The sequence below is a fragment of the Ascaphus truei genome, chromosome 3 (assembly GCF_040206685.1).
Source record: "Ascaphus truei isolate aAscTru1 chromosome 3, aAscTru1.hap1, whole genome shotgun sequence".
Lineage (NCBI taxonomy): Eukaryota > Metazoa > Chordata > Amphibia > Anura > Ascaphidae > Ascaphus > Ascaphus truei.
In genome coordinates, this window is record NC_134485.1 from 21,024,638 (window position 1) to 21,159,741 (window position 135,104).

The following is a 135,104-nucleotide window of genomic DNA, read 5'->3' on the forward strand; positions in this document are numbered from 1 at the left end:
CCCCTTTAGGTGTGGTTCCTAAGATGGATCCTGACACATTTTGTGTAATTCACAATTTGTCTTACTTGTAGGATTCTACCTAAGGGAAGGATATTTGCTAGTCGGCTAGCAGCAGCTTCAGCAGGTGTTGAGCTTCCTCATTATCATATTAAATTATCTAAGGAGCTTAGAGGATTTGTTAGTTTGGGATGTTTTTTTAAAGAATTGTAATGCTCATTCTTACAAGCAGGAGGATTTTATTAGTAATTGCGACTTACAGCTTTTTACAGATGCGCTAGTGCAATTGGATTTGGGGGCTTTTTAAACGGGCATTGCTGTGTTGAACCATGGCTTGAATTTTGGGACAAAGGGGTCTGACTACGAATTTGGTGCCTTTGGAGTTATTTCCAATTGTTGTGGCTGTAGATATTTGCTGCGATTCATTGAAAACAAGAGAATAATTTTTCGTTCTGATAATTTGGGTGTTGTTTTTGCTGTTAATAAGATTTTGGCTTTTTCTCCAGGTATTTAAGTTTGTAAGACATTTAGTTTTGAGATGTTTACAGTATAATATTCTATTTAAGGTGAAACATGTTCCTGACATTGAAAATAACATTGCGGGTGCATTATCTAGCTCACAGCGGGAGTTGTTCCATCGTTTGGTTCCTGGAGCGGATAAGGAGGGTATTGCTTGCCCTTTATTTCTGTGGGATCGGGTAATGTAATTGGGATTTTGGTCAAGAACTCTTGGGCACCTTTTATTTGGTCTTTTTATAGTAAGGCTTGGAAGGAATGTTGCTTGTATTGGGTCAGTGTGACAGAGTGAAGTCAACTCCTATCAGTTACGCCTGGGAGACATATGTCTGAGTGCTTCATCCAGCACTCATAAGGGTTAACTCAGGGGGAAGTTAGGAAATCAGAACTCTTTAGCTGACACCTGAGAGCCAGCAAGGTAGAAAAAGGATCATGTGACTGTCAGTAGCTGCCTTAGAGAGGAGCACACTGCTGCGTGAGCCCTTAGCCATAGGGATTTCACCAAAGACTACTTCAACCAAAGTAAGGATTATTCATTTGTTTACTGACTGCTTAAAGTACCCTTATGGTTTGGTACTGGTTTAGCCAGCCAGCCTGCTAGATAGGTCTGCTGTGTTATTAGTCAGTTTTTCTCCCAAAGTGGAGCAGGATTTATTTTGTTAAAGGGACAGTGTACCCGCATGTTATGTTACTGTGGAGAAATAAAGCCACTGAACGTTTTTATTTATCCTGAAACTATACATGTGGACTGTTCCCTGACCTCGGCTACAGGCCGTCCTGCCACAGGTGGTGTCAGAAGTGGGATGTCGGACGGCCCCTGTATCTGAAGGGCCACACAGAAAAAAAAATGGAGAAATTTTTTTCTCAGTTCCTTGAGCAACAGCTCCAGCTAGCAGAGAAACAAGCTGAGCGACAGGCCCAGCAAGATGAGTGACAGGCCCAGCAAGCTGAGCGACAAGCCCAGCGAGATGAGCAACAGGCCCGGCGAGAGGAAAAGCTACTCCAACTGCTGGTCGAAGGCCCAACCCTAGGCAGACCAGGGATTCCAAATAACCCACCGGTGATGCTGCCTAAGATGAAGCCAAACGAAGACCCAGAGGCATTTCTCCTCACTTTTGAAAGGGTAGCCACGGCCCACGGCTGGACAGTTGATTGCTGGGTAACGACTCGGGCTCCACTCCTCATAGGGGAAGCTCAGGCAGCCTACCAGGCTCTTCCAGCAGACGAGGCCATGGACTATCAGCAACTAAAGGCTGCTATTCTGGATCGCCTAGGCCTCACTCCAGAGACCTACCGACAGCGGTTCCGGACAGTCAAATATACAAACAGAGACAGACCCCGGGTCGTAGCCCACCACTTAGTAGACTTATGTACCAGGTGGATACAACCGGAAAAACATGACAAGGCAGAGATCGTTGAACAGTTTGTGCTCGAGCAGTTCATACAGATACTGCCCCCCTCCTCCCGCTCCTGGGTAAAAAGACACGCTGCATTTTCCCTGGATTCAGCGGTCCGCTTGGTGGAAAACTTCCTGGGCGACGACACCCAACAGGATAGCTGGGAACGGCCGGTGCAAACACCAGTTGCTTCCGGTGATGCTAGAGGCAGGAGAGCAGACAATCGAGGGGTCTACAACCCGCCAGCTCGGGAGATCCAGTCAACCCGATCGGAAGACCCTTTCCCATCTCGGAGGGTTCCTGGTACAAACTCCTGCAGAGACGCCCATCCTGGGTCTGAGGCCACTGGATCACTCAAGGGAGGCCGCCACCCACAGTATTCCCCGAGAACCTGGACTCCTGTCACCCACCCGGTGGAGAGGATAACCCCACCAACCAGAAGGGAGGACCCCATCCAACAGCGGAGAGGTCCAAACACCGAGCCCTGTCGAGAGCTTCCGCGGACAACCGAGTTTGCGGACTCAGGGGATGAGGAGATGGACTGTTCATATGGCAGAACCACTGCCACAGCTTGTCTCCGAGGGGACCACAATCCGTGGTTAGTCCCAGCATCTCTGGAGGGGACAAAAGTAAATGCCATGCTGGACTCGGGCTCTGGGAAAACCCTGATCCTAGAGGGCCTAATTCCAAGCAATAGACTATCTTATGACTCTCCTTGGAATATCGAGTGTATCCATGGGGATACAAAGAGATACCCGACGGCGAACGTTACACTGCGTATCCAGGATCAAGAGGCTAGCCTACTAGTGGGAGTTGCTCCCTGGCTACCTGCTCCTGTTCTACTTGGCCGAGACTGGCCCTACCTCGAAACATTGTTGGCCCCTACTCCTACGGAGCCTACTTCTCTGGTACCGGAGAAGCCCGGAGACTTGTTCCCTTTTTCCCCAGGGATTTTTCCCCGTAGACACCATGTCCCAAAGACACGTAAATAGAGACGTGCGGAAAAAGAGGACTGGTTAAGAAAGGCTGGGACTTTTGGTAACATTAGTCAGCCCAAAGGACTGCCGGGGATGACCAGGGTGGGGAACAGATAGATACGGGAGTGTTGCCAGACCTGGATCTTCCTGACTTCCGTCAGAGGCAGAGGGAGGACCCAGCTCTGGCTAGACAATATGAGAAGGTGGTACAGGTCAACAACAAGATAATAGATGAACAAGGTGTAAAAGTGTTTCCACATTTTGAACTGTTGAATGACATACTATATCGTGTGAATAAGGTTACACAAACAGGGGAGGTCATTCGACAGATGCTAGTCCCTAAAGGGTTGATTAAAACAGTGTTTACCCTAGCCCATACTCTCCCATGGGGTGGTCATTTGGGCAGAGATAAGACCACGGACCGCATCTCGTCCCGGTTTTACTGGCCAGGCATACATGGTGACATCATGAAACTATGTGAGACATGTCCTGAATGCCAGTTAACTAGCCAAAAAGGACAGAAACCGGCTCCCTTGGTTCCTCTGCCCTTGGTAGCCGTCTCATTCGAGAGAATTGGGGTAGATCTGGTCGGTCCTTTAGAACCCTCTGCGAAGGGACATAAATGTATACTCGTTGTTGATTATGCCACCAGATATCCTGAGGCCTTCCCTCTGAGATCAGCCACTGCTAAACAGGTTGCTCACAGGCTGTTAGAACTGTTTTCTAGGATAGGACTTCCCCAAGTAATGTTAACTGACCAGGGAACAAATTTCATGGCAAAGTTAATGCAGGATGTCCTGAAGTTATTGGAGGTAAAATCCATCCGGACCTCGGTCTACCATCCTCAGACTGATGGATTGGTAGAGAGGTTTAACCGTACTTTAAAAACCATGCTTAGGAAGTTTGTGGACACTGAAAAGCGAGCTTGGGATGAACTTCTCCCTTTCCTGTTGTTTGCGGTACGAGAAGTTCCCCAATCATCCACAGGCTTCTCCCCGTTTGAGCTCCTATATGGACGCCAACCTCGGGGTATTCTCGACCTACTGAAGGAATCCTGGGAGGAGCCCTCTCCCTCCAAGAATACCCTTCAGTATGTCATAGACCTTAGAAACCGCCTAGACATGATAGGTCGGTTTGCAAAGGAAAACCTCAAATCTGCTCAAGAACGTCAAGAGAGGCAGTACAACCAAAATGCTCGCTTGAGGGTCTTCCAACCTGGGGACCAAGTGATGCTACTACTACCGACAGCAGAGAGTAAACTCCTTGCGAAGTGGCAGGGTCCTTTCCAAGTTCTCCGCCGCACCGGGGAGGTGAACTATGAGATCTCTCAACCAGGGTCCAGGAAGGGTAAACAAATCTACCACGTGAACCTCCTGAAACCCTGGAAAACGATGAGATCGCTGTTCATTCACCCTCGGGAAGGAGAGACGGATTTGGGTCCAAAGCTTCCAAAGGGTAGTACGTACAATGACCATCAGGTTCCCATGGGAGAGCAGTTAACAATGGAACAAAGGTCAGACCTACTTGATGTATGTGACCAGTTCCCAGATGTTATTTCTGAGCTGCCAGGGCAGACTAATTTAGTGTCCCATAGGATTGAGACAGAACCTGGCATAAAAGTACGGTCCCTATAGGTTGCCAGAGGGCCGAAAAGACCTGGTAGAGAGGGAGATAATACTGCTGCGACACACTTTATTCGAGCAAATACCCAGTATGTACCTGGCAGATACCTGGAATGCGCCGCTCCTCACCTCAGACAAGCTCCGTTGCGTTTGCCTTCCCAGCCATGATTCATGCCTGGCTGACGGGCGGCTGATCTGTTAAATGATAATGATTAGGATTTAATAGGCTGCAATGCTTCGCGTGTCTACCAGATGGCATAAATTCATGAATTGTAATGCAGTATATATATATATACTGTGCAGTATTGCAGCCAGCGGGAATAAAATGCTTCAATCCCTGCCTGGAAAATAACGCAATGCACTCGGGCAGAAAACAGTCACAAACCTCAATACACCCGAGTATACCCGAATTCGTGGGACTAGCCGAGCTCGAATAAAGTGTGTCGCCAGTGTAGACATGTTGGAATTGGGCGTGATCGAGGAGTCCCACAGCGAATGGTGTAGCCCTATCGTGTTGGTCCCTAAACCAGATGGGAAGGTGAGGTTTTGCGTGGATCTGCGAAAGGTAAATGCTGTATCCAGATTTGATGCATATCCAATGCCTAGGGTGGATGAATTGCTTGACTCGCTTGGTAAAGCAGAGTATATCTCCACCTTAGATCTCACGAAAGGATATTGGCAGATACCTCTAGCGGAAGAATCCAAATGCAAAACTGCCTTCGCCACCCCTCTCGGTTTATACCAATTCGTCACTATGCCATTTGGGTTACATGGGGCTCCAGCCACGTTCCAAAGGTTAATGGAAAAGGTACTACGACCCCATAGGGCATATGCCGCGGCCTACTTGGATGACATTGTCATCTATAGCAGACACTGGCAGTCTCATATAAAAAGGTTAAGGGCAGTCCTAACATCCTTAAGAGAAGCAGGGCTCACTGCAAATCCAAAAAAATGTGCCCTGGGTAAATCCACTACAAAGTACTTGGGCTATGCCGTTGGGGGAGGGATAGTAAGGCCACTAGCTAGCAAGGTGGCCGCCATAAAGGAAGTCCCCACCCCACAGACAAAGACACAGGTCCGCTCCCTTTTGGGGTTAGCAGGGTATTACCGGCGGTTTATCCCCAATTTTTCAGAAATATCTGCACCCCTAACAGATCTGACAAAAAAGAGTGCCCCAACCCAAGTTAAATGGTCTTGGGAGTGCCAAGACGCCTTTGACATGCTAAAAAAGTGCCTGTCAGAGGGCCCTGCTCTTCAGAGCCCAGATTTTAAAGAGCCCTTCATCATCCAGATGGATGCCTCAGAGGTAGGACTGGGAGCAGTGCTGTCTCAGCAATTTGAAGGTGTTGAACACCCCATACTGTTCATTAGCCGGAAGCTGTTCCCAAGGGAAGTGAGGTATTCCGTTATTGAGAAGGAGTGCCTTGCTGTAAAATGGGCAATTGAGGCCTTGAGACATTATGTCGCCAGAGTACACTTCACCCTGGTCACTGACCATGCGCCCTTGAAGTGGTTAAACACCATGAAGGACACAAATCCAAGGTTGACCAGGTGGTATATTGCCCTCCAACCCTTCTCTTTTGATATTCAGCATAGACCTGGAAAGGACCATGGAAATGCTGATTTTTTGTCAAGGGAAGGAGTGGAGGGTCGGGCTTCAGCCGTGTGGGACACTAGCCACACACAAACAGGGGAGGTATGTGACAGAGTGAAGTCAACTCCTATCAGTTACGCCTGGGAGACATATGTCTGAGTGCTTCATCCAGCACTCATAAGGGTTAACTCAGGGGGAAGTTAGGAAATCAGAACTCTTTAGCTGACACCTGAGAGCCAGCAAGGTAGAAAAAGGATCATGTGACTGTCAGTAGCTGCCTTAGAGAGGAGCACACTGCTGCGTGAGCCCTTAGCCAGAGGGATTTCACCAAAGACTACTTCAACCAAAGTAAGGATTATTCATTTGTTTACTGACTGCTTAAAGTACCCTTATGGTTTGGTACTGGTTTAGCCAGCCAGCCTGCTAGATAGGTCTGCTGTGTTATTAGTCAGTTTTTCTCCCAAAGTGGAGCAGGATTTATTTTGTTAAAGGGACAGTGTACCCGCATGTTATGTTACTGTGGAGAAATAAAGCCACTGAACGTTTTTATTTATCCTGAAACTATACGTGTGGACTGTTCCCTGACCTCGGCTACAGGCCGTCCTGCCACAGTCAGTAAAAAATCCTCTTTTTTATGATTCTTCATATATTTTTACAGTGGCGACACTGCTTATTCTAAGGCTAAGGCCCCGCTCCCAGAGTCAGCGTGCCCGCACTGCAGACTGGCGGCGCGCTGACAGACACAGACCGCGATATGCGGTCTGTAGGGAGCGGGAGGTGGGCGGGAGTGGGAGGTTTGAGCGGGAGGGGGAGCGTGGCTTGAGCGGAGGGACCCGCTACTCTCCCCCCCCCCTCCCTCCCTCCATGGACTCGGGCTGGCACTCATACACACACGCAGACACACACACACAGACAGGCACGCAAGCACTCAGACAGACAGAGGCAGGCACTCACGCACTCAGACACACACATACACACACAGACAGGCACGCACGCACTCAGACACACACACAGACAGGCACACACATACACAAACATACATAGGCACTCAGACACACATATACACACACAGACAGGCACTCAGACACACATATACATACACAGACAGGCACTCAGACACACATATACACACACAGACAGGCACTCACGCTGCTTTCACTCCACACTCCTCCCCGCTCCCCGAAGCCTCTCCTCCTCCCGAAGCCTCCCCTCCCCATTGGCTCACAGCCACACCACGTGACGCGTCAACGCTAGGGATCACCATTCTCTTGTATCCCATAGCGGCTGACGCGCCACAGCGTGTAGTCAGCTGTGCAGCCAGGGGGGACCGGCTCCACAGGATTCCCCTGCTGGTGGGGAACTCGCGTGTGGCCGCCCGCGCCACCGAGCGCAGCGGGGCCGCGAGGTTTCGTGTTTTTTTCATTTGTTTCCCTCGGCGTGCTGCGCGTCATCGATGCGCGGTCACGCTTCATCGGGAGCGTGCACGCATGGCGCGCGTGCCCAGGGCTCCCCGAGGGAGCCCTGGGTTGCTCCTAATGTGGGGGATGGCGGTGGGGGGCTCCGGGGGACCCGGCGGACCCGGAGAGGGGAGGGGGATGCCTCGATCGGAGGACTGATCCTCCGAGGCTCCGACGCGCGTGCGAGAACACCCGGCGCGCGCCCGGTATCTGTCGCGGCCGAGACCGGGCAAATGTTAGAATAAGCTCGGCCGCGACAGTATGTCTTTTGTGTTAGGTAAGCTTGTCAATAACATTTCTGTGTCATCTTTAACTAGATATTTAGAAATCCGTTTTCATGAAGTTACATACCTGTAGTTTTCAAGATTTAATGAAGAGTTTTTTAATTAGACACGTTGTTGAAGGTTATAAAAGGTCGTTTTGATAAGAATGAGAGGAAGCCGGTTATGCCTGTTTATTTAAAAAAAAAATGTTTTCCACGTTAATTTTGTTTTAATGTTTTTCAGCCCATGAAGTGGTTTTATTTAAGGCTGCCTTTGTTTTAGCATTTTTGGGTTTCTTATGACAAGTGAGTTAGTTGCTCATAATAAGATGGTTCTAGTTGGGGGTTTAAGATTTAAAGATGTTACCAGCTGAAAGGGGCCCGTCCCTATGATTATCCTTTCTCGTTAAGAAGCCTGAAGAAGGGTATCCACGCTCCTTGGTAACATGCCCTCAGGGTACACCCCAACATCTTTTCTTTCGGTAAGGGTCCAGGCTAACCCCGTCCCTGGTGTCGCCTCAGGGAGAGGCTCCCCCCTTCCTTAACTGGAATGGGTGCCCTGGGTCCCTTGTGAAGCCTCAGCCTCTAGTTGGGTGTTTTTTTTTTTTCCCACTTCAAATTTTCTTTATTGGGGTCGCATATTCGTACATTGTATCACATCCCATTGTGTTACTTCCCCCCAATAATGTTTTTTAAACATACATCAGGCAACGTTAACTGCCACAATACGAAACAAGGACAACACAGACAGGACAGACAAGACAAACCAGATGACGGACAGGGGAGGGGGAGGAAGGGGGGGGGAGGGAGGGAGGACGGGGAGGGGGAAGGGGAGGAGGAAGGGGAGGGGGGCGGTCTTCTCCGGGTACTCCTGATGACGAGTTGTCTCTTAAGGGCTTCATGTCTTTTCGGTTAGTACTCCTTGCTCCTCTCTCGAGCACACAGTGTTTTCCCTATTGTTTTGTCTAGGGGGGCTACTACGTAGGGGGCTGTCGACTACCTGTTCGTTGCTATTTGTCGTCCGGTCTCTGACCCCCAAAGGAGAACACGCCTGAACCTATTAAAGCAAGATTGCGGTGGCATCCACCCCGGGGATATCTGTCTGTGCCAGCCAAGGTGACCAGACTTTTAGAAAGTTTGTGCCGGTGTCATTAACCAAACTCGTTAATTGCTCCATCCGGCAAACGTGCCAAATCCTATTTCGAATCTTGGGGATAACTGGGACTTCTGGTTGCTTCCATAATGCTGCAATCTCGCATCTAGTGGATTTGCAAAATGCGCGATTAATTTGTGCGTCGCATTTGACATACCCTGGATCCGTCTGCCCAGCAGGAACAACCACGGGTCCAGGGGGATCTCCCAAACGAGAATCCGCTGTAACCAATCTCTAATCTGTTCCCAAATCGGGACCACTTTTGTGCAGGACCACAGCATGTGTCGCAGGTCAGCCACCTCCCGCACTGTTTTGGGCAGAGCGGAGAGTAGCCCTTAACAAATTTAGCCAATCTGGCTGGGGTGTAGTACCATCGCATAAGGACCTTATACGCGTTCTCCTTTAGTGTGGTACATATGGAGCTTTTAGCTACTGCTTGTGTGATCTGCTCCCAGTCCTCGTCCTCTAGCGTCTCCCCTAGGTCAGTCTCCCACTGTCGAATGTAGCTTAACCGGGTCTCGATTGTTGTCTCCGGACAGACCACTTCCCTGTACATTCTAGATGTGAGTCCCCTTGTGTCCGTGTCTCTGGAGCACAGCTACTCAAAATTGGTGCGTGCTGGTCTAATTGGGGTTTTGTTGTAAAAATCTCTGATCTGGAGGTACCTAAAAAATTCTGCATTTGGGATATCCGTTGCGGATTTAATTTGCTCAAATGTTTGTATATGTATCCTACCCTCCAGATCCTTAAGACGGGTGATGCCCGCTTGTATCCAGTACGTCAGGTTTTTACTGTTGGCGTCATATGTGATTGGCGTCATATGTGATGCTTTTGTAGTTAATTTACATCTAAATTTAGTGGCCTCGCACACTCGTAGCGAATTGTCAATGGCCTGAAGCGGTGTGCCTATTTGGCGTGCCCTACGTTTGGGCAGCCAGATCAGCTTCTGGATGTCAATCATTGCACAGCACTTTCTCTCTAACTCTACCCATCTCCTAAGGCTTTGGTCCGTGTGCCATTGGCGAATTTGAGCCAATTGGGCCGCTTTGTGGTAAGCAAACAAACAAGGTACCGCTAGCCCTCCTCTTACTGTGGGTCTCTTTAATATACCCTTTGCAATTCTTGGATTTTTCTTGTTCCAGATGAATTTCATAATAGTTGACTGAAGGGAGAGGATGTCAGAGTGAACCAATGGTACAGGTAGGCTCTGGAAAAGATATAACATCCTTGGGAGGAGATTCATCTTCACGCAGTGTATCCTTCCAATCCATGAGATGCCCCCTTTTGCCCACACTCTGAGATCCTCTCTACACGCCTTTATTAACCTGGGAAAGTTTGCCTTATATAGAGTTTTGTAGTCCCGTGTAAGATATACCCCTAAATATTTGATAGCGCAGGGTTGCCATTTAAAATTGAAGTTGAGATCAATCAGTTTTTCAACTTCCTTGGGAAGGTTTATATTGAGGGCTTCTGATTTGGACTGATTGATCTTAAAGCCGGAAATGTGGTTAAATTTGCTCAGGATTCCAAATACATTAGGAAGGGACGTGAGCGGTTTGGATAGCGTTAGGATAACATCGTCCGCATATAGAGCGGCCTTATACTCGTGCTCTCCATCTGAGATGCCTGTGATATCTGGCCTATTACGTATGTGCGCCGCCAATGGCTCTATACAAAGGGAAAACAGCAACGGCGACAGCGGGCATCCCTGTCTCGTTCCACTTTTTATGTGAAATTGCTCAGAGGGAAAACTCTGGTGCTTCACTCTCGCCGTTGGGCCCTCATACAGCGCCAAGATGGCCCTCCGTAGGCGTCCTCTAAAGCCAAACGCTCCCAGTGTTTCCTTTAAGTAGGGCCAGTCTATTCTATCAAAGGCTTTCTCCGCGTCCAGACTTAGCACCATAGAATGTGTTTTTTTCTTTTGGGCCAAATCGATCAGATCAATAATTCTTCTGGTGTTGTCTGCCGCTTGCCTGCCTCCGATAAACCCTACCGGATCCACATGGATTAACCTGGGAAGGACACTACCCACCCTGTTTGCTATGAGTTTAGAATAGATTTTGATATCGGAATTAATCAGTGAAATGGGCCGGTAGCTCTTGCAGTCTGCCGGGTCCTTTCCAGGTTTGTGGATCACAGAGATGGATGCATGAAGCATTTGTGCTGGAAAGGAGGCCCCTTCCAGAATATCGTTAAATAGTTTTAGCATATGTGGGGCTAGAATTTTAGTGTATTTCTTATAATATAGATTAGAGAAGCCATCGGGCCCCGGCGCCTTGGCCGGTTTTAATGCTTTGATGACTTCCAATATTTCCTCTAGAGTAAAGTCCGCCTGCAGCGCCTCTCTCTTGTCCCTTCTCAAGGTTGGTAAATTTGCCTCTTTTAGGACGGTGTTCAGTAACTCTCCCGTTTTAGTGTTGTGAGTGACCTTATCTCCATTATATAGTTCTTCGTAGTAGGTTTTAAATTCCTCTACGATTTTCCCAGGTATGGAGGTAAGGTCCCCCTGTTGGTTCCGAATTGCGTGAATAGAGTAATTTTGAAGCTTATTTTTTAGCTTATTGGCAAGTAGTGTATCAGGTTTGTTTGCTTTTTCATAAAATTTACGCTTAGACCAAGCCATTTCCTTCTCAGCCTGGGAGGCAAGGAGGAGGTTGAGTTTAATTTTGGTGTCTAAAAGTTGTTTAAGCGTACTTTCCTGCTTATTAGTTTTGTGCAGAGCAGAGAGCTCAGCAATTTGAGTTTCTAGTTCCTTAGTTTTTTTTTCTCTTTCCCGTTTCCGTTTGGCGGCCAGATTCATCAATATTCCCCGCAGGGTTGCCTTATGGGCTTCCCACAGTGTGGCTTGTGACGCCACGCTTCCCTCGTTCTCCTCAAAATATTCTTTAATTTTTTCCCCCACTTCCCGCCCGAGGTCCGGGACCTTTAAAAGGATCTCATTTAGTTTCCAATTCGCTCTAGGTCTGTCCAGCGGAACCAATGTGCACCGCAGCTCTATAGGTGCGTGGTCAGACCATGAAATATCATGGATCTCTGATCGAGAGACCCCAGGGACCAGTCTATTGGACACTAGGAAGTGGTCTATCCGGCTGTATGTGTTATGGGGGTGGGAGTAGAACGTGTACTCGCGTACTCCTTGGTGTTGCTCTCTCCAGATGTCTATAAGCTGACAACCTGTGAGGCTTTTCGTCAAAGTTAATACGTCCTGTCTGTGTTGCTTGTTAGTGGACGTGCATCGGTCTGGGCTAGGGTTAAGAACTCTGTTCAGGTCACCTGCTACTATGAGAGAAGTTAAAACTGATCAGTTTGGTAAAGGTCACGGTATCCGCTTACTGTATTTGGTTTTATCGATACGGTTCTTTGTCCTGTGTCCAAGTTGAGTTTTTAGTTAAGTTGAAATAAAAGGGTTGTGGCTGTTTTTTTGGTTCATGAAGATTCTACCATTGTCCAAATTTGAATTTATTAATGTTCTGGTCTAGGTTGGGTAAGGTTGGGTTTGGATTCTTCGGTTTATGGATCGCACTCTTTTAGAATAGGGGTAGCGACTGAAGCAATGAGATTGGGTTTAAGGGAACAGGTAATTAAGGGGATTGGGAGCAGGGCCGCCGAGAGGGGAGAGAGCCGAGACAAGTGTCCCGGAGCCGGTGGCTGCGGCGGGGTGGGGGGGTAGCGGTCGGACAAAGCAGTTATTTGCCTTCTTTGCCCGGCTGCCGCTCCTCTCGTTGTCGCCATTCCCGGCTCTCCTCCAGCTGCGTTCCTCCCTCACTGAGTCTCCCACGCCGAGTTTCTGATGCCGGCACGCACCAGGCCTCTCTGACGTCAGCGCACGCCAGAAGCAAGCTTGGCTCATTTTCCGGCCCACACCGGCATGAGAGAGAGGCCCGGCCCACACCAGTGCCAGAAGCCCCCTCTATTTCCCTCCCTCTTCCCATGTATTTCTCTCCCCTCCATCTCACTCCCTCTCTTCCTCGCCCCCTCCATTAATTACCCCACTCTCACTCAATCGTTCCCCCCGCCTCGCACGTATCTCTCTCCCCTCCATATCACGCTTACTCCCTCTCTTCCTCACCCCCTCTGTCCTCTCACTCTCCCCCATCCATCCATTACCCCAATCTCACTCAATCCCCCCATCTCACACTCATTCCCTCCCTCTAGACACACAACCCCCCCCCCACACACACAAAACGCATGCCACAAAATCCCACCTCCCACAAATACAAAATACCTTCCATACCCCCAAATACATACAAAAATCCCTACCCCCAAATAAATACAAAAAATCAGGTCCCAAATTCATACAACCCCCCCCCCCCCCCCAGCCCCAAATACATATTAAAAAAACAGGCCCAAATACATATTTTTTTTTAAAAAAACACCTAGCCCAGCCTTTAATATGTGCATCAATACAATCCACACACTGATAAGTAATTAGCTAAGTTGCTGATTGATCCTTTCTGCTGTGATCGATCGGCGAAGATTCAGCTCGGGGGTTCACTAAATGGCTGTCAGTGCAGCAGAAGTGGACCAAAGATGTTAAGTTCTGTGGGGAAGATCATGTGACGAGGCGGTCACTAGATACAATTGATGCACTGCTAGAGAGAGGACAGGGCTAAAAAAGAGGTGTGCCTGGGTCAGAAGAGGAAGGGGATGTGACTTTGTAAATGGTTGCTATAGAAAGCAAAAATACTTGTTACATTATAAACATGTCATTCAGAGTTGTTGTTTTTAAATGCTTCAAGTATTTTCTTGTTGTACAGAACTGATTTATTTAAATAAAAAAAAACACATACTGTAGCATATTGCTTTGTCTGCGGCTATAAAATGCAAGTAAAATGTAATGTTGCTCCATCTAGTGGAGAATTTAGAGTGCAGCACTCTATCCTTTTTCTAGAACAAAATGGTTTATGTCTTCTATTTTTCAGTATACTGTATTTAATTCATTTGTGGAAAATGTGGGACATTAGCAGCTGGAGTGTGGTGGTGGTCAGCGCAAACTCGTGGAACTCAAGATAATGATGAAAAATAAAGCAAAATAAATCACAGTATTAGTGAATGAATAGTATATATGGGGGGAGAAGGGGGAAGGGGTGGGAAAGGGAGGGGTAGCAGTGAATAACACTAAATATACAGCAAATGAAACATAAGTTGTAAGTTTCAACGACTCACACGGGCTTGTGTGAGACTTCACCCTCAACGATGGATGTGGTGGGTAAATACAAACTCCTGAAACGGAGAAATAATAGACAAAAAACTCACACGGCCATATGTGAGTTTGTTCCCTCAGTGGGTGTTGTCAGCCTGCTCAGGTGATGTGGATGCGTCCTAGTGTTCAACCCCAATGGGTATGGTGTGTGAGTGGCTCCTCTCCCAGACGCCCATGAACCAAAGGATGGGCAAAGTCTGAATTAGTAGCTGATAAAGTTTTTATTGGTAACAGTAAAACGTATAAAAACAATGAACACACTCACACAAAAAACAACTAACGTTGCCCAGCATCAGCCGCGAGGCTATCCGGCAAGACCTCTTCCTCCGTTTGTGCTCATTAGCAGCTGGCAAATAGTTTTCAAAAATACATAGCTTTATAAAAATACACCAAATTCAGATAGGAACAAATTACCTCTAAATACGTGAAAATGTTTGCAATATTTGCATGAAAAAAAAAGGGTACTTCAGTATTAGGTGATCCATGTTTTATTTAGACTAACAATTGATAATTCAGGACAAGCGTTTCAGAGTTCTCTCTCTCTTCTTGGACTCTCAACAGCTTGTCCTAAAATATCAACTTTTAGTCCTAATAAAAAAGGTATCACCTAATACTGAAGTACTCATTGTTGCTGCACTATCGCAACTCTATGCCCAGGACATACTTGGAAACGAGAGGTAATGCTCAATGTATTACTTCCTGGTAAAACATTTTTATAAATAAATAAACTCGACTAACACTGCTAGTACTTGATATGCATGTGCAGTTGCAGCACCCTTGGGGGTATGCTAAGTTATTTTAGTGGGTTCCTGGTTCCTACAGGGAGTAAAGGAGTAAAGGGGTTAATTCTTGTACAGGCCCCTAGTATAATGTTGCAGGTTTCATGTCACTAATTTAATGTTGCAAGTCACATAGACAAGTGCTTGGCTACTCCTTGTTTCCAGAATGTGCTGGAAGTGACACCTGATGGGGGGTGGTTCAGCACAGACAGAGCCTTGTTTAATTCTGCCCAGTTACAGGGGTAAGGATAGTGATATCACTTGGGGTATATAAGTTAGAGATGGAACGTTCTTCACTCAGATCCCATGAGGAACCAGAGATGGGGATCTCACCCCGAGGCAGATTTTACATTTTTACGACCCATAGGCACTCCGGACAGCCTCCTTCGCACCACCGTCCTCACGTCACGAAGTGTTTCCATGACAGCGCAATGCCATGTGACGTCGCATTGTCATGGCAACGTGATGTCACAGCGTCATTTGACGCTGTGACGCTGAAGAAAGATGAGGGCAGTGCGAAGGAGAAGGTAAGAGACCTTTATAGGGTCTCCATGCTCTCTCTCAGCAATCAGTGGGGAAGACAACGGCACCTCTCTATGCCGCCCCAAAATGTTGCCACTCTAGGCCTGCGCCTATCGAGCCTAATGGGAAATCCGCTACTGATCTTAAAGTGACAACAAGGGAAATAATTGTGCCTCTTTGGGGATTACTGCATAAGCACCCCTAAAGAAGACGTTGCACTGTTCAAATAAAGTTAATGAAAAGTTCCTGGCTCTATTTCTAGTTCCTCTATTATTGCTCACCATACAAGCCCTGGATGGATTCCAGCACCCTGGGAGACAAGGTAAAAGACCACTGAGCATCACCTACGCATAAGCAATATCACTTTAGGAGACAGTGAATCACTTTGGTGAGGCCCCGCTTCTATTGGCTGGGGGTAGAGGTGTTACACAGTTATCTAAACACTTAAATGTAATAGCTATCCAAGTATACATACTGTCTACATCTCTCTTTCTCTCTCTCTCTATGGGACAGCCTATGAGTACATTGCACAATGCATGCCTCCGCTTAACTTGTAGATCTATTTGTAATTATTTTTTAATAATTTTCATATATATAGATGTAGCCAGGTTCCCCCTGCCTGCCAAGCCCCCCCTCACCTTCCTGGCGATCGCGGGTGCCGCCGAGCCCAATGGCGGTCCCGTCGGCCGATCGTAAGTGTGGGGGCGGTCAGAGTCCTGCTCGGGGGTTGCCGGGGACGCGTGCGGCCGGTTGTCAGGGCCGCGATCGTGTCGTTATCGCTCCCGGCGCTCCCGAAGCAGGGCGGCGAGGGCGCCGCCAGCTTCTAAGTGGTTGCGCATGCGCAGTGCGGATCTTGGTGCGGTGGCCAGCCAGGGACATTGCGCATGCGTAGTGATAGCGCGCGAACCCTAGCCTACCAGGGACAGGCTCTTGGAAGGGACTACAAGTCCCATTAGTCTCAGCTGCGCCCCACGTGATGCCAGGGAGCCAATAGGGCTGAAGTATTGCCCTGCAGGCAAGAGAAAGATACATTTTCGCGGGTTTGCAGCTACGCAGTCAGGACCAGGACAAGCTAGGGGAAGGAGGTGAGTGCAGGGGTGAGTGACCCACTGCATTAGGCCAGCAGCCCCCTAGGTCCCAGTTAGGTCCTGAGACACTGTTTAGCTTGTGGTGCTATAGGGACAGGCCCTAGATAGGGACACTGCCCCATTAGCTATTTGGATAGTCAGGGACACAGCGCTGAAGCCGCACAGCCCTGCGAGGTGGGTTCTGGGCTCAGAACGCCACCAAAGACCCTGAGACTAAGGTGATATTATCCACGCTGGAATTCACCCAACGCAGTGTGGAGGACGACGTCGGATCGGGCGGAATCCCTGACGTAGTCTGCGGAACCCGGGGTGGGAGCACCGGGCAGGTATCAATCTTCAAGTGCACCAACAAATCCTACATTATACTCACACGGTACCGGTGGCTGCGCAGTCACACATATCATCTCACCTAAAGAGTACGGGACATATTGTGTGGGGTTATTGGACACGGGTGGGATCACCCGGGGTAGGTGGGAGCGTCCTGCGAGATGCAGTAGTTAGTGTCTCCTCCCAAGGGGGACACCTGTTATACATGAATACGTATTGCAACAGTAAAGTCATTGGTTATTTTACATACAGTGTGTTGAGTGAGATATATATTTGTTCTGCGAGGAACCACTCCTCCTCTAGCGGGAGCCATCGCACGTGGAGGCGTTGCACCAAGAGATTGTGTTATATGTATGTGCCCCAGGTTCCCCGGGGTGGAAGCTCAGCCCTCCTGTGAGCCAACAGGTAATGCACCACACCTATAGTAACACCGTATGTTTCTCCGCATCCACAGTATAATCTGCGATTGGGGGGGGGGGAAACCCGTTACATTTGGAGGCGCTGCTGAGAGAGTCCTGGGGTGCCCTACTCAGTAGTTAACGTAGTATCCTATCAGACAGCATGTCTGCGCTCACGCCCAAACAAGTGGCCGACTGGGCCGAAAAACTGGGCGAGCTCCTGCGACACGTAGTCGCCGTAGACGGGGTACCTGCCGATGTATCCATGTTTACTGTCTGCAGCGCAGTAAGGACATTACCTGGTCTGGCGGGCGCCCGCCTCATCAGCAAGCACTACAACATTGACCGGCAAGAGAACACTCTATTGCTGGCCACCGAACAAGCTATACCCCCTGATAGAGGCCCACGAGTACCAGAGACTTTACCGCAAGGGTGCCCTCTAATTTACCCTGGAACCGTTTTCAGTCACGTAACTTCCCTTACCAGACATGCGGGTTGGGAAGATAAAGAAATGGCCGCCAGTACACCCATCAGATCAGACATATCTCTACCCCGAGTGACCTTCTCTTCTGATGCTAGGCAAGGGGCCACCAGTTGGGCCGGTAGCCCGCCAACATCACCAGTCCCTAACCGGTTAGTGAGCAGCTTCATCCCAACCCCTAACAGTCAGGGAGCGGGGATCGAAAGTTCCTCAGACAGTGGCGGCTCCATGCTAGGAGTGACATTCCCGCAGCTTGTGGAAGCGATAACTACGTCCGCCCAAGCTCAAAATTACAGGAAGTTGAAGGCGTTTTCAGGAATGGTTCCTGTCCCCGCCGGTGAGGAAAGCATTGAGTCTTGGAAGGAACACACCCTCAAGGTGATCGATGAATGGCCCTGCTCTGAAACGGTCAGACGTCAGAGAATCCTGGAAAGCCTCCGACCCCCAGCAGCCACCATGGTCAGTGCACAGTGCGACCAAGATCCTGATCTCTCTGCTCATCAGATGGTAGACTTGTTAGTCCGGATGTATGGCAAAGATGAAGAGGAGAGTGAGCTGTGGTTCAAATATTACGGTCTGCGACAGAAGGAGAAGGAAGATCTGTCAGACTTCCTTCAACGAATCCAGCTGGTCCTGTGGAAATTGCGAACTTGCGGCCTCATCCTAGCTTCAGAGATGGACGAATACCGGCGCAAGCAGTTCCTCCGAGGGGCCATTCCCACTCATCACATAGTGATCATGACCAGGTGCTCACTAATGGAGGGGCCTCCCCCTACCTTTATGGACATTTTGGGGATCGTCAAAGGGCATGAAGCCTATACCAAACTGCATACAGGCACCAAGGTCAAAGATCCCCCTGTGAGTGACATCCCGGGAGTCTCCACTCGCCGGATCAAGAAACCTGTCAAAGAGGAAGAGGAGTCACCCAAGTCGCCCTCAGCGCAAGGCCGGACTTCGGGGAGATCCTCTCCCACTTACCCAAGACGACGGGATCCTACAGATATCGTCTACTATGGCTGTGGACAGAAAGGCCATTTCTCCAGAGAGTGCCCTGATGGAGTCACCCAAGAAAAGAAACCGCCCAGTAAAGGAAGCCCGGCTAGGTCCATGATCTGTCGGATACAGACCACAGAAGCAAAGACATCCGGGGCCACCCCTGCGCCACCCGAAACTCCTACTGACCTAAGCCCAGACGATGGAATTCCGTCCGGAGATGGGTACTGTCAGGTAGGCCCCTCTGCAATCGTGTGTGTGAAGGAGTCTATGATTCTGCGTTACTGGACACTGGGTCCCAAGTGACCATAATCTACCGACCATTCTACGATCAATACTTTAAGCACTGTCCCCTCCGGTCGGCGGAACATATGAAGGTGAGGGGGTTGAGCAATGAAGATTACCCCATCGATGGGGTTGTGAGAATTCAACTGGAGATACTTCAATTGAATACCGGCAAGAGACATCCCATGCATGTGGAGGCAATGGTATGCCCGAAACCTCAAGGACAGTGTCAGTACCCGGTCATCTTAGGAACGAATACGGATATAGTGCGAGCCGTAATCAGAGCCTACCTGAAGGAGACCAATGAGTTACCACTGGCCAATCCACTCCTTGACCCTGTACTGAGAGAGGAGTGCAACAGAGTATATGTTTTAGAGCGTCACGGGGACCTCTACAATCGTCAACGCGGACTGATGACCATTTTACCCGGGGGAGTGCAACGCATGGCTGTCTGGTGCTGTTATCCGAATCGAGATGAGACCGATCATCTGTTCTCTCTGGAGAGTTCCCCTGAGGAAGAAATCCAGAGAGGGTATAGGGTAATACCCGAAGTGAGAGTGGATGACAAGAATTCCTCGACGAACCTACGTGTATGTTCAAAATATCTCTCCATTTCCGATGGACCTTGATGTAGGACAAAATCTGGGCAGCATATATCCCGTCAGCCCGGTAGAAATAGTGCCCCAGGTGAACGCCGCTGCAGTGGGTGAGCAGTTAGTCGATCTGGACTTCAACTTCGGAGACTCGACGCTGCCAACTGAGTGGAAGGATCGACTGACGGTCAAGCTGAATGAGAGAAGGACGGTATTTTCCACCAGAGAGATGGATGTGGGCCGCAGTCGCAGCGCCCAACACACCATTAGGTTGAATGACGCCACTCCATTCCGTGAACGCTCTCGTTGCATCGCTCCCAGGGATGTGGACGATGTAAGGAACGTCCTGAAGGAAATGGAGACCGCTGGGATATTGACGGAGTCTCAGAGTCCTTATGCATCACCCATAGTGGTGGTAAGGAAGAAGAATGGATCTGTAAGATTGTGCGTCGATTATCGAACACTGAATAATCGTACGGTGCCCGATCAATACAACCTTCCTCGCATTGAAGAAATCCTGAATGCTCTAACCGGGAGCCAATGGTTTAGTGTGCTCGACTTGCGATCTGGGTACTACCAGGTACCTATGAGTGAAGAGGACCAGGAAAAGACAGCCTTCGTCTTCCCCCTGGGCTTCTACCAATTTACTCGTATGCCCCAAGGTATATGTGGAGCTCCTGCTACCTTCCAGCGACTGATGGAGAAGACAATCGGGGACATGAACCCTCGGGAGTGTCTTGTCTACCTGGACGACATCATTGTCTTCGGGAAGACCCTGGAGGAGCACGAAGAGAGGCTGTTGAAGGTGATAGACCGTCTTGGAAAAGAAGGATTGAAGTTATCCCTCGACAAGTGTCGGTTTTGTCACACCTCGGTGACCTACGTGGGACACATCGTGTCTGCTCAAGGAATTGCTACTGATCCAGCCAAGGTGGAAGCGGTAGTGAACTGGCCGCGTCCCGAGAATGTCACGGAACTGCGATCATTCCTGGGGTTCTGTGGGTATTACCGTCGCTTCGTGGAAGGGTACTCTAGTCGAGCTAAACCCCTGAACAATCTGCTGAAGATATACCCCGAAGATACCAGAAGGAAGGTCATGTCGGCCCGTCAACCGTTTGGCGATAAATGGATGCCCGAGTGTGAATGGGCCTTCCTGAACTTGAAGAAAAGCCTGACTGAAGCACCAGTGCTTGCGTATGCTGATCCAGAACAACCATACGTTCTGCATGTGGATGCCAGTCTCAATGGACTGGGTGCTGTCCTGCATCAAAAGCACCCCGAGGGTCTTCGGCCTGTAGCCTACATCAGCCGCAGTCTGACACCCAGTGAACAGAAATACCCTGTACACAAGCTAGAGTTCCTGGCTCTCAAATGGGCGATCACAGAGAAACTTCATGATTACCTCTATGGTGTTACGTTTGAGGTAAGGACGGATAACAATCCTCTCACGTACATAAATACTTCCGCCAAGTTGGATGCAGCAGGGCACCGATGGCTGGCAACCCTATGTAACTACAGATTCTCTCTAAAGTACAAGCCAGGGCCTTTGAACATTGGAGCTGATGCTCTATCACGACGACCAGGATTAAGTGCTACTCCCGATGATGATGAATGGGAAGAGATCCCTGGGCCTGGGATGCGAGCAATGTGTAGCCTAGCCGCCGTCATCAATGATCAAGTGGCCTTCTCCGAACTACGAGTTGCAGATTCGTTAGGATGCCAGTCGCAGGCTATTCCCGCCGCTTACTGCGATCCCAAGGGAATGAACATCACCCATGACAAAGTCATAAGATGGAAAGACTTAGTGGACTATCAAATAAGAGATCCGGTAATCGGCATCATTCAGCGAGCTGTGCAAAGAAAGAATCCAGCTCTATTGAAGAGTGCTCCCAGAGACCTGATCGCGTTGCTAATGCGAGAGATGGAGAAGTTCGAGATAGACAATTGCTTGCTCTATAGGGTAGTCCCATATCACAATCACCCTGATAGGCGACAACTGGTTCTACCCCAAAACTTGAGATATATGGTGTTAAAGTCTCTACATGATGAACATGGGCACCTCGGTGTAGAGAAGACTTCTGGGTTAGTCCGAGACCGGTTCTTCTGGCCCAAGATGCGGGAAGCGGTGGAACAGCACTGCCGCCGTTGTTCACGGTGCGTCCAACGCAAGACGTTGCCTACCAGAGCAGCACCCATGGCCCATCTCAAGAGTTCTGGTCCAATGGACCTGGTGTGTATGGACTTTTTGTGTATTGAACCCGATACCCGCGGAATCTGTAACGTACTGGTCATCACGGACCATTACACCCGGTATGCTCAGGCCTTCCCCACAAAAGACCAAAAGGCCTGAAAAACGGGTTGGGGGGGGGGGGGGGGAAACGGGTTGGGGGGGGGGGTGGGAGGGAAAAACGGGTGGGGGGGGTGGGAGGGAAAAACGGGCTGGGGGGGTGGTAGTGAAAAACGGGCTGGGGGGGGGGTGGGTGTAAGTGAAAAATGGGCTGGGGGGGGGTGGTAGTGAAAAACGGGCTGGGGGTGGGTGGGAGTGAAAAACAGACTGGGGGTGGGAGTGAAAAACGGGCTGGGGGTGGGTGGGAGTGAAAAACGGGCTGGGGGTGGGAGTGAAAAACGGGCTGGGGGTGGGAGTGAAAAACGGGCTGGGGGGGTGGTAGTGAAAAACGGGCTGGGGGTGGGTGGGAGTGAAAAACGGGCTGGGGGTGGGGTAGTAGTGAAAAACGGGCTGGGGGTGGGGTAGGAGTGAAAAACGGGCTGGTGGGGGGGGGGCCAAATGGTCTGCTGTGGGGTGGGGCAAACAGAGTGGTGTGGTGGGGGGAGAAGGGATGGGGGAGAAGGGGGAGAGAGTAGGCAGAAGGGGGAGAGAGGGGAGAAGGGAGAGAGAAGGGGGGAGAAGGGAGAGAGAGGGGGAAAAGGGAGAGAGAGGGGGGAGAAGGGAGAGAGAGGGAGAGAAGGGAGAAAGAGGGGGGAGAAGGGAGAAAGAGTGGGGGAGAAGGGAGAGAGGGGGGGAGGGAGACAGGGGGGGAAGGGAGAAAGGGGGAAGAAGGAGAGAGGGGGAGAAGGGAGCGAGAGAGGGGGGAAGGGAGAAAGGGGGGGAAGAAGGAGAGAGGGGGAGAAGGGAGAGAAGGGAGAGAGGGGGGAAGAAGGGAGAGAGGGGGGAAGAAGGGAGAGAGGGGGCAGAAGGGAGAGAGAGAGGGCAGAAGGGAGAGAGGGCAGAAGGGAGAGAGAGGGGGCAGAAGGGAGAGAGACGGGGCAGAAGGGAGAGAGAGGGGAGAAGGGGGAGAGAGAGAGAGAAGAGGCAGAAGGGAGAGAGAGGGGGAGGTGCAGGGGGGTGGAAGAGATGAGGAGGGGGAGATGCGGGGAGTGGATGAGATGAGGAGTGGGAGATGCGGGGAGGGGAAGAGATGAGGAGGGGGAGATGTGGGGAGTGGAAGAGATGAGGAGGGGGAGATGCGGGGAGTGGAAGAGATGAGGAGGGGGAGATGCGGGGAGTGGAAGAGATGAGGAGGGGGAGATGCGGGGAGTGGAAGAGATGAGGAGGGGGAGATGCGGGGAGTGGAAGAGATGAGGAGGGGGAGATGCGGGGAGTGGAAGAGACGAGGAGGGGGAGATGCGGGGAGTGGAAGAGACGAGGAGGGGGAGATGTGGGGAGTGGAACAGATGAGGAGGGGGAGATGCGGGGAGTGGAAGAGATGAGGAGGGGGAGGTGCGGGGAGTGGAAGAGATGAGGAGGGGGAGGTGCGGGGAGTGGAAGAGATGAGTCACTGTCATCCACCCACCGCCATTCACCCACCCACCGCCATTCACCCAACTGTCATTCACCCACCCAGTCACTGTCATTCACCCACTCACCCACCCACCCACTCACTCACCCACCCACCCAGGCAGGCAGTTACATGTCTTTTGTTGAAAATATAAAAAATAAACAGGTTGCATTGTAATGTTTTTTTCTGTATCACAATAAGAAAACAGTTAAGTAAAAGTTGCGTGCTAAAAGATATTTTTTCGTGGTAGGTGCGCTATGGGTTTGGGGGGGGGGCCTGCTCCTTTCATTTGTCCCGGGCCCCATGATTTCTGTTGACGGCCCTGTGGGTGATGTGAGGTGCATGGGGGGAGAGGGTAATGGGTGATGGGAGGTGCAGGGGGGAGGGTGATGGGAGGTGCAGGGGGGGTAGGGTGATGTGAGGTGTAGGGGGGAGGTTGATGGGAGGGTCAGGGGGGGGTCATTGGAGGTGCAAGGATGGGTGATATGAGGTGCATGGGGGGTGATTTGAGGTGCAGGGGGGGTGATTTGAGGTGCAAGGGGTTAATTTGAGGTGCAGGGGAGGGTCATTGAAGGTGAAGGGGGGGTCATTTGAGGTGCAAGGGGGGTGATTTTAGGTGTATGGGGGGTGATTTGAGGTGTATGGGGGTGATTTGAAGTGCATGGGGGGTGATTTGAGGTACAAGGGTGGGTGATTTGAGGTGCATGGGGGGTGATTTGAGGTACATGGGTGGGTGATTTGAGGTGCAAGGAGGGAGAGTGATGTGAGGTGCAAGGGGGGTGATTTGAGGTGCAAGGGGGGAGAGTGATGTGAGGTGCAGGGGGAAGAGCGATTTGAGGTGCAAGGGGGGAGAGGGATGTGAGGTGAAGGGGGGTGTGATGTGTGCACTGTGCAGGGGGGCATTGTGTGTTTGATGTGGAGGGGGAGTATTATGTGTGTGGGTGAGGGGGAGAGATGGGGTTATGAGAGATAGATGGGGAGTATCGCAAAGGTTGATAGTGAGGGGTTCTTGGGGAGATATGAGGATGATGATGAGGGGTGCTGGGGGAGATATGATGATGATGATGAGGTGCTGGAGGAGAGATGATGATGATGGTGATGGTGATGATTTTACCCGTGCGGCCCAATTCTTTTTCCCTTGGAGCAATTCGGCCCTTCTCACTTTACGAGTTGTGCAGGCCTGCTTTAAATGATATGGATATGTGTGTGACTGCGCAGCCACTAGTCCCGTGTGAGTACTCGGTTGGTGCACTTATAACGATACCTGCCTGGTGCGGCGGCACCTGGCGTTAAAGGATCTTCTCAAAGGATCAAACGAGCTCCCACACGACATCCAGGATCCACCCGCGTGGTGATCCGTCAGGGGCGATCCCACCCTGAAAATAGTCCAGCTCTCTTTAATACGGGGAGACTTCAGCCCAAATCTCTCAGCAGGAACCGCAGCGTCCGCTGTGTCCCTACTAGCAAATGGCTAATGGGGCAGGGTTCCTAACCTAGGGCCTGTCCCTATAGCACTCAGCTACTGGTGACTCAGGGCTATCTGGGGCCTAGGGGAATGCTGGCCTAGTGCAGAGTCACTGACTCCTGCACCCTACCTCCTTCCCTTAGCTGCTCCGGTCAATCAATAACTAACTGCGTAGAGCCCACGAAATGTATCTATCTCCCTCCTGGGGAGATACTGTAGCCCTATTGGCTCCCTGGAGTCATGTGGCTCTGCCCCTGTGCACCCTGGGGGCTGCTACTCTTGGGAGCTATTCTCCCTTGCGGGGGCCTCGCACACATTTCTTTTGCGCATGCGCCAACCTCTGTAGTGGCCGCCGGCTATCACAACCTGTTGCGCATGCGCAACTACATTGAAGATGGCGGCGCCCTGCTCAGGAACCACCGGGGACTCAGAGACACCGAAAGCGCTCCCTGCAATGGCCCCCACCCTCCCAAAGCGCCGGCGGGTCTGTCGCGTGACCCTCGGCAGCAGAGGTAAGAGGAGGGGGAGTCACGGGACAAGGGGACCTGGCTACATCGGTAAGCCGGGGTCAGGAGCGGAGAAGTGCGGAATCAAAAAGACAAACAAGGTCAGGCAACACAGGACAAGGCAGGCAAGGTTCAGACAGGAGCAGAACTGCAGTGAACACATCGCACATAAACAAGGTTATGCTCAGCCAATGTGCCATAGGGCAGGCTGAGCATATAAGGCAGAACAGTCCAATGAGCTGGGAGCATACTCTGGAGTATGCCTGGCTGTGGTTGGCTGAGGGAGACAGCACAGGTGTATCCTTTAGACAGAGGAGCGGGGAAGCTTCTGCGCACGTGCTCATCCCCTACAGCATTCTGGAGAGTGTAGTTCCCCTGCTGTGCTATACTCCTAATGGCTGCCGCTTGCTACTGCGCATCCCCCCGCATTCTCCCGAGCCTCCGCTGCTTGGAAATGTAAGGGGACAAACAGGTGACAGGGGGGACCCAGGCTATATAAATATAAGAGATCATTGGCCTGACACCTATTTGCAAGAATAACAACTACATATTTGCAACTGTTGCAATAAGACAAATTTAAATTATACAGTGCCACACACTTCATAATTAAGAGGTGTAAAAGACAGATATCTTTTTCTCCTGCGAAAATAGACATTAGGCTGTAAAATGTTAGATGCAGGAATATATGTTAAGAACACAGACACAACAGTGAAGATGGCATCTTCCTAAGTAGTAGAGAAATTTAGATATCAAGTCTTTTATACATTGAGTCAGACTTTTAAATTCCAAAGAGTTTTTTTTTTTCTTAAGTCATAAAACTGTCAGCCAGAACTGATTTGCGACATTGGTGAGCTTATGTTTTTAAATGGAGAAAAGATAGTACATAAGTCTCACCAAGGTAATATGAAAATCAGAATTCAACAGAGGTGTGTTTTGGGATCAGAACACGTGAATTCTCTTCTACTCCAGTGACCTCGCTGGGAAAGACCTATGACATATGGTAACATACTATATAGGGATTTCTGTTTATGTTTTATCCTTTTAAGAAACTGGTCTGCATTTATTGTAACTGTATATTCTTGTAATAATATTTTTTCGATAAACTAAGCACTGTATTTTTATATATTAAAACAAAGCAATGCTTTGGGCTCTGAATGAACTGTTTGCAGGCTTTGTAGAGAGTATTTACATTTTCAGACACATTTTGCTACAACAGATTTTTGAGTGTTAGGTGCATAGTTTTTCATTAATAAACAGGGTCCTTAAACTCTGGCAGATAGATACATATTTTGTCTGCATATTTCTGTGATGGTGGCAGTGGATTAGATGGCAACTGAGAAAGTGGTAAATATTAACGCTTTGAAAGTACCTTGCACAGTAGAAAGGTGAGTTGGCTAGAGTAGCCGTGTGTATTAACCCTGGTTGCATATATGTCATGTGCGCACAAGTGTGTTGTCCATAACAGATGATATATTGGGATGGATTGAGGGGAGATATTACTCATTTGAGGGAGCTTTGCAGAAGGTGAAAAGTGGGTCAGTTAGTTAGCTGTGTATTAACCCTTTTCCCATATCCAGGTCACGTGCACACAGGTGTGCCTTAGGTGAAAGTCCACATACCCCATTTGTTTTTAATCATATAAAAAGACCTTTAGGTTAGATATATATGGTAATAGATATATATGGTAATAGTCTTCCTTTTAGAAAGGTGATTGTACTATTGATAATATGTTTAACTTGTGTGGGCTTCCTATACTTTTAGCCTTTTTTGACTACTTTTTGTACCTATGTTTTTCCATTAAATATCGAAACAAGCATTAATTGCATTTTATCAATGTGCGTGCCTATCAAATAAAATTGCCTTTAGCAATATTTCTTCCCGTAAGTGTGCAAAAATACCAGTGATTGAGAGAGACAATGATAGAGAAAGTACTTAAGAGTGGCCAATAGTTGGGTACAAATATTCAAGTAAAAGTGTACTCCTGTATTAAGAAAAATAAGACAATATGTCATAACAAAGTATAAAGTGACAGTGGTATTTACCAACTCAACTTTTTAAGGTGAGATGTTAAAACAACACCATAATATTCATATAATGCAGTTTTTTTTACAAGTTAAAATTCAAATTTTGCATGATCTTTAGAGTTTTTAGGCTTTGAGCTATTTAGTGCTTTTAGTGCTTTATATTAAAAAAAAATCCCTGTGCGGGTAAATGAGCTATATAATATTTTATAAGCAGTGTGTGATCACTTCATATTTGTGGAATTAGTCATTCACTTACTTTACTTTTCAGCTTGAGGGAAATATGTGGGTATGCAAGGCAAATTTAGAGCAAGGCGGACTCAAAATACATTATCACTGTGCCAGCAGCAAAGTATCAAGGTACTTGGAGTACTTGTGCCCTGTGCGGTCAGCTTTTTTTTTTTCCAAATAAAAAAAAACACAAATTGTGTTTAACCCTTTATGTGCGTCTCTGTCATTCTGAGAACATCCTGGGCTCGTTGTGTAGTTTTCCGGTATGGTACCAACATTCCCGGGGGAGTTGGAAAAGGAGCACTTCATCTTCTGTTCCTTTGGGACAAGATCACGTGACCCCAGAGCTGGAATGTCTGCAGAACAATTCCATCATGTAAGGGGTTGTTGAATGGATTGGTTTTTGGTGAAAAACCACAAATAAAATGGCCTAAGCTATGTTGAGCAACACACAGGAATTTGTTCCACATTTGCACCATGTTTAATTGCATTCACATATTCCAGTAAAAGTTTGTCTATTGAGAAAAAGAAGACCAATTATCATAATAAAGTGTAAAATAACAACCAATCCAACTTTACTAATGTGAGATATTCAAAATAACACCATGATAATATAGTGCGGTTTTATTTTACAACTTATCATTCACATTTTGCATCAGCTTTAGATTTTTCAGGCTCTGCTTGAGCCATTTAATACTAATAGTATAAAAAAAACTTCACTGTGCCAGTAAATGAGCTGTGCTGCAATATTTATATGCTGGTGTATTGTATCGACACCAAAACCTATGATAATTACTTATTAAATGTTTCACTAAAAAACATAAATACATTTACCATATGAGTATCTCACCAAGTTAGAATGTAGCTACTGTACATTAAGTTTAAACTTAAAAACACAATCTGCGCTACTCCTTTTTACATATATATTGATTTGAAACCACTAGTTCCCCTGAGTTGAATCACAACACTACAATATCCCCTGTTTCTCTGAATACAGCTTTTTCATCTTCTTCACTGATTTACAGTATGGCAGATATTTACAGGCAGAGCGAAGGGAGAAAACATATTGCCATTAATGCAGAACTCGACACATCCCATCATCGTCTGTAACCAACTCAAAAACCACAAGCAGATCCTTTAGTAATTGATGTAAAGGCAGCAATATCCACTGCATTTTCTTATCTAAATAAGGAAATCTCCTGGTGTGCACCCGCTGCATTTTTACCACCAGAAACCCCACAGATCATAAATACTGCATTTTGGCACTGGCATTTAAGGAACAATAAATGGCTTGTGAAATAGGGCAATGTTATAATAAACTCCAAAACTGGAATTTATATGCGTTCAACAGGTACGTCCCTCCGATGTTGCCTTTATTTTTCCTGCATACTGTGACTACGTTAAAATTCCATAAGAAGAATCTTTGCTAAACCAGGGACCTTCCATTATGTGGTCATCTTAGACAAGAGCTTCAAGAGAAGCACATTCCATTACCTAATTTAACATCAATTTACCTGCATATATGCTGCCAATTGATCTTGATAAATAGCCCTGTAATGCTCAGTACTACTAGGGCAACAAGTCTATAGACCAGGGGTAGCCAACTCTTGTCCTCAAGAGCTACTAACAGGTCAGCTTTTCAGGATATTCCTGCATCACCACAGGTGGCTGTGTCTGACTGAGCCACTGATTGAGTCAGCTAAAACAATGCATCTTGGTGGCCAACTCCATTCCCCAAGAGCCACCAACAGTTCAGGTTTTCACGATATCCTTGCTTCAGCAGAGATGGCTCAATCAGTGACTCAGTCTTCAGCTTCAGCGCAGGTGGTTCAATCAGTGACCCAGTCTTCAGCTTCAGTGCAGGTGGCTCACTAATTGCGCTACCTGTGCTGAAGCAGGGATATCCTGAAAACCTGGCCTGGTTGGTAGCCCTTGAGGACTGGAGTTGTCTAGCCTTACTATAGACTCTACAGTATTAGCAGGTAGAAGCCCTTTTAGCTAGCAAAACACTGATTGGTGCTGCATAAAACTTCACACTTCAATGACATCAATCAATGTTTAACTTACCAGCTGACGAATACATCCTACACATGCCATACTTAATACAAACATGTGGCGCAGTGAAGTAGAGGTGAATGTGTTTGCAAAGCTACATTTATAAGTAATTGTTTTTCTTGCGGTTTCTATTCCAGAGCAAGCACAAAGACATCTTCCGAGGCACCACTATAAAGAATACCATTTTTATTTCCAACTTTATTACAAACTGTGTACAGAAAATCCTGTTTGTAACAGAGCCCATTGAAATGCAGTGCAAAGGCAAACACATCTAATCACATGTGGAATTCCTATTTATGAAAAGAGAACAAAGTACCAAAAAGAGGCATTGGACAGCTGTTCCTAATTAATCCTCAACTAGCGAACCATCCTTTTGAATTGGGAAGCATACTTTGTGGAAGCTCAGTGCATAGTGGCATCTGTGGCAAATTCATTTGTGTGGCCTCAGGTTGGGGAAGTCTAGGAGAAAATAAAGCACAGGTGTTATTTAAAAGCAGCCCTTTTGTAGTTCCAAAGGTAACTCATTCTGTCTCTATTAAACTTCCAGTACAAACAAAAAAAAGAATAGTTGAATGTTTGCTATGCATTTTCCATTTCATTATAAAATGTGCACTCTGTAATTCATCCCTAATTATCACTATTGCTCTACGTACTACCCACATCTCCAAGAGCAATTGGAGACAGTCTGGGGCATGGCAGACAGTGTTGGTGCGGCAGCTTGGTGGATATACAAAGAAATTTGTATTTTCGAGCGGCTGCCGTGCCACGTGACACTGTGAGCCAATCACAGGGAGGTCTGCCCGTGTGACGTCATTGGCCACGCCTCCTAGGTGCATGCGGCATAACTTTGCCAGTACACACACGCGCTTACCATAATACATGGGGAGCCAACGCCAGTCCTCAAGAGCTACCAACAGGTCAGGTTTTCCAGATATCCCTGCATCAGCACAGGTGGCTCAATCTTCGACTGAGCCACTGATTGAGCCACCTGTGCTGAAGCAGGGATATCCTGAAAATCTGACCTGTTGGCAGCTCTTAAGGACTGGAGTTGGCTACCACTGGTCTAAGCAAAACAAGAGCAAAATGCTTAACAAATAATATAATGCTTTACTAAGCTTACTATACATATATCTATAAGACTGTTTATTTAAATGTATAGCAGATGAAGCAATGCAGAAACATTTTCATTGGAGTAAAGCCTGAATTAGATGTATCACTAAGAAACATTTGTGAGCTTCATTTTGAATGACACAATTGGTTTAATGAGGGCTCTTGATCCAGATACCTTTCATGTGTCTAGGCGTATTGCTTAATGCCACAAGGAGGCAGTCTAACGCAGGCTAATCAACCATACAGGTTCAACATGAAGCGCAGCAATGGATGTTAAATTCAGACCACAAGCGTTTCCCAGAGAATAAAAGCAATTTCAGCCTCGACTCAACATAAAAATTATAATGAGCACTTCTGCTTTACCTCCCAATAGTTCTTGCATGCACGGCTATATATGCTAATAACATATTGTAGGTCCTTTCAGCGGTGAAAGAAACGGAGTACTTTGAGCAGGGGGAAGTTGGGGGTTGTCAGATTGGAGGAGAGAAAACGGTGATGCTGATAAGGTCTTTGCAGGATTCCAGAATAGTTATTTCTGTAATTGGCCCTTTCAGTCTGATATTTAATGCTCTACTAGGGCAGGGATTCCTAACTACTAAGGATTATAGGATGCACTTATCCCTTTACTGTGTTTTAATTCTCCGTGTTCAAATGTCTCATCTTTGAAGTGCTGCACACATGTTTGTCTCTCTCCATATGCTGTATATGTAAAAATATACATACGTATAGACATACAGGGCATTGTGCAAACTTAGCTCATCACAGGTCGCAGGAATCGTTGGGGGAAATTCACTAAGAGCCGATCATTGGAAAAAATTGGGGATCATTGGAAATATTGACAATGTTATTAACGCAGGAGTAAACTCGACAAAAAAAGAGCTTCCTTGCTGCAGTGATGTGTTGACAATATGCATGTAAGCGACTAAGTATAGCAAAACTACTTATTCACACGCTGTGCACTATAAGTTAAATACCTATCAGATCGATTTGTATCACCTGGTAAACTCATGCATAACTGGTCCATAAGGTCTCCTAAATAGTTAAGAACATTACATGTAGTATTAACCCCTTCAGCACTGTGGGAACCTGCGACGTCCTGGCTATAAAGGTTTAGTTGACCTTAGTGATGCTAAAGGGGATTAAAGTCAGGTAAAAAAATGAAGAAGTGAAGAAAGACTGGGGAGGACCAGATTTTGGGCTGAAGATTGACTTGCGATTATTTTTATTCCCCCTATGAGTTATAAAGACGGTTGGGGTCCAGAAGATTTCCATTTTGGGGGGGTAAATTCTAGGGGGTTCTTCCAGGCCCTGAAAATGGAGAGCGAGGTCCCTTTGGTGATCTATTTTTTTGTAAACTTTATGGGCCATCTAAACATGGGTTAACCCCAATTAGATAGATGCAAACAACAGGCGCAAATTAATTTTGTGTATTTGATAAAGTGACGGTAATAGATTAACACTAATTAACTTTAATTAGCTAGCCACTTGGGCTACTAGGTTATTCCTATACTATATACATTGTTTCAAAATTGTTCATTACGTTTATTCATGTTCATTGTTGGGGTTTGTGTTTAATGGTGACCCATTTGGTGCAAGGCATTGATTTGCAATGAATTGATAGCACCTTTGACACTGAAGTGGTTATATCAATTTGCTGCCAAGGGGTACTAGAATGATTACTATTCCATTGCGTCTTGGTGGCCCAGTTTTCTATTTGCGGGCAGTTTTGGGATGTTAATAGGGGAAATTGCAATAGTGACTGCTGCGGATGTCCTCCAACAGTCAGTAATGCACAACTAGCGTGCAGAAATAAATATTAGTGAGTCGCCAAAAATATTGTGCGTTAATATTGTTTTCTTGACAGCCCCGACTTTAATGAATGTGGTTCATTGTGTGAGAACAAAACACTTTCCAAGGAAATAACAAAACATAGCCAACAATAAGAAGAAGAAAGAGGAAGGCAAGAGGAATTGCTTTTTGGTTAAGCCTTTGACTTCTGAAGTGTGGGAGCTTTTGTTCAGTTTGTGTTCCCTGCTAACTGCATTTGATCTTTGAAAATGATCTTCTTGTGCCTCCTTATGGACTAAAAAGTAGTGTGAGCATTATATCCGTTGTGTCAGTGTTTGTTTATGTGCAGTGTCAAGTAAATGGACTAATTATCTCTCTAGAGTAAGAAAAACAAGTAGAAAGAGCAAGGAGGAAGAACAATTGGGGACGACAAAGAACAAGCAAAGAGAAAAAGATGAGAGAAATCTGAGGCCGAGCTCACGGTGGCGGCGTGAGCACGTGCATCCGTGCACGCCACCGCGCGCACTCCTGCAGCCCCAGCTATACGTGTGCTAGCTGCGATGGGGGGCATGGCGAGGGCGTGTTGAACGCGTCACGGAGCTGGTTCGCCCCCATTGGCTGAACCAGCTCACGTCCTTTATATCTGCACTGAGCTGGCAAACCTTACAACACGTGGAGACTTTGAGGAAGACATCGCACCACAGACAGGAAAGTCTTTCTACACTCACTATAGGTTGTGCCTAGGAGCCCTCGTCACTATGAGCATCCCCCCCTCCCCATGTAGGAACCTAAATATTAGACGGTGTAGTGTTAGAAAAGCACAGCACACTATTTCAATGGTGCAGATTATTTTAATAACACGGTTAAAAAGTTTAAAGGGAAATATTTACACTCACAAGTGTACCGCTCTCACACAGCACACAGACACAGTGTTGTATATCACACAATGGGATATCTCCTTTCATGCTGCCTCTGTCCTCTGTGGTAGAGTCTCCTCACGCTGGAGTGAAACCGCCGTGCACCACGCTCTAGTCTTCACTTCCGGGTTGCGCCGAGATTACCCTCCGATGTTCTAGAGACGGACACCCTAGCCCCTGAGGCAGCAAAGACACAGGCTTTGCGAAATGCGTAGGTTGACTTTGGACTACAGAATAGCATGCTCAAAGGACCACAGAAAAAAGGTAAGGTGCAAAACAGCGCTAATGATACTCAATGCTCAAAGGACCCTGGCAACCTGCTGCACCCATCTCCACAACCTTGGAGGGTCATCTCGATGCAGCAAGGAAGCGAAGACCAGAGCGCGATGCTCGGCGGTTTCACTCCAGCGCGAGGAGAGTACAACGGTGGACAGAGGCAGCAAGAAGGGAAATATCCCATTGTGTGATATACATCCCTGTGTCTGTGTGCTGTGTGACAGTGGTACACTTACAATGTTTCCCTTTAAACTCTATAACTGTGTTATTAAAATAATCTGCACAATTGAAGTGGTGTGCTGTGCTTTTCTAACCCTACACAGTCTTCTATAACATATACATGCAGTTTCGTCTCTTATTTTTTAGTTGAACCTGGAAGAAATCACATCCATATAGACCCACAGAGAAGGGTTGTTCTCAGAAAAAACTGCGACACTTGTGAATGTATCAACTATATTATAGTCCTGGAGACACATTTTTTTTTTTTTTAACTTTTTTTGCACTATTTGTAATTTTTCTGTGTTTATTCCTACACATAACCCCGGGGGAGACCAATTTGGAAAGTCTTGAAACTGGAACAGCCTTCTGAGGTTGTATATACTATATATTCATCACTATATATTCTTTGATTTGTGAAGCCACTTATTAGCGCTTATTTTGCTTGTACTACCATTTTTATTTTCCCTAAATCTTTTTATTTCTGAAGTTTTAACGTTTTACAACACAGTAAGACATAAAAAACTAAAACGGACAGTATAGTACAAAATGAGACATCAAATAATAAGTGACATACGCTATAAAATCATAAGGACATGGCAAGAGTAGGCCTTGTGCATAATTTTAAATTGCATTTCTCTGAGGTTAGAGGTCACTGTGACCTTCCTGACTCTTATCATCATTTTTATAGATTATATACATACAAGGTATATTTCGGATGACTTTGTGTCAACCACTTCGAATCTCTGTGTCAAATATTTGTGTTCTGCTTTCCTAAAATAGGTTTGTGATTTCCCTAGTGGGGAATTTAGTGTCTGGAAGATTCTATCAATTCTTCCAAAGGAGTTGTTATTCTCAATTCAGCTTTCCCCTGATTAATCGTACGTACGTAATGCCATACTTGTAGGTAAGCAAATAATTGTATGTTAGGGAAATTGTATTTACGCTTCAAGTCCTCAGACTGGTATATAGTATTAGTTAACAGGTCTATTATATCTCTAGCAATGCGTATCCCATTTTTTTTTCTACAGGTTATAAAGCACCGTCTTGGAATTACAGGTTACCCAGAGAGGAAAATACATAGGAATTTGTGGGTTGTCATGCCATAATCTAACACGTTTTTGCCAGTCTTAATCAGGTAGTTTATTCCCATTTGGCCTGTGGCAAATATGCTAGACTTAATAGCCAAGCCATCATGGCCTCCAATTCTCCGTTAATGTATGAGTTGTTGTTCAGAAACCATTCTCAAGCCATTTTGCCAAGGCAGGCTATACTAAACCATTTCATATAGGGTAGATCTATACCACCTATCTTTTTTGACATCTGTAACCTGGCATGCAGAATATTATCCTGCTTTTCTTTCCTCTCCTGTATTTTTTTCTTGGTTAATAGTGATCGCATCTGCATGGGAACTTATATTCATGGAAACAACACCATTGTTATTAGCCTTACTCTACCGAACATTGAACAACCAGGGAGAACAGGGGAAAAGGGGGGGGGGGGGTAATGGGAACCCTCGCTACTGCCTAGACTAAAGGTGCTACAATAAGGTGAAATAACTGAACAGCTGAACTAAAGAAAAGAACCCCTATGCTTAGAGCACTCTGTATTGGCTAGTGAACTGATACTACCGGACCTAAGACCTGGAGATAAAGGTAAGTAAACTAATTGTAATGATGGATATATTAAAATAAACTTTATTTGGAGTAATCCTCAATTAAAATATAGATCAGTGAATAAACCTCAGTGTGAGGTGTACCTGAGCAATATAGCGAAATATTAAAAAGGGGGGTGGGTAAAATATAGGGTAAATAACCACACTGATACCAATAGGCTCTCAGTCACACAACCAACCTATGTATAGTTAGTGAGTGACAGAAAAACGGGATGGTGGATGTGAGCCACAAACCAAATAGATCTGTTATGTGTTCGTATGGCTGGCTAAAAAGCTCAGTAAAACAGATTGGTATGCTCACAATGTATCATACCTTCCTCATGGATATATCTCAGAATGGATACACACTGTATGTCCACTGATGTATAAAGGTGGTGAGAGACGGAAGCTAGGATGCTTCTATTGGAACGTCATATCCCACCTCAACAAATAAATGTCCATCGGTATGTTTTATGTCTGGACAACAAGGCAGACTGTACACGTCTGTCAAGATGTCTCTATTTACATATAAGGAAATCTCTAAAGGTAATACTGCATAGAGGTAGTGCCGCAATATTGAAAGCAGATAAGTAGAGTGCTATGTGCCCAGATAGGTGTCCCATGAACACATATCCTGTCTGTGTTAGTACACAGCACAGCTACACAGATGGTTAACCAATGTATAAAGTGGGTGTGTAGTAGTTACAGGGCCGCGAGTCAGACAGGTTGGTAGACTAGTATTGTCTGACAAGGTGTCACTAGTGACAACGTCTTATGCCCAGGAAACCTGAGTCAGGTCCCACTTAATGAGCATTCCTTGCATAAAGAGCACCTTGTATGCTCAGGATGGAACAATCTGCTAAAAAGATTATATATAATATCTCCAGATGGGGTGATGAACCCGTTGTGTCACAGTTTAAGAAGCAGTGAAAATAGAGGTAACATACACACTGCGTGGCTGGACAAAGTAGCAGGCTGGAAGCGTCTGATACTATGTCTCTAAGTGTCACGACTTACACTGCGCTGCTAATGAATCAGTGGGTAATCATAAACTACCCTCAGCACTTAAGGCGCCTTACAACCCCCTCCTGAGTATACAGACAAGTTCAATCTGTATACCGTATCTACTCCAAGCGTAGGAGATAGAAAACAAAGTTTGGTCAATAAGCGTGTGTGGCGGACAGGTAGTCTCTGTTGCCGCTCCCACTGACGTCAGTACACCTAATGCCGACGTACGTTTCACTGGAGGCTTTGTCTACCGAACATTGACAAGTTAAAATCTTTCCATTCATCAAGTTCTTTGCAGGCCTTTCTGATTTGGGGTTTCTATTTTAAATCATATTATCTATTGATATATTTGGATAATTCTATCCGTAAATATTTTAAACTAGTTTGAGCTTATACAAATGGGAAACTCTCCAGCGTTAAATAATCTTGTTTTCCTGTAAGCCATAACATTTCTAATTTTTCATAATTCATTTTATATCCGGAGAAAGAAATCAAAAGTTGTACATTTTTGTAACTAATGGGACTTGTGATTCTGGGTCATCTATGAATAACCTCATATCCTCCGCAAATACAGTAAAGACAGGTGCAATTCTTGAATTTGACGCTTTTTTCCTTTACGTTTGTTTCTGATCATAATTGAAAGTGGCTCAAGTGTCAGCACAAACAGTAGAGGCGACAGAGGACAGTCCTGTTTAGTATCTTTTTCTAAGTTGAACACTTGTAATAACCGACCACTTTGGGATTTGAGCAAATTACTTTGAGAGCTTTAAAGAATGTATTTGTTTATTCTAAATTTGTCTATCGTGGTAAACGGATGGTCCCAAGTTACCATATCTTCCTCTGCCCCTTTACCCCTTGCGACTGCATACTTTTCTAGAATGGATAACACCATTTTATGTTTGAAGTGATATGTCTTCCAATAACAATATACGGCTGATCTTTAGATATAAGCTTAAATTAAATTCGTTTTAGCCTATTAGCCAGACGTTTAGTGAATATTTTACAGTCTAAATTAAGCAATGAGATAGTCCGTGAGATGCTGGGTTGTCTTAAATCTCTTCCTTCCTTAAATATTAATTATATATTTTCTGTTATTTTTTATTTACAATGCCATCTTACCAGAATTTTTTATACATTGCACATAAAGGCTGGGCTAGTTGTTTACTGATACATTTACAGTATAGAATTCTGCCAGGAATCTATCTGGGCCCAGGACTTTGTTATTGTAGAATTACTTAATGACATCATTTTACCTTCTGTGATGGCAGCGTTCAGACTATCCAAATCTTCCTTGCTAATTCTAGGCATCTTTTCTGAGAGATAATTCCAGAATTCCAAATGTTTCGTTTCATACAAGCCTGTTTACTATTTAGATTAGTATACAATTTATAAAATTGATCCGCTATCTCATGAGTATTGATCATTCTTTTGCCTTCTTTTTTCTTTATAGCCTTAATGAAATTAATCCCTTTTGATGTTTTAATTATATTGCTCAAAAGCCTTCAGGGGTTTGGCTCCATGTTTATAATATTTACATTCTCAATATTTTTCTTAATACGCTTGTATAAGGTGTTCATTAACATCTACAAATCTCTTTCTGGTCTCCTCTTTTTCCATCTGTCAACACAAGAAATTAAACTCCGCCTTAGGACTGCTTTTCCTGTATTCCAATCAAATCGGGTCACTCACATGTTGTTTATTGTTAAATGTATAGTTACCCTATTCTCTCATGAAACAATCTTTAAACTTCTGGTGGCATAATAAATATATGGAGAACTTCCACATGATTCTATTTGGTCTGTTAGGTTCCTACTGTATATTCAACTTAATCGAGATGGGCGTAAGATCCGACAGTATCATATCGTAGTTTCTGTGATTCTGGCTAGCAAGGAATTTTGGGTAAATACATAATTTATTTTCAACATATTAGCCTGGGCTTTAGAGAGGCAGGATAAATCTCTCTATTGGGTTCATTAGTCTCCAAAGATCACCCAATTTCATTTTTTTTTAATGAAATGGATACCTTTTCCTCCCCCCCCACCCTTTTCCTTGCCTCTCTTTTACCAATTTTTTTTACAGTTACCTTTTTATCAATGTAACACAAAATTATAAACAGCACTCACAATAGAGAGTAGATATATAATGCAGGGTGCCGTGGACAGGAGAGGACCCAAACCCTCTCAAACACAATACACAATACTGAAATAGTCCAGCACTCCCTAAATGGAAAAATTTAAATCACTAGTATGCAACCAATAAGTAAATTTTAATGAAAACACAAATGAATCAAAATGATTCATTTGTGTTTTCATTAAAATTTACTTATTGGTTGCATACTAGTGATTTAAATTTTTCCATTTAGGGAGTGCTGGACTATTTCAGTAATGTGACCTTTTTATCAATGTACCAGTTGTCTAGCAAATTAATGTCCACTCTAAGTATCGGTTGCCCTAAGCAGTGGCGGATTGTCCATTAGGCCCAGGCCTAGGGTGGCAACATTTTGGGGCGGCAGAATTTGGGGGACGGCATGTGCGATTGCCACTTGCTGCCCGCGCAATGAGCAATTGGTGCTTGCCGTCTGTGGATTGAGAGATCGCCACTTGCCAGCCGCAAATGCGCGGCCTGCAAGCGTCGATTGCGCATCTCAGCCCTAATTACGCGCTATACACCGTCACGAATCTTGCGTTCTTCTCAAGGATGTCTTCTGTCTACACCTTTTGTATCTAAAGCCCCCTCCCACCTAAAACTTTTCTCGTTCACGACAACACGCCTCTGGAATGCCCTTCCCCTCAATATCCGGATATTACCCTCTCTCTCCACCTTTCAGACCCATCTTAAAGCACACCTTTTTAACAAAACATATGGAGAAGGAGTGGCTCAGTGAGTAAAGACACTGACTGGCACTGAGTTTGAAGCAGGGGAACCTAGTTCAATTCCCGGTGTCTGCTCATTGTGACCTTGGGCAAGTCACTTTATCTCCCTGTGCCTCAGGCACCAAAAAAATAGATTGTGAGCTCCATGAGGCAAGGACCTGTGCCTGCAAAATGTCTCTGTAAAGCGCTATGTAAAACTAGCAGTGCTATTCAAGAACATGCTATTATTATTATTATAATTATTATAATTATTATTATTATTATTATTATGTGGCTGATACTATACATCTCATGCATTGAGTTTGAACCCTTGCTGACGCCCTCACCAGAACACCCCCCTACTGTCTCTAAGTTTTCCCTACTTACTACATAGATTGTAAGTGCTTCGGGGCAGGGACTCCTTTTCCTAAAGGTTACTTTTATGTCTCAAGCGCTTATTCCAACTACAGTATGTCATATACAGCTCAACCCCGATATAACACGATCCATTACAACGCGAATCCGCTTATAACGCGATACAGGCGTGGCTCCCAGTTTTCGTATTTATGAATACTTTACAACACGATTATTGGTGTCTTAAATACTATATTGTACAATGCATACAATTGTACATTATTTCTAACATGATCCGCTTATAACGTGATTCTTTGGACCCCAAGCACAGCGTTATAAAGGGGTTGAGCTGTACTATTACGTGTATTACTGCTGTGAAGTGCTATGGATGGCGCTATATAAAATAAATATATATATACATATTGTTAAATGTTAAACATAGTATAATTATGAAAATATGAATAGAAATCATAACATAACCACAAACCCGGGGACATCACCATTGAAATGACTGTCAAATACTCAATGGGAGGGCATAGATAAATAGAAGGGGGGCGGGGGGGGCTACAACAGATTGTCACAATTTAAAAATAGTACCTGAAAATTATATGGAGGCAAATCTAATTTCTATGATTCGTTATCCTCCTCTCCTTGTTCCTCCTCCGCTTCATCCTAGAGAATAATGCAATAAAATGGAAATGTAAAGAGGTGTAAAAGTAATGGAAAAGAGAAGTGTGGTCAGGTAGATGGGTCTAATGTAACTTTAATACTCAGGACACATTATATACATATCTGAATGAATAAATAGCTGGTGGTTTTTAAAAATATATTTGACTGTCAATGTGGAATATTACTATTAAGGTCTCCTGTATGAGCAGACATAAGACTTTGGATTGAAAATATTGAGAAACAGTACTTAAGAAGACATTTCTCCAATGCATACTATAAAAACAAGAACATGTCATTTAACTTAACATTTGTAATCTCATGTAGTATTAGTATTGGATTCCCAATGCTCCTTACATATAAAACTGTTATGTAAAGATCTCTGATTAGAATTTGCTTAGAACTTATGGTGTTGATGCCATATTTAAGCTGTTAAACAAAAACGTGATTTTATTTTTGGTTTGTTGCAGTGGTCCCTTTTAATGGACCAACATAAGAGTTCTTCATGATTGATATTCATGGCTCTTCTTTAGAGAATTAGGAAATTGCTCCAAAAACCTTCAAAAGCTCGTGTGCAGGCAAAAACAAGCAACAAATGCTTTCGGCGCCTAAGAGTATGTGCAGACAACCCTACTATCCATTAAATGGCTTCACCCCTATAAAATAATCTCTTGAGTTTCGAATGGAGTCCTTGTTATCCATACCTCTTCTTCTGTTACTGCTTCTTCTTCCTACAATTGACATGGGACAGAGAAAAATATCAAAACTGATCAGAATATCCCACAAAATTGTAACCGTAAGAAATGTGTCATTATTTCTTTTTACATTTTTTAATATCTGTATTTAGTTGATGTTATTCAAGCATAAATACCAATGTCTGAATTTTACATAGCTTCTTTTCTTTCCATTCCCTAGACATGAAGCCATTAACGGTTAGGCGAGAGGTGGGGGGGGGGGGCGATTTCGAGTTGTGGGGGCATGTGCAGGAGGCATCTTCAAAAGCGGAGGGTGGGTGGATCTATCTTGAGTAGCGTGGGCATGCTAGGATCATTCTAAATAGAGGGGGATAGAGGGCAGGACTGCTTTGGGTGGCTGAGGGAAAGCAGAGGTTTGCATCTTGTGTGTCAGGGGTTGGGGAATTTGTATTGAGTGGCTGGGGTAGAGACTGGCTTAACTAGCGGAGCAGACATGTGGGACTGTCTTCAGTAGCTAGTGCGCGAGCGGGGTTCCGTCTTGAATACAAGGGGGCCATCTTGAGTAGCGGGTTTACACCTTGTGTTGAGGAAGGGGGACTGTTTTTAAAAGCGAGGGTGGGGAAGAGGCACCATCATGACCAGTGAGAGGACATCCAGTGGGGTGGGAGGGGAGGGCGTACCATTGTAGAAGTGAGGGGGGTGTCATTGATCATTTTTGTATTATTATTTTAAAAACTACAAACATATAGCCAATAATAGTAATAACCCCTCAGGACATGGCATTAGCTGCCTATGAATGTCCAGCTTAGTTAGAGGCCTGTGGCACCTCTGGCCTTGAATTACTCCACCCTGAGCATTAAAGGCCTGTTCTTTGGGGATTATGACTTAAATTCAAGGTAACAGGACTTTCTCAGTTACACTCTTGTTTATGACATTTAAAAAAAAATTAATAAAATGTGTCCCTTCCGCTCTTCTTTAGTCAGTGGTTCAACTTGTGGGGGAACAAGATATGTTTGTGATTGTGACAGACAAAAACCTAGTGAGATAAGGAAAAAATATAAATATACTACAGCCACAGTTGCTCTCATAAGCACAAATGACAACACAAATTCAAGATGGCTCCTGATGGGAAACTAAAGATTTGTCAACCATTGTGTAGCTCGCATAAAGAGGTTTTTTAGCAGTATATCAAGACGAAAATGATGCGACTTCTACATTTGCAAATTCAATGATTTACTGAAGTGGTGGTATGTTTGCATAAATTAACCTATGCAAAGCTGGTGACTTGGCATGCCACCGCTCTGTACCTCTGCTTAATAACCGTTGCCTTCAAGTTTACAGTGGAAATATATTTAATCTGTATACACAATATACACCTTGGATCAGAGGTGCTCAACTCCAGTCCGCAAGCCCCTCCCAACAGGTCAGATTTTCAGGATATCCCAACTTCAGCACAGGTGGCTCAATCAGAGGCTAAATCAAAGACAGAGCCTCTGACTGAGCCACTTGTGCTGAAGAAGGGACTAATTGAGCCACCTATGCTGAAGCTGGGAAACACTGACCTGGTGGGGGGGGGGAGGGCTTGAGGACTGGCATTGAGCACCCCTGCCTAGATTATAAAAAAAGAAATTACAAATAAGAAAAAGCTTGGTACTTTCAAAAACTGGCTACATTTGGAAAGACACCCCCAGGTTTTAGTAACCGTGGCTATCTTCTATCAGCCTGTTTGCCAGACATGGGTTCTGAAAAGGAACTCTCTGCACCTGAAAGTCATACATATTAATATTTTTGCTCTGGACATTAAAATCACCGTGAATTTAGTCCAGCATGTACAGTACTTTATTCAGCACAGCTAGTAACTCCACTGAGTGACGAGAACAACATTTACATTTGATTTCCTTATGTAAAACATTATAGTGAAACTGGTAACCTCTGCCTAAAGTGTAGAAAAATACAGATCTTCAGGGTGAACTATTAAGAACAGACTTACTTTTTTACCATATATCACAGGCACTCTAACCAGGAGGGAATTTTGGAAAATAAACTGTCCTATATATTCTATGCAAGGTGGCTTCCTGACAATACTTTGAGTAAAATCTCTTCACTACCTACAGTACACACTGTAGTCTCTTGTAGTTGTAGGGGGGATGCTTCTCTGTTCTCCTGGTGTCCACACCCTTGTGTGATAAGGCAATGTCAGGATCCAGGTTTAGAATCTTGTCCCCTTTGTCTTGTTGTCAGCTTGCAGCTCAATACATCTGTTCATGTGCAGTGTTTCCTTGGTCAGCCCCACGTGTGAGACTGAGGATTTCTCTGCTCTTTCTGCTTCCTGGGTCAGCTTAGCTCACGTGTGAGCTCAGGAAGAATCTCTCTTTCTGCCTCAGGAGGAGCCTTTTCTGTAACAAACCTCCAATCAGCTAGGTGCTGGTCAATTAGCCAGCACACTGCTGGATTAGAGGCAAGTTTTCTGAACAGGGATAAGACCCCTGTTACATACCTCCCCTGTTTGTGGGAAGCTCGGGCTTGCCATGGCCAAAGCCCATCCTTCCACTCTCATTCGAGATATCTCAGTGACTTGAATGAGAGTGGATGGAGGAGGAGAACCCTCAGTCCCGCTGGGATTGGAGCCCTTCCTCCAGTTTAGTAGTGTCTCCTCCAGAAGGTGCTTGAGATCAGCAGTCCTCAGTCGCTCAAGGAGAGCTTTTTCCAAGTCCAGTCTTTCTACTGACCACGTGGTCATGAGCTGACCCCTGTGTTGGGCGCTCCTCTTTTTGTAGGCAGACTGTATGGCGACAGTCACAGAGTGTTTATGCAAATCGCTTTCTCTCGCCATCTTTCCCATGTACTCCAGTTTAGCACCAAATGTCCATTTTATGGTATCACAAGAGAGCCCAAGAACACCCACCTGAACCCTCAGTTCTTGAAGCTGTCTTCCTGCACTTTTCCCATTCAATGTAGTCGCCAGTTCAGCTTCTTTGGGATTGAGTTGGGATTCCAGCTCCATTTCCAGAGAATGTCCTATCTTTTCAGCTTCCTCAGCTAAGGATTCTTCTGGCTTTGATTCTGCACTCCTACCTCTGTTTGTTGCCTGTTGGGCGGTTGCAGGTTTGGCTAGTGCTTTCTTAGGTGCTCAAACTTCGTAATCTTGTTTTGAAGGTGAGTGGTGTCCCCAGCTCTCACTGTACCCTTGTCCTCACGGGCCTTAGTTACTGTGGGATACCGATGCTTGGGCAGAGCCAATACCTTTTCCCGTATTGCAGGCATCTGTAAGTTACTGGTCTGCAGAGTCTCACTCTGTTTCTTGAGTGTTTCCTGCCATTCTCCTTTCAGGGTCTTTATTTCTTCCCTGTGGTTTCTCTGAGCTTGCTTCCACCTATCATTCATTATTTTGTGGAGCACTGTGAACTTCTTCGTCATTATCATTCCAGAGGGTGGCGCTGACGAAACAAAGCATTAAGCAAACACATATATTAACCCTTAGCATGCCTGTTCTGTACAGAGGTGAGCAGCTCTTGGGGAACCCCATCAGGCATCCACCTTTGGGGCAACACAGATGTAAACTGAAGGGGTTCAGATTGAATGGCCTACCACCTCGTGGCCTTTTGGGTGAGAGCCAGTAACGTACCATCCGGTGAGGTTGGTCCAACTATGCCTAGGGGCTGTTGCTTGGGGAGCTCCCTATGGGCATAGTCTGTCTCTCTATATCTCTGCGGAGTAATGCAAGACTATTTTGGTGAGACTCTATATAATCAAGGTACTTTTCCCTAACTAAAAATAATAAAGGGGATACTAAGCCTATCCTATACATAGGGGCTTACATAACTATTCGCAGGGAGATCCCTTCTCTTAAACCCCTCCTGGAATCTCCCTTCAGAAGCTTCCCCCTTCTATTTATAGCCTAGTATGATGTCACCGTCTCCAGGCAGAAGGGGGTGGGGCTTAACTTCTGCTGAGTCCCTCCAGCACCATATGATAGGTAAGGGATGCTACTCTGTGAGCCCACACAGTTAACCCCCAAAGGCTCTAATCCCAAAGAGGGGGTTATATATGTATATATGTATGTATAATAAGTAGTCTATAATCAGGAATAGTCTGAGAACACCTGATATAGGTATTTGGTAATAGACGTTATGTGTAGCAAGGCTTTCCATTTGTGTGCAATTATTACACAAACTATAGTAATTCTCATCCACTTAACCTGCTAAGAGTGAATACCAGGTAACCCAGTGCTTCGCAGAAATGCAGCTAAAGGATGGTAGCAGGTGTTAGTAATGAGGACATTTGAGTAGCTATGATCAGCAAGTTCAGCAAAGTATGTTCGCTTCCAAAACTTGGCATTAGCCAACCTCAGAAAAGCAAAGAGCAATGAGGTGAACTTATAAGAGTCTATGATCGGTCCTAAGGATAGCAGGATAGGGAAGAAGAGCAGAGCTGGTGACAGATTTTACGGGGCCCAGGACTAGCTTTTCGACATGGGCCCCCACCCCCGTGTCGGCGGTCTTGCGAGCCCCCCATTTCACATCTCTATTCCCCCCCCCTCTTCCCATGTATTTCACTCCCAATTCTCACTCTTACCCCTTCTCCCTCACACTCTCTCTTCCTCACTCTCTCTCTTCCTCACTCTCTCTCTTCCTCACTCTCTCTCTTCCTCACTCTCTCTCTTCCTCACTCTCTCTCTTCCTCACTCTCTCTCTTCCTCACTCTCTCTTCCTCACTCTCTCTTCCTCACTCTCTCTTCCTCACTCCCTCAATGATCCCCCTATCACTTGGTCCCTTAATCCCTCCTCCTCACCCTCATGGGCTCCCCCGCACCGCCCTGGCCACACACACATACGATCCTCACTACAATAATCCCCCCCCCCACACAAAATACATACAAAAAACCCCACACCCAAATACATACAAACCCCAACCCCCCCCAAATACATACAAACAAACTCCACCCCACAAATACATACAACCCCACCCACCCCCCAAATACATACAAATCCACCCACCCCAAATGCATAAAAAAAACCACCCCCAAAATACATATAAACTACACACTTACCTTGGGGATGATCTCAGGCCCCAGCTCTCCCATGTTGCGCGGGCCTTTCTCACTCTCCCAGGCCATGCCTGTCTCTCATGCCGGTGCGTGCTCGGGACAGTGAGGGAGGCCCGCAGCTGGGGAGAGCCAGGGCTGGTTGCCAGACAAAGCAGTTGGCCTGACCTTTGTCCGGTTCTGTCGTTACCCCGGGCCCCATCTCTCCCCAGCTTCGGGCCTCCCACAGTGTCCCGAGCCGGACCTCTCTCTTATGCTCATGCACGCTGCAAGCTAATCCCAGCACTGACATCAGAGAAAGGCCCAGCAAGTGCTGGCATCAGAGGGAGGCCCACACAGCGCTGGACAGTGAAGGAGGCCCACAGCTGGGGAGAGCCGAGGCTCAACTTCTAGTGCCAGCCGGGCCCCCTGCAGCCACCGGGCCTGGGAAACTTGTCCCGGCTCCCCCCCACCCCCCTGTCGGCGGCCCTGAAGAAAAGGGGTCTCAAGAACTCACAGGGGTCAGGACATCTACTACTTGAAAAGCATTTTTAATACATTATGTATACATTATTCCATGGTACAACGTAATTGTTGCTGTAGATTTTCCCTTAAGTTTTAAATGAGATAAAGCGCCCCACCCCTTCCCCCACTAAATATTTTTTAACGTCGACGGTGCTTTAAATAAATGATTACGGATTTGATTAACATTTTGGAACTTAGAACCTATGAGCACATTCCCAATGTAAACTGAAAACCGGCTTCTGCGTTGCAGAAAATATATTCCATTCAGGGCTACAAGTCTTCTTTAGTACATGGGTCAAACGTTATCTTACTCCTGCTGTGTATGGCGTGTGTACTGTATTACACACATATGACACACAGTAACTGTACCCATGTCATATTCTCTAGCCTGCTGTTCCCATGCTTGGCCACCGGGACTGTTGCCACTCTCAATGTCTGGTTCTAGCCTGCAGTACCTATATTTGCCCACCGGGAGTGCTGCTGCTAAACTAAGAAACATTCCAGACTCTGATACCTGACACCTCTGCACCTGTGCTCCACCTCTCAGCCTGCCTATAGAAACCTCCCTTTCCTGTTCCTCTTTGCCTGTTTATACTGGTTACTTAGCTTCTGCAAGGTTCCTGTGTTTACTGCTGTGCTAGCTATTGCTATCATCCTGTTCCAGTTTCCTCGTTGCCGACCTCTGCTTGTTTTCTGACTTCGCTACCTGCCGCCTGCCTCAGACCTCTGCTTGTTTCCTGACTTCGCTACCTGCCGCCTGCCTTGGACCCCTGCTTGTTTCCTGACTTCGCTCCCTGCTGTTCCTGCCACTGGGATCCACTTTAGCCGAAGTCCAATCCTTGACAGAATAAACAGGCCCTACCATGGATTCCGCCGGAACAGACCTGGCCCAGGCTCGGACACTGCAGGACTTACAACGTATCATGGTTGGTTTCCAAGAACAACAAGGACACCTTATCAAACGTCTTGGTCACGTGGAAGAACAGGATACCCTCCGGAAAGAACGGAATGCCCGCCAGGTAGAACGTGATGCCTGCTGGGAAGAATGTGTCGTCCGCGCGGAAGGATGTGCCCTACACTCAGAGGAACGAGCTGCCGCCGCAGAAGCTGAAAACCGTGAACTACGTGCAGCTTTAATCACCGCATCTGTTCAAAAGACTCTGACTGTGCAAACCGCGCCCCGTGTAACCCTTCTGGAAAAATTTGGAGGAAAAGACAATCTTTTCGGGATTTCCTTAATCAATGCAGACATGTGTTCAAGCTTCAGCCTACCATCTATAATACCAACGAAGCCAAGGTTGGACTGATCATAACCCTGCTCAAGGATGAGGCCCTTGCTTGGGTCTCCCCTATGTTAGAACAGGATAGCCCACTGCTAAGGGACCTGGTGGAGTTCATCGATGCCATGAGTCTTAATTTTGATATCCCAAATCGTAGTGCAAATGCTGAGGCAACTCTGAACAATCTTCGTCAAGGAAGACGCTCGGCAGCTGAGTACGCCGCTGAATTCCGCAGATGGGTTAACGATACTGAGTGGAATGAGGCCGCGCAGAAATATCATTTTCGGCAGGGTCTCTCGGAGCAAGTTAAAGACGAACTAGCCCGGGTGGAGACCCCAGAGAGATTTCAGGACTTTGTCCGTTTATGCATCCAAATTGATCGCAGGCTTACGGAAAGACGATTGGAGAGACAGGGGTTCATGCCAAGCAACCCCGGGTTTAGAGATGTCAGTACCCCAAGACGTTCCAGGGAGACTGAGGAGGAGCCGATGCAAGTAAATACACTACGGGGACCCATCTCAACCGGGGAAAGGAATAGACGCCGAACAGAAGATCTCTGTTTATATTGCGGAAACGATGGGCACTATCTCGCTGATTGCCCAAACAAGTCCAGGCAGTCTTCTTTCCAGAGCCCTAGAAGAAATCAGCTGCACGCTATTTCAAAAACTGTTCTCTCTGCTTCTCAAAGGAAAGATAACCCTCCTTCGCTACACCCTAACCTCCTGGTTCCTATTATAATCGAGGAAGGAACACACCGTTTTTCAACCACAGTAATGGTCGACTCAGGGGCAGCAGGGAATTTTATGGACATAGAATTCGCCAAGAACAATTCGGTATCATTTGTAGCCAAGGAATCGCCAGAAAGGATGGAAGTCGTTTACGGTTCTCCCTTGAGCTCTGGACCTGTTACCCATGAAACCAGTAACTTAACACTAATCATGGAGCCAAATCACCAGGAGAAGATTTCATTTGGTCTCATTCCATCACCTTTGTTTCCAGTGATTCTGGGAATTCCATGGCTCATGATCCATAACCCACTAATCGACTGGAAGACCAAGACACTCACGTTTCCCTCGGAGCACTGTCAGCTAGCCTGTCTACCTAAAACTCCTATACCAGAGTGTGTAGGAATACATAAGATTTCCTCGTCTCAAGAAAATCTTCTGCCGGCTCCTTACTCTGAGTTTTTAGATGTGTGTGACAAGAAGAACGCGGATACGCTTCCCCCACATTGCTCTTATGACTGTCCCATAGAATTATTATCGGGTGCTGCTATTCCGTTTGGAAGAATTTATTCCCTCTCAGAACCGGAAATGAAGGTCCTCAATGACTACCTACAGGAGAACCTATCAAAGGGATTTATCCGACCATCTACTTCTCCAGCAGGTGCTGCGCTCTTCTTTGTGGGAAAGAAAGACGGTTCTCTACGCCCCTGCATTGACTATCGGGAACTAAATAAGATAACAGTGAAGAACAGGTACCCATTACCTCTGATTCCTGAACTATTAGAAAGAATTCGGTCAGCCAAAATCTTTACCAACTTAGATCTCAGAGGAGCGTATAATTTGGTCCGCATTCGACCCCGTGACGAATGGAAAACAGCCTTCCGAACCCGTTATGGGCACTATGAATATCTGGTGATGCCTTTCGGACTCTGTAATGCCCCTGCTACCTTCCAGCATTTAATCAATGATGTCCTCCGAGAGTTATTGGACCAATTCGTAGTGGCATACCTGGATGACATCCTAGTATTCTCAGATAACATCATGGATCACCAGAGACATGTCCGAATTGTCCTTGAGCGTCTCCATAAGTACAAATTATACATCAAGTTAGAAAAATGCGAATTCGAAAAAACCAGCATGCAATTTCTCGGTTACATCATCTCTCCCGAGGGTTTGAGTATGGACCCAGGCAAGATTCAAGCCGTTGTGGAATGGCCAATCCCTCGGAATGAAAAGGACATTCAGAGATTTGTGGGTTTTGCCAATTTCTATAGACGTTTTACTAAAAATTTCTCTGGCATTATTGCCCCAATCACCCAACTCACACGGAAGGAATTCCCCTTCAAATTGTCTCCTAAAGCGGATGCGGCATTCGAACAATTGAAGTCACTCTTCACATCTGCCCCTATCCTCATCCATCCAAATCCAGAATTACCATTCATCTTGGAAGTGGATGCATCCGACTCCGCTGTTGGGGCCAATCTGTCACAAAGAATTGGACCCAAGATGCTCCTTCATCCATGTGCCTTTTATTCATACCAAATGTCAACAGCTGAACGAAATTATGACATTGGAAACAAAGAACTCTTGGCTATAAAAGCTGCATTCTCTGAGTGGAGACATCTACTGGAGGGGGCCAATCACCCAATTACGGTCTTTACGGATCACAGGAACTTAGAATTCATTCGATCCGCAAAGAGACTGTCTGCGCGACAAGCCAGGTGGGCTCTCTTCTTTGCAAGATTTCAGTTCCACATCTCCTACCGCCCTGGCTCCAAGAATGGAAAAGCCGACGCCTTGTCACGGTCCTTTCCTAATTCTAGTTCAGACAAAGAGCAAGAAGAAACTATTCTTCCAAAAAGAATTTTTTTGGGCGTCACATTCTCCGCAGATCTCCTCACACGAATAAAGGGAGCCTACTCAAATGACTCTTTTCTTAAAAACCCTCCTCCGGAAGCAGAACTATATCTATGTGATGGTCTCTAGAACTGTAAGGATCGTCTGTTCATCCCTAAGGAGGTAAAATTAGAGGTGCTCCAATTAATGCACGACTCCTGACCCGCTGGTCACCCAGGTGTCCTCAAGACACAGGAACTGTTGTCTCGCTCTTTTTGGTGGCCTAAATTAGCACAAGATGTTAAAGACTATGTCCTCTCCTGTGAGACTTGTGCTAGGACCAAGACCCCTCGAGCATCACCTGTGGGTTTACTGCAGCCTCTTCCGGTTCCAACTCATCCTTGGGGGTCCATATCAATGGATTTTATTGTTGACCTGCCACGATCAAGTGGACATAATACCATCCTGGTAGTGGTGGATCGACTTACAAAGATGGCTCACTTCATTGCAGCACTGAATCTTCCTTCTGCAGACCAGACAGCCAAGTTGATTGTGAAAGAGGTGTTTCGGCTTCACGGGGCTCCTGATGAGATCATATCCGATAGAGGGGTACAATTCAGGGTAAAAGGGGACGATAGACAGCACTCTGATGGTGTTAAATATATGCAATTGCAGGGTGCACGGAACAAAAGGGGACCCTTATTCCCCTGTATAGTACTAACAAATCTACGTAAGTACCAGCACCCACTGTCTAATAGCTAAATGATGAAAACAGTTGTAATGCAGAATAAACATTTAATAATAAAATGAACCAGAAATAAATCAAATGTGTTTGCAGAAACCAGTATCACAAATGGGCATGTCACAAAGTGAGGGGTGGGGGGGGGAAAGAAGGAAAAGGGGAAAAAACATGAAACATAAGGAATATACACACAAAAAAAAAACAAAAAACGGAGAACGGAAAGTATGCTAGGGGGGGCGACGTTTCGAGGGACTACCTCTTCATCTGGCCCATTCCCCCTGGTCCAAAAGGACCGAGAGGTACTTCCCTAAGCCTCCCTTCCCCTATACCTGGTCAAATCAGACACCCCTGAAAATAGCTAGTAAACATATAGTGTAAGCTAAATACAGCTAAACAGCTAATAGCAGGGCAGCAAGAATCCACTAATGGTACAGTTAAAGCTGAACACAGCTTGCAAGAAAGCAGCTTGCAACTGAGCACCAAGAGTCCACACAGTCAGTGAAATGTTAATGAGAAAAATAAATGAAGTGGTCAAACCCTCAGTGGCTCTGCTCCTTCAGCTGCTCGTGTGGAGGGTTACAATTCACTTCAAAATTTTGGAGGACCTTCTGTTCCTCTCTAGGAATTCGTTTAAATTTATCGTCTGGCTATCATCCACAATCCAATGGCCAGACAGGAAGGACCAATCAGACTTTGGAACAATACTTACGATGTTTTGTTTGTCATCTCCAGGATGACTGGATTGATTTCCTACCATTAGCTGAGTTTTCATACAACAATTCACATCATTCTTCGACTCAGAAGAGCCCCTTTTTCTCAAATTATGGATTTCATCCAACCTTTATTCCTCGTTTTCCATCTTCGGGCCCCATTCCGGCAGTAACAGAGAAACTGGAGACTCTGCGAGACATCCAGGAGACCCTCAAAGAGACACTTCCTGAGACTCAAGAAAAGTACAAAAGAGCAGCAGACCAACACCGCAGACCCTCCCCAGAATTTCAAGTCGGGGATAAAGTCTGGCTTTCTACAAGAAATCTACGTCTAAAGGTTCCAACCATTAAATTGGGCCAAAAATACATCGGGCCATTTCGCATCTCAGCACTAATAAATCCAGTGTCCTTCAGATTAGAGCTTCCTGAGACCATCAAAATACACCCTGTGTTTCATTCTTCTCTGCTGAAACCTTTCCGTGAGAATCCGTTTCCTGGACGGAGACTTCCTCCCCCTGAACCCATCCTCGTGGATAACGAAGAGGAATTCATTGTGGAGAGAATTTTGGATTCCAGGTTACACCGAGGGAAACTACAGTACCTGGTTCACTGGGGGGGCTATGGTCCAGAGGAAAGGTCTTGGGAACCCAAAGATTTTGTACATGCTCCGCGACTAGTCAAAGCTTTTCACCGGAGATATCCAGACAAGCCTAGCAAGGATCGTCCAGAGAACGCTTTTGGGAGGGGGGAGTAATGTCATATTCTCTAGCCTGCTGTTCCCATGCTTGGCCACCGGGACTGCTGCCACTCTCAATGTCTGGTTCTAGCCTGCAGTACCTATATTTGCCCACCGGGAGTGCTGCTGCTAAACTAAGGAACATTCCAGACTCTGATACCTGACACCTCTGCACCTGTGCTCCACCTCTCAGCCTGCCTATATAAACCTCCCTTTCCTGTTCCTCTTTGCCTGTTTATACTGGTTACTTAGCTTCTGCAAGGTTCCTGTGTTTACTGCTGTGCTAGCTATTGCTATCATCCTGTTCCAGTTTCCTCGTTGCCGACCTCTGCTTGTTTCCTGACTTCGCTACCTGCCGCCTGCCTCGGACCTCTGCTTGTTTCCTGACTTCGCTACCTGCCGCCTGCCTCGGACCCCTACTTGTTTCCTGACTTCGCTCCCTGCTGTTCCTGCCACTGGGATCCACTTCAGCCGAAGTCCAATCCTTGACAACCCACAGATAACCCCAATGATCCAACTCTTGGCAGTTCCCCCAAAGTACTGAGGGTGCCATGGCACCAATACCCCTGGTGTCCTGTTCCAGCAAGTCCCCACCCAAGAGTGAGGTAGCGCTACCCACTATTGATGAAGGTGCACGTTGGTTACCTGCCTGGGTATTCCAGTACCCAGGTGCTGCTTGTCGCGATGGGTTGGAGCGTGTCCCACGTTGTGGGGCCTCCAACACAAATCCCCTCTCTCCTAAGGGTCCTGATCCGCCTCGTGGGGTGAGCTCCAGCTGGAGTGTCTCACCTGAATGTCTCTAGGTCCTGTGGCCTGGTTCCAGGCCGCAGTGCACCGCATGGCCGTCTGGTCACCGATGCAACAGTACTACTATACTACTAAGGGGGCCAATCTGGGGCCTTCCCAACAAAACTGTTTCTCATGTGGTGCAGGGCCTAACTGGGGCCTAGGGGTAGAGTTCTGGCCTAGTGCATGGGCTACTGGCACCACGGACGCATCCATCCTCTCTGCCGTTCCTGCTCATCTGATACACGCTGTCTGGCGTCCTGCTCAGCTGCTGCCTAACACTACCTAAGTAACGTTGAACTAGGCGTCCACACTGCGACCCTCCCCTCTGTGCAGGGGAAGCTAACTGGGGACTGCTGGGAAGTCTGGCCTAGTCAAGGGGCTTCTATCTCCCTGGACACTACCTCTTCCCTTGCTGCCTCCGTCAGGACTGCCTCACGCGCTCCTTGCATGCGTAGGATATCCGGTCTCTCACGCCTGCGTGCATCCCAGTGGTTGTGGCACCCCACGTGGGCAGTCCCTCCCTCTAGGGATTCTGGGACATGTAGTCCCGCGGTGGCCTGTGCGGAGCTACCCTAAGATGGCCGCTGCACTCCCTACTCTGCACATGCGCGCCTCACCGCTCTGCGCATGCGCGACTCACAAGGTAGCCGCCCCCACCTCCCGATCGTGCGTAGCTCCGGAGAACCATTAAACAGCTCCCCCACACCGGAGGCAGGGTAGGGGGGCTCGGCTACACTTACTATCTTTGGTGCCGCGGTCACATGACCAGTGTGCGGCATGGAAGGATTAATTCTGTGGGGAGTCCTATTTAGAAGCACAGACCAACACAGCCCCATCGCGGCAAACAATTTCCTCTGCAGATTTTTGCATGTTTGTCCGTGACGCAGAGGACAGTAAGGCCGAGCTTATACTTTCGACCGTGCGCACTCCTGCAGCCCCAGCGATCTGTGCACTTGGCTGCAGGAGATTGGGGAGTCGATGCAGGGGAGTGGCGGGGGCGTCACGAAGCTGGTTCACCCTCGTAGGCTGAACCAGCTCACGTATTGCTGACATCACGAGGCAGCAGCCTGAGAAGACAAAATGTATTGTCTTCTCAAAAAGCTGCCGTGTCAACGCGCCTCTTCGCCTGCAGGCGCGCAGGCACTTGGCTAACTGGTATAGCCAAGTACTGAAGTGTGCTTGAAGTGCGCACGCACGCAAGCACGCAGCAACTCCGCAACTATACACTGGCGACACACTTTATTCGAGCTTGGCTAGTGCCACGAATTCGGGTATACCCGGGTGTATTGAGGTTTGTGACTGTTTTCTGCCCGAGTACATTGAGTTATTTTCCAAGCAGGGATTGAAGCATTTTATTCCCGCTGGCTGCAATACTGCACAGTATATATATATAAACTGCATTACAATTCATGAATTTATGCCATCTGGTAGACACGCAAAGCATTGCAGCCTATTAAATCCTAATCATTATCATTTAACAGATCAGCCGCCCATCAGCCAGGCATGAACCCAGGCTGGGAAGGCAAATGCAACGGGGCTTGTCAGAGGTGAGGAGTGGCGCATTCCAGGTATCTGCCAGGTACATACCGGGTATTTGCTCGAATAAAGTGTGTCGGTGCAGTATGCTCGGCCTAAGTCTTGCTACTTCTGTATTTCTCTCTTATTAGTGTCCAGGTTTCCCCAGAGATATCACAGAGAGTGAGCGATATAGGAAAATGTACAAGTATTCCAGGAAAGTCATCAATGTAATTCAAAAAAATATTATCCTACCATAAACCTAATTTAACTTCTGTATTGTGTCACTAATAATCTTTATGCTTCTTCTTATGGTTGCGACCTGCACACATAATGCAATGAAAGCAGTGGATAATTCAGCAGTATTTTGTGCACCTGTTCCACAGCAGGGTGTCCATTACTCTTTTGACGAACTTTCTACAAAATTGTGTTATTTTTTGCTGCATATACTCCCAGATCGGAGCCAATTATCACTTTTATATGCAACACATAACTATGTTTGTAATATCATAAATTAACGGAATATTGTTCCCGAGATAGCACAGTGGAAACTACTGTACACACCACTGCACTTTAAAATATGTTCTTGTAGTTTGCTGCACACCGTACTGTTTGTAAAAAGTAAATTACTAAGATGCCAGCACGTAACTAAAGCGAGCATATATTAATGCTCTGTTAATTTAAGGCCAAATAATTCCTAAAACATTTGTATTGTCAAAAATATGAAAAATGTAAAACTGCAAGTCCATTATTCGAACACTTTGGGGCTTATTCTTTAAGTTGCGAGATCGCCATTATGGAAAACCCCACTGATGTCAATGGGGCTTTCGTGCAAGAGCGGCAATTTGGGAATAAGCCCCTTTGTTAGATATCTGCTAAGTACACAACCTACCCAGCTTATCCCTAAGCATCTTTTTGTAGCGCTTGCAGAATAATGAAAAACTGAACAACTTTGTATTTGCTTGAATAAAGATGTGATGTTAGAGACACTTTTTATAAGGAGTCCTGTTGATAAATGAAAGCAGATGGTCGTTGTTACACTTGATTCATTGAGGCTCTAGAAGCTGGACTGAGAGCAGCTGTCCTGGAGGACGTGTAAACAAGGATGCAACATAATCGGAAGGTACTGAACCTGATGTGCGAGGTTAGAGCGTTCCGTTTTTTACCTGGCTATTCAGTATGTTAAATGTTTCCCAGAATCACTAGTTACTGTACTACCGTAAGTACTGTAAGAGTTCAGATGAGACAAGACAATGTACACAAAGGATTTATTTGTTTGATTGCATTGGTTTTCTTAGTAAAAGAGAAGGCACCACATTGTTATCAATATAACCTTGAAGTTAAAGCCAACCAATGATGTTTTGTTTCTCAAATAAAGTAATTTAAAGATGCCCTCGCCCTCTCCTCGTCCCCCTCCCCCCACCCCCTTTTTCTTATCAAAATAGAACCAACAGGTCCCGCAGAGCACAATTAAAACTTTTATATTTTGCCAGGTTCTGGCACAAAAAATCCGACAAATATGACCACGTGTTACAAATAGAAAGCCGCAATGTCGTCTCCCAATAACGTTGTGGCTTTCTGCTGGCCACCGAAGTCAAGGCAGACCTGGTGGCCATATAGTTTATTTGGACACGTATTTTTGCCCTGGCGATTTAGGGTTACTTTACCGGCAACCACATGGTCCCTTGAAACGAGAGAGGTTAAATAAAACAATTATTAATTAATTGGGTAGCAGAATGCCTGTAAAAAAAAAAAATCCAAAAAAACTTTTTAACCTTGAAGGTGACCTTATGACGTTGCCTGAATGTCACACGGGCTGACATTCCTTGGGTCCTTGTGACTTTCAGGCAATGTCATCTGATTTTGCTCATTGTCTAAGGAGAGATTGCATTTACCGCTCCATCGGAGTGGTGAACCGTCTGGAACGGAAGTGAATGGTGACCAGTCACATCCTTACGGGTCTGACCACGATCATGGGATCGCTTGCACAAGCAGTGGTCCCGATCCCGGGACACTCTGGTGCTGCCAGTCTTCCGGCAGCAAAAAGGTTAATAATATGGTATTCTTAAGCAGCTCATGTCCATATTCACCCTAGTGCCCAATCAGTGTTGCTTGTGCTACTGCCATTACAGTAAAGTGCATTTATGAGGACAAAACAGCTTGTCAAGGAAATATTAAATATTATATATTATATACACATTTTTATGGAAGTTGGACATTATTTGTATTATAAATTCTTGTCTGCGTATACTGTATGCAACTCCTTCCAAGGTTTACTAATGCGTGCAAGCAATTTTGTTTGTGCTAGTGTCATTACAGCAAACTGCATTTATGAGAGCAAAACTGCTTGCACGCATTAATAATAGAGAAAAAAAAGAGAAACAGCAGCGCACTGCCAGGGAGCCAGGTGGTTAAAAAATAGAATTTATTAGTCAAAATAACATCACCCACAGGGGTAGTCCCGCCCTCCTATGCGTTTCGGACCATGCGGTCCGTTAACAAGGAGTACATCTATATATCCACGTGCACGCATTAATAAACCTGGGAAGGAGTTGCCTACAGTATACGAAGACAAGAATTTCTAATTAAAATAATGTCCAACTTCCATAAAAATATGTGTGCTGTGTTCTGTGTTTCCTTGATTTCCCTTACACCGTATCCCTAAAGAATATTGCCAAAACAAGAAGCATTGGACTAGGTTACTTTCTATATCAACACTGCAATCCAAAACGGTGTTAACCAATATAGACAAATGAAAAATGCTGCTTACCTGCTTCTCTTCAGCCGCTTCAGTTGAATTAGTTGAATTAGTCACAACATCTGCCTGGGTTTCATTAGGAGTGTCTTTTTCCTCAATAAGTGGAGAACTATCGCTAATCTGGTGAATGAGAAAGCCCACATTATTCACCAATGATATAAGATAAGACGTGTGTACTTTGAAATCCTCATTCTAAACTACAGTCTAAACTACATGTGAAAAAGAAAGTACACCCTCTTTGAATTCTATGGTTTTACAAATCAGGACATAACAATCATCTGTTCCTTAGCAGGTCTTAAAATAACCTCAGATGAACAACAACACATGACATATTACACCGTGTCATGATTTATTTAACAAAAATAAAGCCAAAATACAGAAGCCATGTGCGAAAAATTAAGTACACCTTATGATTCAATAGCTTGTAGAACCACCATTAGCAGCAATAACTTGAAGTAATTGTTTTCTGTATGACTTTATCAGTCTCTCACATAGTTGTGGAGGAATTTTGGCACACTCTTCTTTACAACGTTGCTTCAGTTCATTGAGGTTTGCAGGCATTTGTTTATGATTCGATTATGTTTGTTTACAGCTCTCTTAAGGGCCAGCCACAGTATTTCAATCGGGTTGAGGTCTGGACTTTGACTGGGCCATTGCAACACCTTGATTCTTTTCTTTTCCAGACATTCTGTTGTAGATTTGCTGGTGTGCTTGGGATCATTGTCCTGTTGCATTAGCCAATTTCGTCCAAGCTTTAGAGTCACATTTGACTCTAGAATACTTTGGTATACAGAGGAGTTCATGGTCGACTCAATGACTGCAAAATTCCCAGGATCGGTAGCTGCAAAAACAAGCCCAAACTCATCACCCCTCCACCACCATGCTTGACAGTTGGTATGAGGTGTTTGTGCTGATATGCTGTGTTTGGTTTTCGCCAAACATGGCACTGTGCATTATGGCCAAACATCTCCACTTTAGTCTCGTCTGTCCAAAGGACATTGTTCCAGAAGTCTTGTGGTTTGTTCAGATGCAACTTTGCAAACCTAAGCTGTGCTGCCATGTTCTTTTTAGAGAGAATAGACTTTCTCCTGGCAACCCTTCCAAATAAACCATACTTGTTCAGTCTTTTTCTAATTGTACTGTCATGAACTTTAAAATTTAACATGGTAACTGAGGCCTGTAGAGTCTGAGATGTAACTCTTGGGTATTTTGCAATTTCTCTGAGCATTGCAAGGTCTGACCTTGGGGTGAATTTGCTTGGATGTCCACTCCTGAGAAGATTGGCAACTGTCTTGAATGTTTTCCCATTTTGAATAATCTTTCTCACTGTAGAATGATGGACTTTAAATTGTTTGGAAATGGCCTTTTAACCCTTCCCAGATTGATGGGCAGCAACAATTGCTTCTCGAAGATCATTGCTGATGTCTTTCCTCCTTGGCATTGTGTTAACACACACCTGAATGCTCCAGACCAGCAAACTGCTAAAACTTTGGCTTTTATAGAGGTGGTCATACTTGCTGATGATCAATTAATCAAGGGCATTTGATTAGCAGCACCTGTCTGCTACTTAGCATCTTAATTCCTATGGAAGCAGTAAAGGTGTACTTAGTTTTTCACACATAGCTTCTCCATTTTGGCTTTATTTGTGTTAAATAAATCATAACTCGCTGTAATATGTCATGTGTTGTTGTTCATTTGAGGTTGTATTTACCTAACTTTTAGACCTGCTAAGGAGCAGATGATTGTTATTATTATGTCCTGATATGTAAAACCATGGAATTCAAAGAGGGTGTACTTTCTTTTTCACATGACTATAAACCACACTTAGGTCAGTTGCCAGAGTTAACATGTTATTTGCAAAGACTTCAAATGTATTTACACTCATGGGAAATGTAGATTAAAGAAGTTAAACGTTAAAATACGACTTTTACAAATTACCATGTGGTGGTAAAGCAGAGGGGCATAGATTAGTGCAGAATAGAAGACACTGGAAGTCGGAAATTGTATGGTAGGTCATTTGAAGCACCTTGACCTGTTTAGACTGATACAGTTAGCAACGTAATCCAACATTCCAGTTGAAACATCATCCATACAGGTTCTGTATTTCCTCATGCAAAAGTGACTGAACCAGTGCCATGTCAAACACAGAATAAACACTTAACAGACTCGGGACAAATAAGCAGCCACATGAAGAAGCAACATAGCCTTTTGCAAACAGCAGAAGCGTTTAAGAAGAGGACTTGAAATTAGATTACCAGTTAATCAACAGAAAACTCTCCATATAGAATTTCAATAGTAGTTAGTGTTAGGATTTTTTAAATCCATCTCTAAAACTCACTGTGCTTTATAGAAAAGTCTTTCAACGTGATGACAATCAGAATAAAAAGCTTGTGACTAGGTCGGATATGGTAACAAATATATACCAAGCCATGATATAGTACAGTATAACTAATGGTACTTTTCTATGTTTCTATGTTTTATAGTTTCTATAAACTATGTTTTTATATAAACATTGTTATATATATTTTCAACCAACCTATCAATTGATTGAATAAATGTAATAATAAATAAAATTCAAATTAAAAAAGACTGGGAAATAAGCGAGGGAAATACTCATTTATTACATGGTGCTCTTCTCCCGGAACTTCACCATTTTGGAGATCAGATGATAGCTCTGCTTCCTGTACCAAATAAAGCCAAGAGATGTTGAGAATTTGAAATATAAAGCAAGGTTAGAAACTCATCTGGGGTGTTAAGAGGAACAGAGGCATAAAAATAGCTCTGTTAGCTGTACAAGAGTGTACAGTGCAATATCTAGGCCCCGATGATCAGCAAAATTACAGTATATAGGGAACCGTGGAGACTGCCGATCTTCCACAAATTTGAAGTTTTATACATGTAGACAAAAGTCAGAAAGAAATAACTGCATATGATTGTGTACAAATTTATCATATAGAATTTATATGTGATCTATTGTGTGACTGTGTTTAGTCAAAATACAATACACAAAACATTGCACTTTCGCACTAGGTCTGGACTTCCATTTTTCGTTGTATCCACAAATACTACAACGGGTGGGGCTTGGAAAAACAATCCAAAAATAAGTGACATATAAGGACGGAAATATTTACGAATACAAGCACAAGGCAGACAAGACTAGCCAAAGCACAATATTACTCTCACAATTTTTTCCAAAACACATTAAATCCTGCAAAGTTCTGGAAGGTTATCAAGAACATATTTGAGCCCTCCAGCTACCAGGAACATCTAATATAAAAAGGATGATGACATTTTGTCAAAATCAAACTGCCATTGCCAACGCATTGAATAAATACTTTCTGGACTGTGCTACTTCCGTATTATTTATGTATGTATGTATGTCTTTATTTATATAGCGCCATTAATGTAAATAGCGCTTCACAGCGGTAATACACGTCAATCAAATAAATAACAACTAATACAAATAACACATCATGGGAAGAAGTTAGACATAAAAGTAACATTTAGGAAAAGAAGTCCCTGCTCCAAAGAGCTTACAATCTAATAGGTAGGTAGGAATAAGAGACAGTAGGAGGGTATACTGGTAAGTGCTTCAGCAAGGGGCCAAGGTTTATGTACTGTATGAGGTTTATAGTATCAGCCACGGAGCTGCTCATATGCTTCCTTAAGCAGGTGTGTTTTAAGGTGAGTCTCAAAGGTGGATAGAGAGGATCTTAGTCGGATATTGAGGGGAAGGGCATTCCAGAGGTGTGGGGCAGTCAGTGAGAAAGGTTTAATTATAAAGACACAGTTGTAACCATATTACTGTTGCCCATATTGGGTGCACTTTTGCATAAGTACCTTCTCCCCACTGTGCTGACAAATTTAAATTTATCCCAGTGTCTGAAGATAAGATTGCACAGGCGCTCCTTACAATACAACTAAACCGCCAATGTGGGCCTGATAAGTTGCAATCATAAACCTGGATTAATCCCCCAAAACTTTTTTAAACCCTGAAAAAAAGAGTAACTTTAGTATTTGTGACAAAGGCAAAACTGCTAAAGCTTCCAATGACAGCTACTGATTACAGCTGACACTAACATTAAGCTGGCCTTGGTTACCAGCTTGAAATATTTGGATATAGAGTATGACTCCAATCTAACATTCAGTTTACATAATGACATCTTTCTAGATCTTTTGAAATCTATACCAACCTGGATACAATTGATGGAAATAAATGTAGCCTAAGTCCCATGGTGAGAAAGTCTGTTGCGCAGCAGATGCTATTGCAGATTATTGACTGTATGGGCATTGTGTATGGTACAGCACCCCAAATGCAACCCAGCAAACTTGACATTCTATACAACGCAATATGCCATCTCATTTGGCAAACACCCAGCATTGCAATATGTTAACTAAACTACTGTAGGTTTGTTATTCCTCAAGTACAGGTGCAGGGTACATATTTTCTGTCTTACTTTTAAATACTTTGTTACCCTGTTATCAGAAATCTGTATACATTATACTTTACCAATGAGAGAGATGGTTTTTTTTATCAAATGGATTCATATAAAATTTATTTTTAACACACATATATTATTATTATATTTTATATACTATTTACCCATTTACCTGAGCAGGCTTCTCACCCTGACTGTACACAGTACTTAGGATCACGGTTCCAGAATCAGATTGTGAAATTCTGGGGAACCCCAACTGTCCATCTATCTCCCCACTTACACTCCCTCTCTTCTCCCCTCTCACACTCCCCCCTCACACTCACTCTCTTCCCCGCTATGTCCCTACTTACACTCTATCTTCCCCCCTCTCTCTCACTCTCACACTCCCCCTCTCTCTCTCCTTACACTCCTCTTCCCCCCTCTCGCACATCCCCCTTTCTCGCTCCCCCACTCTCCAGAATGGAATCTTTGGCCATGGACGATTGGCCGTCCGCCGCTGCCAATACAACTCACCGCTGGGCCGGTCGCCGCTGTACAATTCACCTCTTACAAAATGAACTTCGGCTGCCGTGTGCTCCTAGTCCCTGCGCAGCCATCCGCCGCTCCATCTTTAAAGGTCCCGCAGGACATTTTAAGGTGGTGCATCAGAGCAGAGGCCGTGGGACTTGGAGTGGCTGTCTCAGGACTCGGAGTGGTAGGTGGCTCATTTTTTGACTGGCGAATTGTACAGTGGTGACCTTGTCGGTGAGTTATTGTGGAACCCCCCTCCCCTCCCAACCCACCCCCCCCCCCTCCCAAATCACCCCCCCCCTGCCTCCCAACCCTCCCCTTCCTCCCAACCCACCTCCCCCTCCCAAACCCCCCCCCCCCCCCGGCTGCCGCAAGAACCCCTGAGGGGTGTTCACAGAACTCCAGTTGAAAATCACTGGTCCAGAGTCTGCCTAATGTATATGTATGAGCAGAGAGTGCAGACATTTCCATTCATAGTACTTCCTCTCAATCTGTTATTTTTCCTCATGGTGGACTATAAAAAACATATGCTTTAAATGAGGAAAAGATCCAGAGTGGTTATTCTCTCTGGAAAACTCAACACTTAACAAGTGATTACTCGCTTAAACTTGGGATCCGTAAACAGCCCTCTTTCCTTGGTAATTACTGCTGCGTCAGATTACGTTTACAGAGACCAGAGTGACATAAATTGGTAATATCTTGGTCAGCGCTGATTTTCTGTACGGCAGCCAATCAGGACTGCACAGCAAGCAGGCCCTGTAATAGGAGCCACCTGCTTTGACAAACACGGACCCAGGAAAACTAGGGCATTCAATGCATTTTTCAGTGGCCTCTGTGATATGTGTATGTAAGTGTGCCTTTTATAGCATACAGAAACTGAGTGAATGCATTTCACTGGCAGCAGGGGCTGCTGTGTGTATGCGTATCAGCACCATTTTATGTGCTGTGTGCGCTGATCTATCTGCAGATTTTGATCAAGCACGAGCTATGTGAATGTCTGAGCAAAAGCTGTGTGTTTTCCTAACTACATTTTTGTGAGATGCTAAGAACCACCATATGCGGACCTCTGAGCAGCAGGAGGCCTGGATGTATGTGCATTACAAGTGTGAGCTACGGCACCTGCATTATTGAGCCTGCTTTTATATTACTTAAAGTAGGTGGTTCGATCTTTCAGTATCAACCCTGAGCTATTTATTTAACCATCTTGGTTTCAATTTCTCTCATTTATACTCGACCAAAAGGACATACACTGTCGATTATACACCTCAAATATTCATTTAAAGATTCCCCATTCATCATCTGTTTCTGGTCTTCAAAATTATGTTTCTCAGTTAACTGTGAAATGTCTATTGGAGTAGTCTTTCTGGAGATTGGCTCAGACTCTGAAATTTTTTTCAGCATATGGAGGTCTTTATTTTTTGAGGCTGTGAAAAATCTAATCTACAAAAACATTTCTTCATCTCCAAGCAAAAGAAACACATTGCTGGTTAACATTCAGTAGCATTTTACATTTTCAGCATAACATTACAAGAATTCATTCTCGTTGTAGGACGTGGGTTCTCAACTTCAGTCCTCAAGATCCCCCCCCCCCAACAGGTGAGGTTGTCAGGATATCCCTGCTTCAGCACAAGTGGTGGAATCAGTGGCTCGGTCTCTGACTGAGCCAGAAAAGAGATGTGGAACCTGAGCGCAGCAAAAAATCCAAAGATCCGAGGCAACTCCAGATAAAATAGTTTATTGTAAAGCTCTGATGGAATACAGATGGACAATGCACCTACGCGTTTCGTGGGCAAGCACTTTATCACCTTGCTAAAGTGCTTGCGCACGAAACATGTAGGTGCGTTATTCATTTTGCTGTGTCCCAGTTCCTCCTCTCTTTGACTGGCATCTGGAGTGACTGGACTGTCTGATGAAGGAGGCTGACAGGTAATGGGCTTCAGCCCTAAGTTTAGTTACCTTGTCCTCCTACTGCTAAATATATAGTACATTGTGGAGAGAATTTAAAACTGTGCCATATTTTGTGGGTACCAATAGGACACCACTAGACACCTATTCCTCTGTGCCATCATTACATATGGACTGTACTTATTGTGAACAACTATAGAAGCACCTAGGAACTACATGAACACATCATACAAGTTGTATATAGGATTTACATGTGATTCTGAGCACGATTTACACCATATCCTACTCTTTGACTGAGCCACTGATTGAACTACCTGTGCTGAAGCAGGGATATCCATAAAATACCTGACCTGCTGGGGAATCTTGAGGACTGGTTGAGAACCCCTGCTTTATGGGACTTAGTCTACATTGAAGTCAATTAGCCGCTTCTGAAGTAATAGAAAAAGCCCCTCTTGCTGGCACTCCTGGCTTCTCAATTTACAACGGGAACGTCCTTTCCTCGCATGCACTGGGAATACCCTTTAACACCTAGGGATAGGCTGACCCTTAGGGCAAATGCACAGAATCTCCCCATAATAAAAAGATTCCCTGTATTTCTGGGTCTTACACTCCCTGATTTAAACATCCCCAGCTGTCTGTTAACCAGGTCGCAACTTTTACCCAAGGTTGAAACTGCTCCGAAAGAAATAAGCAACCCCCACAGTATTGTATAAAGGGAAAAAAAGATAGAATATTGAATGGGCAGTCCAATTAGAAAGAGTAAATATGGAAAGAAACACACAAAATGGGTTAATTATCAATATTTAAAAAAAAAAGTTGTTACCCCTATGCAAAGAGCCCCTTCTTGCAAGAATATTTTAGCGGTTTAGGCCCATTTGTACTATGCAGTTACCTTCTGGTGCATGGACTTGAATGGGCTGTGAGGTGTCTAATGGCTTAGACTGCTTAGTAAATATTGTCCTTCAGAGCTTGCAGAGATTGTGTGTGTTTGGAAATATTACTTGGCTTGAATTGCTATCATTTTAGTCATGACTCGGACTAAAACAGCATACTTTCTTTACAGGTTACTCCCTTTTTAAATCATGAAATTCTCTCAAAGTAGCAGTCCTGCGGGAGCGTGGCCTGGAGGTTGAACGAGCTGGTCACAGGTTTACCTAGCTCCACGAATACACCGAGCTAAACCAACAAAAAAGCCCTCTAAGATCAGGGGAAAAAACCCTAAAAGACTGCCCAAAGCTCCCAGCAAATGAAACCAGGTCCTTGGACCTGACTAACAAGTTAAAAAGTGCTGTCGGAGCGCTCTTGGTGCACAGCTTCCCCTCACCAGGAAATCCAAGATGGCTGCCGGGATCGTGCGGTGCATCTAAAGTGGAGCCCCTTAAAAGTGACCGTGTCCACAATTAAAAGGTAGGGGCAGTTGCTGCCACTAGGGCAAGTTGATTCCGGTGCAGGAAAGAGGGAAACACCAGCAGCCCCTCTCCCACGACCGCCACGCATCCCCGCTCTCCCGCCAAAACGGAGTCACAAGATGGCGCCGTCCGATATGTGAGGCGCCGAGCCTGACTCAGCCTACCCGACGGGAGAGAGAAGTGTGTCCTGGCCTGAGATTCGGGGGTCTCGTGAGCCCCGGAGGCGACAAGAGGGACTGTCGGTCGGGGAGAGAGGAGGCGCTCTGATAGGTGTGACGAGCGGCCCTGCTGAGGGTGGCTGGCGGCCTTGCTGAAGGTGGCTGGCGGCCATCTTGGTCCACCCGATCGTGCCGCCCACTGATCGTGCTGCCCCTCAACAGACTGCCGGGCTGCAAATAAATAAAGAGGCTTTTTCAGCACACTTTCCCCCCACTCCAACTATATTCCTGAGTCCCAATACCTAGCACAAAGAGCCCACTGGGCCCAGTGCAGCTCTCGAGGTGGCCCTAAAAAGAGGGAGAGGACCAAAAATATCAAGGAATAGGGGTTCGGCCCCCCAGAGGAGGGGAACAAAAAGAAAAAAAACTGAAATAAACAAATAAATAAAAGAAGCAAGGAAATACAAAAAAGTACATTTGTAAATGACAATGACACCTCAGAAATGAGGGGGCTTGGGGGCATGTCCGGCACGCCAAAGAACATGGACGTGTGAGAGCTGAGCTCCACAAGCCCCAACATATAACCACACTCACAAATACCCTTCAATTCACCCTTCGACCCTAAAAAAAAAAAAAAAAACTACCTCCTACCACATAAGCACCCCGCGATGACTACCAAACAAAGAGCGACGCCGGGCCAGGGCGCAATCAATTTCTTCCCGCAATCTCAGCGGAGCTCGGATCCCTCGCCGAAAAATCAAGATGGCGCCGGGCCAAGTACTGCACGAGGCCCTAAACAGCAGGCCGCGGCTAAGGAGCAGAGAGAGGCAGCGCAAACCCCGGAGTCTCTCCCCACGAGAGAATTTATGCGTGACCTGATGTCAGGCATGCTGGATGAGCTACATGTCTCTATCCAACGAGACCTGAAAGCAGCCGTCACGGAATTGAGGCTGGAGATAGCGGGTCTCGCGGAGAGAACGACGGCGCTGGAAACGAAAATGGAGGATTCCCCTGATAATGAACTATACAGACTGGGCATGGAGATCAACTTCTTAAAAGATAGTCTGGAAGATCAAGAAAACCGTGAGAGAAGGCAAAACCTGAGGATCCGCGGTATCCCTGAGACAATCATGCCAGATCAACTCCAGGCATACCTCCGTGGGCTCTTCACAACGCTATGTGCAGACCTGGACCCGAGGGACCTCGAGATGGACAGAGCCCATCGTGCCCTCTGGCCCAGGTCAGATGACCCGCACAAATCCAGAGACACCATAGTCAGGCTGCATCATTATCTCACCAAAGAGAGGTTGATGTCAGCCTGCAGGAAGGCTAACCCCCTTGTATACCGCGACGACAACCTACAGATTTACAATGATCTAGCTAAACAAACCATTAATAAAAGAATGGAGCTTAAACCCCTGACCACCCTCCTCAGAGAAAACGAGATTAAGTATAAATGGGGGTTTCCATTTAAACTGATCGTCGTCAGGAATGGAAGGACCCACATTGTCAGACACCCCACGGAGATGACAAGAATGGCAAAGGCAGTGGGACTTTCCCCCCCTCCATCGTGGAGCGCTGACCCACAGGATAACCAAGACCAAGAGAACGAAGGTCCTGCAGTAAGGGCATCCGAGCGCCTGGCAGGCCGCAGAAACAGAAAATAAAACCTTAAAAACAAACCTTTCTGCTTTCCCAGTTCGAGTACTGCATGAGGTCCCTCACGCAAGCTCCCTGCACAGAAGCTGGAACAACCCTGGAGCAGCACAACGAGGAACACATGGCACAAACCAGAAGAGGGCGCCATCCCCGCCTGGAATTGTGAGCCGAGGAGACCGACTGTGGATCCAGAATGACCAGCACAGAGCGCCGATCACGTGTCCAGGAGGAGCCAACCATGGGACCGGCACAAAGTTTACCAGCTGAGTCGCAGTAAGGCGACCCTTTGGGTGGGGGGGAGGGGCTGGGCGTCGTGGGTGGGGGAGGGAAAGGACTCATTTATGGAGATCAGACGGATGGAAAACCTCCACGGATTCCCTTGCCTGTGCCGCCCCCCCCCCCCCCCCCTTATTAATCCCTGGGCTGCAACAGCCGGCGACCCAGAGTGCTTGGTCACTCACAAAGCTTGCATCCTGATCCACCTCAGGCACGAGATCGGGCCCCCCCTCCACCAACAGAAAACTGTAAGTACATTTTTGCTACGAGTGGGGCCTCTCAGCATACGGGAATAAAACCTGTCTGCGCTGGTGACCTCTGAGCCCCCACAAATACACTCCAGGCCAGACATGCGCACAGCAACAAAAAGTGACAAGTGCTTACCTTCATCCCTAAAAGGTTTAAAGTTTAAAGTTAGTAGGAGGTATTAATAAAGCTGCCCCTACCCCATCCTAACCCTTCTATTCCCTGCTCACCCTCCACTCGCTCCCTAGCGTTTTCCCCTCCTCATCCCCACCCCCCTGTTTCCCCGCCCCATAGCTTCCCTAACCCCTCCCCGTCCCCCCCCCCCTCTGCTTCCCTTACCCCTTCCCCAGCCATTCCTTACTAGCCCAAAAGAGAACGCTCTTAAACTCAATAATCCTGGAACCCACCGCCAACTAGGACGGCGCCAACCAGCAGACTGAGCACAGAATGAACCCAAAGAAGCTCTAACCAGAGCCACTGGTCTCAGAGAGACTCATTGTAACCTGCACAATGTTGACCCAATTTGTAATCACATACACACGTCGTGGACTATACATAAGGCAGCAGCTACACCAATATAAATGTCCCCACTGGTAGTCTGCCATACAAACTGTGGATTCCTCCCCCCCCCTCCCCCTCTCTCCCTCCCCCCTCCCACTTCCACCCCCCCCTTTCCCCCTCGTCCCCCCCCTCTCCCCTCCATCCCCCCCCCTCCCCTCCACCCCCCCTCTTCACCCCCCCTCCCTCCTATCCCCCCTCCCCCCTATCCCTCCTCCCCCCTATCCCCCCGCCCCCCTCTCCCCCTGCCCGCTCCCCCCTCTCCCCCCCACCCCCTCCTCCCCCCTCCCCCCTCTCCCCTCCGCCCCCCTCTCCCCCTGCCCGCTCCCCCCTCTCCCCCCCACCCCCTCCTCCCCCCTCTCCCCTCCGCCCCCCTCTCCCCCCCCCTCCCACTTCCGTCCGTCCCCTCTTTCCCCCCTCTCCCCTCCGCCCCCCCCCCTCTCCCCACTGCCCCCACCACCCCCACCACCCTCCCCAGGAGCACCCCCCCCCTCTCCCCCCTTCCCCTCCCCAATTAGACACGAAATCCAGCTGGCAATCCCCCCCCCCCCCGTAATCACGGGTACCCAGTGCCCCCCCCCCCTTCCAACCCCAACCCTTGAAATGGGTCCAACCTAAACATTACTATCGGGGAATCAAAAGGGACTCAGTACACAGCCACAGGTTTATCTCAAATGTGACCCAGTGCGCTCACACTCATGAGACACATGTAAAGTCTAAATGCCTATCCGATAGGCCCCTGAATGCACGCGCATAGATATCGCATGGCAACAAGTGGTGTAAAATGTATTATGACTTGGTTTGAGCATGCCTCAGTAGAGATCAATGTGTGCTGGGCCCGAACTTGCCCAAAGGTAATCATTATGTGACAAATATGCAATTCCGTAAATATCTAAAAGGTACAGATCACCAACCCAAAGATAACACAACACTTAGTAATACACTATTTAACCACCACATTCAACTCAATAACACACCCAGTTATGTGTCAGGAACCAAACCACAACCAACACATAACTCAAGCACACCTTGCTCTACACTCCGATTACCTCTAAGAAGTGCAAATTAGATATATGCTGACCAACATTGCACCGAACACGGACTCTGACCCTCTTGACACATTCGGAGCGTCTCCCAAAAGGCCTACGCCTCGGATGAGGCAAAGCCAGAAGAACTCTGTATTTCAAAATGTATAACTAAAACGATGTTCCCCGTACCTATGTTAACTAATGTTATCACAATGTGTACCATGTCTTATCAGTTTGCAAAAGATGTTATAACAGTACCATATAACTCACGGCTGCTCAACTACAGACCCTGATCTACATTTTTCTTTCTCCCCTCCTACCTGCTCCCCCCCCCCTCCTTCCTTCCCTACCCCCGCCCACCTCGTTCCTTACCTCCCTGCCAACCACTCCCCTCCCATCCCCCTCTGCCCCCCCCTTCCCCCCCCACCCAATACCAATCCCCCCCCTCCCGCTGTAGCCCCACCTCCACCCCCCCCCCTTTCCCATACACTACCTGTAACCAAAGGTCGAAGGGTCGAAGGGTCACACAAGCAACAGAGGGCCAGGACCTCACTGTTGCACCCCTGACCTCGGGCCCCGGACCCACCCCAGAACGGGTAAACCTACCCGAATGCCGGTCTCTCGGAGACAAGGCAAAACCACATTTAGACCTTTTCAAGGCCTACTCTCACTTCTCCTTTATCTGCTGACCGTGTCCCGGCAGATCTATCCCCCCCCCTCTCCCCTCCCCCAACCACCCCCTCGCCTGAGTAGCCTGACTATAGGCCCTCAAAGACTGTCACAGAAGCCATACCCCCTACTTTAAAAAACTGCACTCCCGTGCACATCATCTCATCCAAAAATGGGAGCAGGGTCTCAGCTAGTGGGAAAGCTGAGACCTCAAGCCCACGCACCATAAATTTAAAGCATTAAAATGGCAACGTCAGCCCCGATTAGAGTCAGATCTCTAAACGTAAAAGGACTGCAAAATCATAGAAAGCGACGATTGGCCCTCCAGGACATGAAAAAAACAGGGGGGGACATTATATTCCTACAGGAGACCCACTTCACATCCCAGGACCCCCCAAATTTATTCAAAAAAATGTTCCCAACAAGCTTTTTTGCTTCATTCAGCAGTAAGAAAAGGGGTGTAGCTATCCTGATCAGACAAGGCACCCCATTCAATCATATCAAAACAACAGCGGATCCAGAGGGTAGATTTCTAGTGGTGTATGGCTCTTTAGCGGGCTCGACAATTGCCCTGATCAATGTATACGCCCCAAACGAAAACCAAATTGAATTCCTACAGACTGTTCTCGAGGGCGTCGACCCGGGATATCTATCCTCGATGATAGTGTGAGGAGACCTAAATATGGTGCTAAACCCCACCGAGGATAGATCAACCACGATGGGACCCCCCCGCACAACCCACTCCCAGATCAAGGGGAAAAGGTTTAGGGGAATTCTAAACGAATTTTCATTAGTGAACATATGGAGATTCCAGCATCAGGGCCAGAGAGACTATACTTTTTACTCAGCTCCTCACCAGACTTATTCTCGAATAGATTATTTCCTGACCACAAAAAACGTACTGGCGGCAACCACTGATTCAGACATTGGCTCTATCACCTGGTCGGATCACGCCCCAATCACCTTGACATTATCACTCCCCTTTGAAAAAACAACAAATTACTCTTGGAGACTTAACGATTCGCTATTAAATCACCCAGAGATAGAAAGCGAAATAAGAGCCTCACTTAAGGACTATTTCTTTTTCAACACAGGTACAGTTTCCTCTCCAGCAATCCTATGGGAAGCCCATAAGGCAAACATCAGAGGGAAAATCATCTCCATCGCCTCCCATAGGAAAAAAGCCCGCCTAATACAAATCAAGGAACTAACCGATAACATTAAAACAATAGAGCAAGCCCATAAGGCAGACCCTACAAAAAAACTATATAAACAATTGCTTGCAGCTAGATCAAAACTTAGGCAAATTCAACTGGAGGATGTGGAAAAGGCCCTTAAATGGACAAACCAACTGTACTACGACAAAGGGAACAAGGCTGACAGACTCTTAGCAAGTAAACTAAGAGGGGTGCAAAAGCGATCCCAAATAACAGCTATCAAAAGTAAATCTGGTGAGATACAATATAGTGAGAATAAAATCGCAGAAGAATTCACTAAATACTACACGGAGTTATATAACCTCAGATCCAAAAATGACCGCTCTCCACCAATAACCATAGAAAATATAACACAATATCTGAATAAATGCCAACTCCCCACCTTAACAGAGGAGGAAAACACAGTCCTCAATGCTGAGATTACAAAAGAGGAACTGGAAATGGCGGTCAAATCATTAAAGATCACCAAGTCTCCCGGCCCTGACGGTTTCACCAATGTTTACTATAAAAGATTCCTGCCCACACTATCCAAACATCTTCTAGCTACATTTAACCATTTCTTGGAAGGGAATCAGATTCCCGCATCAATGTCTCTAGCTAATCTGGCCATTATTCACAAGGACGGCAGAGACCCGATGCAGTGTGGAAGCTATCGTCCAATCTCCCTACTTAACAGTGATCTCAAACTATATAGTAAAATTCTGGCTAACAGATTAAATCCCATATTACCGAGGCTCATAAATATAGATCAAGTCGGATTCGTAATGGGCAGACAAGCCTCAGATAATACTCGGAAGATAATTAACATAATTGAGCATGTCCACCTCTCGGGGACCAAAGCACTTTTATTAAGCCTAGACGCAGAGAAGGCGTTCGATAGGATAAACTGGCAATTCCTGGACCAAACTATGCGTAAATTCGGCTTCAAAGACGCATACCTAGAGGGGGTCCGTAGATTATACCACAACCCATCAGCAACGGTAAAACTACCTGGCGGCAATAACCAGAGGTTCGAGATTACAAATGGTACTCGACAGGGGTGCCCCTTATCTCCTCTCCTCTTTGCACTCACCATAGAACCGCTGGCATCAGCAATAAGGCTCAATAGAGACATCCAGGGAATAGAAATTGGATAAAGGCAGCACAAAATATCCCTATTTGCTGATGATGTCATACTAACCCTCTCCAAACCTCAAATCTCCCTACCCAACCTTCATAAAGAACTCCATGAATTTGGACAAATTTCAGGATATAAAATAAACCAAGACAAATCGGAGGCCCTGAATCTAAGCCTGCCAGAGCCAGAGGTGAAACTCCTCAAATTAAATTTTGACTATCGTTGGAGCTCCTCCTGTATCAAATACTTGGGAGTTAAGATATCGAGGATTTACCAAACTCTTTACCAACATAACTATCCGGCACTGTTCAAAAAAATCAAACAAGATCTAAATAAATGGGGAGGATACCAAATATCATGGATCGGGAGGATGGTCTCGGTTAAAATGAACATACTCCCTAGATTGCTAGATTACTTCCAGACACTCCCGGTCCCCATCCCTGGCTCAGAATTAAAGAATATTCAAAAATCAATTTTCCACTTTATTTGGCAAGGTAAAAAACCTAGAGTCGCCAAAACGGTTCTTCTGGCCCCAAGGGGGAGAGGAGGACTAGGAGTCCCAGACGTGTCAAGATACTACCTGGCCGCACAACTGCGACAGGCGGTGGTCTGGAACACTAGCCCGAAACAATGCTGTTGGCTAGGTATAGAAACACATTATGCCGGGACGCCCTCACTGCCAGCTTGCCTTTGGTCCATGAGTAAGGAAGACATGCCAAGTAACAAATTCCAATTAGGCCCACCTGGGAAATTTGGACGAAATGCAGATATAAATTTAAGCTCATGTCACCTCACTCCCAACTTACACCAATCCACAAAAACCCAAAATTCCCACCTGGATGTGAGCCCAGACAATTTGACCAATTTGAAACCAAAAATATCAGAGCAATTGTTGACCTCCTAAGCTTTGGGCAGTTCCTGAGTTTTCAAAATCTACGGACCAAATATGAACTAAGAGACCTAAACGTCTTCAAATACCTACAAATTCGGCACTTCACTCAAACACTATCCCCAACGTTGGAATTTCCCCCTCTCACTGGCTTTGAAAGGCTCTGCAGAGAGCCCGGCCATCAGAAAGGTCTTATAACGCAAATATGTGCAGAGCTTGAGAAAGCCTCAGAAGCTCCGACGCACGACTATATGCTGCATTGGGCAGCAGAATTGGACATTGTTATAGACCGAGAGGATTGGGAAAGTATTTGGGAAACAGCCTCAGGAACTTCCATATGCACCACAATAAAAGAGAATATTTATAAAATCCTGTTTCGCTGGTATCTTACCCCAGCCAAAATGAGCCAAATCTACCCACTGGCCTCCGACCTATGCTGGAGAGGCTGCGGTCAACGGGGGGACATGGCCCACATCTGGTGGTCATGTCCAGAAATTCAAAAATACTGGGAAACTATACATAATCTTATAAAAGAGGTCACAGACCTCACAATCCCAATTGAACCGCTGACCTACCTTTTGGCCAGGCCCTTAGAGACACTAGACCGACCAACAGGCAAATTAATCTCCCTTATTCTCACGGCGGCCAGATGTGCGGTGGCAGCCGCCTGGAAGAAGGTGTCTCCCCCCTCCAGACAGACGGTGATAAACAGAATCAATGATGTAAAAGACATGGAGAGACTGTCTGCATTTGTGAAAAGGTCCACTACCACCTTCAATAAAACTTGGGATCCGTGGTACACACGTATGACCCAGACCAATAGAACTAATACATAAATACAGCCCTGGAGGCCATCATAGGAGATGGCAAGTGTTTGGGCGGATCAGGACGAGGGGGTGATACACCCGCTAACACCCCCCTCCCCCCCCCCCCTCCTCCCCCCTCTCTTCTTTCTCTTTCATCTTCTTTCTGTTTCAACTCCATGCTACCCCGATTGACCCCGGAGGAACAGGGGGACGTGGAGTCTCTTTCTTTCAAAACGTTAAAAACTGTATTAGGCCACATATGATCTGTTTTAACAAATTTGTTAACAATTATTATTGCCTAATAAAAAAATTTGGTAAAAAAAAAGTAGCAGTCCTGCTTGATCGATTTTTTTTGTTTAACAGCATTGGAAGAGGGGCTATTCCAATGCTGAACAACATTATTTTCAGCTCCTTGGACCCCCGGGTTCCCATAATATTTGTCTGTGTCGTTACCAGTGTTTCCCTTCCCTTACAGGAGTTCCATATGGCTGCCAAATGTTACGCACTGTATTTAGTGGGCCAATAGCAAGCAATTTCGGCTTTCGATAGGACAGTGATTTAAATGCACTGAGACAATGCCGATAACTGCACCTGTAAGTATCTCGGGAACCATGGGGAAGAGATGTGTCAAACTTTCACCTAAGCTCACGAACCAGATGGTAATTGTCTTTTTAGACGCCAATAAAATCTCAACCATATCAGTGTTTGCAACTGATTCGTTAAGCATTAAGACAACGTGCATTGAAATTCACATAATATGTGTGAGGAGGCGCCGAGTGCACCAAAGTGGACCCTCCTCTGACTTTGCCAGGTGCACCAAGATGGCTGCCAAAGAGGTAGCTAGCTTCCTCTTTGAATTGGCAATTGTCTGCTCCTGGCCTAGGCATATAAATGATCATCAGAGTGATCAGACCTCTGCCCGAGCAAGTTATCTCTTTCCTTGTACTCCTGGACCCCGTCTGTTGTGCTGTTATTTTTTGCTTTGCTGAACCTCTGACGGAACTTGGAACCTGTTTGCCTATCTCTTGGCTTGACCAAAGAACTGTGACCCCATCTACGCTGCTGCACCTTGCCCTGGCCTTGGAACCGTGATACCGTCTACGCTACTGTGCTTTGGAGCTGTGACCCGTCTATACTGCTGCACCTTGCCCTGACCTTGGAACCATCAGTCTGACTACGCTGCTGCACCCTGCCTATGATTCTAGAACCAGACCTGACTATTCTCACTTGTCCAGGCACAAGATTCCACGTCAAGGGTCGGGTACTATACTCCCTACCTTTGCCCTGCAGGTCCATCTCCTGGAGTGCAGTTAGCAACATTACAACATGCTCATTTGCAAAATGTATCTAAATTCGCTTAATGCAGAGACTATAAAAAGGGCCCATACACCCTGTTTCGCTCACTGTCTGTCTAAATTTTAACACCTTTTATATTTGAAGCGGGATCGTGCATCAGGCAAAACAAGCAGTAGTAGAAACAAAATGTAGTTTATTTCCGTAAACCCACGTACAACAAGATGAATTACACAATATACAGGTAAAAGTACACTTACTGGGGGTCTGAGGAAAAAATCTGGGCATTCCTATGGGTGCGCCAACGAGTGTTCTAAAACTTATCTGGGGCTATTACCAACAAGACCCAGGTACATGCTGGGTATATGCTGCAACATTTCAGTGACATTTCTGCTGCCAGACTAATGGCCCATCAGATTAACCCAGCGGGACTAGGACTGCCAGGGACCCCTGCTGTGTTAATCCTATGAGCCATTAGTCTTTCTGCAGAAATGTCATTGAAATGTTGCAGCATGTACCTGGGTCTTGTTGGTGATAGCCCCAGATTTTCCAAGACAAGTTTTAGAATACTCGTTAGCGCACCTGTAGGTGCAGGGCGCCCGCTTTGATGAGCTTACCCTTACTGGGATATACACCCGGCTCTCCTGGTCCTTTTTTCGGCTTCAATTCCTAGCCGCGACCGCTACGTTCAATTTGTAGAACTTGGCCGCAAAAGACGGGACTTAGTCTCTGCAAGGTAGACTTTCCTAGCTTCAAAACGAAGCCGGTTGCTCTGCTATTTGCAACAGAACAACTTTGAAAAGTCCACCTTAGCTTCATCGACACAAGTCACTGGATGGTCTGGTTCTCTGCCTCGGCCATCTCCTTACATACACTCTGCTAAGCTATCCTAAGCATGGAGGTAGGAGGAGAGACCATTCAGAGCATGGGAACCCTATCCCACTAGACAATAGAAACAGGGACTTGTCTCTTGGCTGACGTCAGAGGAGGGGGCATGCCTAGCCCCATGGGTGGGACATACAAATTGACCAATGCGAAACATGCCAACATTCTGTCTCTTCCACCAGTCAATCCATTGCCACCTACTGGGCTAGCTCCACTACGTCTGGCAGACCAGAGATTCCCCCCTGCAGAGGGTCTCTGTTCTCCGGACTCAGTACTCCACCCTGCCCCGGTCACTTAGCACCATGACACCCTCAACATCCCATCTCCTCTTTGAACTATGGACTCTATGCAGACTTGCTGGCACCTTAAGCAGATGCCCTGTCTGACTGCATAGAGCCTTGTAATACATGTATAAAACACAGAAAACATATTTTAATACATGGGGGCTTTGGGAAGACTCATAACTGTAAGGGAAATAGGACTGAGATATTGGGCTCGAAAACCAGGAGTCTGGTGGACACTGGGCAGCCCCGGTGTAATTCCACCCGCGTACCTGCTAATCATGCCTGCTCGCCAGGTAGAATTAAGGTACTAATGGTAACCCTGGTCCCCGAACTCCTGCAAACAAAATTATTGTATTCTTACCCAAATATCCCACCTAAAACTTACACACAGGAAGTTTCATGAGTCTGGGGCAAAGGGAACATGAAAAGTGGAAAAGCAGGGGACACTTTAACTTTTCATGCAAGGATATCAGGCCCCTGGCTTATGGTGCTATGTAGCTCCCAGGTATCCCACGGTTTCAGGGGTAACCAGTGGGCTTAAGCTTTATTATATAGCCTGGTCACCCCCATACCGTCACAGTTTGTGTTACAGATGCAGTCAGATTTATCTCCACCCTACCCCGCACTTGATCAGGTGAACCTTGGACAAAGTGCAGCCTGATCACTGTCAAGTGCAGAGCAGGGGGAAATTTCCCATCAGGATTAACACATATGGTGAAGTACTGATAAATCTCAGAGGATTTTTTGTTAGAACTAGAAAATCTTCTAACTTTGGGTTTAAAAAAACAAATAATAAGTAAGGAGGAATTTGAGTTTATTCTTATTAATAAAACAACACTTCTGGTATTTTACCATCACCAAAACGGCATAAAGATCCTCTATGTCCCCCGGGAAGACACATCATTTGGGGGTCAAATCAATAACATCTAACCTGTCTGCTTATATTGATTTTTTTCTGCAACAATCGGTAAAAAAACCTCAAATCATACTTACGAGACACAACTCAAATACTTAATCTACTTAATAATATAACATGGACAAGTCAATATACTTTGGTTACATTTGATGTAACGTCACTATACAGTACACAGTTACAGGGCACAAACAAAGGTGTTTAGCAGCTAAATATTTTTTGGATCTTGAAGGCACATTCACGGAAGCACAAATTGATTTTTTAATTACCACTATTCAATTTACACTTGATCATAATTATTTTTGGTTTAACGCCGATTTATTTTTTTAATTAAGAGCATAGCCATGGGTACCAGGTTTGTGCCAAGCTATGTTAATCCCCTTATGGGAATGAGGGAAGACCAATACATCTGGTCCAAGCATGAGTTTGGAGCAAACCTGGTGCTCTGGAAATGTTTTATAGATGATACTGTATGTTCTTTATTTGGCAAGGTGATAACCGTACACTTTTATTATTTAAATTCTAACACTTTTAATTTCAAATTTACTCACAAATTTAGCACCACACAATTAGAATTTCTTGACTTGTCCATTTATATAGAGGACAATAATATCTGTACAAAAACCTATAATAAACCAGTCAACTGTTTGAACTATATAGAAGTAGACAGTAGCCATTACAATAAGTGGTTGGATAAGGTTCCATATGGGGAAGTATGCAGAATAAAGCAAAATTGCAGTAATAACACCGTGTTTGAAGAACAGGCAGAGGAAACTCTAAAGAAAAGTAAAAGTAAGAACTATAAGGATCTAATCTTTGAGGAAGCATATTCCAAAATTAAAAATCTAGATAGGAAAGAACTACTATCATATAGAAATAAGAGAGAATCTACAACAGTAACAACAGATGGAGACATCAATGTTCCATTTATAACACAGTTTAACCCATTAGCTCCCAAGATAAAACACGTCATAAAAAAACATTGGCATTTGGTATTAAAAGATCTGATTTTGCAAACTTTCAAAAGCAGCTACACTTAAAAAGAAAATAGCTCCCAGTTGTTTACATAATTCTAAAAATATGACTATTGCACAGACATTTATGGAAACTAAAGGTTTCTATAGATGCCTTAAAGGTAAAATATGCTAAATTAACCTTGATCAAGCGAAACAGGTCAAAAAATTATCTTGCACTAAAACAAATACTGAATATATAATTTAAAATGTCATCAATTGTGACACAACCAATGTAATTTATCTTATTCAATGTCCATGTAATAAATAATATATAGGTTGTACAACTGGAAAACTCAAATTGAGATTTGCTGAACATATAACCAATATTCAAAAGGGATTTATTCAACACAATCTCTCTAAGCACTACAAAGAGTTCCATAACCAAAATCCTACAGGAACAGTCTGTATAGGTATTGAAAAACTTCCATTTAACTGGAGAGGGGGGAGGGGGGATACTGTTAATGAGATGTCCAGACTGGAAACCAGATTGAGACCATAAAATGAAAACTCTCATCCCACATGGTCTAAATGTTGACATAGATTTGGGGGCCTTTCTAGTAACCTGACATTACAACAGGCCTCCCAGCATATCCATTTCACCCTCTCTACAGCTTTAATATACTGTATAACACACGTAGAGTTCTGTTTCCCTCAATATCTGTCAACAATAGAAATATGTTACTTTGTGATTCCCGAGTCGGTCCTAATTTTTTACTATTTATATCCTTCTACCTGTGCTACCATGGTACACTTGCAGAAGAAACCTATGAGGTCTTAATCTCTGTACTATAATGTTATCTAAGAAGAACTCTAATGTTGGTCTGTTAATATGCATCACAGAACGCAACTGATCAGATTTTCTCTAGGACCAATATAGCTACTCGTAGTTCACAGTTCATCAACTCCATTAAGTCCAATGTGGCTTTCATACCCAGCCCACACCCAACATGTAAAAAACGATTCCTATTGACTGAACATCCTCTCCCCCCCATGTGCACATCACTTCTATGCATGCTGACTGCCGAGTTTTAATCCAACAATTTGAAAAAGATAGCACCTCTAATACAGCTTGCCCAGTGCTCTACAACCTCCTCAGATATAATAATAACTTTATTTCATATAGCCTTTTTCTCCCATTGGGACTCAAAGCGCTTCCCAATTACAATAGTGTGCGATATGCAGCACATAGGAGTTTTGTCCCTGCCCAGGTGCAGTGCGGGGCTCAATGCAGGGCGGTGGCGCGGGACCCCTTACCTACTCCTATGCGATCTCTTGCTGTCAGTATCCCTCCTCATGGCGCCACGACGTCAAATAGTGCTGCATTGCCATGACATATAAACGTCACTTGGCGTCCCATTGTCATGCAAACGCGACACTATTTGAAGCCACAGCGGCATGAGGAGGAATACTGGCAGCTAGAGATCGCGTAGGAAAAGGTAAGAGAGTTACAGAGGCCCCGTGCTCTCCCCCGACAGCCAGTTTCATTGTGGTGGGGAAGAGCGTGGGGCTCGGGGCAGTGGCACCGACTGCATCACCATTAAGCCGGCCTTGCCCAGATAAGTTTACAATGCATGATGTTGGTGCATGAGGCACAGGGGGATAAAGTGACTTGCCCTGGACCTGATCAGGTTCCCCTGATTCAAACTCTGTGTCATTGTTTACAGAGTCAGTGTCTTTACTCACTGACCTGCCTCCCATGGTTTATGCACGTACTGGTACTGTATTATAATTTATATCACTTTGTGTCCTAGATTTCACATTGGATCTTAAATACCAGAAAATACCTTTTAGAGTCTGCCATCTTCTTCGAAGTGCGCATGCACTAATCCCAATCCTTAAAAAACATTTAGCTAATCTGTCATATTCCAAACCAGACTACCCCGGAAGCAGAGACTGTCCGGTTCATGTGATTCTAGTAGATCGCCTTGTCTAATTGACTAATAACTGAATACCCCCTTACCTCAAGCTGCGTATTGTGAAACTGATGTTTTCTTTGGTGGCAATTAGAGCATTCACACTGCTTCAGCAACACCGTTTATTCAAGACTCTCCCAATTATCCTTACCAAACCTGGTCAATTTGTAAGGATGAACAAGCTCAAAGAGGCTCTGTTATTTTTACTGCCACCCAACTGCATTCCTGTCACTCATATCCCAGAAATTCATATTACATCAATCATCCAAACTAGTACAGCTCAACCCCGTTATAACGCGATCCGTTACAACGCGAATCCGCTTATAACGTGATGCAAGCGTGGCTCCAAATTTTTGTATTTATGAATACTTTACAACACGATTATTGGTGTCTTAAATACTTTATTGTACAATGCATACAATTGTACATTATTTCTAAGGCAATCCGCTTATAACGTGATGTGATTCTATGGACCCCAAGCACAGCGTTATAAGGGGGTTGAGCTGTATGTGGTTAAATAAATTTCTCCTCTAATAATATACACAGCACCTTTATAGGATTTATGTATTTATTCTAGAAAATGAAATTGTTTTAAGATAATCAGTAAGAAAAACAAAATTACTCTCCCAAAAATGTATGCTAATTTGAAGAAAAGGCACAATAATTATGACCACTTAGTTAAAAATATCCTGAGAATTGTTACCTGGATGAACGCCAAACACACACACATTCTCCGTCCCATGTGCTAGCCAGCTGGCACATGGTGCTGTTAAGTGTCACATTACATACACGTACAAGCATACAGCCGAGATACAACTTCCATTTCCCTGATAAGACTGCAGACTGAGCCTCACAATCCCAACTCACTGCGGATTGACTTTGAAGAATTCCCAGACATACACAGAAAGATTAGAGGAAGTGTTGCAATTTTTGAAAGGCTTTGGAAAATTATCTAGGGAAACATTTATTAGAGAATGAACATTAAACACATGGGGAAGAAAATAAGTTCCAAGCTCCTTTATTACAATAGACCACAAACGTTGAGTCTACAGCAAGAGTAGCCAACTCCAGTCCTCAGGAGCTACCAACAGGTCAGGTTTTAAGGATATCCCTGCGTCAACAGAGCTGGCTCAGTCAAAGTCTGAGCCACTAATTGAGCTCAGTCGGAGCTACTGATTGAGCCACCTGTGCTGAAGCAGTGATATCCTGAAAACCTGATCTGTTGGTTGCTCTTGAGGACCGGAGTTGGCCACCCCTGGTCTAGAGCTTCTGAATAGTCCAGATGATAATCACTAGTCGTGTACAAATCCATTATCAAAACTCATCTCGTAGGTAAAGATATGATACTAACAAACAGGCCTGCTAGTAATAGAAAATGCATACCTCTGTTCTTGATTGAAAAATATATTTGGACAAACATTTTTTTAAGCATGCCCATGCAATGTTTTGCCAATTGCACAACTAGCATTTTAACTAAACCGACAGTTTCAGACATAGGACTGACATGAAATGACCTCCCGGTGCAAACAATACCTAAATACAATGCACAACTGTGACTGCATGACATTCGTACCTTTGAGCTTGGTGGTGGGGCCAGACCAAAAAATACATGTATTTCATTCCCTTCTTTGGCATCGAAGAAAGACTCGAAGTCCTGAAGGAAAACAATTATTTTTAGAATGAGTAAAAATGACACTGAAAAAAACAATAATCTTATATCAATCCAAATGTAAACAGCTCATGGGACAGTTCAATCTGACAAAATACATTGCACAGACATCGCTGTTACGGTGTCTCCATCCCACTATTTGAAAGCTTCTAAAGGGGTAACCTTAAACATCACCAGAACCAAGGGCAGTGTTTTCCATGTTTCCTAGGTTTCCCTTGGGTGTCCCTAAAAGTTTCCCTGCAATTACCAGGTCATTTGAAAATGTTACCAAATAGAGAATAATTTACAATGTATCTGATCTCAGACACGCTATTAGAGAGGGTTGGGGTTCCTTACAATGTATCTGATCTCAGACACGCTATTAGAGAGGGTTGGGGTTCCTTACAATGTATCTGATCTCAGATGCACTATTAGAGAGGATTGGGGTTCCTTACAATGCACCTGATCTCAGGCGTGCTATTAGAGAGGATTGGGGTTCCTTACAATGCATCTGATCTAAGTCGTGTTATTAGAGAGGATTGGGTTCTTTACAATGGATCGTTGGGAACCAGCACCCTGGGGTCTCCAAGAGTTATCATGCAAAAAGTTATGTGAAGAAAACAGACTCAAAAGTATCACTGATATAATATATGCACATACTGCTTTTAATTTCATATTTGCACTTACTAAAATCAAGTGTTGTATTGTATTGTATGTCTTTATTTATATAGCGCCATTAATGTACATAGCGCTTCACAGTAGTAATACATGTGGTAATCAAATAAATAACAGATAATATAAATAACAGATCATGGGAATAAGTGCTTTAGACATAAAAGTAACATTAAGGAAGAGGAGTCCCTGCCCCGAGGAGCTTACAGTCTAATTGGTAGGTAGGGAGATCCAAGCAAGGGAAATTATAACGAGAGAGAATTTCATTACATATATTACAAAGAGAAAAGTATTTCACCCAAGCATTTTACAGGTCACTTTACAGCTTCTATTTAACTTTACACCGATATAACCGAGGTGTGGCATGAATAGGCCCCTATTGGATGAATGTTGAGGAAGAGTCAGTTGAAACAAAATTAGCACACCAAAGAAAGAAAGACATACATAATTTGGTGCAACACGCAGCTGTATTACATGAAATATGTTGCCTTTTGGATAATAGAAATGTGTTTCTGAAATATTAATATACATTTTTTGCAATGTCCTTTTATGCACCTCAGTGTCCTTCAATGGTTAAAGTTGCAATACCTTTTGCAGTTGGGGGGGTGTAACAGGGACTTATCACTGTTGGAAAAACTTTCCTCTAATCAAGCAGTGTGCTGGTTAATTGCACACCAGCAATCAACCAGACTCCACCTGGCTGATTAGGACTGTCAGAAAAAGCCTGTTCTGAGAAACAGGAAAGAGATTCCTTAGCCCACAGAAGGACTGTATGCTGCCAGCAAGACAAGGGGAGCAGACCTCTATACATGGACACAGAGAGTGCCATAGCACACAAGGACGCTGACCCAGGAGAACAGCTACCCACCCAGCTAGATAGGGCTGAAGTTAAATGTGTAGTGATTTCTCCAAAGTGGAGTAAGTTTTTCTTTTATGTTTGTGTTTGCGGTATTGTTTAAAGGAACTGGCGCAATAAAGCTTTATTTTAATTTCACCTTAAAAACGGTCTCCATTGCATTACTCTGCACACATCTCTTACAAGGGGTTATTATTATTTTTACTAGGTTTGAAGCAGGGAGTCTACAGAGCTGAACCGCACTGATCTCAGTTCTGTGGACCTCTTACTTCCCAAGATACTTTTATTGGAAGGTGTTTCCTGTAGCTGCCCCAGCTGCGCACAGAAGAAGTCCGTTTAAAAGGTCCTGCAGGCCCTTAGGAAGCCGAAAGTGGCGCAGGTCCATCACCACTGCAACATGATCAACGCCTGTCAAGGAAACATTTAAGGTTCAATTGCTCGTTGAGACCACCTCCAATACTTGTTCGTATATGAAATATCCAATACGCTTCCCTCCTTAAAAGGGCAGTATCTCTACATAAGGATCCCTTTAATGATGGTATAATTTCGATACCCATGACCCTCATGGCTGATATGGGATGTTTGTATTGGACACAATGCTGCACCAATATCGTTGGATCAGTACCTTTTTTAATGACACTCTTATGCTCTATAAAGCGTTGTTTCAACATCCTTGTCGTCTTACCGACAGAGTATCCCACAGAGGCATCTGAGGAAGGACACTACATGTGTAGACCTACAGGTAATCCTATGTTTGATTTTAATGCTCTCACCAGTACATGGAAGGCAAAACGTATCCCCAATACATAATCTATTGCATATGGAGCAATTGCAATACCTGAAATTTCCGGGCTTTCCCTGACTCAAAAAATGGGCAGTTTGATAAAAAAATGTTATCGCTAGATTTAATCAATGTGTTTAAGATATTCCTCCCTTGTATAAAAGCTAGCATGAGAGGTTCTCTATCCAATTCGGATCAATTTTGGTAATATTGCAAGATATGCCAATTTTTCTCATGGTAGATCTCAGGAAATTACTTCCTCTATTATACGCAGTGGGAAAGATTATCCTGTCATTAGAGCATCTTTTTTGTCCAATAGGGGGTACATCCCATTCAAAGGCCTCCTCCACTGAGGATAATGTGTAACCTCTGTCCATAAAGTGTTCCTTCAAATCAGAGATTGCAGGGCCCAACCGTTCAGATCTATCCGTAATCCATGAAATCCTCACCATGATGAGTGATAACTATCGGCCCTTAGTACAGCATTCCTATCTGTGGGCTTCCTATAAACATCCATGTTGGTTACCCCATCTTCTAGACCAGGGGTGGGCAACCTATTTTTCAATATAGCCTGGGGGGGAGAGAGAGAGACAGAGATCGATCTGGGCAGTTTGGGGGGGGGGAGAGAGAGAGAGAGAGAGAGAGAGAGAGAGAGAGAGAGAGAGAGAGAGAGAGAGAGAGAGAGAGATCTGGGCAGCCTGGGGGGGGAGAGCGAGAGAGAGAGAGAGAGAGAGAGAGAGATCTGGGCAGCCTGGGGGGGGGGGAGAGAGAGAGATATCTTGGTAGCCTGGGGGGAAGAGAGAGAGAGAGATCTGGGCAGCCTGGGGGGGGAGATAGAGAAAGATCTGGGCAGCCTGGGGGGGGGGGAGAGAGAGAGAGAGATCTGGGCAGCTTGGGGGGGGGAGAGAGAGATCTGGGCAGCCTGGGGGGGAGAGATCTGGGCAGCCTGGGGGGGGAGAGATCTGGGCAGCCTGGCGGGGGGGAAGAGATCTGGGCAGCCTGAGAGTGGGGGGGGGGAGAGATCTGGGCAGCCTGAGAGGGGGGGGAGAGATCTGGGAAGACTGAGAGGGAGGGGAAGAGTTCCAGGCAGCCTGAGAGGGGGGGGGGAGAGATCTGGGCAGCCTGAGAGGGGGGGGGAAGAGATCTGGGCAGCCTGAGAGGGGGGGGGAAGAGATATGGGCAGCCTGAGAGGGGGTGGTCTGGCAGCATGAAGGCAGCATGAGCAGGGATCTGGTCAGCAGGAGAGGGCATGGGGGGGTATCCTAAGCTGGGTGGTGGGGGCTTATGCAGGCTGTTGGGGTTTAAAGAGGCTGTGCTGGGGGCTGCTCCCTGGGTCTATGGCTCATGGTGGAGCCAATAGTGCTGCCGAAGTTACTTTCAACCCCCTGACAGTGGCTGGAGCCTCCCTGCACCGCCGAGGAGCAGACACTGGAGAGAGGCTTCCTCTCTGTGCTGCTGCAGCTTCTCCTGTCCCTGTGGCTACCGGTGCAGTAAGAAGCAGGGGGGGGGAGGGAGGAGAGAGCTTCCTCTCCGTGCTGCTGCTGCTCCGGTTCCTGTGGCTGCCGGTGCAGTAAGGAGTGGGAGGAGGAGGAGGAGAGAGCTTCCTCTCTGTGCTGCTTCTCCTGTCCCTGCGGAGGAGGAGGGAGGAGGCAGGAGGACTGTACAGTGAGTCCCGGCGGCTCTATTCGCCACAGTTTCACTGCCAATTCGCCACAAGTGGCGAATGGTGACAGAGTTGCCCACCCTGGTTCTAGACCAACAGTGTGCAAAGTGGGGGGCGCGGGCGGTAGCCTCTTCCCCGAGGCATTTAAATTAAATGCTGGGGGATTGCATGAGGCCTCTGCAACTCACTTACCGGGATTCTGAAGAGTTGCTGTGATGCGTCGCCATGGCAATGCAGTGTCAAATGACACCACGGTGTCATGCAGAGTGACATCACACATCTGTCTCCATGGCAACGGGGTGGCGTCATTTGACAACGCCAAACAAGGTAAGGGGGCGTGAGAACGAGCAGGCAGGGGGCACAGCTTCAAAAGTTTACGCTGCCCTGTTCTAGACTAACTAATACATCAAGAAAGATATTTCTGTACTGCTCCAGTTATTAGTAAAATGTACTGGAGTGACCAATTGATTAAGATAATCAAAGAATAAAATCAATTGGTCTTCTGTACCTTTCTGTAAGATGAAAATATCATCTATGTACCGGTAATAGCAGAGCATATGAGCGTAATGTCCAATGCATAGATATATTCTCTTTAAAAGTGTGCCATAAATAAATTAGCATAGGCTGGGGCCACATTACTACCCATAGCAGTTCCCTTGATCTGCAAATAATACTGCTGCTCAAATTTCAAATAATTTGTATCCAATATAAAGCATAATGTACTCAATGGGAACGGAATCTACATAATGAGATATTAATGCTACCTTAACCACCTCAAGACCTTCATCGTGGGGTATGATGGTATATATACTATATAATAAATCATAATGGCATACATAAAAATTCATAAAACACACAAAACCCCAGCAAGCTCTTTTTGGGAACCCCTGAGCCCCCACAAAATACATATATATATATAAGTGTCAAAAATGAGAGCTATTGAGCGTGGCATATGTATACAACAAACGACAGAGAAGCCCAATGCTACATCCAATATGACAAAAATACACAGTAAAATACTTATATATTCTCTTGAAAAAGGGTAATTTAGTTTAACCCTTTGGCCAAAGCGTTGTAAGCTTGCGAGCCACGACATGGCAGACACCTGTTCGCAAGTCCTAACACTACCAGATAAAATACTAATATATCTCTATTAGGATTACAATTCTCATTACCTCTATTAGGAGGGAGAAAGTCCACCATTGGATCTGTATCCAGTAGAATGAAAGGACCTACTCACTTGGGAAGTGGGGAGGGGCGGGCTTAAAACCTGGGAAGGATGAGCCACCAACCTCCAACAGCTGAAACAGCTGAATATATTTTAATCCTAATAGAGATATACAACGCTTTGGCCAAAGGGTTAAACTAAATTACCCTTTTTCAATGTTTTCATGGAAAAGTGGCTGAGTCTGTCCTGCCAATATACCTGCATCTGAAAAATTCAGCCTATGGGATTCGGTTTCCTGGTTCCGCCCTGCACCTTCATTGGAGGATCTCCCTATTTATACCCTCTGCTTCAGACTCTCATTGCTGGGCATAGTCTTGTGTGACACCATGCCTTGCTGCATTCTGTTCCTGTTACCATGCCTTGCTGCATTCTGTTCCTGTTACCATGCCTTGCCTTGCCTGTTTACCCGCCGTTGCCTGACCTTGCTACTCGCTTGGTCCACCTCCAAGTCTCAAGAAGTGCGGCTTCTCTCACTGCGTCTCTCACTGCGTCTCTCACTGCATTACCGTGTGTCGCAAGATTCAATACAGAATCACCCTTTTGACTGGCTGTGGATTGGAGATAGTGATCTGAGTGCTACAGCCATGATCCTACCCACAGCGGAGCCTGGGACTGCGCCGGGTGTGTATTGCCATCACTTCCGGGTCATTGGCAAACCGGAAGACGCACAGCGCGAACTACACGCGGAGAGACAGTGAGGAGTATACTGAGCCGAGCTGGGGACTGTCTGAGTATTATACTCAAATCTGCGAGCTCTCAGCCGTTGTTTGTGAGTTGAACCACAATTGATTTTATTAGTGTAATAAATTGTTCAAGCAATATTACATCGAGAGAGTGTGCCCCTCTTTTCCCTTCCCATATCTTAATATATAAAATCGAAAGCTTGGTACTAGCTGCGGTGAATCTGATTGGTCCTCAGCCTCTGGCTAATCAGATTGGTGGCTCTATGACATCACCCAACAGATTGGTGGCTCTATGACATCACCCAACTGTGTGTCTGTGTGTCTGTGTCTCTCTCTCATCATATTCACCCTCACGTGCGCCGCCCTGCACCGGCTCCCAGAAGGAAGGGAAGCGCGGCCCTCCTGCCCCAGCCGCCGGCGCTCACTTCCCTCCCTACCCGCCGCTCATTTCCCTCCCTACCCGCCGCTCATTTCCCTGAGATGGCGGAGCACAGCGGACAGACGGGGGGGTGGTATTCAGTCAGGAGAGAGGGGGGAGTCAGTCAGGAGAGAGGGGGGGGCGAGTCAGTCAGGAGAGAGGGGGGGGCAAGTCAGTCAGGAGAGGGGGGGGACAGTCAGGAGAGAGGGGGGGTCAGTCAGGAGAGAGGGGGGGAGTCAGTCAGGAGAGAGGGGGGGGAGTCAGTCAGGAGAGAGGGGGGGGAGTCAGTCAGGAGAGAGGGGGGGGAGTCAGTCAGGAGAGAGGGGGGGAGGGAGTCAGGAGAGGGGGGGGGAGAAGGAGTCAGGAGAGAGGGGGGGAGAGGGAGTCAGGAGAGAGGGGGGGAGAGGGAGTCAGGAGAGGGGGGGGGAGAGAGGGAGTCGGGAGAGAAGGGGGGAAGCCTGAACAGCTGTGAAGAGGGGGGGAAGGGAGTTGAGAGGGCGGATGGGGGAGCCAGAACATTACATCACGGGCAACGCTGGGTATACCAGCTAGTAGGATATAACTACGCAACTGCAATAAAATGTTCTATTTTGGGGGGTTTGAGTGCCCGCTGCCCAGTTTAAGTAATCAAGATGTATCAAAATTCAAGTGAGACATAAGAGTTCTTCTGGTTTACCTGCTGATCTGAAGCTGAAAAAGCTAACGATGGAATTAATGAGCCCTTATTCAGAAAGCTGAGATAGTGCTGATCTGGCACCATGGCGCAGAAAGCAATCTCGACGTATTGGGGCTATCCGTGCGATCGCACAAGATCAGCACAGCCGCAGTGTACAGAATAAGAGCCATGGTATCATAATTATAACAGTTGTTTCAACCTCAAAAGAAACACATTTAAAATCGATCCTAACAAAATGAATGTACAGTAGACCATTTTCTTTAAAGTGTGGCATATCTAACAAAGCACCGGATATTAAAGCAGCAGTCTAAGCTGACGGTTTTTATTTTCCCCTTTAATATGTGCATCAATACAATCCACACAATAATAAGTAATTAGCTAAGTTGCCGATTGATCCGTTCTTCTGTGAGCGAAGATTCGGCTCGGGGGTTCACTAAATGGCTGACAGTGCAGCAGAAGAGGACCAAAGATGGGGAAGTTATGTGACCAGACAGTCACTAGATACAATTGGTGCACTGCTAGAGGGGACAGGGCTCAAAAAGCAGTGTGCCAGAGCCTGTTTCAGAAGAGGAAGGGGGATGTGACTTTGTGAATGGTTGCTATAGAAACAAGCAAGCCTTGTTACATTATAATACATTCAAAATGTAATTCAGAGTTGTTTAAAAAAATGCTACACATACAGTATTTTCTCATGGTACAGAACTTATTTAATAAAAAAACCACACATAGGATATTGCTTGGTCTGCAGCTTTAACCCTTTCAACTGCCAAAATATCCACTGGCACATATGATCATTGTTACATGTTAAATTACTCTGAATCCTTTTTACTACAGCCCTATATACACAAGTGAAAACCCTCCTCTTCCATTCTGATTGCTCCCAGAACGGGACCATCCCCGTAAATTGTGCAAAGTAGCAAGTCTTTGCCAGAAATCCACGTTTGTGCCAATTCTTGTACGTTCTTAGTTAAGCCCCTCTAAAGTTTATCACTGAATGAGGCAAAATCTGCTGTTCACATCTTACCCCACAATATTGCTCCTCATTGAAAATCTGGGGGGGGAGAGGAATCCCATTCTGTGGCTTTTTTTCCCCAGGAACGTTGTCTCTCATCCATTGCCGATTGTCATCATTACACGCAATGTCTTTTGCTTCAAAGTCAATTCTGTTGGCCTCCAAAAAGCCAACCACCTCCTGTTGCTTCTTTTTTATCTATGAAATGTAAGAGGGGGGGGGAATACACTTTTTATATGTAGGATGTCTGTGAAGTCTGTCTCCAACTTACTCACTAAAAGACAGTCCAAAAGACTGTTCATGCTCCCACGGCTCAACAAAGTATCCGACCGTTCCTCCTTCTCTTACCGTGCACCCCAAAACTGGAACAACCTACCAGAGACTCTCACATCCACCACCAGTTTAAGTTCTTTCAAATCTAAGGCTGTTTCACATTTTAATCTGGTCTGTAACTGTTTCATACGCCTATAATATATATTTTCTTTAACTGTGCACGCAATGTCTTGTATATAATGTATACCCTGTTCATTTATGTAACTTTATTTGTAACCATGTATTATTTGTCTTAACTCTGTGCCCAGGAGATACTTGAAAACGAGAGGTAACTCTCAATGTATTACTTCCTGGTAAAATATTTTATAAATAAAATAATAAAAAAAGTCTTCAATTAGAATGTCTCATCAGTGGTTCCCTAGATGTCACTTGATTTTACATTACCCCCTTTCAACTGGATAAACCCGGAACAGGTGGTAGAAAGAAACACATTGAAGACACTCGGAGAGGTACCAGGTGAATACTGAACCAAAATAAAGTGAAGATTGGTTGGCATAATAATGCCATTTATTCTGCAGCTAGTGAAAAAGCCATCTGATACTTTAAGATTTTTTTTTAGGGATTTCGTAGTTCGGAATTTCATTTTTTTGAAAAATAAGTCTTTATTTTGGTACCTCTAAAATGTATTGTAAAGAGTTGCAGAATAACAAATGGCAGACGTTGACAGCCTATGACGGATCTCTGCTAAATGTAATCCTGTAATTTGTAACGTTAGTGTAACCCCTTTGCTATCAGGAGGCAGCAACGTACTGACATTTTAATGGTAAGCTTCTCACTCAGAGGAATACTGCAATGTACTTGACCTCAGAGGCCTCCCCCAACCCCCCCGAAACATCCCGCAAATAAAGCACACATACAGAGGTCTGGGGGTAGAATGGCCGCAGCTTGTATTCATATAAAGCAAAAGGGGAGGCGCGTACCCTGCCGTAGCGCTCCACCCACATGTAAGGCCAATGATGCTTAAATCATGGCCCGTTAGCCCAGACTGTCCCAAGTCCCAGCCGTTCAGCTAACCCAAGGTCAGCCGCGAGATGGGCCCCCGGTACTTAAAGCACAATGAGCCCTGCCCACTCGCCAACCATGCCACTGCCAGGCATTACCGTAACTGAGCCCCGTCTGGCAAGGTTAACCTGCACTTACCCCCCAAATATCCGAGAGAGGTAGTATAACCCCAACTGACACCTCAAATATAAATATATTCAGTACAAATATAACGCACACAAAACAGAATTTAACCAGAAGGGGAGGGAGGGCGGTAAAACACAGTGAGGGGCGCGGCATGATCTCCCGTCCCCCACTGCCTGCCTTTATCCCCTCCATCTGGCCCCCTCCGGAGTGTCACCAGTGACCAAGGGTGCGGGGGGGGGCAGGAGGAAAAGGTGGAGTTGGGGTGATCCTGAGCCTTGCGGACATGTCGCACTTTGCTGAAGGCTTCATCCTTTATTTATTAAACCACTGATGCAGTCCAATAATTGTGACACTGTAGACTTTCTATGTTTACGGGTGACCCGTTATCTCTTAATCCCTATAAGCAAAGCTATTGTGGTTTTGGGGATACAGGTTTTCACCCTTTCACTGCCAAAGGAACCGTCAAGTCATCACTTGCAATGCATGAAGAACAACATATACGAGACGACAAAATCTATAGTAAATAATTCACATTTTGCTCCATGATTCCTGCTTCTAAAGCATTAGTTTTAAACACCAGCACTACTACTCCTCCTACTAGTACAGGGGTCATTAACATATTGCTTTTTTTTAGTATCCTAACAGAAATACCAAAAAGCTTCTCTTCAATAACTACACATCATAGTAGGTCCAACTGTAGCTTTATTGCATGACAGCATGGTTATCCTCCAGCCCTGGAGCTGACCCCGGGGGCTTGAGGCCCCCAGAGCCAATCCTAATCTCTTTAACCCTCTAGCAGGGAGAAGGGTATCACACTGTCTCACACACAATTTGATGGAGGTTCAGCTTTTATACCCAGAGGGGAAGGGCTTGTAACCCCTCCCCATAACAGGGCAGGTCCAGGCATGGGCGTCCGCAGAAATGTTTTCAGGGGGGTGCATAATGTTAACTAGACAGAGAGAGAGAGTGGTTGTGGGGGGGGGGGGGGGTTGACGGGGTGGGTGACTGACACTTTGACTGACTGACTCGTGTGTGACTGACACTTGGGTGACTGACTGACACTTGGGTGGGTGACTGACTGACTGTGGGTTGGTGTCTGTATTCATTCAGACAGACAGACACAAACACACACCCTCCCTCTCTCAGACTCTCCCTCTCAGACTCTCCCCCTCTCAAACTCTCCCCCTCTCAGACTCTCCCCCTCTCAGACTCTCCCCCTCTCAGACTCTCCCTCTCAGACTCTCCCTCTCTCTCTCAGACTCTCCCTCTCCCTCTCAGACTCTCCCTCTCCCTCTCAGACTCTCCCTCTCCCTCTCAGACTCTCCCTCTCCCTCTCAGACTCTCCCTCTCAGACTCTCCCTCTCAGACTCTCCCTCTCAGACTCTCCCTCTCAGACTCTCCCTCTCAGACTCTCCCTCTCCCTCTCAGACTCTCCCTCTCCCTCTCAGACTCTCCCTCTCCCTCTCAGACTCTCCCTCTCCCTCTCAGACTCTCCCTCTCCCTCTCAGACTCTCCCTCTCCCTCTCAGACTCTCCCTCTCAGACTCTCACTCTCCCTCTCAGACTCTCACTCTCCCTCTCAGACTCTCACTCTCCCTCTCAGACTCTCCCTCTCCCTCTCAGACTCTCACTCTCCCTCTCAGACTCTCCCTCTCCCTCTCAGACTCTCCCTCTCAGACTCTCCCTCTCAGACTCTCCCTCTCCCTCTCCCTCTCAGACTCTCACTCTCACTCTCCCCCTCAGACTCTCTCTCTCCCCCTCAGACTCTCTCTCTCCCCCTCAGACTCTCTCTCTCCCCCTCAGACTCTCTCCCCCTCAGACTCTCTCTCTCGCCCTCAGACTCTCTCAGACTCCCCCCCTTCAGAATCCCTCGCTCACTCAGACTCTCTCTCTCTCACTCAGACTCTCTCTCTCACTCAGACTCAGACACACACACCCCACACACCACACACCCCACTCTAATGCAGATAGTCCCAAGGTGTAGCCCCATCTCTTTCTTACCCCCTCTCTTCTTCATTCACTCTCTCCCCTCACCCCTCTCTTCCTCACTTCCTCTATTACACCCCCTGTCTCCTCACTCTCCCCCCTCCATCAATTATGCCCCTCTGACTCAAACCCACTCCCTGAATCCGTCCTCCTCACATTCATTCCCTCCCCCCCTGATCTCACACACACACAGACACACACTCAGACACTCGCAACAAGGGGGAATCGGAACGGGAAGGGGGGACCCGGAGCAGGGGGGGAATCGGAACGGGAAGGGGGGACCGGAGCAGGGGGGGGGGGGGGAAATCAGAGCAGGAGGACAAGGGGGAAGCGAGTGGCATGGAGCAGTACTCACCTGACTTGCTCCATGCAGGAAAGGGCAGGCCTCGCTATGCAAGGTCAGATAGACTCGCAGGGGTGAGCAAACTTTTTATGCCGAGCCCCCCTTTTCATCCATTTAATTTCTCGGGCCCCCCCTGCCTGATGTAATCAAAATCACATGAACCCCCCCCCCCTTTATTAAACGATATACAATGTAAATACAAATATGTTTCAACAGCTCGCGCTTGCAAAATTAGGTTGCGTCCACGCTGCCGCCGAGAGTGGTGACATCACCAACTCTCCAAGCATGAGCACAGGGTGTCCTGCATAATTTTGCAAGCACGAGTGGGGGTTATGGATCAGGGCTATTTCTGTGTTTGTGTGTGGGTGTGTGTGGGTGTGGGGTTGTGCGCATTGACTGCTGCTGAGCATGCTTCAATGTCAATTTTGTTTGTCTCGCCAAGCACACAATCAATCACAACACAAACAACACCCCCCACACCACACACAATCACAGCACACATTCAATCACAAAACACACACATCACGACACATTATATATATATATATATATATATATATATATATATATATACAAACACACACACACACACACACACACACATCACTATACATATATATATATACACACACACACACACACACACACACACACATCACTATACATATACACACACACACACACACACATCACTATACATATATACACACACACACACACACATCATTATACATATATATACACACACACACACACATCACTATACATATATACACACACACACACACATCACTGTACATATATACACACACACACACACACACACACACAGTGACATCACTATACATATATATACACACACACACACAGTGACATCACTATACATATACACACACACACACACACACACACATCACTATATATATACACACACACACACACACACACACACATCACTATACATATATACACACACACACACACATCACTATACATATATATATACACACACACACCACTACAAATATACACACACACACACACATCACTATACATATATATATACACACACACACCACCACCACCACCACCACCACCACCACACACACACACACACACACACACACACACACACACACACACACACACACACACACGTACTGCTTGCTCGGCTCCCCACTCAAGTAAAGACAGGAAGAGGAGAGCTTGTGTCTGTGTGCAGAGGGACGCCCCGCCCCCTCTGCAAGCACAGGGAAACACAGCACGGATCTTCTGCCCGCCACTGTTTTGCTCTGCCCCTGCTCTGCTCTGCCCCCAGGTTTCGCCGCACAGGCTGCGCCCCCCCCTAAATAATTTGGCGCCCCCCAGTTTTGCGCACCGCTGAGATAGAGTTGCGAGGGACAAAAAAAAAAAATCCTGGCAGCGTGCCAACACGCGCCAGCCAATCAGGAGACAAGGGAGGTTTTTTTTTTTTGCAGAAGAGCGCGCTAAATCCTGTCACGCCAGTGCCCTCTGTTCCCCGCTGTTGGCGGCCCAGGATCCAGGGGGGGGGCAAGCGCCCCCCCTTGCCCCCCCCTGCGGACGCCCATGGGTCCAGGTATTGGCAGGCCTCACACCATATACATGTGACCCAGTCAGTACCCTCCCCAGGTATGACACTCTAACTGCCGGTTTAGGCCTGCCCCTGGATAAGCAGCATAGTACCCATCCAGGCTGCAACTGCAGGCTAGGCCCTGCGCAAGAGTTTAACCCCAACACTTGCCTGTTCCTATCAGGACTTATAGTGTTGAGGCCATTAGAAGGCTATATATACATATGCTTGAAGTTATTTTACAGAACCTAGCGCCTGTTGGTATCAGTGTTAATTACTGCATGTCTGCATGTTGTGGTTTGTACGGTCGGTGACAAACAAGCTACCTCACCCCACTTAATTCTGTACTCAATCATACCTTGATGCAATTCTCATCTTTCCCCACCTATTTCTAATTATGCAATTAATTAGACAATTTTAGTAACTCTCTTACATAGCGGTTTTACCCTAGTGGTACTCAGAGCACTTCACAATTACATTATAGCAAGCATTACACAGCCCTGGGAGAATTTCCACAGGGGAAGCACCGGAGCACAGCAAGGAAATGTAAAGGAACTCTAACGCGTTTCGGGCCGTCGCCTCTTTGACAAAGGGTGACGGCCCGAAACGCGTTAGAGTCCCTTTACATATCCAATACCATGATGTCAATCACGGAAAAAAGGATTTTTAGCTTCATCTGGTGTTTAGCCCCCTCCTTTCCAGTGCTTCCCCTGTGGAAATTCTCCTGCTGCTATCTACATACGTGACGCACGCTCCTTTGGACATCACCAGCTCTCAATTGTGAGTTTACCCATTCCGATCATTGCAGTTTGGGGAATTATATCTCTCTGTCTGTGTCTCTCTCCAGGGGGACGGCAATTACTGTGTATAGGGGGCCAGATACTATTTACTGACCCATACCTCCATAACACAGGTCCCCCACATGTAGGAGTATATTTAGAGACATAGTTTTTCAGAGAGGGGTGTTATTACTGTAGGTCCAGTATTATAATTTGTTTAATCATTTAAGATTATATTGCATATTTTGGACACTGACTCTCTGCAGCTGAGCTTTGGATTTTGGAACCTTGTTTCGTGTTTGCCTATTACACAGCCCTGTACATAGAATTTTACAGGCCCTGGCCCATAGAGCTTACAATCTGTTTTGTGCCTGAGGCTCAGGGAGCGAAGGTTACTTGCTCAAGGTCACAAGGAGCTGACACAAGGATTATGAACCAGGCTCTCCTGCTTGGATGTTGTATTCGGAGTCAGCGCCTTTACTCACGAAGGCATTACTTCAGTCCATGAACACAAATATTTTCCAAAACAATATTTCACTTTTTTAATTTTCTTTGGAATTCCTATAAGTATGGAGTCAGATATATTCCCAGCCATTACCTCTATTAACAGACTCTCTGAACCTCAGTTTAATTATTACAAATTTGCATTGAAAAACGAGGTTTATTCAATTTTGAGAGGAAATGTAGCTTCAGGGCACTTTGTAACCTATAACATTGAAAAGGATGCTTATGTGTATATTTAAGTAATAATCCCTGAAGAACAGGGCATTACTGGCCAATAATGCCCTGGCTGGAAGAGTTGAAGGCCTGAGGCAAAGTCAAGGGAATTTAACCCAGCCAGGGCATTATTGGCCAGTAATGCCCTGTTCTGAGGGGATTATTACTATTATAGGCTAAATGTAGGCTTTTTTAATAAAATAATAGACACTTTAATAAAGATATATAATTCGGAACTAAGCTGATGCACCTGTGTAGGATAAAGAAGTAAAGTAGCAAATGAGAAGGGAGAGGCGAGGGGGGGAGAAGGGAGAGCGGTGAGGGGGGGAGAAGAGAGAGAGGTGAGAGGGGGGAGAAGAGAGAGAGGTTGGGGGGGGAAGAGAGAGAGGTGAGCGGGGAGAGAACAGAGAGAGGTGAGGGGGGAGAGAAGAGAGAGAGGTGAGAGGAGGAGGAAGGAGGAGAGAGGCAGGGGTGGGGGGAGAAGAGATACTGTAGGTGAGGGGGGATTGAGATAGGTGGAGGAGGGGAGAAGAGAGAGGTGAGGGGTGAGTGAGGTGAGAGGGGAGTGCGAGGTGAGGGGGGAGCGCGAAGTGAGGGGAAGCGAGATGAGGGGGAGCGAAGAGAGAGAGGTGAGTGGGAGCGAGGAGAGAGAGATGAGGGGGGAGAGTGATGAGGGGGGGAGAGTGAAGAGGGGGGGAGAGAGAGGTTAAGAGGGGGGAGAGAGAAGTGAAGGGGGAGAGAGAGGTGAAGGGGGGAGAGAGATGAAGGGGGAGAGAGAGAGGTGAAGGGGGGAGAGAGGTGAAGGGGGAGAGAGAGGTGAAGGGGGGAGAGAGAGGTGAGGGGAGAAGAGAGGTGAGGGAGGAAGAGAGAGAGAGGTGAGGGGGGAAGAGAGAGAGGTGAGGGGGGGGAGAGAGAGAGAGAGGTGAGGGGGGGGAAGAGAGAGAGGTGAGGGGGGAAGAGAGAGAGAGGTGAGGGGGGAGAGGGAGAGGTGAGAGGGAGAGGTGAGGGGAGAGAGGGAGAGGTGAGTGGGGGAGAGGTGAGGGGGAGAGAGAGAGCTGAAGGGGTAAGGGTAGGGGGAGGAGTTGAAGGGGGAAAGGGATGTGGGGGAGAAGTGGGTGGAGGAGAAGTGGGGGGGAGAGGTGGGTGAAGGGGCGAATGGGAAGTGAAGTTGGGGGACAGTGATTTTAACGACAAAGTTAAAAAAAACAGATACAAATTAACTTAGCAGAAGCTATACTAGTTGTGGAAGAAATATTACTTTGTTGCAAGTAACAAAGGTACTAGTTAGGAGAGGAACAGAGATGCAGCTGGAGTTTGGACGGGAGAGGTATTTACTGTTAGCAGTTTTAAATTTGGCAGTTTTTTTTTTTATTTAAAATTCTCAGTGCGCTCCCCCTGCAAAGGTGAATTGGCAATTTTAGAGCTGTAGCCTATAATTAAGTAATAATCCCCGAAGAACAGGGCACTACTGGCCAAGAATGCCCTGGCTGGAAGAGTTGAAGGCCTGAGGCGAAGCGGAGGGACTTTAACCCAGCCAGGGCATTATTGGCAGTAATGCCCTGTTCTGAGGGGATTATTACTAATATAGGCTAAATGTAGGCTTATTTAATAAATAATAGACCCTTTTGTATAGTTATATAGATTTTTGTAATTAAAATAAAATGGTAAATGCATTAAAGCACCTCTATGTACACTTACACTGCAGCTATCTATATCAACACACTACCACCCCCTCTGTGTGTACACACACACACACACACACTCTACAGCTCTACACACATACACTGCAGCTACACACACACCTACACCTACACCCACACACACACTGCAGACACACACACACACACACACACACACACACACACACACACACTGTAGCTACACACACACACACACACACACACACACACTGCAGCTACACACACACACTGCAGTTACACACAAACACTGCAGCTACACACACACACTGCAGCTACACACACACACTGCAGCTACACACACCCTGCAGCTACACACACCCTGCAGCTACACACACACACACACACTGCAGCTAAACACACACACAAACTACAGCTACACACACAAACTCTGCAGCTGCCGCTACACACACACAGAGAATCTGTTGCTACAAACAAACTGCAGACAGCCACTTACTTTGCAGCTACACAAACACTCTCTCTCGCTCCTCAACTCAAAATTAAGCTGTGTTCACGGAGGGAGGGGGAGGAGTCACTGCCTGCTGCTGCTTTCTGGCCAATCCCCTGCCCTGTCTGAGAGCTGTTCCTGCCTCCTCACCAATCCCCTGCCCTGTGTCAGAGCTGTTCTGACAAAAGGAAAAGCTGATTGGCTGGAAATAAACACATTGGAAATAAACACATTGCAAGCTGCAAAAATGCCAGGCAATACTGAATGAATAATGCCTGGAATTGTAACCAATCAGAGAGCAGGGATCTCAATAATGCCTGGAATTTTAGAGCTTTAGCCTATAATTCTAAATAATTTATGTCTTTAAATAACGCTGGTACAATTGAGATAGAAAAAGAGGTGCTTCGGCAGCAACATCTCCCAGCATCTCCTCCTGCAACTACTGGCAGTATGGCTGCGCGGCTTCAAATGGCGCCGTGTTGCCATGCCAACGGGAACGTCATGTGATGGAGCAGCATCACGTGATGCCCTTTGCCATGACAACGAGACGCGACATTACATCACGACGTTGTGACGTCACGTAGCATCTCGTTGTCATAGAAACATAGCGTCAGTTCATGCCGCACATCCATATTGAAGAGAGTTGCTGGGAGGAAGCCAGAGGTAAGTGCTATATACTGTATATATATTATTATTATTTTCAATCTCCGGGTTGGCCTTCAGTCGAAGGTGGCAACACTGGTGGTAATCCATAAAACTTTTCATTGTTGATTAATAAAAAGAGAAGATATTGTTATAATATATTTTTTATATATATATATATATATATTATACCAATATTTTCTCTTTTTGTTCAGCAAGAAATAAAAGTTTATTTTTTTAACATAATAATTTCATATTTATCATAAACATGCATCAAATCAATGTTGAATGTTGTCAGCGTAATAAGTCTGTGCAAAGTTTAACACCATTTTCTGTCTGTCCCCAGTAACAAAGAGAAGGGATGTAGGATTGAGCACAGCAGAAATAGAACAGGCTGGAGGCAGGTGCGTCACGATAACTTTATTACGGCATAACAGCCAAAAATTTAAAAACACATAAGGAGAATCCTCTGACGCGTTTCATCCCTAGAGGGACTTTATCAAAGAGTAATCCTAGATCGAAACAACACACTATTTATAGCCTCCTCCTCTGCGCGCAGGTGCACCGCGAACCACCCCCAATTGTGAAAAGCACCTGGTAAATCCAGTCACTGATCTAGCTCGAGTGGGGGGAGAAGCCGTGCACCCGCGCACCGTGAGCAGACATATTCCATATGTTATGTATCTACATACTTAAAGCCATGTTGTTGTTTAGGTTAGGTCCATTCTCAATAGTGAACAGTTCTTGATGTAATAAGTGACTCATAATCCCATTACAGAATATAAACACATACTGTAACAGACTGTAATGCATAACACTAACCGAAAGCAGCCACATAAATATCATATTGTTGCCAATGGTATATCCGATCTTCTACTCAAACTGAATAAAAAAAAGAGCTATAAAATTAATATACTTATAGTTAAAAACATATATAAAGATATCAATCTAAATATTCAACCAAGAAAAAGTAATATTAAAATACAATAAGTATTAATAATAAAGCATACAATAAAAACTTTGTCTTAAATACATTATACATCAATACCAATAAAAAAGGAATAAAGAAAAAATAATAAAAAATAATAATAAAAAATAATAGATAATACCTAAATTTTCAAAACAAAAATTTAAATCTAAATCTCTACAACATAAAATAATCATCTAAGCAAAATGACATACTGTATACAATTAATAACTTATATATAACTGAAAAAGAATAAATCCTATACTATATGTATAAATGTAACCTATATAAAAACAAAAAAAGCATCTCCTTTGCTGAAAAAGGTTAGTAATATAAATAGAATATTACCTACATATTGCGTGAAACGACTATAACATATAGACTAAATACTAAATAGGATAATGATATCCCTTTGTTCTGTATTACACTTCAATATTCAACTTTTTACTTGAGGACAAAATAGGGTTAATCCCTATCTTATATCCAATGGTTCGTTTTTGTCTTATTTTTAATAGTTCATACTTTTATCTGGAGCACCATGGATATAGATCTATACATCCATATTCATCTCTTAAGGAATGATGCAATGTATATACAATACAGAGCACAATGAGGCAAACTAAGTGTCTTCTATAACATTGAGTGTACATTTTTAAGCAAAATTAGGTATTGTGATGGACCCTGATCCCCATCATAATCCAGCCTAAATCTCATTATTGTGGACCATTGACGGAGAGATGTAAAAAGTATCTGTTTAAGTAACAACCATGTTTATTTTTTATTGTAAATTTCTACTGCATATTGGAAGAAGTGCCTTTAGTGTGAAAACTAATCAGATAAAATGGACCCCTCTCTCAGTAATGTATAGAAATTATAAATATAACGGAAAAAACATTTTTATGTTCTTATTTTATAAAAAAACGAGTTAATTCCCAGTCTACATTTATGCCAGATGGATGAAGACTATCCATACAGAAAATCCATGACATCTCCCACCTGTTTAGCCAGTTAAGTCTATCACCCCCCTAGTGGGTACTGGTACATGCTCTAAACCAGAGAAGGAGAAGCCATGGATCTCACCCATAGAACATGTGGTGAAATGCCTCGAGACTGGATGCAAGATATCTTTTTTCTTAATTAAACGGACACGTTCTTGAATTCTGTTTTTTAATGGCCTTATGGTCCGTCCAATATAAATCTTCCTGCATCCACATCTGAGCATATACACCACATGGCTGGTGTTGCAATTAATGAAGGTTTGTACATTTTTTTTTTTTTTGGTTTAATACAATCTATCTTTTTTAATGGTTTTGCGTATCGACACATGTTACAGTGACCACATTGGAAAAATCCTTTCGGTATATTTTTTATACCTGTTGTATTTTGTGATGAAAGAAGGCTAGGGGACAAATAGGTGGCCAAAGATCTAGCCTTACGAAAAACTAATTTAGGTCCTTTATCTGTAATACTGGTAGAAAAAAGGGGGTCCTCTGGCGCGTTGCTCTGCTTGTGGCTCCACGGCGTTTAAAGCATATAAAATAAGGGAGAGAAGAGAGGGGACCACAGTAAGGGACCAACACAGTGGTTATACACAGCTCTTCGTTTGAATAAGGGGGGGGGGGAGTAGGGGTGGTTAGAAGATCAGTGGAGGTTGAAAGATAATGCTGAATGAGAGGAGACACACTTACATCAAAATGTCTAATATCTTGAGTTGTTGTACTCTTCTCTTTAATGAATGACGTTTTTTAGCCACTACAAGCCACCGTAGTGAGGATTTGATTCCCCTGCTCTATCTGGCTCAGCGTCCCGCCGTCTGCGCATGCGCACGAGCAACGGAGCAGGGAGCTGAAATCTGTGTATGCTGAGGGGCAGGCAGCTTGAGGAGGACATAACCTGTGCACGGGCTTTTGGAAACTCTAAGCATAGCCACCTACAGTGAAGACCAACACAGTAATCATCTGCCAACAGGGAAACAGCCAGGACAAACCACCCCAACACAGGAAGGGACTCGTTGTGGAGTCTGGCAGCATCTCTTCTTTATGCCTGAAATTATCGGCCGCTTGTAAGTGTTAAATCTCTTTTTTTCAATTGTTAATAAATTTTATTGCACTATTTTTTTCCCTTTTATTTTTTGCTAAGGAGGATACCAGGAGGCTTTTCCTCACCCTCAACAAATACAGTCATATAAAGACTCAAGATATTAGACATTTTGATGTAAGTGTGTCTCCTCTCATTCAGCATTATCTTTCAACCTCCACTGATCTTCTAACCACCCCTACTCCCCCCCTCCCCCCTTATTCAAACGAAGAGCTGTGTATAACCACTGTGTTGGTCCCTTACTGTGGTCCCCTCTCTTCTCTCCCTTATTTTATATGCTTTAAACGCCGTGGAGCCACAAGCAGAGCAACGCGCCAGAGGACCCCCTTTTTTCTACCAGTATCTACACAGAGGTTGGTGAATCACCTCTGAGAGACTCAGGCTGCGGAACTGCATTGTGCAAAGACTGAAGCTACATACTGAACAGTAGGATAACCCACTTTTGGCGCAACTTTTCTCTCTTTTATATCTTTATCTGTAATAGTTTTAAGCCTTGATCCAATTTCAATGTGTCCCAATGTTTAACAACAATGGACCGTATGATATCGAATTGTCCACTCTGCTGTGTAATGAAAAGCGGTATTGCTTGTGATCCTTTTTTACCCCATTGTTTTCTCTTTGTAATATTCATAGAAAGAAGATCTTCTCTATTCATGGATTTTACCGAGGTCAATGCCTCATTGAGGTCCCTGTCCTTATAACCCCTTGTACGAAATCTGGCCAGGGGTTCCTTAGCCTGATCATCAAAACTTTCTTCTGTTGAGCACAGCCGTCTTAGACGTAGGAGCTGGCCCTTAGGAATCCCCTTCTTAAGGGGTCTTGAATGGTTACTACTGGCCATCAGTAGGAGTTCCTAGAGTTTGGCTTCCTATATACGTCCGTCTGTATGTTCCCCTCTAGGTCTATATATAACATCAGATCTAGATAACAAATATAGTGAATATTGTGCTCATACGTAAAGTGTAAATTATAATCATTAGTATTTAACATATCAATAAATTCTTATAATATTAGTACATCACCCTCCCAAATAAGAATTAGGTCATTGATATAACGTCGATAAAAGTGATATGTTGTCTAAAGGGATTACGGTCACCATAAATAAAACGTGATTCCCATAATCCCATAAATAAATTTGCATAAGAGGGTGCAAAAGATGTGCCTATAGCTGTGCCTATACGTTGTAAATAAAATTGTGCATCAAAACAAAAATAAGTTTGTGTAAGTAAAAAAGTGATTGATTCAGTGAGAAAAGTGCATAGTGCTGGGGAAAGATTCGAGACATTCAGATAATGCTGTACTGCCTCAATGCCCTGTCTGTGATTAATGATTGAATATAAAGATCTTACATCCATTGTGACCCATATATGATTTTTGTTCCATTTGATACATTTCAAATCCTCAATAAGATCTCTTGAATCATTAACAAATGAGGGTAAGAATTCATCAATGTACTGTGGAAGACCATCTCCCAAAGATCCAATGGTTGACACAATAGGCCTGCCTGGCGGATGTGTCAAGGATTTATGGATCTTTGGGAGATGGTAAAAAATAGGCACCACTGGGTTAATCGGATACAGGAAGCCCAACTCTTTGGGGTTCAGAACATAAAGGACCTCACCAATTTCTAAAAGAGATCTAAGTTCTTTTTGAAACATTTGGGTAGGGTCTATCTTAAGTTTCTTATAAGATAGGGTATCCCCTAGTTGTCTTAGTGATTCCTTTTTGTAATCTTCCACGGACTGAACAACAATTGCTGAAAAATAGATTTTTTTCTTAAACTGTGTATGCTGATGCGTGAAAAAATCAGATGAAAAATCATATGAAGACAATGTTTCTGACTATTCATCTAACAATCCCTCTAAATCTGCTATGACACCATGCTCTCTGAATGTAAGGTAACGATTCTGAGAGCCCTTATCCATTACATCTATAACATCTACATTGGTTGTACCCAGTAACAAAGAGAATTAAAGGTGATTTGCAAAAGAATAGAACAGCCTGTCAAACAAATGCAGAATACCTGCACTAAATACTGTGTGTATTGTTTCACTGCACTTCAGACGTCATCAGCTGTCTCAGATATTGAAGGGAAACACTGACAGATACTGTGATTGCTGATTCTGTCTATTTTTGTTGTTGTGTGTTGAGGCACATGAAGATATAGGGTTAAAAAACACATTGGCAGATTTACAGGAACTGTATGTCACCCAAATGTATACATTGGGATACACATGTTACATGTATGGCCAATTAAAAGAACTATCTTGCATTTTCTCACCCCCAAAAATGTAACCAAAAAAATGGAATAACAGTATTGCAATAGTAATTGAAGTAATTTGTTTTTAATTATGTCACTTTTTGTCAGAAACAACATACATTTGCTGTTAATATTTCATAAATAGAAACAACCCAAACATGACAAAAAAAAGTTACTTTACCGCTTACAAGGCTATTAGTTCTTTAATGTACACAATTAATATCAGGCCAGAAGAAAAAACATATAACTATCCCTTTCTATCTAATTAATACTTTAATTCATAGTTACAGCTTTGAAAAAAATCCCCCATCATTTCCACAGCCGTCAGTATAAAAAAAATGACGTAAACTTACAGTACATCACATGCTTTGGTGTTCTTAAATAACAAAGTCACTTTACTGTCTAAAGAGCAATAACTGCAAACCAGTTTGTACGTACAGTAGGTAGAGAGGTTTGAAAACTGGGGAATGGGCACAACTTTATATTAAAAATGTTAGACAACAATGAACCAGTTCTGATTGTCAGGAAATAGGCATAATAACATACACTGGCGACACACTTTATTTGAGCTCGGCTAGTCCCACGAATTCGGGTATACCCGGGTGTATTGAGGTTTGAGACTGTTTTCTGCCCGAGTGCATTGGGTTATTTTCCAGGCAGGGATTGAAGCATTTTATTCCCGCTGGCTGCAATACTGCACAGTATATATATATATACTGCATTACAATTCATGAATTTATGCCATCTGGTAGACACGCGAAGCATTGCAGCCTATTAAATCCTAATCATTATCATTTAACAGATCAGCCGCCCGTCAGCCAGGCATGAACCCAGGCTGGGAAGGCAAACGCAACGGGGCTTGTCAGAGGTGAGGAGCGGCGCATTCCAGGTATCTGCCAGGTACATACTGGGTATTTGCTCGAATAAAGTGTGTCGGTGCAGTATTAAAGCCACCAAATCTCTGGAAGCCTAAACCAGGACAGGTTTATGTGAGTCAGCAACAGAGATGTGTGAACTTTGCGAATTTCACCCTTTTTGGTTCGGCGAAAAAATTTGCTTCAATCCAAACATTTGCAACAAGTTTGTTGAACGCTGTAATGTCACTGGGCATCGCATGCTCACTTTATATTTATATATATTTATATTGATATATTTTATATTTATATATCTACTATATATTTGTGAAATCACTGTATGTCTGCGTCCCAAGGGTCAATCGCATTGGACCTTGGGCCTGTCACTCCTGCTCAGGCCATGCCCACCCCCGCACACCTCTCATTGGCCTACGTCCAACACCAATGCCACACTGTCCCACCCCTCGCGGACTCTCATTGGCCTGCGTCCAATGCCCGCCCCCGCACACCTCTCATTGGCCTGCGTCCCACCCCTCACTGACTCTCATTGGCCTGCGTCCAATGCCCGCCCCCGCACACCTCTCATTGGCCTGCGTCCCACCCCTCACTGACTCTCATTGGCCTGCGTCCAATGCCCGCCCCCGCACACCTCTCATTGGCCTGCGTCCAACACCAATGCCCTAATACTTCCACACTGTCCCACCCCTCACGCTTTGCTTTTGCAACACCTAATCCTCTAATCCTCAACCTGCTCTGGGGCCACGCTTCACAGCTATCAAAACCTTCACGTCTGCTACCACAGACTGCCGAATCAGGTACAGCAGTGTTTCCCAAACAGGGCGCCGCGGCTTGGCTAGAGGGGCGCCGCGATCAGGGCCGCCAGCAGCGGGAAACAAGGGCTGCTAGCTCATTTAAAAAAAAAAAAAAAAACCTCTGAGGGGAAGCAGAGGAGCGGTCACGTGACCGCTCCCATCCAATGGGGCTGCAGCCTGCCCGGCATTGCAACTGCAGAGCCACCAGACAGCACCAAGTGTGTGTGTGTGTGTGTGTGTGTGTGTGTGTGTGTGTGTGTGTGTGTGTGTGTGTGTGTGTGTGTGTGTGTGTGTGTGTGTGTATGTGTGTGTGTGTGTGTGTGTGTGTGTGTGAAAAACGGGCTGCAGGGTGTGTGTGTGTGTGTGTATATATGTGTGGTGTGTGTGTTGTGACAGAAACCAGGGGATGGTAATAAATTCCGTATATAGGGCTCCCAGGATACTAGACAGTTTCTATCCTGTTTGGCCTGGGAGTGCAGCCTTATAATACATACACTCCATCCCACAGTTTGGCAAGCGCTGGAACTGAGGGATGAGAGATCCAGACCAGAGTTTGTCTGCTGCCTGATTTCTGTCACCTGTCATGCTAATTAGGAATCAGGTATGAAAGACTGATTTCCTGTTTGCTCTGGTCTCCCCACAAGAGCCAGGAGGCTGGAAGGCTGCTGAACTACAGAGGGGAGAAGCCTCTTCCCCAAACAGGTTCAATCTTTCTGTTCATTTGTGTAAGACTGCAAAAGTACCGTGTTTTGATGTTGGAAGTGGAAAAGCCACTTCCAACCCTGAGTCAGGGATATCTAAGTTAAGTTATCGCTCAGGTGAGCAGCTTTTGTTTTGATCTGTTTTCTGTTGTATGCACTGTGGCAGTCTCAGTGCCTGGGACTGAATAAACCAGGCATAGCCTGTTTAAAGGAACAGTACGTGACGCCTCATCATTTAACCTACCCTAAAAGACCGTGTTCTAAACAGTCTCGGACAAACGACGGAGCCCCGGAGTAAGCCGTTTGTCACATATGGTGGAGAATGCGGGCAGAGCACTAGGGGGTCTGCGGGTTGAAGAACTTTGAAAAAAAAAAAAAAAAAAAAGGTTTTTTCATCCTCTGCAAACAAGATGGAAGACGTGGTGGGTGCACTGGTACGCAATGTCGCTGCCCAGAAAGACACGAATGAAACCCAGCAACAGCTGTTAATAGCCCAGCAAGAAACTAATGCAAACCAGCAGCAGACGAATGCAGCCCAGCAACAGCTGCTAATAGCCCAGCAAGAGATTAATGCCAACCAGCAACAGGCGAATGCAAACCAGCAACAGACGAATGAAGCCCTGCAAAACGCGAATGCAAACCAGCAAGAGACAAACCGCTTGCTGAGAGAGGAGCAACAGCGGTTCGCTCAGGGCTTACAGCAGGAACTCGAGATCCTGAGGGGGACTATCAGTAACCTTCCACTGGCAGTGGCAGCCCCAGTTCCGAAAATGACCAGGGCAAGCCACTACCTTCAGAAGATGGGACCCTCGGATGATGTGGAAGCCTATCTTCTCACGTTTGAACGCACGGCACAGAGAGAGGGATGGCCAGAAGCTGAGTGGGCTGGTCTAATCGCACCCTTCCTAAGCGGCGAACCCCAGAAGGCTTACTTTGATCTAGAGCCAGCCGAAGCTAACGTCTATGCAAAATTGAAGTTCGAGATCCTCGCCCGCCTCGGCGTAACCACGGCTGTTCGCGCCCAAAGGTTTCACGCATGGTCCTTCACGATGGATAAAGCCACCCGAAGCCAGATGTATGACCTCATCCACCTCGCCCGGAAGTGGCTGCAACCCGAGATCAACTCAGCCAGCCACATCGTGGAACGGTTGGTCATGGACCAGTTCTTGAGGAAACTTCCCTCTGCCTTACGCCGTTGGGTCAGTCGGAGTGACCCCCACAATGCGGATGAGCTTGTGGCCCTCGTAGAAAGGTACAATGCAGCAGAAGAGCACCCGCAACCCACAGTCGTGGAGCAACCCCACTACCCGAGGTTCCAGGACTCTTCCAGAGACGGTAAAAGGGTACCGGGGTTAAGGGGCGCTGAAGAGCGGCGACCACCTTCACGCAGAACCAGCAACAGTGGTTCGCACACTAAGGGCAATAGCCAACATGGGGAGCCGGGAAAAGGCTCTAAGTGGGACACAGACTATGTACCTAAATGTGTAAATTGTCATGAGAGGGGCCACACAGCAAAAATCTGCCCACTAAATGATGAGCCCATGCAATGCAACAGCGTGGAACCTTATTCGCTGTTGTCCCAATGTATGGGCCCTAGCCCAGAGGACCCCTTGAATAACCATCTGTGGGCATTTGTAAAGGTTAATGGTAAGAGGGTTCGGGCACTTCTTGACTCTGGGAGCATGGTCACACTAGTGTCCGAATACCTCTTGCCCATTAAGAAGAAACAGGGAAACAGTTCACAAAGAGTGGCAATTTGTTGTATACATGGGGATAATCATGAATATTCCACTGTTGATGTTTTTTTTGAAACAGAGTTTGGTTCTTTAGATTTCAAGGTGGGTATTGTACCCAAACTGGCACATGATGTGTTAATAGGGACCGACTTTCCCCATTTTCTAAAAATGTGGTCCCCCGCTCAGAATAGCGCCCAGAGTTCAATAGCGGACCATAACGAAGTATTAGAAGAAACAAATCCTTTCCCTTTTTCAGAAATGGAGGTTGACGAGGGCCCAAATAAGAAGGGGGAAAAGGAGGAGTGCTGTAAAATTCCCTTCCCCATCACTACTTTGGTAGGGAATACCCCAAATCAAGATGTTGAGCAGACACTTACCAACCCAGAACCGGATAAGACCCTCGCTGACCTAGAGGTCAGTCCTGGGAGTTTTAAGAAGGCCCAGTGGGAGGACCCCACATTAGCGGTAGCAAGGGGAAATATACGGGACCAGAATAGTACTCCTGGCCAACCAGATAGGTCACTTGCTTACCCCTACTTCGAGGTAGAGAACGACCTAGTATATCGGGTTGATAAAAGGAAATCAGTTACAACTAAACAATTGTTGGTACCACGGACATTCCGTAACGTAGTATTACACCTCGCACATAGTCATCCATTGGGGGGGGACCTAGGGGTGGAAAAGACAAAAGAAAAGGTTCTCCGAAGCTTCTATTGGCCTGGGGTTCTGGCAGAAATTACGAATTATTGTTCCTCATGCCCAGAATGTCAGATCACCGCCCCGTTCAAGGCGTACCGCAGCCCATTGGTACCCCTTCCCATAATAGAGGTACCATTTGACCGGATTGCTATGGATCTAGTAGGACCCCTAATAAAGTCTGCTAGGGGACATCAGCATATATTGGTAATATTAGATTATGCCACCCGATATCCGGAGGCAGTTCCCCTACGTAGCACCTCAGCTAAAAACATAGCAAAAGAGTTAGTAGTTCTGTTTTCCCGGGTCGGGATTCCTAAAGAGATTCTATCTGACCAGGGAACACCATTTATGTCCCAAGTAACGAAAGAGCTATGTAAACTCCTAAAAATCAAGCATCTCAGAACCTCAGTCTATCATCCACAAACAGATGGTTTAGTGGAAAGGTTCAATAAAACCTTAAAGAGCATGTTACGGCGGGCGGTTGATAAAGATGGGAAAAACTGGGATTGTTTGTTACCGTACCTGTTATTTGCCATTAGGGAAGTTCCCCAATCATCCACAGGCTTCTCCCCGTTTGAACTATTGTATGGCCGACACCCAAGGGGCTTACTGGATATAGCCAAAGAGACTTGGGAACACGAGGTTACCCCTTACAGAAGTGTAATAGAGCATGTTGCCCAGATGCAGGACCGCATTGCTGCAGTCCTACCCATAGTGAGGGAACACATGGAGAAAGCTCAAGAAGCACAGAGGAATACATATAATAAGGGTGCTAGGGTCAGAATTTTTTCTCCAGGTGATAGGGTACTAGTTCTGGTTCCCACCGTGGAGAGTAAATTCCTTGCTAAATGGCATGGGCCATATGAGGTCTTGGAAAGAGTGGGAGAAGTAAATTATAAGGTAAGACAGCCAGGTAGGAGGAAACCTGAGCAAATTTACCATATAAACCTACTCAAGCCCTGGAAAGATAGAGAAGTCTTGTTAACCCTAGTACCCCCAGGTCCGTCAGAGAATCAAGAAACTGACCCAGAGGTTAGCATAGCTGAAACCCTGTCTGTTCATCAGAAACGAGAGGTTCAGAATTTAGTGAAAAGAAACAAAGAAATCTTCTCTATACGGCCAGGTAGAACTAGCGTAATTGAACATGACCTAGTCTCTGAACCGGGGGTCCGAGTTAACCTTAAACCGTACCGAATCCCAGAGGCCAAAAGAAAGGCTATAAGTTTAGAGGTTAAAAAAATGCTAAAACTAGGTGTAATTGAGGAATCCCAAAGTGGGTGGAACAGCCCTATAGTCTTAGTCCCAAAGCCAGATGGTACAACAAGGTTTTGTAATGACTACCGGAAACTAAACGCGGTGTCAAAATTTGATACTTATCCTATGCCCAGGGTAGATGAACTTGTAGAGAGACTGGGCAAAGCCCGATATCTCACAACCCTAGACCTAACAAAAGGGTACTGGCAGGTTCCCCTCACAGAAAGGGCAAAAGAAAAGACAGCCTTCTCAACCCCAGACGGCCTCTTTCAGTATAAGGTGTTGCCTTTTGGCTTACATGGAGCTCCCGCCACATTCCAAAGAATGATGGATAAAATTTTAAAACCACATGCTCGGTATGCTGCCGCCTACCTGGATGATGTGGTAATCCATAGTGAAGATTGGCAATCCCACCTTCCAAAGGTCCAAGCTGTGCTTGACGCAGTCCGGTCTGCTGGACTAACTGCTAACCCCGCTAAATGCACTATTGGTCTGGAGGAGGCCAAGTATCTGGGATATTCTATTGGCAGAGGTTTACTCAAACCCAAAACACTCAAAGTGGAGGCGATACAAAATTGGCCAAGGCAAGTTACAAAAAAACAAGTAAGGACCTTTTTGGGGTTAATTGGGTACTATAGAAGGTTTATTCCCAATTTTGCAACTAAGGCAACCCCACTAACTGACCTCACAAAAGCAAGAGGACCGCTAATGGTAAAGTGGTCCCCCGAAACCGAACAGGCCTTTAGAAGCCTGAAAGAAGCTCTCTGTGCCCAACCAGTGTTGGTCACACCTGACTTCTCCAAAGAGTTCGTAGTCCAAACCGACGCATCTGAGGTAGGGCTGGGGGCGGTACTCTCCCAGGAGTCTCAAGGTGAGGAGCACCCCATCCTTTATTTAAGTAGGAAACTAAATCCCCAGGAGAAAAATTACTCCATAGTAGAGAAAGAGTGTCTCGCAATAAAGTGGGCTGTAGAGACGCTCAAATACTACCTGTTGGGGAGAAAATTCCGGTTGGTCACAGATCATGCACCCCTTACCTGGATGTGTCAAAACAGGGAAAAGAATGCTAGAGTGACCAGGTGGTTCCTAAGCCTACAACCCTTTAAATTTTCTGTGGAACACAGGTCAGGGCACAAACATGGCAATGCTGACGGGTTGTCAAGGATGCACTCCCTAATATCCATGGTCGCTCATCCCTCGAGGTCTGAGCTGGGGGGGAGGATATGTGACAGAAACCAGGGGATGGTAATAAATTCCGTATATAGGGCTCCCAGGATACTAGACAGTTTCTATCCTGTTTGGCCTGGGAGTGCAGCCTTATAATACATACACTCCATCCCACAGTTTGGCAAGCGCTGGAACTGAGGGATGAGAGATCCAGACCAGAGTTTGTCTGCTGCCTGATTTCTGTCACCTGTCATGCTAATTAGGAATCAGGTATGAAAGACTGATTTCCTGTTTGCTCTGGTCTCCCCACAAGAGCCAGGAGGCTGGAAGGCTGCTGAACTACAGAGGGGAGAAGCCTCTTCCCCAAACAGGTTCAATCTTTCTGTTCATTTGTGTAAGACTGCAAAAGTACCGTGTTTTGATGTTGGAAGTGGAAAAGCCACTTCCAACCCTGAGTCAGGGATATCTAAGTTAAGTTATCGCTCAGGTGAGCAGCTTTTGTTTTGATCTGTTTTCTGTTGTATGCACTGTGGCAGTCTCAGTGCCTGGGACTGAATAAACCAGGCATAGCCTGTTTAAAGGAACAGTACGTGACGCCTCATCATTTAACCTACCCTAAAAGACCGTGTTCTAAACAGTCTCGGACAAACGACGGAGCCCCGGAGTAAGCCGTTTGTCACAGTGTATATATGTGTGGTGTGTGTGTGTGTGTGTATATATGTATATATGTGTGTGTATGTGTGGTGTGTGTGTGTGTGTATATATGTATATATGTGTGTGTATGTGTGGTGTGTGTATATATATATATATATATATATATATATATATATATATATATGTGTGTGTGTGTGTATATATATAGTATATATATATATATATATATATATATATATATATATTGTGTGGTGTGTATATATGTATGTGTGGTGTGTATATCTACTATATATTTCTGAAATGTCTGTATGTTTGTCTGCATGCCCTGTGTCCCTAGGGCCAATCGCATTGCACCTTTGGCCTGTCACTCCACCTCAACACTGTCCCACCCCTCACCACACTGTCCCACCCCTCACTGACTCTCATTGGCCTTCGACCAACACCACTGCCACACTGTCCCACCCCTCACCCCACTGTCCCACCCCTCACTGACTCTCATTGGCCTTTGGCCAACACCACTGCCACACTGTCCCACCCCTCACCCCACTGTCCCACCCCTCACTGACTCTCATTGGCCTTTGGCCAACACCACTGCCACATTGTCCCACCCCTCAGTGACCTTTGGGAATGCTTCTAAGCACCTAACACTCACCGCACTGCCTCTTACAAACACCCCCCTCCACCACCACCCCCCCAACCTCATGCACCCCCCTCCACCACCACCCCCCTCAACCTCATGCACCCCCCTCCACCATCACCCCCCCCAACCTCATGCACACTACAAACGCACGCCACAGCTCTCCCGCTACTGCAGCCCATCACCAACCCCCCTCACCCAAACATACAACGCACGATGCTCCATCACCCCCCCCCCTCACACCAACAGCAAACGCACGCTGCTGAACATACAACGCACGATGCTCCATCACCCCCCCCCCTCCCTCACCCGAACATCCCCGGAGCACACCCAAAACTACCCCACCCCCCTCACCCACCATCCACCGCACGATGCTCCTCCGGAGCCCCTCACCCCCCCCCCCCCCCCACCATCCACCGCACAATGCTGCTCCGGAGCCCCTCACCCCCCCCCCCACTCACCCGAACATCCACCGCACGATGCTGCTCCGGAGCCCCTCACCCCCCCCCCCCCCACCATCCACCGCACGATGCTGCTCCGGAGCCCCTCACCCCCCCCCCCCCACCATCCACCGCACGATGCTGCTCCGGAGCCCTCACCCCCCCCCCACTCACCCGAACATCCACCGCACGATGCTGCTCCGGAGCCCCTCACCCCCCTCCTCACCCTCTGTCCGCCCCCCCCCCCTTTCCTGGCCGCTGGCCCGCAACAACGGAACTACCCCCTATCACCACTCCGCGGGACCTCAACATCACCCGCTCTCCCGGAGCACCCTCTCCCCCGGTGCTCCCCCCCTCCCTCCCCCTAGAGCACCCTCTCTCCCGTGCTCACCCCGCTCCCCCGGTGCTCCCCCCTCCCCCCCCCCCAGAGCACCCTCCCTCCCGCCCCCCCCAAGAGCACCCTCTCTCCCGGTGCTCACCCGCCTCTCCGGTGCTCCCCCCCCCAGAGCACGCTGTCGCCGCTCTCACCTTCAGGCCTAGAGGCCGCGCCCCCAGCTCCCCATCCCCGCGCGCGCTGCTCCGGCTCTCAGGCCTATCTGTCTCTGTCGGGAGCTGCACGGGCCGCGGCCCACACACCCCCTCACCTGAGCGTCTCAGCTCCGCATCGCCGGGGGGAACCGCCGAGGAACCCGAGGAGGAGCGCGGCCCGGTGCGAGGTAAGTAACCGCACGGGAAGAGATCTTTCACCCCCCGGCCCGGCCCTTCACCCCACCCGGCGCTTCACCCCACCCGGCCTGGCGCTTCACCCGGCCCGGCGCTTCACCCCCCCCCCCCCGCCCTGGCCCTTCACCCCCCCCCCCCCCCCCCCGCCCTGGCCCCTTCACCCCCCCCCCCCCGCCCTGGCCCTTCACCCCCCCCCTGGCCCTTCACCCGCCCCTGCCCTTCACCCCCCCCCCCTGCCTTCACCACCCCCCCGGCCCTTCACCCCCCCCCCCCAGCCCTGCCCTTCACCCCCCCCCCAGCCCTGCCCTTCACCCCCCCCCCAGCCCTGCCCTTCACCCCCCCCCCCCCAGCCCTGCCCTTCACCCCCCCCCCCGGCCCTTCACCCCCCCCCCCAGCCCTGCCCTTCACCCCCCCCCCCCAGCCCTGCCCTTCACCCCCCCCCCCAGCCCTGCCCTTCACCCCCCCCCCAGCCCTGCCCTTCACCCCCCCCCCAGCCCTGCCCTTCACCCCCCCCCCCCCCCGGCCCTGTCCTTCACCCCCCCCCAGCCCTGCCCCCCCCCCCCCCGGCCCTGCCCTTCACCCCCCCCCCCGGCCCTGCCCTTCACCCCCCCGGCCCTGCCCTTCACCCCCCCCACGGCCCTGCCCCCCCCCCCCGGCCCTGCCCCCCCCCCCCCGGCCCTGCCCTTCACCCTCCCCCCCCCGGCCCTGTCCTTCACCCCCCCCTGCCCTTCACCCCCCCCCGGACCTGCCCCCCCCCCCGGCCCTGCCCTTCAACCCCCCCCCCCCGGCCCTGCCCTTCACCCCCCCCCCCCCCGGCCCTGCCCTTCACCCCCCCCCCCCGGCCCTGCCCTTCACCCCCCCCCCCGGCCCTGCCCTTCACCCCCCCCCCCGGCCCTGCCCTTCACCCCCCCCCCTCCGGCCCTGCCCTTCACCCCCCCCCCCCTCCGGCCCTGCCCTTCACCCCCCCCCCCCCGGCCCTGCCCTTCACCCCCCCCGGCCCTGCCCTCTACCCTCCCCCCCCCCCCCGGCCCTGCCCTTCACCCCCCCCCCGGCCCTGCCCTTCGCCCCCGGCCCTGCCCTTCGCCCCCGGCCCTGCCCTTCGCCCCCCCCCGGCCCTGCCCTTCACCCCCCCCCCCCGGCCCTGCCCTTCACCCCCCCCGTCCCTGCCCTTCACCCCTGCCCTTCGCTCCCGCCCTTCGCCCCCACCCTCCCTGCCCTTCGCTCCCTGCCCTTCGCCCCCACCCTCCCTGCCCTTCGCCCCCACCCTCCCTGCCCTTCGCCCCACCCTCCCTGCCCTTTGCCCCACCCTCCCTGCCCTTCGCCCCCACCCTCCCTGCCCATCGCCCCCACCCTCCCTGCCCTACACACGTACACACACGTACACACACGTACACACACACGTAGGCACATGTATACACACACATGTAGACACACACGCGTAGACACACACACGTACACATACACACGCAGGCACACGTAGACACGCAGGCACACGTAGACCACACGTAGACACGCAGGCACACGTAGACACGCAGGCACACGTAGACACGCAGGCACACGCAGGCACACGTAGACACGCAGGCACACGTAGACACGCAGGCACACGTAGACACGCAGGCACACGTAGACACGCAGACACACGCAGACACGTACACACACGTACACACACGTACACACACGTATACGTAGACACACACGCACGTGTACACACACACGTGTACACACACACACACACGTGTACACACACACACACGTGTACACACACACACACACACACGTGTACACACACACACACACACGTGTACACACACACACACACGTGGACACACACGAGTACACACACACACACACACGTGTACACACACACACACACGTGTACACACACACACGTGTACACACACACACACACGTGTACACACACACACGTGTACACACACACACACACACGTGTACACACACGTGTACACACACACACACACACACACACGTGTACACACACACGTGTACACACACACACACACGTGTACACACACACACACACACACACGTGTACACACGTGTACACACGTGTACACACACACACACACACACACATGTACACACACACACACGTGTACACACACACACACACACGTGTACACACACACACACGTGTACACACACACACACACGTGTACACACACACACACACACGTGTACACACGTGTACACACACACACACACACGTGTACACACACACACACGTGTACACACACACGTGTACACACACACACACACACACGTGTACACACACGTGTACACACGTGTACACACACACACACGTGTACACACACACACACGTGTACACACACACACACACACGTGTACACACACACACACACGTGTACACACACACACACACACGTGTACACACACACACACACACGTGTACACACACACACGTGTACACACACACACGTGTACACACACACACGTGTACACACACACGTGTACACACACACACACACACACACGTGTACACACACACACACTTGTACACACACACACACGTGTACACACACACGTGTACACACACACACGTGTACACACACACACACACACGTGTACACACACACACACACACGTGTACACACACACACGTGTACACACACACACACACGTGTACACACACACACACGTGTACACACACACACACGTGTACACACACACGTGTACACACACACACACATGTACACACACACACACACACGTGTACACACACACACACACGTGTACACACACACACACGTGTACACACACACAGTGTGTACACACACACACACACACACGTGTGTACACACACACACACGTGTGTACACACACACACACACGTGTACACACACACACAGTGTACACACACACACACACGTGTACACACACACACACACACGTGTACACACACACACACACACACGTGTACACACACGTGTACACACACACGCACGTGTACACACACACACGTGTATACCACACACACACACGTGTATACACACACACGTGTATACACACACACACGTGTATACACACACACACACACGTGTATACACACCACACGTGTATACACACACACACACGTGTATACCACACACACACACACGTGTATACACACACACACGTGTATACACACACACGTGTATACACACACACACACAGTGTACACACACACGTGTATACACACACGTGTATACACACACCACGCACGTGTATACACACACACGTGTATACACACACACGTGTATACACACACACACGTGTATACACACACACACACATGTATACACACACATGTATACACACACACACGTACACATACACAATGTATACAAACAAACATGTATACACACACACACACACACATGTATACACACATGTATACACACACGTGTGTATATATACACACACACACGTATACACACACATACACTATCCCCAGCACCACCACATCAGCACACCGGTATCCCATGCCCACCCCCCCCCCCCCCCCCCCCCAGCACACTGGCATTCTCGGCTCCCCACCATTCCCAGCCCCCATCAACACCATCAGCACCCACACATTGGCACCTTCGCACCTCCCCATCGGCACACCCACATCCGCACCCCCACATCAGCAACAAACCCTCCCAAATCAGCACACCGATACAATCACCATCAGTACAGCCACAGCAGCAGTACCACCGCACACTGCCATGGCCGCGTGGACCACTCCCCCCCAAATGCCACCCCCACACCACAAACATCCCGGGCAACGCCGGGGCTCTCAGCTAGTATATAATATATATATACTGTATGTGCCCAGGACATACTTGAAAACGAGAGGTAACTCTCAATGTATTACTTCCTGGTAAAATATTTTATAAATAAATAAAATAAATAATATAGATTCCTTTAAAAATTCGATAGAACTTTAAAAAAAAAAAATATTAATATAAAGTCGCGAGGTGTTCTTTTGCTACTTTAAAAAGAATCTACAGTAAATAGCACATTTTTAACAATTTGGACCATTTCAATATAACTTTTCCACCAGAAGGTTTATTAAAATATTTCAAATTCTTTGGAACGTTCTGTCGGAACCGCAGCAATGCGAATCTCGGCAGGCCTCTAGCGAGCAAATTATTGGCCATCGTTCTTGTGGGCTGTTCTAGGAAGGTCTAATCTGACACTTTATTTAAAATATAGTTTTTTTTTTAAATTAGGATTTTAACAATTTTTACCCCGCTATCTCTGACCTGTTTGTGCTTTTACCACAGGACTGTGAAATCGGGGACTACATCAGAAAAGTTGGTAGCAAAAAATATATGGTAAAACTGCTTAACCCGTCTTATTATTTTTTGGGTTTGAACCTGTTACATACAGCAGGTGTGATATTGCATCAACATCTGACAGATTGTTGTCCAATGTAATAATTCGCAATTTATTTACACGAATAAAAAGAAAACATTTTTCCACATCTTCAAGGTGTAAATATGGTCAGCTTGATACGGGGGCCTCCTTTGGTTAATAAAACCTAAATCCTAAACAAGCATGTTTATTGCTTGCATATTTGCCCCTGAGAACCTCCTGGTCTTTGGCAAGTCAGACATTTGTCCTTATTCTGTATTGTGCGAATATGGGGCATTCAGTGCAACGGGGCCAGATCTGCGCTATTCCCACTTTACAGAATAAGGACCGTTCAGTTAGCTGCTCATACATTCCATTATATTGATTCAAGTAAAAATATTTGATACCATTCTTGAAGTTGCTTTACATTTCCCAGCTCCCCTGCAGTATCTCAAAGTACATTTGATAAGAGCGGTCTTTGAGTGGTTGCTAAATACAAGGCACAAAGGCATACGAGATCAGCTGTCAACCAGGGATATATAAGGAAACAGCCTCCCTTCCCCCATTATGCTTTCTCTCTACCCCCTTCATGTGCTTCAACTAACTCGTATAGTTTATCACATCTTCTCTTCGGAGTCTTTTCAATCAACTTAAACAATTAATAACACAAATGCCCTACTATTTGTATAGGATATCACCCTAAAACAATAGCTGACTTGCAATATTGTACATGTTATTTAGCACTGAACTGTACATGCCAGGAAGTGCAACTTCAAATAATCATATATTACTTATGATGAAATTATTTTCACTTCATTTGGAATACTTTTGGGTGCGCATGCACAAAAATTATGTATTATTTTTTTATAAGAATAGTTCACTTATTGCTGTGCCTAATTATCAAATATACACATGCCAACTGTAACTGTACAACCCATTTAATAAAAAATACATGCAAAAAAAATACTTTGAAATGTCAGTGTGATAAGGCAAAATTTTAAACTTACCGCTGTGGATCCAGCAACGGTGGCTACAAATACTTTAATGACCATTTTGGCTGAAAGAAAGGGGAGAACCCTATTAATACGTAATCAGGATTCAGAGTGTGCGTCTCTAATGGAATCCCAGAAGAGTGCCTGTAAACCTAACACGTTCTCTGAGCCGTGCACATTGCAACCCGATCATTGGCTCCATGATATTCTGGGAACTAGCAGCTGACAAAATGATTGGCTCTCAAAGACATCTGTTACCACCACACCAGCAACTGGCTCTAATCAGTTTAGGTTGGCCGTAAGCGATCCCTAAAAGGCAAGGGAAGACCATGCACCAATCAGAAAGCTCATGAAATGTATTGTTGATTTAGAAAGTGCTGGGGGTATATGATCCGATCATCAAATAAAAAATGCACTTAAACAAACATGAAAACAAACAAACATGAAATCATTTGCATGACAACATTTGGTTAAAATAAGTTTCCAGCAGTGGTTGTGAAAAACGTTCCTTGCAGGTGTCTCCCTCACTCCATTCATTTACCACAACTAAAATCACTGCTCCTTGCAGCTATTTGACAGCACTGAGATGGTGTAGCTTTGATAGTTCAGAGATGATTTTTGCAGAGGTGTGTAATAATAATAATATTTATTTCACATAGCACTTTTCTGCCAATGGGACTCAGTCCGCTTCTCAATTACAGTGTGGCGTGCAGTACACAGCACATGGGATCCTTACAGACACAGTCCCTGTCCAGATGGGCTTTACAATCTGTTTTTGGTGCCTGAGGCACAGGGAGGTAAAGTGATTTGCCCGAGGTCACAAGGAGCTGACACCAGGAATTGAACCAGGCTCTTGGGCTTACAAACTCATGATTGGGGTTGTCATAGTCAGTACCTCTACTCACTGAACCACTTAGTGGGGCCTATGCAGGAAACGGCGAAAAGCCCTATCTCGCCAGTTTTTTGGCAAATATGCCTACAGCAATTCTGTAAATGCCGAAAAGCTGGCAGATGAGTAAAATCCGCCGGGTTTTTTTGTCGGAAAAAAAAACTCGCTGCGCGGGTGGCGAGAAGCAATATCTCGCCAGTTTTAAAACCCGCTGTATTCTAGTAGCGCCGATCAGCATCTCGGCGCTGATCGCCGCTCTAGAATGGAGACATTTTCTCCAATTCGCTCCGCCAAGAAAAGTTGGCAAAAAGCTGGTGCTGAGCGGCGAAACATAGAAAAAATCAGGCCCTTTTCCTGGCTCGGATTGATGCCGGGGGGCTCCAGAGCTGATACCCAGTAATATCAGCATCGAAGCCCCCACCATGCATCCGAAGCAGGAAGAATGCATTAACAGCCCACTTCATTACCTTAGCGGCTAACCGATAAGCCAATGAAGGGGTTAACCATGCAGTACTAGGTTTATTGTGGGAAGCGGGGGTGGATGAAGGGGGTATTTGGCCTTTGGTGGGTGTTTAGGGCGTGCGGGAGGGGTTGCGGGTGGACTTAACCCCTTCATTACCTTTGCGGTTAATACTGCAACGGTCATGAAGGGGTTAAGCCCTCCAGCTACCCACCCGCAAGCCCTAAACACCCACCGTTGGGGCGAATACACACTGTACAAATCCCCGCTACCCACAATATATATATATATATATAAACAGCTGTCTGTGGGTGGTTTTCTGGGTATGTACTTTAACCCTGGCTGTGCTCAAAGCTGTGACCATGCAGCCAGCTTAAGCCTATAGGGAACCATGTTAAAAATGGTTTTTGAAGCAAAAAGTGCTCATTTGCATGTCATTTCCCAGAATCCCTTGCTGCAGTGGAAGTGCTGTATGCTGGGTGATAATGGTGAAAGGTGGGGTTGCATACCTGCCCAAGACATGCAGATGAGCATACAGTTGTATTTGCATATTTGTTTTCCTGTGGAGGGTTTTTGTCACTTTTTTTACTCACCATAACTTAACTCAGTATTATTATGTGTATATATATATATGTGTATATATATATATATGTGTGTATATATATATGTGTGTATATATATATATGTGTGTGTATATATATATGTGTGTATATATATATGTGTGTATATATATATGTGTGTATATATATATATGTGTGTATATATATATATATGTGTATATATATATATGTGTATATATATATATGTAAATATATATATATGTAATACACCAACAACCCCCTAAGGTCCATAACATTTTGGGGATGCACAGCAATGACACTATAGGCTGGCGGTGGCCCTCGGGTGTTCCCCGCAGGTGTCCCCGCTTGCCTCCAGTATCGAGTCTGTGCCCAAAAAAATAAGTAAAACACACATAAAGACTTTTAAATAAATAACTCCCCCCCCCCTCCGCCCTCTAACATATACAGTAATGGTAATGGGCCAAATGACTATTATCCACATATGGATAATAGTGCATTTGCCCATTAAAAATACATGAATCCCAATAAATAAAATAAAGACATCTTGCACTCACCCTTGGCCACCAGCCACGATGAAGGCTATCCTCATCTTCATCACCGTCCATGGCCTCGGGTGCTGAAAAAAACACACAAGCATAAAAAGAGCCAATGTTATGTCCCCTAACCCCTTAATCACCGTAGCGGTTATTAACCGCTACCGTCATTAAGGGGTTAACCCATCCTCCCCCACCATCTGGAGGCCTAAGCACACTCCCCCCCCCACTACCCACCCCCGTGATGCATAACCACCCTCACTCACCCCTACACACCGGGAGGCCTACCCTCCCTCCCTAGGGGGCAATACTCCTTACCCCCAATACCCACATTCAAATCAATACACGCACCCGCAATAAACATAACAATTATTAATCAACTATACATAACCCACCCACATCATATAGCAAATATATTGTGGTGTTACTTAACCCCTTAATAACAATAACGGTTAATAAGCGCTAAAGTTATTAATCGGTTAAGCCACCCTGCACCCATTCATTTGTAGACTGGCTTCATCATTCACACACACATATATATATATATATATATATATATATATATATATATATATATATATATATATATATATATATATATATATATATATATATATATATATATATATATATATATATATATATATATATATATATATTACACAAAAGAAGAAAGCGCACAACCCATAGCGTGAAAACGTACAGAATATTTAATAAAATAACGAAGAGAGGGAAACAGGCTCTCTTGATTATTTTATTAAATATTCTGTACGTTTTTACGCTATGGGTTGTGCGCTTTCTTCTTTGTGTATTAGATTTTTGAGGAACTGGTTCTCATGCTGAAAGCTGCCCCACACCCATTCAAGCGACAACATTTGACTGGACATTCTTATGAGTGGATTAGTATTACCTTTTTATTTATCATTTTACTGCTTTATCTGTTCTATTTTATATTGATATTATTTATATAATTATATATTTTTCTATTTACATTTATTACTTATCATTTGGCACAACATCTCTGTTGTGTATATATATTTTTTTTTATATATATAATATTTTAAATATATATATATAAATATATTGAAAATATATGTATGATGAACCAATCTACAAAGAAATGGTTAAGGATATCCATGTACAAAGTTAAAACATCCCATCGCAAATTGACAACATCACAGCCAAATTAAAAACAAAGCCAAATGAAAATTAAAACATATATCATTAGAGAATACAGCAAGCATCTATCCAAACCAGTAAATAGCAAATGGCAATAAAACATACAATTGAACAATGTGTACATGATTCAAATAATATTTCCATCATGTACACAATAGCAATCAATGCTCCAAAACAAATACACGATTGAAAGTAATAATTCAATATAAACAAAGCAAATAGACAATAATAAATTACCAACACACAAGTAATGCCATCCGAAATACATTACAAGCAAATCTAAACCCAAAACCGTATTCACTATTGTAATGCTAAAACAAAACCATTCCGAAAATAAATCTATTTCTAACTAACACGATCATACAGAATCTAACTTCAAAAAATAAGCCACAATAAAAAATGAAGGCAGGGTCCCTAAATAAATCGATGCAATCATCATCATCATAAATGACATAACTAATTCAAAATAACATTGCACACACAAAATTTTAACCAAAAAAGGTAAAATACGTGTTCAAGACATGAAAAAATGCATTTAACATTAGCAAAACAACCCTTTAATAAACATGTATGTGTATAGCTCCATAGGGATATGTATACATACAGAAGCATTACATGGACATTAAAAAAATAATTCAGACATGTTAGGGGAAAAAAACAGTTAAAACTTAAATAAAGACATTTCTTTCGTTTACTTACTATTAGATGACCAATGACCGTGTAACAGGGGAGTTATCCCTGTTCAGGAAATGTGCCTCTAATCCAGCAGTGTGGTGGTTAACTGCTGGTAGTCAATTATCCAACACCACCTGCCTGATTAGCTTCTTAGAAAAGCCTGTCTTTTGAGACAGGAAGGGAGATTGTTCCTGAGTCTCACAACTTGTGAGGTTGACCATGGGGACAGATGTCTTGAGCCTACCAGAAGAAAATAGCAGAGCTGCTTGCAAGACACAGGGGGAAACACCTCTAAACCAGAATGCTGACAGAACCTGAGAAAAGGCAGCAACCCAGGAACAGAGAAGACTTTCCCCTCAACCACAAGAAACAGATAAGACTTTCCTTAATAAGACTTTTGGTATATCTGCTTATCAAGATATATGTTTGGGGCTGGGAGACATGCTTATCTAAAGGGAGTTGTGGACTGCATAGGTTTCACTAGAAATACTCCCAAGTAAATAGAAGCTTTGTTTGACCCCTTGTTTGGATGGTTTTCTGATGTTAAGGAAACAGGCGCAATAAAAGCCTTATTTAATTTCACCATAACAAGTCTCCCTTGCATACCTCTGTGTGCGTTCCTCCTACATACAGTATGGTCGTCTGAAGTGGGACGAGAGGTGGTCCTTGAAGTTAAAAGGGGCCCGGAGTTTGCCTGTGAAATTTTTTTTTTGTGCTTTTTGCCTACAAACAACCTGAGCAACATAAAAACAAAGAATCTCATGCAGCAGGGACACACCCAGGCAGGAAATCTACACTGCACTAAAACTTACAAAACCACAGATGGACTCTTTTCCCTGATTCCAAGAGGAGAGAGAGAGACCGTGCTGAAGCAGGTAAACCTTATTTGCCTATCACAAATAAAGTGTAATATGGGCATTGAAATAGGGTTTTTTCCTTCCAGCTGTAGTCAGGGTTCAAGACGTAAGTTAGCCCTTAAAATGGATAGGCGTTTGTTGTTTTCAAATGTTTAGCTGAAGCAGTGAATACAGATGGTGACACTCGAGCGGTACGGAGTATGGAGTATATGCAGAAAAGTGTGAAAATTGGTGCAAGACTGTGTGGAAGCAAGGGAATTTTCAGTAAACAATTGCTGGGGGTAAAATTGCCCTACTGGGGAAAAAGGAATTGCTGAGCTGTGTAAAAGGTATCCCAAAGTGTGAAGAGTGAATGCCATAATACCCAAAGTTGAGACTGAACTCAAGCAGAAAACCACATTATTTGGTTGAAGTGGAGGTTTTTGTACCCAGCAAGTAAATGGTGCAAAGCAAACAGAAGTTTTTACCTAGTAACTGCACATCCAGTATACCTAATGAGGGATTACACCTAGCAAGTAAATGGTGTAATGCAAATAGAAGTTTTTACCTAGCAACTGCACATCCAGTATACCTAAAGAGAGAGAATGTGTGCACAGTACTTCTGATATTGTAAAACTTACCCAAGAAAAAGAAAAGTCTACAGAGATGCCTGTGAGAGCCACGACCTCTATAAGCAAAATATGCCCATCTGTAGCACTACCACAATTGGGGGTTCTAGCAAATACAGTGGCAACAGCTGCAATAGCGCCTCCTGAGGTCAGGAAGAAAACTACACCTGATAGCCCCAAAATGGAGGGCAAGATGTTGCGTTCCTGTAATGAACCCTACCCCACGGAAGAGTGGCCATTCCAGTCCAATAAAGAGGAAGACATCTCTTACGGGTAACCCGAACTGAGTCACACCCACAAAACACCCCAAGAATGGTGGGGGTGCCTGAAATCGGCACGAACAGAAAAGACCGCTCTCTATGATGACGAATATGGTCGACAAGAGAAAGAGCGGGAGCAGCAGATCACCCAATATTTCTGTCAGCTAAAGCAACTGCAAGAAAAGCCTGGCGTACATAATGAAGCTGCTGAAGTATCAAAAAAAGAAGGAGACCCCAGTATTCCTGATGGGACGGAGTCATCCAAAACAAAAAGGTGGAAAAAGTAAAAGAAAGCGGTTCTTCACTTACCGTGGAAGGAACAGACACGTCCGCAGATCCTGTGGAGAAAAAGGGGAACCGAGTTGCCCTGCAGCCTAGAGAAAATGGAGAATTCGTCCCGTGGTTAACCGAATATCCAGAGGGCCCAAGGCAGAAGTCGTGTACCCCAAAGAAGTGTCTGTCCAGTGCCAACAATGAGGAACCCTCAACCAGCCATCCCAGGGAAGCGGAGCCGGAACCAGTGAGTGTCGATCCCTTGACCTGAAGATGCCCTGAAAAATGCCAGGCGTGACTGATATGCTCCGTGAATAATTGAAACAAAAGAAAGATGGTTACACAGAGCTACAGAAAAATAACGTGAAGCTACAGAAAGATGTGCTCACAATTTACTCTTTAGCCAGGACAGAATTGGACGATCTCAAGACTGAGCTAGATACTGCAAACGCTACTATTTCCGCCATGGATGAAAAGCAGAGCCAATCTGATAAAATGATGGCTAAGCTGAAGCGGAAGTATGAGGAGGCACTAAAGCAGATGACAGTCTTTCAGCAAGAGGTTCACACTCTTCGCGTAGAGCTGAATGCCTCACAACAGGAGGTCAACAGTGTCCGGACAGAGGTGGACGTATCTCAGAAAGAGGTTCAGACACTCCACAGAGCACTCGATGCCTCACATCATGAGACCAACAGATGCCGCACAGACCTGGAAGTCTCCAGAAAGGAACTACACAGTCTCACTGAGGAGCTGGACATTTCTAAAGAAACTATGGTCAATCTTAATACAGATCTCAAAGTCTCTCAGAAGGAGCTTCAGACCCTCAACCTAGAGAAGGAAGTCTTACACCAGGAGACTGTCATTCTCAAAGCAGATGTGCGTAAATGGAAGGAGGACTGCAAGGAGGCCCTGAATAGTACAAAGACTGAAAAAGAAGAAAATTTAAGATTAAAAAGACAAAACTTAGAACTGGAAGAAGAAATTTTTCATTTGACAGACGATGTCAAGGAAAAGAATGAAAGGCTGCACGAGCTTAAAGAAATAAATAGACTGTTGGAAGGTGAGAAGTTTGAAGCAGAGCACCGACTGCAGAACCAACTGCAAGGTCTGCGTACGCACCTCCAGATGGCCGAGGAGAAGCAGCGAACTCTGCAGGAAGACAATCTGCTGGCTGTTAAAGAAATACAGGTGCTGCAGGAACGTCTGATTACCCAGTATGTCCCCGCAAAGCAACATGAGAAACTGAAGGCTACCCTGAGCCTCACCAAAGCATCGCTAGAGGCCAAGCTTAGAATCCAGGTGACCCGGGACAAAAGGGAGCACAAGAAGGTCCAGAAACTGAGACAAGTAACAGTGGCCCGAGCAAAGAAATTCATAGTGCTTCACAATGCAGTGAAAATGTGGAAGGAAGTTCAGAGAAAACAAAGGGTGCATATAAATTCCCTGAGAAGAGACTTGCAAGACGCACTAAAAAAACAGGGATCTCTCGCGGATGAGATTACAGTTCTACAAGGACAAGTATTGACCCTGACTAAACGTCAGTATCCCACAGCCACAAAAACCCATGAAGACAAGGGTACAGTGAGAGCTTGGAATACCGCTCGTCTGAAAAACAAGTTTGATAAATTTGAACCACCTAAACAAGCACTAGCAAAACCTTCAGCCACCCAACAGGCAACAAAAAAAGGTTCACGTGCTGAATCAAAACCAGAAGAATCCTTAGCTGATGAAGCTGAAAAGATGGGACATTCTCTGGAAGTGGATCTAGATCTGCAACTTAATCCCAAAGAGGCTTAACTAGCAACTCGATTAAGTGGAAAAAGTGCAGAGATACCGCTTCAAGAGCGGAAAACTCAAAGGGCTGTTTTTAAACACTCTGCAACTGCTGCCATACAGTCTGCCGGCAATAAAACGAGCACCCGACGCGAGGGAAATCTCATGACCGCGCACGTAGCAAAAAGACTATACTAAGAAAAAGTCCTCCTCATGCGACTGAGGAGTGCTGATCTCAAGCACCTTCGTGAGGAGACACGAATGAACTGGAGAAAGGGCTACGATCCCAGCGGGACTGAGGGTTCTCTTCCTCCATCCACTCTCATTCAAGTCACAGAGATATCTAGAATGAGAGTGGAAGGATGGGCTTTGGCCATGGCAAGCCTGAGCTTCCCACAAACAGGGGAGGTATGTAACAGGGGAGTTATCCCTGTTCAGGAAATGTGCCTCTAATCCAGCAGTGTGGTGGTTAACTGCTGGTAGTCAATTATCCAACACCACCTGCCTGATTAGCTTCTTAGAAAAGCCTGTCTTTTGAGACAGGAAGGGAGATTGTTCCTGAGTCTCACAACTTGTGAGGCTGACCATGGGGACAGATGTCTTGAGCCTGCCAGAAGAAAACAGCAGAGCTGCTTGCAAGACACAGGGGAAAACACCTCTAAACCAGAATGCTGACAGAACCTGAGAAAAGGCAGCAACCCAGGAACAGAGAAGACTTTCCCCTCAACCACAAGAAACAGATAAGACTTTCCTTTATAAGACTTTTTGGTATATCTGCTTATATCAAGATATATGTTTGGGGCTGGGAGACATGCTTATCTAAAGGGAGTTGTGGATTGCATAGGTTTCACTAGAAATACTCCCAAGTGAATAGAAGCTTTATTTGACCCCTTGTTTGGATGGTTTTCTGATGTTAAGGAAACAGGCGCAATAAAAGCCTTATTTAATTTCACCATAACAAGTCTCCCTTGCATACCTCTGTGCGCGTTCCTCCTACAGACCAACTTCCAGGGGAACACCTATGTCTGTAACAAATCCAAAGACAGGAACCAGGAACCCATAAAATGAAAAAGCTTTGTAATCCAATGTGGTGTCTTCTTTCTTGTCTTTATAATCCATACTGTCTGTGGGTTTCTTTTTGTGGTCTTCTTTACCGTCTGCGGGGTCTTCGGGGTCTTCTGGCTTCTTCTTCTGCGACGCACTGTCTATCTTCTTCCGAGGGGAGGTCCTCTTCCAACGGCGTCTAGCTGGAAAATGAGATGACATAGGCTTTTATAGGCCTATGACGTCACATTTTGCATCAAATGGTTCTCACGGTCCTGATTGGGCCGTGAAAAGCATGTGATTTTGGTTGAGGAAAAAAAAAGGATGACGTAATTTTAAGGAAATGAAGCCATCCAATCAGAATGGCTGTGCTTCATTTCCCTTTAACATGACGTCAACAAAACAAAAATGGCGCCGTCACATGGGACTAGAGCCAATGAGATTGTGGGAACTAAATCAACGATCTCATTGGCTCTAGTCCCATGTGACGGCGCCATTTTTGTAGTATCAAGACTACTCTAATCTCTCCAATCCCGACCCTGCTGCCTGACCATGCACACTCCAGATGTGCCCCCGTGGCTGTGGGTGGCGTTTATACCCATTCCCACCTCAGTACCGGGGTCCCGCCTTGTTTGTGGGGAGCACAGCGTTATATCAAGTCCTTCATCCAGGATTCCCGGTTTCCTGTTTCGACACCAACTGGTGCTGCACCTGTGGAATCCTATGCTGCCACTGATATCTTGGGCTCGTGTGCCCTGACCATCACGCCCAGATGCCCATGTGGTCCGGTGCCAAAGATACCTACTCCGTCCAACCCTTATATGTACACCGCGGGGCCACCGATGGGTCCATGTACCCTGCTACCTGCTAGCCGAGGCTCCAGTGTACCGGTGCCAGAGACGACCCCTGCTGTGACGCGGCTGACTGTTCCAGGACTGGAACCGGTACCTGCCACTGACCGGGATGTTAAGTTGACTGCCCCAGGGGGTGTTGGGAGCGCTTCCCCTGGTGGCGCGGGAGTGGGCAAGCTCCATGCCAATGGCCGCCAGGGAATGTGAGGTGCCCCAACACCGTGGCCCTGTGGAGGTGTCCTTACCCGGCCCTTAAAAATTGCCGGAGCTGTGAAGGAGACGCCTGCGGAGGATCCGGTGGAGCCAGAAGACGCTCCCTACCTGAGGATGGGGGAGGCTTATGTCTCTTACTTCATGCAGGGTCCTGCTGCGGCCTATCCGGACGAGGAGCCAGGTGGGACCTTGTTCAGCGTGCCGTGGAGTGATGCACTTCTGGCGCTGCCGGACGTGACGTAATCCGCGCCGCCGGACCGGTGCCTACCTGGAGATCCCGCAAGATTGGCTCATAAGAATCACATCGACAAGATGGCATCTACTGCCACTGCGGAGCCAGAGCCAGGACCTTCCATGGTGAGTGCAGGACATTTTTTCACTGACACTTCACTACCCAGGCCCCAATCCAGAGGAAGGGGTCAACAGACCTCCCTGCCCCTATACCATCCCCTTGAGGTCACAGCAAGCCCAAGCTTGATACTTCTGGACTGGCCATGGACAATATTAAGGTCCACTCACAGGCTGTCCCTACCCATGTCAATGCCAAATCTGCCCCTGCTCAGGACATTGTCAGGCCTCGATCCCTGGCCTTTAGCCACACTGTTCTGTCCCCTGCCACCCTTGTTCAAGACAGTGCTGCGACAAATGCCCCTACCTCTGCTGAGCCCATTTTTGTGCTATCCACATTTCCCTGTGATAACGTGTCCCCAAATGTATCCATTGGTCTGAGGGATTGGGATTTTGGAGGAAGGGGTGGTTGGACTGAGAATGAGGATTCAGAGGGGGAGATACCTTATGCAAATAGGATACCTGTAGTTAAGTCCCCTGGGTCATTCAGGTCTTTTAGAGAGTCTTCTTTATCGCAACAGTCAGCAATGTCTGGACTGTCCTCACAGATGGACACTACAGTAGGTCCAGTAACCCAAATCCAGAGCACCTGTCTGGGGAATCCCTTAAGTGGTAGGACCCTAAGTTTCAGGGCTATGCCACCAGTATGAATTGGACCAGGTGCTGTTCTAGTTCATGGTGCTGTAATAGATTACTGGTGGGAGAAGGGTCAGTTTTCCCCAGAGGACACAGCTGAAGCCATACGTACAGTAAAAGGGTACATGACATTAAGCTGGGAATCATAACACCTAAGGGACCAGCTATACTATATCAGGAAGTGAAGGGTAGAGAACCTCAATTTTCGGTTCTGCCAGGCCAAGGTACTGGCCGCAAATGATTAAAATTCAGCCGAGCTGATCGGGCTATACAGTAATATCTAGATACCGTCGGTTTCATGGGTACGAATTCCTGTACGTACCTGAACTAATTATGGAAGAAATTGAGAACAACAGACATGATTGGCTAAAGCAGGCAGTGACAGAATATCTCCGGGATAAAACTTCTGAAAAAATATTCATAACCGAGTCCAAAATCTGTTCCACGGTTAGTGGGATGGTGCATTTATAAAGATAGGGTGGAAATCCGACAGATGCCTGGTTCACCTAGAGTGTATTTTCTATGGACCAAGATGTTTGATGGGTGGGTGGTAATGAAACCTGATCCCAAGTTCTATAAATAGAGATCCTAATCATTTTTCATGTTGGAAGTATTTTCAGTTACTATCATCACTGTAATCAGTGGGTTGATATGGATTAGTAATGTTGTATACTGTACATTGGTTTATGTCATGATGTCTGACTTAACATTGTGTTGTATTGCAGGCTCCAGGTTAATGGATGGTGCACTAAATTTGGTCCCAGTGAGGACATGAAAATTTCACAGTGGAAGGCAGTCCTGTTGGGTTTACTCCCTCGCCCCCCCCCCCCCCCTCATGCTGCCTTCTTGAGTGACAGGGGTGGAGGTGAACTGAGTCTGTGTACAGCCAATCATGGTGCAGACTCTGTGCCCTCCCCCTCTGTGCCTTACGGAAGAAGTGTCCTAAATCATAGTCAGTCTAGTGGTGAGTCTAGTCTGAGGAGGAGTGGAGCTGAGGAGACAGGCTCTCAGCCTTTAAGGGGTTGAGAGTAGGAGACCTACAAGATTGCGAGGCCTCAAGATTGCAAGAAGGCCAGTACCATCCAGAGGCCTGGGGCTGATCCTGAAACCCCATGCATACGCTGTAATGACAACTGCAGTGGCTGCCTTAATAAAGGATCCTGTTTTATACCTCTGCCTAAGTAACAGTCTATTGCTTGAGGTATGCTTGAGAACTGTCATGGTGGGGACTGTCTCCAGGACACCTGGAGCCTGCTTTGACTGGAGGCACTGCCACAAATAGAAGAGCCTGACGGATCACAAAAAGCCTGTCCTGTTTCCCCTTACCATCTCGGACCCTCAGCATCTCCTGAGGCCCCCCCCCCCCACCCCATTTTTAAAGAATTCTCTCCCTCTTAGTCCCACCTCTTCCACAAGCGTTACCATTGGCTACTAACATGTCCATTTACAGTCACATAGTGCAGAGGAACCTGCCAGGGGCTAGTGCGAATATGTGGATCTCATCACACAGGAGGTTACATGTATATCTTTACACTGATGGCACAGATTGCAAAATGTCAGGTTAGTAGATAGGTGCTCACAAGCGCAATCTAAAAGGAGATTTCCGTGTACCATCCCTTAGTACAGGGGTGCGTTATCTTTTCCCCCTGCGCCCCCCTGCCTGCTCTCCTTCCCTGCTCGCGCCCCACTTCCACCTTGCTCGGCTCCGGCGTTCTGTGAGATCACGTTGTCATGGCAACGTGATGCCATGTGACTCTGCGGCGTCATTTGACGCCGGGTTACCATAACGACGCACCGCTGGAAGCCAAGGTAGGTGAGTTACAGAGGCCTCACGCGGTCCCCCCAGCATTTAATCTATTAAATGCCTTGGGAGAGAGCACGGGACGTCTGTAACCGCCTGAGCCCCCCCCCCCCCCAGTTTGCGCACTGTAGGAGAACTTGCTGCACTGGTCCCGGAAATAATGCAAACTTAGCCACCAGGTCACCACTTTAAGCTGTTGTCTTTACATTGAAGCATGTACTGTAGAACACTGCTGACTCAAAGCAAATGAGGCTTCAATTTGCATTCTAATGAACAACACAGGCCGGGCGAAGTTATGATGAAGGGCAGCTGCCCGGAAGCATTTCGCTGCCTTATGTCCCGTCTTTGAAGTACTATCATTAAAACAAAAATCTAAGCGGCATTGGCTTGGACTCAGCTGTATGCCACATGCTTCTGTGCTCTGCCTACAGTTGGAAGACATTCCTCTTAATAAATATGGCCCTTTTTTACTTGCAAGACTATGTTTATAAGCTACATTTTGGAATGCCTCTTTGAAATTGGTCACACAAAAATGATAAAGAATAGGAAAATATACATAGGAATGTAGAAAATAAAAAGACATAAATGACCAAGTGTTTCAAATTGTTTTTTTTTTTTACTGTACATTTTTCATAATAAGGATACTTATTGCTGGTCTTTAAAGGTGTTGATTGGACCAAGATAAATAAGAGGAGGTGACAGGCTTAATATTTTCTCTTCCAAATAAACTTTTTTCGATTTATAAATTACAAATTGTTGACCTTTTTGGTTTAAGTATTGGTATTGATTTAGTATATATATGTATATATATGTGTATGTGTATATGTATATATATATATATATATATATATATATTTATATATATATATATATATATATATATATAATACTGAGTTAAGTTATGGTGAGTAAAAAAAGTGACAAAAACCCTCCACAGGAAAGCAAATATGCAAATATAACTGTATGCTCATCTGCATGTCTTAGGCAGGTCTGCAACCCCGCCTTTCCCCATTATCACCCAGCATACAGCACTTCCACTGCAGCAAGGGATTCTGGGAAATGACATGCAAATGAGCACACAGTGTCACTTTTTGCCTCAATAACCATTTTTAACATGGTTCCCTATAGGCTTAAGCTTGCTGCATGGTCACAGCTTTGAGCACAGCCAGGGTTAAGGTGCATACCCAGAAAACGAACCACAGACAGCTGTTTCGACCTTGATGGGTCCCATCAGTGTGGGGTTGATTTTACTGGGAATGCAAGAGAGGCTATGGGATAGGCTAAACCATAATACTGAGTTAAGTTATGGTGAGTAAAAAAAGTGACAAAAACCCTCCACAGGAAAGCAAATATGCAAATATAGCTGTATGCTCATCTGCATGTCTTAGGCAGGTCTGCAACCCCGCCTTTC

The 135,104-nt window shown here is 46.0% G+C and overlaps 1 protein-coding gene across 2 annotated transcripts; it reads right to left on the minus strand.

The window, feature by feature from the left end:
• Positions 1-29,867: 29,867 nt before the first annotated feature.
• On the minus strand, positions 29,868-120,885 carry SH3BGR (SH3 domain binding glutamate rich protein). Of its 2 annotated transcripts, XM_075593730.1 has the most exons (8): positions 120,728-120,885; positions 90,713-90,898; positions 82,637-82,717; positions 60,498-60,554; positions 57,886-57,993; positions 41,244-41,270; positions 40,471-40,545; positions 29,868-30,157 (listed from the first exon to the last, which is right to left on the minus strand). In XM_075593730.1, the coding sequence occupies exons 1-7, from the start codon at positions 120,770-120,772 to the stop codon at positions 40,501-40,503; spliced, it is 549 nt and encodes a 182-aa protein (XP_075449845.1). In that variant the 5' UTR covers positions 120,773-120,885; the 3' UTR covers positions 29,868-30,157; positions 40,471-40,500. The 2 variants fall into 2 exon arrangements, with proteins under 2 accessions (XP_075449845.1, XP_075449846.1); XM_075593731.1 differs by lacking the exon at positions 60,498-60,554.
• Positions 120,886-135,104: the final 14,219 nt, after the last annotated feature.

Coding starts and splice junctions, on each gene's coding strand:
- SH3BGR (XM_075593730.1), bottom strand. CDS start 120,772: ATGGTCATTAAAGTATTTGTAGCCACCGTTGCTGGATCCACAGCG. Junction 57,994..60,497: donor TTCCGGGAGAAGAGCACCAT/GTAATAAATGAG, acceptor CTCATTCACCAG/ATTAGCGATAGTTCTCCACT. Junction 40,546..41,243: donor AAGCAGTAACAGAAGAAGAG/GTATGGATAACA, acceptor ATTATTCTCTAG/GATGAAGCGGAGGAGGAACA.